The sequence below is a fragment of the Chiloscyllium plagiosum genome, unplaced genomic scaffold (assembly GCF_037043375.1).
Source record: "Chiloscyllium plagiosum isolate Xiang-an unplaced genomic scaffold, Cpla_swu_hap1 HiC_scaffold_12, whole genome shotgun sequence".
In the NCBI taxonomy this organism is placed as follows: domain Eukaryota; kingdom Metazoa; phylum Chordata; class Chondrichthyes; order Orectolobiformes; family Hemiscylliidae; genus Chiloscyllium; species Chiloscyllium plagiosum.
Genome location: NW_028270150.1, coordinates 23,764,937 through 23,886,832, shown reverse-complemented (window position 1 = coordinate 23,886,832; position 121,896 = coordinate 23,764,937). Strand labels below are relative to the sequence as shown.

Genomic DNA, 121,896 nt, shown 5'->3' with positions numbered 1-121,896 from the left:
ACAAGAATCACGACATGTTGTTTGGCAACTATTACAAAGCATTTGTTCAGCAGTGTAATGTCTTCGGTCTGATGCAACATTTTTGAAAAAGGTAAATTACGCTCCCACATACTCTCTTCTTCTTTCCTTGCCAACCCCAAAAGCATACCAAATGGTTGATGATACATTGCATCCATAACAGGAAGATGAACTCATTAAGGAAAGTTAATGAGATACCTGGTAGACAGCAATCATGCTGCCACACAGTTCACATGGAGGCAAGAAAAAGAAAACTAGAGAATTCAATTCTAACCATTTTTAACAGCCACGTATGAAGTAGTTGGGAACAATGTGCTTCAGAATGCATGTGAAGGTTAAATCACTTGTGAATAAGGTGTTCTGTTTCTGCAAATAGAAGCATACATTGTCCCAATGACAACTTTAATGGATCCTTACCATGTTGTTATATTATGTACTTTTGCATTGTTATTGTTAAAGAAACAGAGATAAATAATTGTGTTAGCTCTCCGGACTTGGAGACTTAGAAATAAAACACACACAAAAGGACAGTATGAGGACCAATTGATCAATTATTTATCATACATAAGACTGCATGACTATAATACAAAGGGCTTGTCTTTTGTCATTTAACATATTACAATATACACAGCAAGTCTTGACTAGGTCTTATAATCTCTGGACACAGGTACTTAACCTTTTTCCATGCTGTTTATGGTTTACAATGCACAGTCAGAAGTCCTGTAACCAAACTGTGTAGTCAAGCAAACAAAACTGGACTGTAAATTGAGGCGAAACAGGAGAGAAAAGGGGAGATGCGAGCAAGAGCGCATGCTGATGAAAGTGCCTAGAGCAAGGCAGTGCCAAGACACTAATGAAACACACGCAGACACAAGACAAGAGGCGCACACACATGAAGAAAGAAGGTGTGCATATTACATGACTGGTTGTAATACAAATGTTAACTGTTAAGAATCAGATCTAGATCTGATAAGTTTGGATTTAGAAACAGATCTCACATAATAGCTATTTGTATTTGGCATTTATTAGATTAATAGCAGATGATACAGCATTAAGCACTCTGCCTAACTTAGGTATTGAGTGTGTCAGTATTGATCAATGCTATTTAATATCCAAAATCCTAACTAAGATCCAACATTGCACCCATAACTATATGTTTGTGTTTCTCTGGCTTTGCTGCTCAAAATTAGAGAGATTTTGATCTCTGGAATTTGCTTCAATGGAGATCCAAGCATTTTAAAAAGGCCAGCAGCAAGTCTTAGCCAAGAACATTCCATCAAAAAAATTGAATTCAGCCCTCAATAAGGTTATGATTTAATGTCCCCCACTCTGGACTTCACTTACCAACATTCAAGGTCAGATCTACAACTCTGTAAGTGAGCGAAGAGGAGTTGTGTTACATCACTTGAGATATCTATCCATCCCTCAGTTTTTTTTAAAAAATATTTGAAATATAATGCTGTACCATTAAAGTTGATATCAGTGAAATTATATATTGACAGTTGTCCAGGTTGTAGAAAGACACTTATAGTTAACGATCAACTGACACCAAAGTCAAAACTGACTGGGCTCTTCCAAAAAAAATGATCACTGGGCACAGGCCAAGTATTACTGCTTGGCAACTGGTGAAAAAGGAGTCAAATTTCATAGACTACTGACACTAAAGCAGACCGAAAGTGGATTGCTTTTCCTGGTACTGATCTAGTTGGATCAGTAAGTTCGGCTAACCTTTTTAATAACATCTTGTCTTCAAATTTATTAAGAGGTTGCATTTACCATAAAGTTGCAGTTGTCATACTGCATTTTCTGTCCACAGATTTATGTGCCCTTTTAAATAAAAACAAAATGGCTTATTTTGGCTCAGGTGAGTTCGTATCATCTATATCTTTTTTACAGATGAGTCTCCCTTCTTTAGCATGCGCAATACACAGAATGGTCCATTAGAATATACAGGTATTAGCACAAAACTAAAATGATCGTTCTGCACCAACTGCATTGTAAATGGTTGGTCCTTCCACCTACTTACTTGAAAAAAGACCTCATCTAATTATCTGGTCTGTATCAACGGTTATGTGAGGTCTAATGGCCTGCCAAACAAGCATCTAATAACTGAACTTAAAATCAGAATGTATTCCTCAGGTTTTAAAAGAATCCCTTTTTGGGTGAAAAGACAGTAAAATGAAACTACGACATATTCAGATTGTGAAAGTACTGCATAAAGCTATCAGTTCCAGTTTTGTTAAGCATTAGGTATAGCCATAATTATAATTAACATTTAAAAGGAAAAATGATCTAAACATACCTTATCAAAAGTGCAGAACTGCTACATTATTGGTTACAGACATCTATGTGCTATAAAAACAGCTTTGGTACAATAAATTATCAAAAAAGGAAAATAAATTCTTGTAAAATTCACAGCATAATCGTGAGGCGAGAGCAGTCACATAAAATTCTGCATTTTAAAAATGTTCGAACAGGAGTTGTCTTTGCGCAAAAATTGTCTTTGTCGTGCTGAAGGAAAAGCAATTAGGATGGGTTGGGAGAGGGAGAGAAATAAGTCCAAGGAAGGACAGTTATATTTATCTCAGCAAATTGGAGATCACGCCTTCTGTGACCTATAAGAGAGGAAGTAGCTTTTATGACATGACACACGTGACCTCTCATGACCTCTTCAATCCCTGCAACTGGTGGTGGTGGTGGTGTGGTGATAGTAGTGGTAATGGGGTAAGAGCCAAGGGAGAGAAAAAAAAGTGGGAAAGGATCAGTTTATTTATCCTCCAACAAAGGCCTCATTAATTACCCATGCTTGCTTTGTTTAAGAAAAGTTAAGGACTATCTGAAAGTTTAATGACCTTTGCACAATGGCATGTTAAATGATAAGCCTCTTAAAACAATTTTTTTCAGTCAATGTCCAAAATCGAAAGGCCAAGGATATTCAACTGCCACTCAAAAATGTAAGCAGTAGGTCAAGAACGACCATGATTTCCACTCACTGCGTTTCAATGACTGGACCAAAATGAACATTCAATCGCTACTTAACCGTTAATTGATTCAACCAATGAGGGCCAAAAAAATTTCCAAAAGTTCCTGTAAGATTAGAACAAGGTTGTTTTACTAACCACCACTCAGCATGCCAGATGTGCTTTGAAATTTCATTTACAGTGTCCTCTCAGTTCAGACTCTGCTCTGATGGCAGCTAGCTCCACTTTATCAAGCCCTCCTGTTCTGCAGCACATCACAGGACCGTATTAGGATGTTCCGGTACTTGGGGACTTTGTTTTTTAAGAAAGTTGACACAAAATAGGTCAGAAAAGACTGAAGTGTTGACTGTTCATAAAAACAATCTGCAGTTCCATTTCTATTTTTTTTCCCAGGTGGCTTTTAAACTAATGCTGCTACTTCACCCATGCCAGGTTGTGCTAACACAGGTGGCAGGATGCTGTGTAAGAGAATTGTAGCATAAGGTGAGACTACACCTCAGGATGACCCATAACATGAAGTGTAAGGTGGTTTCTGGGCATGAATCCAGTCTTAAGCACTTGCACTCCACAGTCCATTAGCAAATTCCTTTTCAATTTAAAAATATAATCAGCTCTGCGCTCTTGACCTGTCCATTCCGTTTCCTTTGTTCCAAAGCAGCACTGTTCTCAATGCACTTTTTGTTAAAACCCCCACCTTGAAGACACACAAACAAAAACAAACCCCATCTCAATGTAGTCACGAGCTTGCGACGGGACTCTGCTGAACGCAAACACCTACCATTGGAGATTCCTCCCTATCCATTCCTTGCCGCGTTGACAAATGGCCTTCTGTCATATAATGGGCAGAACCAGCTGTTGCTGAAAATTGGTACACTTGTGGGCCAGACACTCCCGTCTCTTGGCGGGGATTGGAGTATGTACCCAAGTTAATGTCCACAGTGCCATTCTGAGCAAAGTCCAAAGTATTGGCAACAACAGGCCGGTTGTGATAAGCTTGAGACCCAGAAACAGAAGAGGAGGAGGTTGACGAAGAGGAGTTTGAGGAAGACAAGGACGTCATGGAGTGGTGGCTATGTCCCACTTCCATAGAGTCCTGGGCAACGGAGCCGTTTGTTGGGGAGTTATAAGCTCGTGGTCTGTTCCGGGTGCTCATGGCCTGTCCATGATGATGGTGGTGATGATGGTGGAGGTGATGATGGGAGCTGTTAGAGTGATGGTGATGTAATGCACTCGGCTGCTGGGGAACAATGTGGAACGTTGTTTCCTGAACTGGATGAGTTTCAACAGTGATTTGTGTTGTAGCATCGCCAGGCGTCCATCCTAATGCCACAGGGTACTGCTGTCGAACCTACATTTTAAAAATGCACAGTAAGAAATCCATTATTTTGCATTTAACTTCAAAACAATAAGCACATTCATTACTGTTAAGATGCCGCAGCGGATCAGAGGATATCTCCAGCATGAATATGTTTTAAATAAGTTGGCATTTCATCCCAAAACCAATGATCCTGTTAATATTGGTGTGAGATATAATGCATACCTGTATAACATGGATTTAACAAGATCGGTTTTAAGTGTTTACGAGCGTAAGAAATACACACACACACACAAACAGTATTGGTGGCTCTCAGAGTAGTTTAGGATAATTGAGTATAAGAAACATGTGAATGACTAAAACAAATGAACTGAACAGAAATGTCTAAGCAGCAAAGACAAAATTAACAGCTCAGAATCATTCTTAGCATAAATAAAATGAAGTGAGAACGGGAAACAACTTCTGTCAAGATGACTATGAATTCCCTGCCCACTTCACTTTAACACTGCAGACCACTATACTTCTCCTTCAATTCAGAATTTGTGACTGTTAAGTTTTCCATGGCCATTGTGCCAGTTGATCGGAGACATGTTTACCATGGATAAGTCAGATGTGATTTTTAAGTATCATGCAAAATACAGCTTGATGCTCATCTGGTAAATTCCCATCCAGTTGATGTGCAAGGACTGACTACAGTAAACACATACGTGGCTGACAGAGTTAGGTGTCAGACATCACTGGAATTCAAGCTTGCAATCATAGGACTGGAGAGGCAGGAGTGGAGATTTACATCAAATGGAGAACTCACCTGTGGGCTGTGTGTCTCACAGTCCATTGCCTGGACAGCTCCACTATAATGGCCACCACTATGCCGATGCTGATGTGTTGGGTCTGACCTTGCCCTCCCACTATTACTTGTCCCAGAAGAGCCACCTGTAAAAGATGAACATCAATAGGTATTTCACAAGACGCCAACACACAAAGCATCGTGTGAGATGTGGTTAGAGGTTTGTAATGGAGGTGGGATGGTAATTGGTGAGGAAGAGGAGATGAAGAAAAGCAGGAAATTCTCTCAGTGTAATGTAATAAATTTACTAACATTCTGCATTTATTCTTTAAATACACAGCAACATGAGGCAAGACACTGCAAGCTTTCAATTTAAATACTGTTAATATATTCGCTCTGGATATCCATCAGGAAATGGCTTGAACCAGACAAAATATTCAACAGTGAGCAGAAGTATTGATTGTTTTAGCATTTACATGAAACATGGGAAAAGGCATATTTTGAAATGAATTACAAAGCAATACCACAAAGAGAGACTGACACAATGTCATTAACCAAAAGCGAGGTCATTCATTTTTAGAGCAAAATATGCCACTGTTTTGCAACAGACACGTCTGCATGTACTAAACACACAAATAGATTTAAATAAGCATCCAAGCCCATATGGAAGACAAACTTCTCCAAACTTTAACGGAGTGTATATAGTGTGTCCCCTAGCAGGTTGCAGACAAGGTCGAAAATCTTTGAGAGCCCAGAGATCATAAAATTGTCACTTAGAGAACAAGAATTAAAGCCTAATTTTTAATCAACGCATTTTCAATTTTTTTGGCCTCCTTCTATCTGGCTCCAGTACAGTTTAGAAACAGACAGTGATTGCAGTAGTAACACTAAAACTTCAATTTTAATATGGATATTAGGAAATATTATTAATGTAGAACAGAAACACATTCATATCTCCTGAAAAACAATTCGTGTTACAGAGGCATTGTCCTAACGATTTCTCATCATTTAAACATCTACAAGCAATTTCAAAACTGCATTATGGACCCTTCAATAACTGAAAACTATATATTTTTTATTCACAGGATGAGGGCATTGCTGGCCAAGTGGCATTTATTGCTCATCCCTAATCGCCCAGAGGACAGTTAAGAGTCAACCACATTGCTGTAGATCTGGAGTCACTTGTAGGCCCAACCAGGTAAGAATGACAGTTTCCTTCTCTAAACGACATTAGGAAACCAGATGGATTTTTTTTCCCCTTGACAATGGATTCACGGTCGTCATTAGACATGATAATTACAAATATTTATTGAATTCAAATTTCACCATCTGCTGTGGTAGGTTTTGAACCTTGGTTCCCAGAACAGTCCAGTGATAATACCACTAGGCCATCACATTCCCATATATATAACTCAATACATTTTGCATTAATACCACTTGTACATTTTGAGAACATTTTTTGATCAATTTTATTTCATGATATTGGTTGATATATTTTTAAAAATCACTTCCACATTAAAAAAGATAATTCTGAAATGTGGAAATGCTATGAATCGGATTTGACTACTTGTACCTCTGTTGATAATTTCGGAGGGTTTCACTAAGTCATGAGCACCTCAAACAGAATTAAATATAACAATGGATAATACAGCAAACTTGGTGCCCAACTTGTTGCATAAAGCGAAAAAGGATGAATTTAAGTGTAATTATGCATCTGCCTTATTCCAAATTGTACCATATTGTTCGCAGAAAGACATAAAACTAAAGATATATAATAGCATCACAGTTACCATGATTCTGGTGTGTGGGAAATGGGAATGTCATATGCACTCTATGTCATCTAACTAAACATTAGTAGACTGGAACCTTCTAGCTTGATCTTGAATTTCTTATCTGTGCAGTTTGTGCATGTTTATTATCATCTTCCTTTATAAAATGTTTAAAAAAAATCCTTACAAACCCATTTTTGAGTGTTAGATAGACAAAATTGCTCAATTTCATTTTTGACAACAGGGTACAATGTTATACAAACTTAAAATATTACCTCAGGATTAGCCCAGTTTTCAGGATTAACAAATAAAAGCAAAAAAGAGTTCGTGCAACTTCACTGTCTGACAAACCAACATTCCTACTCAGAAGATAGCCTGGGAATTAGATTCAAATCTCAAAAAACACATTAGCCTGATATTATATTCAATTGTCATATTGTTGCTCTTCTGAACTGAGCAATTAACATTTTACATCTGACCTTTTAGATATTCAAGGTTGAATATTTCACCTAGTTTTTCTGGAATCAATAGCTCTCACCTTAAAAATTAACCCAATAACAATCACAGTTTCACGAAGACAATGTGATTGACTCTTAATTGCCCTAACGAGCCACTCAGCTTAAAAGCATTTAGGAATGAACAATAAGCATTGGCATATCTGTGACACCCACATCCCATGTAAGGAAATATACATTAAAAAGATGTTTCATACAATTAAACAATATATAAAGGAAAATACTGAATTAGTTTGCAGTCTCTAATATTTTGCAGATGCATACCTGAGCTCGAAGATGTGCTAGAAGAGGTGCCTGTAGACTGCGACTGTTCCATGGCTGGACTTGTTGATACACTGTTACTTGTGTTTGTCCCTTCATCTGCTGTCTTTTTGAAAAAGCTGTGTTGCAGTGCATAATAGGGAGCTATCCGTGTCTTCGGATCATAGTCCAACATCCTCAGAATCAGGTCCTTAAACTTCAGGTAATCTGCTACGGTATGACCAGACTCGCCAGCTCGCCGCCCACCAGGACCCCCAGTTTCAACACCAAGGATATTGTGAAGTTTTCGGCTTCCTGGTGGCTTATATTCCTGGAATAAAAAGGTATTGATTGTGACTGATTATACTTTAAATAAAACATTGCACTGGGCTAAAAAAACTCATCATGCATATCCATATAAATCAACAGACCCCGAATCTTTGAGGGCTTCAGTAAGTCATCAGCACTCATACAGAATTCAATTTAATTATAGACTATGCAGCAAACTTGGACCCCAACATAATACATTAAATGAAGGAGAATGCAGTAATAATTGTAATTATACAGTGGCTTGATCCAGATTTCTATCAGTGTTTGCAGGAAAGCAACAAGCTGAAGTTACATACTTGCCAAAGCAAAGAAAGAAGGACTTTAGAATCGGTTTGTCACTCTGGATCACGTTCATACCTTTGACCGTTATAGCAATACTGGCAGAAGGCCAGAGAGGTGAAGAGGATAGGTCATCAGAAACATTCAGAAAAGTGGCAGATAGATTTTTGAAATATAGAGAATTTTAGAGCAATGATGAGCTAACAAGAAAGACCAGTTGAGAATTGGGATGGATCAACCAGGATCTTCTGAAATAGTGAGGCAGGCGTAAAGGCCGAATGGCCTCCTCCTGCTCCTATTTCTTGTGTTGCTCTATACTATATATAAGATAATTAACTGAATTTTCATTACTCATTTCTACAAATTTCCACACATATCAGACTCTATCCATATATACACAGTCTCTGAGATTGATAAATTCCAGACATTCACGACTGGCTGGGAGAATAAATTATTTCACATCACAGTTTTATGAGTATCTCCTTATTCTGTAAATGTGTCCCCCAGATTGAAAGTCCGCAAAGACTGGAATGGTCACCTTAACATTTCCCCTGTCAAGCTCGCACAGAAACTTGTACAAATAAAATTATTTTGAAAACAAACTTAATGGATTAAAACTAATTCAAAAATCTTGAGAGGGGGTAAATACAGGTAATTATTTCTTTGTTCAGTATATAACTTCCAACCAGTAATTCAGAAGTCTCCGATTTCTAGATTTCTTCCAATCAGTAAATGAGATCCTGGATCCTGACTTTTCCCTCTTTCATGGAAATAAAACCACTACATTTTGGAACAAAAAATTAACTCTAGGATCACGCTTTGAAATATTTACAAATACTGGTCTTATAAATAACATCAATGAGAAGCAAATTACAACTGAATGAGAGTTAGCATGGAAATCCTGCTGTAGCTGAAGACAAATTCAAATGGCACAATTTTACATGTAAGCCAGGATTAGTGGTATTATGTTAAGTATGCTGCAGGCTTTCCCAAGATCCGCCTACTTTAGATGGTTTTGGCAGGTTGCTCACAATATATTCATCAGCATTCAAGAGTTCACCAGAGGAGGGCAGAAAGCACAAAATTGCACTTTGCAAGTACACTTCAGTTACCACAAGCAACAGCAACATTTTTTTCAAACAACAATGTACAATTTCATTCATGAGATGCTTGTCTATTCACTATAAACATTACAACACAACTACAATCCTTAAACTGACATTTTCTGAATGCTTTCCTCCACAAGTATATCAGTATTATGAATATGAGGATTGCTGAGGCAACAATGACAAAAAATTGCTTTGCTACTTCCATAATTTAGATAGGCACATTACATTGGCATTATTATAGATAATAATATTGGCAAAACCCCATTGGTACAAGCAAACTCATTTCCATTGCTAAAGCAGTGCAAAAACAAAGAAAATCCAACTTCTCATTTTCAATCGATCTTTAAACTTCCTAAACAGAAGTGTGCATCGTAATCTACTGCTACAAAAATACGTCTGGACTGTAATCTTCAGGGTGAGTTGAGAACTATCAATGTATTATATAAAACAATCTTGGTCATGAACAGCTACTCAGTTTCACTGTCATCTGCAGCCAATAAGCAAACCTGACAGGAAACATAAACGTTAATTTTGTTTTATTCATACTTTTTAAATGTATTATGAAGTGAAACACTAACACTTGCATAAACGTGCACTATAAACTTTTGGAGGTTTTGCTAAACCAGTTCTGGAAGTGGCTGGATTGGTGATCATGAAGTTAACAATTCAGTTTATTACACTCTTCTCTCATAAGAATGCAGGCAATGCACACAAAACAATTAAAATGCCAGTAACCCCATGCCCACCACATATAACTATAAATTATATTTCAAATAAGTTCAAGTCCTTACTGTGTTTCCAATTTTTTTTATGTTACTCTTGATATTCACCCTCTTGCCATCTTTGGTCTTCTTCACTGTCCATGAGGCATCAGGCAACTTCTCAAAGAATTTCCTTGCTTTGGGAGCCTGATCTAGAATATGAGATGGAGGGATACCGAGAACCTCTACAATTTTATTCATCTGGTCCACCTAAGGAGGAATCATACAGAACAAGGATTGATAAAGTCAAGAGACATAAACCGGGTCATATGTGAACAAGCCAAAAAGAGTTTGTGTGGTAAGTCACAGCTTTGTTTTAGTTAATTGAGTTGAGGCAGCTCACCTTAACTTGACTAGGAAATAAGAAGTTACCATTCTCATTGGAAAGTGCATAATACTTTGTAAACACACAGGAGCCGATGCTAAATTCAATTCTGGAACATTGTCTTTCGCCCAAAATATTAAGTGGAAATGGAACTTCAGAAGTAACACTCAGCATAACTTTATCCAGTCAACATTTTGGCCAATGACATTAAACTTGGATTAATAATGTTCTCAAAAACAAGCATATATTCACAAACTTCTTACTAAATACCAGTATTGCTCAGTATTTTAGTTTTACTTGAATACCTGGGCAACCCTCTCAATTTATAGCATTTCAATTGGAAAGCAAACTAAAATCCTACAATAACAACCTCAAACAAAGTCAAATTCTTCAGTGTTGCATAAGTTAACAAATAGTCCCATTACAGAAAGATCCACTTCTTGGATAGTTCATAATCAACATGTTCAGTTGTATTTCCAAAATGTTAGCATATATTTTGATGGTTTCCTTGGCTCTTCCAGGCACAATTACTACAGCATGTGTTTATAATGAAAAGCCATCTCTCTAAAACACAATGATGAAACATCAAATACTTAACATTTCAGCATTATAAGACAAGAGTTTTGTCCATCAAGTCTTTTAAAAAGTTTCAAATTCATTCACAGGATGAAAGCTTCACTTACTGCCTATCCTTAATTGCCCAGAGGGCAGTTAAGAGTCAACCACATTGCTGTGGGTCTGGTGTCACATGTAGACCAGACCAGGTAAGGATGGCATTTTCCTTCCCTTAAGCACATTAGAGAACCAGATAATATATTTTAAATATGCTTACATGAAAAGTACTCTCAGTAGATTTTTTCAAAACTTTGGTGGGAACAGACATAAATGAGTTCAAAGGGAAACTGGACAGATATTTGAGAGACGTAAACCTACAAAACTATAGGGACAGTGCAATGGAATGGGAACTGATTAAATCGCTTTAAAGAATGCTGCCATGGACTCAACGGGCTGAATGTCCTTCTCCTGTGCCATTATGACTGTATGGGACTTATCACTTTTGCTCATGACATCAGAGTACTGCAGGTTTACAATATACTACAAGGGTGCTGCACAGCTGATTAGAACTAAAGAAGCAATAATATTTTGTACAATTAATAAAGGATAATACTTTCAAATAAAGTTAACAGTGTTACAAATAATATACAGATTTAAAAGCAAACAACAAAGATGGTATTTCTGAACCAGAGAATAAAATCAGTATATGCTTTTCAAGGTATGGGCTGTTCTTATAAGGAACAACAGCAAAAAAAAACACCACTTCCTAGCCTCCTCCTTCAGTTCTGAAGAAGTCATAACTGACCCAAAACGTTAACCTTGTTTGTCTCTCCAAAGATGCAGCTAGGTTTGCTGAATTTCTCCAGCATTTTCCGGATTTCCAGCACCCACAGTATTTTACTATCAATATCCTGACAAGGTAGATGTAACAAGGATGTTTTCGTGGGGGGAGAATTTAAGACACTGCCTGACAATAAGCAGTAGTCCATTTAAAACAGATGTTGGGTGGATTATTTCCTTTGAGATGATTCTCAGCCTTTAGACTTCTCTCCCATAAAATGTGGCAGAAGCATTGAATATTTTGAAGGTAGAAATGGAAAGTTTCTTGGTAAGCAAAAAAAAAAAGAGTGCGAGGCGGGGAGGGAGCACGGAGAGGTTGGCAGGACTTTGGATTTGACGTTCTGGTCAGATCAGCTATGATTATATTAAATTGCAAAACAGGCTCGAGGGATGAACTGGACAATTTCTGATCGCTTTCATATTCAGATGCGCTGGTTAAAGAGTCCAAATTTCTTACAAAAACATTTTCCTACCTCATTAGCTCCGCTGAAGAGTGGCTCTCCGGTATGCATCTCCACCAGGATACAGCCTAGTGACCACATGTCAATAGCTAGATCGTAGGGCATTCCCAGCAGCACCTCTGGTGAACGGTAAAATCGACTCTGAATATACTGGTATATCTAGAAGGTAGAAATACCAGTTAAAACTGGAATTACTGAATGTGGCATTACAATTCATGACTTGTTACTGTCAAAATTGTATTACTTGTCCAAAACTGAAAATTGTTTAAAGTCAATTCATCTCCTTTCACTAATTGTAAAGATACCTCCTCACATCTATTTGAGGTAAATTTGAGCAAAAATAGCAGAAACAAGTTCAATTTGTCAAAGTACAACACAGGACAGAAAATTCATAGTTGTGCGTAAACTCTGGTCAATCATTGTGACGCTGAATGTTAAGATCTGAACACAAAAGGTAGCCAGTTTAACTTATGCCATAAACTTGAATTAGTACATAGCTTTTCAAAATATTTGAAGCATTTCAACCTCTATCTATGGACAAAATGGCCTTAAGCTTTTGGCATAAATGGATGTTATCTTGAGCATGCCAGCAATGTTTTCTGCAAGATTTCTGATCATTTTATACTCCATGTTATAACAAGATGGCTAAGAAATAATTACTTTCTTAGACTTACAAATTTTTGTAATACAAATTTGCTATACTGATTGTAATATGAATGTGTTGTAAACACCTTTCCAATTGTTTGTTCTGATCAGATGATAAAGATGCAGCCTAAAGAATTTGAAGTTTACATTTTTAGCAAAAGATTATTTATAGAACAGAATCAAGATCATCTACTGCCATCCAATTGCAGCAATGCCCTCAACTACACTGAACAAAACATGTTCAACCCAATACATTATTGGGTACTTCTCCTCAATCTTCCACAGAGTTCAAAGTTTGTGCGAAGATTTGTAGCTCGGGTGCTCGTTGCTGTGGTTCTGTTCGCCGAGCTGGAAGTTTTTGTTGCAAACGTTTCGTCCCCTGGCTAGGCGACATCATTAGTGCTTGGGAGCCTCCTGCGAAGCGCTTCTTTGATGTTTCCTCCGGTGTTTATAGTGGTCTGTCCCTGCCGCTTCCGGTTGTCAGTTTCAGCTGTCCGCTGTAGTGGTTGGTATATTGGGTCCAGGTCGATGTGTTTGTTGATGGAGTTTGTGGATGAATGCCATGCCTCTAGGAATTCCCTGGCTGTTCTCTGTCTGGCTTGCCCTATGATAGTAGTGTTGTCCCAGTCGAATTCACGTTGCTTGTTGTCTGCGTGTGTGGCTACTAAGGATAGCTGGTCGTGTCGTTTCGTGGCTAGTTGATGTTCATGTATGCGGATTGTTAGCGGTCTTCCTGTTTGTCCTATATAGTGTTTAGTGCAGTCCTTGCATGGTATTTTGTACACTACATTAGTTTTGCTCATGTTGGGTATCGGGTCCTTCGTTCTGGTGAGTTGTTGTCTGAGCGCGGCTGTTGGTTTGTGTGCCGTTATGAGTCCGAGGGGTCGCAGTAGTCTGGCTGTCAGTTCAGAGATGCTCCTGATGTATGGTAGTGTGGCTAGTCCTTTTGGTTGTGGCATGTCCTCGTTCCGTGGTCTTTCTCTTAGGCATCTGTTGATGAAGTTGCGCGGGTATCCGTTTTTGGCGAATACCTTATATAGGTGTTCCTCCTCTTCTTTTTGCAGTTCTGGTGTACTGCAGTGTGTTGTGGCCCTTTTGAATAGTGTCCTGATGCAGCTTTGTTTACAGGAAAGCCACACACACAGACCAAGTCCTAAACTATGAAAGTAACCACCCCAACACACACAAACGAAGCTGCATCAGGACACTATTCAAAAGGGCCACAACACACTGCAGTACACCAGAACTGCAAAAAGAAGAGGAGGAACACCTATATAAGGTATTCGCCAAAAACGGATACCCGCGCAACTTCATCAACAGATGCCTAAGAGAAAGACCACGGAACGAGGACATGCCACAACCAAAAGGACTAGCCACACTACCATACATCAGGAGCATCTCTGAACTGACAGCCAGACTACTGCGACCCCTCGGACTCATAACGGCACACAAACCAACAGCCGCGCTCAGACAACAACTCACCAGAACGAAGGACCTGATACCCAACATGAGCAAAACTAATGTAGTGTACAAAATACCATGAAGGACTGCACTAAACACTATATAGGACAAACAGGAAGACAGCTAACAATCCGCATACATGAACATCAACTAGCCACGAAACGACACGACCAGCTATCCTTAGTAGCCACACACGCAGACAACAAGCAACGTGAATTCGACTGGGACAACACTACTATCATAGGGCAAGCCAGACAGAGAACAGCCAGGGAATTCCTAGAGGCATGGCATTCATCCACAAACTCCATCAACAAACACATCGACCTGGACCCAATATACCAACCACTACAGCGGACAGCTGAAACTGACAACCGGAAGCGGTAGGGACAGACCACTATAAACACCGGAGGAAACATCAAATAAGCGCTTCGCAGGAGGCTCCCAAGCACTGATGATGTCGCCTAGCCAGGGGACGAAACGTTTGCAACAAAAACTTCCAGTTCCACAGAGTTCAGTTGGCTCAGCCACTCAATCCATATCCGATGGCAGATTCTGACCATCCAACTTCACCTCATGCTGATTAAACATACACACACACGCTCTCTTTCACCTGGCACAGTTTGCAAATTTTTCTGAATGACTACCATTGATCCTCTTGAAACTTATCTTAAACTCTTTTGTTCACTGCTCTACCTCAAACATTGCCTCCTTCCCCAGTCACTTAAGTTATGGCTTGCAATTATACTCTCATCTCTTCCTCTGTATTTTCCTTCCTATCCACTTTATTTGAAGTGCTTTGGTTATTATAGCAAACACCACCTGAGATAAATGGAACCATGACTCCATTTATTTTGAATGCTGCTTAATATTTGGCTCGATCCAAGAAAAAAAAAGATGTGATATCAAGACATGCACAATTCTGAGGAGACTTGATGCAGAGAGATTGTCTCTATACTTGTGGGATGTAACATATGGGAGAAAACAGCCTTAGGAAAAGGGCCAATAACTTATACTGCAATGAAAAATTATTTCACTCAAAGTGTTGTGAATCTAGTCAAGGGGGTATGGATGCGCCATCAGTGAGTACATTTAAGCTCAGATAAAGATTTTTGGTCTCTCCGGCAATCGACTGATAAGGAAAGGACTGAGGAAGGTAAAGGCAGGACCAAGAGCAGGCATGATCAAATTCAATGGCAGAGCATGCTCTTGGGTCATAAGATGATCTCCTGCTCTTTTGGTCAACTGACTGCTCCATTGTAGCCTCAGTCCAGTTCACTGTTTGCTTTTCTGGCTTAATTTACAATTCAATCAATACAGGCATTACTTTGAAGTCAATCATTTCTCCTTTGAGTATATCGGTTATTTGACTTTACACAATTAATACATCCTGAAACTGACTCCACTTCTCTTGTCGACATATAATATTGCTATAAGAATATCATGAGTGTAAAGTAAATTTCCAAACTGAGAGGAGACGAGTTCTAGATTTCCCCCTTCCTCCATTGGTCCAAAAAGCATCTCTGATAAAGACCTCCACGAACCAGAAATTCTTGCAGGTGAATAACAGAAAACATGAAACCATGTTCTATAGTCCAGAGATGTTGAAATACTGACAAGAGCTGAAAACTAACTCAGCAGACATCTCAAACAATTTGGAAGTATAGCACTATGACATCCTGCTCAGAGTTATGTTTCCTCCCTAACATGTCCTCAAAGTCATTGTTACCTTTACAGTAACATACTTCGCTACTTCATTTGTCCAATTTTATCATTTTACACAGTCATACCAAGGGGTCAACTTGGTCTTCGATATGCTTGTCTACCTATATATGCAGCTGAAAATGTGTTGCTGGAAAAGCGCAGCAGGTCAGGCAGCATCCAAGGAACAGGAGAATCGACGTTTCGGGCTGAAGAAGGGCTTATGCCCGAAATGTCGATTCTCCTGTTCCTTGGATGCTGCCTGACCTGCTGCGCTTTTCCAGCAACACATTTTCAGCTCTGATCTCCAGCATCTGCAGTCCTCACTTTCTCCTACCTATTTATGCAGACTGGAACTAGCATACTCATCCAGAATAACTGCCACACCATCACATGTATCCTTCCCAAACTAAGGTTGACTCACTTCCAACAACTCAGTTTCACAATTCTCACCCTGTTCTAAACCACTTAGCACTTTTCCCCTTCCTGAATTCCCTTGCCTTAACATAATTGAGTATTCTTCAGTCTTCTAGCACGAGACTTGTTTCACTTTCTCTGTTCCCTAAACGGTACCCTAAGTTTCTGCCCCTTGAAATACATACTGTGGTATCGGATTCCAAAAAAAACTTGTCAAAATTCTGCACTTGAATTGTGGCCTTGGTTCCCATTTGCAATGTCTTTATCTTACAACTTTATGATATGTTCCCTTGCTGCTACTTTCAAAAACGATATGAGACTTCGTGATTGAGGAACATTCTTCAAATTGAAGTTTTTGACATCATGTTGTTTTCACAATCTCTAAACAACTTTACATCAACTTGAAGTGTTCCACAAATCATTTTTACGCAAAGCAGCCCCAGTATAGGAGACATAATTCAAACTCCTCCTTTCATTTTGCTTGTTTTCAAAAACCAACATGTAAACAAACTGCATGCCAGAGAAACTTAAATTATGTCCCTTGGATCATACTGAGATTGAAGTTTTACTTTATACAACACATGAGCACAAATGGGAGTGACAATTCTTTGACATACAAAAAGCTTTTCTTTTTCTCGCTGCTGCATTTCCAAGCTCTTTCTAATAAAAAACCTAAAAGCAGTTTCATTTAAAAAAGGCATTAAATCTCAAATTCGCTGGAAATAAGTTACTTTCTTCTGCGTACTGTGGTACCTACAGTAATGACAACAGTGTGGGTTCAATTCCCACACAGTCTGAGGTTACCCTAAAAGATTCTTCTCAAACTCTACCCTCTTGCCAGGGTATGCTGATCTTTAATTTAAACCATCAACTGTCTCTCACTTTTACCTTTACAGCATTTACATTTATTTTTCAAAAGCTAACAGTTGTTCCTTTCTTTAAAATACAAGTTTCCCAAAATTCAAAACTAACCTAAGGAACAAAGTGCACAGTCACAGAAATAAATAACAACCCATACCCTCTGTCCAAGCTGGCAGGAGCTGCCAAAGTCAACTATTTTGATAGCACTCCGTTTGGGATTACACAGCAATATGTTTTCCGGTTTTAGGTCACAATGGATAATGCTGAGCTCTGGCGTAGCAAGGAAGAGCAGAGCAGTGCACATCTGCTGTGCAAATTTCCGCGTAAGGTTCAAAGAAACACCTCGAAAATTGGTATTGCGCAGCAGGTCATATAAGTTGTAGGACAGCATCTCGAAGACAAGGCAGAGGTGATTTCGAAACATAAAGTGTCGTTTCAGATGAACTGCAGAGGAAGGAATAAAGCATATTTTAAAGTTTAACATTTATCGCTGCTGTAACTATTCTGAAGCACGCTAATTATGTAATATCTAATTACTGATTATCAGTAGCTTCTACCGGCATGTTGTATTAACAATTGGATATGGGAGAATTTTACAAGATAGAGAGTTTCTTAGAAAAAATAGTTTATTTGTTTAAGGTCATTAACTTGACACATTTGTGACTTCTCTCTATCCAGTTGCAGAGATGTTTGATTGTCACAATACATCATATTCGACAACCGGGTTGGAAATTTTATTTTCAATTTTGCTCCTATATTTGGAGCTAACCCAGACAGTGATAATGGTCAAGTTATACCCAACAAAATAATTAGAAAAATAGTTAAAATGTTTCCTCAAAGTATATATCAACTCATACAACTAGGGAAACAAAGACAAATGCCATGTGTGAATTGAACGTTACACTTCTTTTAAAGTGAGAAGAAATATTCAGGCTTAACCATGAATAAGAACTGATTGAAAATTCAATGAAACTTGTCAGTATTCAAACTGCCAGATCAAGCCTGAAATGGTGCTTCAAAAGCTGATTTCTTTAGCCCACAATGAACATTTTCCCCATACATGCAGCTAGAAAATCATGTGCAACATACTGTGGAACATTGATATGAGAATTAAGTACAGTGTTAAGGCATGGTTCTATTTTCAAAGCGTTCCAAGTTGTCATTTTTCATTACAATATTCTCACAGTCTAATGAGAGATGCTCATCCAAATTAAATTTGATAAAAAACTAAAGTTTTGCCACATTCATTTCTGAAAACTTGGATTTAACAAATTACTTTAGCTGACAGGCTGCCAAAGATACACGTTAGGAAGGTATGAGGTATAAATTCAATTTTAGTCATACCTTTTTGTTTTTAAAAGAAGTGTAACACACACTAAAGTAAATAATATTGTAACTAAACTACTTAAATAGTTGAATATATTGCCATAAACATTTTAAAAAACACTTCTACTAGCTGAATCATTCCTTTTAAATTTTTTTTGTCATTTTATCTTAATTTTAAATTCACTTTCATGTTATTCCATGGAACTAAATCTATCAAACTTGGCACAAATGGACACATATCCTTCTTTCCTCTTGACTTCTGCCATTCGTACAGATAGAAGCAATATTTAAAATTTGTTTCCAACTGGCTGCCACCTTTGAAATAGTTTCCAGTCAGTCAAGAACAAAACATAAAAGTGACTATGTAAAGAATGGCTACAATGCAACTCAATCTAAAGAATATTTTCCTTTCAAAAAGGACAACCTAAACAGGAATCTAACGACATTACTTATTAACGGAACAAATTTACTCAAATTGGTCATCAGAACTGAATTTAATCTTGGACTGTTTGTCAAGTTAAAAGTTAGAGCAATCGGCTAGACAAACTTCCACAAAGCTACATGACTGTTATCTTTTGGAAGTTCCAATCTTAAATTCACTAAGGATTAAACTAGGAACTTGCTGGAAACCATAACCTTAGCCATTTGAATCTAACTTAGATAAACTAATGTTTACTACGCTCATTTCTACACAGCAAGATTTCTTGACTTCAACTGGAAAGTAAATTAAGTTTCAAGTCAAAGGGAACTAATTTTAAAAGCAATTATTAAATGGAAAACATTAAGTAAAAACATACAATTTGTAATACCAAGGCAACTAAATCTAGAAGTTTTTATTAAATTTCATTCGCTTACATTTTCAATTGAGTTTGGTATTCATAATTAAGCTCAGTTATAAACGATATTTCAAAACAAAACGTGTCAAACACTGCACTGCATTTATCCATGCAAGATAAAGTACAGATTAATTGGCAACAAATTTACAGCAAAACAGTTAGTCAATACCTATGTAGTACTTCATCTCAGTATCATGTTTGTTCATCAGCTCAAGCAGCCGAACTTCAATCTGTGCCTGATTTAGAAAGGCTTTCTTGTTTTTGATGATCTTTATTGCTACCCATTCCTGTTCCACTCGATCATATGCTTTAACAACCTAGGACCAAAAGAAAAGTTAAATTTTCGAGACAGAACTGCTAGCAGAAAATGTTATACTCAACATTAATGATCTGGATGAACACAAGAAATGTCCAGATAAAACAGAACTCCATCCAACGCACTCATAGGCTGAACAATAATAGCTTTCAATAGATTATTTCTCAAACATTCAACCACAGCTGCTTAAGTGACCATAATGATGATTATTTTATTTTTCAAATGAAATATGCAATATTGACCAGGAAAATAACTGATACTTGGTTATACCATCTCCATGTAACTAAGCAACAATGTTGGAAATTTATAGATACCAAACAGTGAATTTCAGTGATTTTCCACATCAAACATATTTATTCAAAGAACAGCACATAGTTGTTGCGGCAGTATAAAAGGTTTTCATTGTATTTTATTTTTCTCATTGTAAAATATGCAATGATAAAATCAATTATTCATTCAAATTAGTGACAAAGGAAGCTCCTTTTATTTTGAGGAAATACATGGTCAAAATCTTTTGTTGAGCACAAAACAATCATTTTAGTTCAATAGGTTGAAAATTTCTGAACTGAAAAAAATCAGAAATTAACAAATAGGCAAGATGACTTTTTATTGTGGTTGCAAAGTGTCTTACTCTGAAGTGAAACAGTTTCAAAGCTGACGAGAGAAAGCATGCAAAAACTGCGTAACTCATCTGTCAACAACTAACTAAAGAATTATTTCCTCACACTTTTTGTTTTGGCTGACTATTTCATATCTATGACTTCTGGTTACTGATCCAATTGCCAGCAGAAATGGATTTTCCTCACTTGTATTACCATAACTTTGCATAATTTTAACAGCTCTCCCTGACTTTGTGTTCAAAGATTCTTAGTTCCTCCAATTTTGCCACAGTTGTGCACCAACCTGATAAACACTTGCTTGAGGGCCTTCAAATCATTCCTAAAAAGGTTATGCTCATAGCTGAACAATATTCCAGTTAAGAACTAACCTGAGATTTGTAAAGATTTACACGATTTTCTCGTTTTTGTTTTCCAATACCTCTACTTATGATAGCATACCCCATATGCTTTTAAGTGCCCTATCACCTTGAAGGATGTGTGAATATTTGTAAACAGAGTTCATTAAATAATACCGAAGGAAAACTAATGACTAAATTAAACAAGGTCTGTTACCAATACTCAATTTTAAATATTCATCAATAAAATTTGGAAACAAGTGAAATCAAATCCAGATATGAAGGCCTCAATTTTCTACATCAGGCCTGTTGGTACATGATGGATGTTAAATTACAAATTAACGCAGGGAGAAAAACAAGGCTAAGTTACTTGAATATATCCAATTTCTATGTGGTTCAGGCCCAACATCTGAAACAGTATCGGCCTGTCAAGTACAGGTATTTTAAATATAAGACAAGTGAAAGAACTGAAAGAAAACAGAGGGGTAACTAAATAATTTATGTTGGATTTTTGATTTTGAACTACTGGCATATGGATTGTGTATCTAAGAGGGTTTAATGATTAACTTTTAAATACTGAGTACATCCATAGTGATTTTTTAAAAAAATAAGCTGAGGAAGGTGATTTGGGGAAGCTAAAATTAATTGCTTACAATCAAACAAAAGTAAACTGTGCAGTGCATTAGGTTTAAGGGAAATACTCATAGCCTGGGAAGAAAAGGTTTGTAGTTACAATTTGGGGTAGCCGCAGAAGTTTTGACTGAAGTTGTACACGTAATACAGTTGCTGCTGAGAAAGACAGTTGTTCTGATGGCTAAGAAAGGGATTACCTCAGTATAAGAGGCTGGGTTCCGAAGTTTCAGACCACTATATTTGGTTAAAACCATGCATGGGATACTTGAAGTGGAGGAAATCTAAACTCCCGTTGTACAAAAGATCTGTGGAAGAAGCTACCAGATTTTCAAGATGGAACACCAAAGCCACAGTTAAATTAAGCCTCACAGATGTGAAATAGGAGAGAATTGTCTTGGTGAGAGTATTCAGAGTGGGATGACTGGGATTGTATTTTACTGTGCACGTCAAGATCTTTGCTACTTTTAGTTTTATTAGATTAGATTAGATTACTTTACAGTGTGGAAACAGGCCCTTCGGCCCAACAAGTCCACACCGCCCCGCCGAAGCGCAAACCACCCATACCCCTACATTTACCCCTTACCCAACACTACGGGCAATTTAGCATGGCCAATTCACCTGACCTGCACATCTTTGGACTGTGGGAGGAAACCGGAGCACCCGGAGGAAACCCATGCAGACACGGGGAGAATGTGCAAACTCCACACAGTGAGTCGCCTGAGGTGGGAATTGAACCCGGGTCTCTGGCGCTGTGAGGCAGCAGTGCTAATCACTGTGCCACCGTGCCGCCCACTATCTTCATTTACTCTATGTGATGATCTTATTTTATTCATAAAACCTGAAACCATAGCATTGTATGTTTGTTTTCCAGTGAAACACCACTTTGGTTGCTAAAACCAAAAGAAACAAATCAGCCAGATTTCAGTCTGAGTTCTGACTTGTCCAGTAATAACAGGAGCTAGATCATAACAAAAGGACCTGCACTTAGTCCAGGCAGAGAGAAAATAAATGCCATAGTAAGAATTTTAAATTCGTGAAAAAGGTGATCAAAGTATTGTGATATATTGCAATTTACAATGTAATTGGATCTACAACTTGAGCACATTTTTGAAAAGACATGGCTCAACATTCAAAATAAGCAGCAAAGGGTGAATCAGCCCATAAAACGCCACCTGTAGCTTCCAAAAATGTCAAAATGGGGCGATTTTAATGAACTAGTCATCTATATCGGAGTTCCATGGAGTATGAGACAGTACCCTCCCTGGCAACTCTAATTTACTGAGTGCACAAGGGCATAAAAGCATTTGGTTTAAATGAAGCAACACCAAAACAGAGAAATTCGAGAGATGTTGCTACTCGGGTGTTTCTAATGATGCTGCTATAACACTTCCATTCAAAAACTCTCTTTACTGTGCCTTTAAGGAGAGAAGTTATGTGCGAAAATGAGCACATGAGAGTGGGGAATGGATCCAGTACAAGCACAGAGACTCTGGTTATGACAGAGAGAGGGGCATTCAGTCAGTCATGAACAGGTAGATGGGATTAGTTTAGAATGGCATCATAGCTAGCACGAACATGGCAGGCTGAAGGGCCTGTTTTTATGCTGTACCATTCTATGAGAGCCAAAGATGCTGCAAGACAGAGGTAGAGGGTAAGGAATAAGGGAGGGAAACAGACAGAGGAAGAAAGAAAAATAAATGGAGAGTCAGGAAGAGAGATTTGGGAAGAGGAAGACACCTCACAGGGCACGAGAGAGGGTGTAAGCAAAAAGCAACAATGTTCACTTTCACATTTAGGAGCTTACTTTGCCAATTTGTATTAATGTTGCCCCAAGTCTCTCTGAAAAGGTTTTTGAAGGAAAGGTTACGATCCTTCTAAGTTTAGAAACTACTGCTGGTACAGCAGCTAAAGTTTAACCCTTTCTAATAATTTTGAATACTTTCACATTTATCTATGTCCAAAAAAGGTGTTTTGGGAATAAAATCATTTTTTAATATTTGTTTACAGGGTATGAGCATTGCTAGCTTGGCAAGTGCTTATTACCCAGAAGGCAGTTAAAAGTAACAATGTTGCTGAGGGATCTAGTGAAACAGATGGGTTTTTCTGACAATTGACAATGGTTTCATGGTCAGTAGACTGTTAATTACAGATTTTTTTTTTAATGACTTCAAATTCTGCCATCTGCCATGGCAGGATTCTAACCTGGGTTCCCAGAATATTACTTGGATCTCTGGATTAATAAGGTAAAAACAATGACTGCAGATGCTGGAAACGCACAGCAGTTCAGGCAGCATCCAAGGAGCAGCGAAATCGACGTTTCGGTCAAAACCCCTTCATCAGGAATAAAGGCAGTGAGCCTGAAGCATGGAGAGATAAGCTAGAGGATGGTGGGGGTGGGGAGAAAGTAGCATAGAGTACAATGGGTGAGTGGGGGAGGGGATGAAGGTGATAGGTCAGGGAGGAGAGGGTGGAGTGGATAGGTGGATAAGGAGATAGGTGGAAAAGGAGATAGGCGGAAAAGGAGATAGGCAGTAGGACAAGTCCGGATAAGTCATGGGGACAGTACTGAGCTGGAAATTTAGAACTCGGGTGAGGTGGGGGAAGGGGAAATGAGGAAACTGTTGAAGTCTACATTGATGCCCTGGGGTTGAAGTGTTCCGAGGCGCAAGATGAGGCGTTCTTCCTCCAGGCGAATGGTGGTGAGGGAGCGGCGGTGAAGGAGGCCCAGGACCTCCATGTCCTCGGCAAAGTGGGAGGGGGGAGTTGAAATGTTGGGCCACGGGGTGGTGTGGTTGATTGGTGCGGGTGTCTCGGAGATGTTCCCTAAAGCGCTCTGCTAGAAGCCGCCCAATCTCCCCAATGTAGAGGAGACCGCATCGGGAGCAACGGATACAATAAATGATATTAGTGGATGTGCAAGTAAAACTTTGAAGGATGTGGAAGGCTCCTTTAGGGCCTTGGATAGAGGTGAGGGAGGAGGTGTGGGCGCAGGTTTTACAGTTCCTGCGGTGGCAGGGGAAAGTGCCAGGATGGGAGGGTGGGTTGTAGGGGGGCGTGGACCTGACCAGGTAGTCACGGAGGGAACAGTCTTTGCGGAAGGCGGAAAGGGGTGGGGAGGGAAATATATCCCTGGTGGTGGGTTCTGTTTGGAGATGGCGGAAATGTCGGCGGATTATTTGGTTTATGTGAAGGTTGGTAGGGTGGAAGGTGAGCACCAGGGGCGTTCTGTCCTTGTTACGGTTGGAGGGGTGGGGTCTGAGGGCAGAGGTGCGGGATATAGATGAGATGCGTTGGAGGGCATCTTTAACCACGTGGGAAGGGAAATTGCGGTCTCTAAAGGAGGCGGCTATCTGGTGTGTTCTGTGGTGGAACTGGTCCTCCTTGGAGCAGATACGGCGGAGGTGGAAGAATTGGGAATATGGGATGGCATTTTTGCAAGAGGTAGGTGGGAAGAGGTGTAATCCAGGTAGCTGTGGGAGTCGGTGGGTTTGTAAAAAATATCAGTGTCAAGTCGGTCGTCATTAATGGAGATGGAGAGGTCCTGGAAGGGGAGGGAGGTGTCAGAGATGGTCCAGGTTAATTTAAGGTCAGGGTGGAATGTGTTGATGAAGTTGATGAATTGCTCAACCTCCTCGCAGGAGCACGAGGTGGCGCCAATGCAGTCATCAATGTAGCGGAGAAAGAGGTGGGAAGTGGTGCCGGTGTAATTACGGAAGATCAACTGCTCTACGTAGCCAACAAAGAGACAGGCATAGCTGGGACCCATATGTGTGCCCATGGCTACCCCTTTGGTCTGGAGGAAGTGGGAGGATTCAAAGGAGAAATTGTTAAGGGTGAGGACCAGTTCGGCCAAATGAATGAGAGTGTAGGTGGAAGGGTACTGTTGGGGACGTCTGGAGAGGAAAAAACGGAGGGCTTGGAGGCCCTGGTCATGGCGGATGGAGGAGTAGAGGGATTGGATATCCATGGTGAAGATGAGGCGTTGGGGGCCAGGGAAACGGAAGTCTTGGAGGAGGTGGAGGGCGTGGGTGGTGTCTCGAACGTATGTGGGGAGTTCCTGGACTAGGGGGGATAGGACAGTGTCGAGGTAGGTAGAGATGAGTTCAGTGGGGCAGGAGCATGCTGAGACAATGGGTCGGCCAGGATGGTCAGGCTTGTGGGTCTTGGGAAGGAGAGAGAACCGTGCAGTGCAGGGTTCCCGGACTATGAGGTTGGAAGCTGTGGGTGGGAGATCTCCTGAGGTGATGAGGTTCTGTATGGTCTGGGAGATGATGGTTTGGTGATGGGGGGGTGGGGTCATGGTCGAGAGGGCAGTAGGAAGAGGTGTCCTCGAGTTGACGTTTGGCTTCAGCGGTGTAGAGATCAGTGCGCCAGACTACCACTGCGCCCCCTTTATCCGCTGGCTTGATGGTGAGGTTGGGATTGGAGCAGAGGGATTGGAGGGCTGCGCGATGTGAGGGTGAGCGGTTGGAGTGGGGGAGGGAGGTAGACAGGTTGAGGCGGTTAATGTCCCGGCGGCAGTTGGAAATGAAGAGGTCGAGGGCAGATAGTAGGCCAGCGCGGGGTGTCCAGGTGGATGCAGTGTGTTGGAGGTTGGCAAAGGGGTCCTCGGAAGGTTGGCGGGGGTCCCGATTGTGAAAGTAAGCTCGGAGGCGGAGGCGACGGAAGAATTGTTCACATTTTTCCACATTCTCCTCCATTTGCCAACTTTTTGTCCACTTACTTACTTAACCTATCAATATTTCAGTCAACATTTTGTATCTCTCTCACAACTTGCCTTTCAATCTATTTTTACCTAATTTGCAAAACTGCCTACTGTACATTCGCTTGCTTCCTGTAGATCATTTAAACTCCTGTGGCAGTCCACCGATTACAGGTAGGAGACAGTGAGGTCTGCAGTTGCTGGAGATTAGAGTTGAGTGTGCGTTTATCAGGATGAAGGGCTCCAGCCCGAAACGTTGATTTTCCGGCTCCTCGGATGAGATCTGATCTGCTGTGTTTTTCCAGCAGCACACTCTCAACACTGATTATAGGTAGCCAACTTGAAAATGAATTCCTTAATCCCACTTGCTGTTCCCTGCTCATTAGCCAATTCTGTATCCACATCAATATACTACCTCCAAAACCATAGGCTCATACAACAACTTTTTGTGAGGTACCTTGTCAAATGTCTTCTGAAAATTCAAATACAACACATCGATTGGTTCCCTTCTATTCACTGCGGTACAGACTTACTCAAAAAGCTCTTAATAAATTACACAATTTCCCTTTCATGAAGACAAGCTGATTAGATTAGTTTTCCAAATGTGCTGTTACTTCTTTAAAAATTGATTCCAACAATTCTCAAACAATCTAAGTCTACAGTTACCCACTTTGTGCCTCCCTTCTTTTTTGAACAGGGATGTCACAATGGCAGTTTTCCAATTCTCTGATACTTCACCAAAAGCCAAGGTTTTTTGGAAAATTTCACAAAAAGAAAAACATAATTTTGATGTTTGCACTGGCTACAACGACAACAATGTTGCATTTGCAAGGAACAAAATGCTTGGCTTACAACAAGTCAATAATACATTTGAAGTCTCATGGCTCAGTTGTGAGTGGAGTAAAGCTACTGAATTTTGAACAGTCTTTCCTGAGGAAAGCTACACTGAACAAATTCAGGCAACTGCAGGCTGACAAACATTTTCCCTTCAGGCTGTGTGGGCAGCCAATCTGATGTTCCAGCAAGCTGATCACGGCAATGACATCGGATTCTTGAAGTCACTGCCACATATGAGCCTCAGGGGTGAAGAAAAGTGGAATAGTGCTGACGAGTCCCGGGTCCTGATTGCATACTAAGGTCTTAAGTGAGATACTAGTTGCGTTGGTGTTAACTTTCCAGAATCCAGCAAAATTTGATGGAATCTGGAAAAGGTTCCAGCAGGCTGGGAAGTAATAAACATAATTCCTGTATTCTAGAAAGGAGGGAGACAGAAAACAGGAAACAATAAGTTAACTTGATGTCTGTTGTGTAGGTGATGCTAGAGTTGATCATTGAGGCGGTCGGAGCTGGGTACTTAAAAAACTCAAGGTTAACAATAAAAATCAGCACAATTTTATGAAAGGGAAATCAAGTTTAACCAATTTATTGAAGTTCTTTCAAGGAGTAACTTACTCTGTGGATAAAGGACACTGTAGAGTATTGTATCTGGTTTTCTAGAAGGCATTTGATAAGGTACTGAACAAAGTAGGATTTCATAGTGTAGGGGTAACTTATTAGCATGAATAAAAGATTGGTCAGCTGACAGAAAACAGCGCATGCACACATCTTTTTCTGATTGGCAAGATGTGATAAATGATGTGCTGCAGGAGTCTGAGCTGAGGGCTCAGACTTTTACAGTTCATATCAATGGAGTTTAGAAGAATAATAGGTGATCTCACTGAAATATATAGGATTCTTAAGGGGCTTGAGGGTAAATGCTGAGTGGATGTTCCCACTCATAGTAGAGTCCAGGACCAAGGGCACAGACTCAAAATAAAGGGGTACCAATTTAAGACTGAGATGAGGAAGAATTTCTTCTTTGAGTGTTAAGTATCTTTGGAACTCTTTGCCACACAGAGCTGTAGGGTGGAGTTCTTGTGTATTTTTAAGACTTGTTAAGATAGATTCTTGATCAGTAGGGGAAATTGACAGTTCGGAGGGAACTTCAATGGGAGGAACGTCAGATCAACCATGATCCTGCTGAATGGCTGAGCAAGCTCGAGGGGCCGAATGGATTGCTCCTGTCCCTATTTCTTATAGCCTTATAAAAGGCAACTAGCAGATACAGTAAAGCTGACTTTCCAAAACACATTGGTAATGTGCCACACAAAACATTAAAAGATGAGATAAGTGCTCATGGAGTTGGGGGGGAGATATATAACATGAATAAAGAATTCATTATTTTTTAGAAACCAGAGAATGGCCATAAATGGGGCATTTCTAGTTGATAAGACTGTACAAAGTGAAGTGCTGTAAAGCTCAGTGCGAGGGCTTTATTAGTTTAGAAGTTATACTGATGTCTTTGAAGGCAAAGAGATCAAAGTATCTAAATTTACTGAAGAGAGAAAGCAAGGTGCAAAGATAAGCATTGGGGAGCTTGTGAAAGAGCTGGATGTAGACATACTGAATAGGCAATAATATGGCAGATGGAGTGCAGTTTAAGCAAGTGTGAACTAAATCATTTTGGTCTGAAGAACAGAAAACCAGAATTTTTTTTAAAAAGGTGTTATAAATGTAAGTGTTGATGGTGTGCACACAAGTCAGCAGATAGGTGCAGTAAAGACTTTTTTTCAAAAAAAAAAGTGTTGGATTAATTGCATCTATCCAATTTCCCTGAGAAAGAGGTGGTCAGAATTTTAATTGCTGTGGTTGATTGCTCACACAACTTACAATAAATCTGAAAACGTAACCAGTTTCTCTCACTGAACCAGACTTGGACAATGTCAGTGTAGAATGAGCGGAAAAAACACTTTTTAAAAAGGATGTTTTATTTCTGTGTTTCAACCATCCATTTTTATCATAACCTTTTGTGTTTTTTGTTTTGTGCCTTGGCCTATTGGGGTGTAACTTGGGTGGTATGGATATAGAATGAACTGCCAGACAAAGTGGCAGATGCAGGTACAGTTAGAATATTCAAAATATATTTGGACATGTACATGAATAGGAAAGGTTTCGAGAGTTATGGAACAAGTATAAACAAGTGGAATTCATTTAGTTGGGGAAACTTGGTTGGCATGGACGAATTGGACCAAAGGGTTGGTCTCTGTGCTGTATGACTCAATGATTCTTAGATGAGGGGAGCAAATAAATAATTGCTAAAATACCTGATGACACAAGGCTAGGTTGCAAAGCATGCGAAGTGCAAACAAGGATAAGTTCAGTCAGTGGGTAGAAATAGGATATGGAAAATGTGAAGTTGCTCACTTTGGCAGGAGGAATAAAAATGCAGGTTCCTGCTTAAACAGAACAACTGCAGAACTCAGAGGAGCTGAACACCAGTTTGCAGATCTACAAGTAATTAATGGCAGCTAATGGAATTATACTGTTTATTACAAGATGAATTGAACATAAAAAAATGTGACATTACCAGTCCTTTGAGAAAGCAGTGGATGTGGGTACAATTACCATGTTTAAAAGACTTTGGATACACACACGAATAGGAAAAGGTTTGGAGGGATATGGACCAAGAGCAGGCAGGTGGGATGAGTTTAGTTTGTGACTATGTTCGGTATGGACAAGTTGGATCGAAGGGTCAGCTTCTGTGTTATATGACTCTATGGTGAGACCACATCTTAAAATACTGTGTGCAATTTTGCTCTACATGTTTTACAAAGGACGCAAATGTATTGAAGGTAATTCAGAGAAGGTTTACTCGATTCATATTGGGACTGAAAGTTGTCTTATGAGGAAAGGTTAAACAGACTGGTTTGCTTCCAAGTTTAAAAGAGTGAGGAGTGACTTGACTGAAGTATAAACTGACTAGTGTGGCAGGGTGGATATTTCCACTTGCGGACTAGTCCCAAACTACAGCGCACAGTATAGAACTAAGGGTTAACCTTTTACTGCATGATGACTTTGGAATGCTACCTCAGAGGCTGCAGAGACAGAGTCATTGAATATTTTTGAGACTGAGGTAAATGGATTCTTGTTGGGGAAAGGAATCAAAGGTTATTGGGGTAGATGGAAATGTAGAATTCAAACCACAAACAGGTCAGTCACGAGCTTACTAAATGACAGAACAGGCTCAAGGGGCCAAATGGTCCACTTTCTGCTCCTAATTCACCTGCTCATATGATCAAGAGTCCAAGATAACTTGTGTGAGGAGCAAAAGCTCTTTTGCCCCATTTCTTTCTCCAAAATGCCTTTCAATGAAGCCGAATGAATAGAAACACCACCCCCCCCCCCCAAATATTTCTTCACTATATACGGAGGGCTTCAAAAATTATGGAATTTACCTTCGTGTCACCAGAAAAGAGAATTCAGCAAATTATAAAATGATCCAGGAAGATAACCCACTTTCAACTGTCTTGTGTTTGCAAAGTAACATCTGCCACAGATCAATGTTTGGGGCAACACGTGAATAATACTTTTCTCTGGAGTTTAAACATCACTTAAGACTCGGAAAATTGTTCAAACTGCATACATGACAATTTACAAGGGAGGATGTCAATATTTTTATTGCATGAGTACAATGATAGAGTGGCAATTTGGTTGATGTGCACCAATTAATGTGATTGACAGCTAATTGCCAGACTTTGTTTTAATTTTAAACTAGGCAGGTTGACTGAACGAGACAAAAAAATTGCAGATGCTAGAATCCAATGTAGTCAAGCAGAAGAGTGGAAGACGACAGCAAGCCAAGAAATGGAGAAGTCAACATTTTGGGTATAACACTTCTTCAAGAAGGGTTATACCTGAAACATTGGTTTCTTCACTTCCTAATGCTGCCTGGCTTCCTGCGTTCTTCCAGTCTCCTGCTTCTCTACTTTAGGTTGACTGAATGGTCAGGTATTGCCCTAAGAAGTAAACCAGTGAATGACTGTCACCTATTTACTTGAAATAAATCAGTGCAATGCATTTACATGTTCTCTGTCTTCAAAGAACAGCACCCTATCGATTAATTTATGAAGGTTCCAGTACAGTCAGTCAATCTGAATGGCAAGTATTTCACTTCAAATATCAAAGTTTACCTGTCCAAAGGACCCTTTTCCAATTAAGGAATCAATTTCGTAACGGTCCATCCACTTCTCCCCATTTTTCACGATGTAGTCATAGTTGTCATCATCATAACCATCATTATATACTTTTCGTTCTTTCTTATGACTTGAATCATCACCTTGGCCCTGTTGGTGCCGCCTTTTCTTTTTTGCATAGTACACCTGAAATACACAAAATTTTTTTCAAACTTACTTGCCAGGTAGACAATAGGAATGATAGGAACAGGATTTGGCCATTCAGCCCATCAAGGCTGCTCTGCTCGAGTTCAATCAGGCTGAGAAAACACTTGCATGCCTTTTACCCATACTATCTTGATAACCCTTTACACTACTGACAACTAAAAATTTGTTAACCTCTTAAGAACTTCCACCACAACATTTCTTGGCTACCGTCGTTCCAAGAGCAGCAATCCCAAACCCCTAAATCTATTTTCGTAACTGATGGTTCTCCTGCCCAGAGCCTTCTTATAAATATGCATACATATTTGATACACTGTTTCTTTCATTTAGAAGGCAGAAGCAATATAATTTGTGCCAGGACAAAACAACTAATGATGAATATTTTCTTAAAAGGAATCTCAAGTCTGCTTTGGTACTATTAGATTGAATTGAGAGTTGGAGGTGCCTACTGGTTAGGAACTATTAGGTCTCCCTGTGACATATAGCAAGACTACTAACAATGAAGTGATAGGCTCATTAGCAATGGTGAATCAAGTCAAAAAACTGTACAGCTGACACATGTCAACAACAATGCTTTAAAGAAAACAACAGGGAAGTTGGGATGGGTTGCAGGGTAAATTAGGCAGGCTAGAACGTAGTCAGTTCTGCTTTAACATGCACTTCTTCAATACGAATTTGCTATAATGTGATTCAAGAATTTAGACCATTACTTGTAAATTAACTTTTCTAACCTATATTGGCTATCATGCTATCTGGTCCCACTGGTTTATTATGCTGCTATTACGCCATTTTCTTATAACATGGGAATGGAACTATTGCGTTTTATCAGAACAGACTGCACTTAACTAAGTCTGGAAATTATTTCAGTTTTTTCTCCCCCAGTACATAGTGTCAATCCTTGCACATATCTCAACATATTTTGCTCTTCATCCTCCATGAAAACAGCAACGCACAATCTAACCCCAACAACTACTTTACCTGCTGTAGCTCTCACATACTAACTTGCTCTTTCACTTGAGACAATCCCAAGTATGCAAACAAACTAAGCTGGCAAAAATTGAAAGAGGAAGTGGAGCAACGTTTATACATGCATGAAAACACCACTGGTCTATGTCAGTAGATGAGATACTTGAATTCTAAAATGAAAACGAGAGATGGGCAAGAAGTGTACAATTGGGATTGGCAGCAAGAGGGCAGATGATCTTGAGTATGAGCTGAAGGATTTGAATGCAGCAATCTCCTTCTCTCTCCTTCCTGAGCAAGTGGAGGCTACTTGGTAGCTGCTGTTGTCAACTCAGACACTGGGAGAGTGGCAAACAAAAGTCTGCATTATAGCAGGAGCTGTTAAATTGCTCAGACCAATTAGTTGAAGCAGTGTATTTTTTTTTAAATCTCATTTTTTTGAAGCAACCCAAGAAACAACCTTGAGAACTTCTTGGGATAAGTGATTAAATACTAAATAGCAGAGGTAACAACAGAAATTCCTTCAGGATGTTATTCATCATACCTGTTCATTATCTACAGTCCTGACCTGGCAAACACCATATCTGCCGATTGATGGAAACCCACAAACCAAAACCATCCAAGTTGCACTTTACTTCCTATTCCACGATGATTTGTTCAATTCACCGACAGACCACCAACCTCAGCACTCCATATGGAGTATCCATCTTGAGTTATATCTACAAGCCTGCATCCTTTGCCGCACAAAATGAAAAGTCACTGCAAGTTCTTGTGACAAATGCCATCAATCAAAAGGTAGGCTTTGAACTATGTTTCGAGTGGCACTTGCTGAAAGTTCAGGATAGACAGTGCCCCCTGTGCAGCAAACACTACAGACTCACTACAAATTGTGTGTGCTTGGAGAAAAACAAATTCTAAGGAATGCCTATTCTGAAGATTAAGTGTCAAACACATAACTTTAAATTTAGCAAATGGGAAAGCTATTGTATTCACTTAGTTTAAAAAATAAACTACTTTATCTGATGCCAATTAATTTCATGACAAGGTCAATGATATGGCCCCAATTCCACATCATGCTTTTCAAATTTCATGTAAATCAATGTAAATAATACTCAGAGGCACTCTACTATCTGCTGCTTCATCACCTCTGCAAAGAATTTAAAATCAGTGCATATGCACGACATACCTGGGGCAGCATGGTAGCTCAGTGGTTAGCACTGCTGCTTCACAGCACTAGGGACGTGGGTGCGATTCCATTCTCTGGCAACTGTGTTGGGTTTGCACATGTTCTGAGTCTGCGTGGGTTTCCTCCAGGTACTGTGGTTTCCTCCCACAGCACAAAGATTGGTCACGTTAAATTGTTCAGTATTTAGGGATGTGCAGATAGGTGGATTAACCATGAGAAATGCAGGGTTACAGGAATAGGGTCGGGGATGGGTCAGGGTGAGATGCTCTTCAGAGGGTCTATGTGGACTTGAGGGGCCGAATGGAGATTTTGTGTCACAATTTTCAGTTCGACACTGGCTCACTCTAAAAGGCTGAAAATGTCATAGGTAATGCTCATCCCATATTATCCACAGGCATCAGTAAAACCTGATAAGTCTTGATGAGCCAACCAATTTATTTTCCTTTGCATTTAACCTATTTTCTAATCAACCTGCTCAGCGATTTTATTACGTACCGTTAGAACACAAGAGAGTCTCTCCAACCAGTTTATTATTCCATGATGTTCCCTTCTCATTATTCTGATCAATAAACCTAGCAAAGTTATAGTCAGGGCATGCTAATGTGGTCATTTCCTACTTCTAATACCAGGCAAGTTAACACTAGCCAGTTGCAGCACTATGGCAAATTCACCAGAAAATAGCTGTTCACAAAGCTTGTGTTTGTTTACAAAACACACATTAAGTGAGCTACATGGAGGGGCCGTTTGACAACCTGAAATTGTATTTTATGGCAACTCTTAGCACAACTGGGATTGTTAAGTAAGTGCATCCTAATCACATCTAATATTGAGCATTACATTCTAACTTCTGCAGGCAGAGACTGAATAGCTTTGGTCAGTATTCAGCCAAAAAAGACCTTTGCAAACAAGTCCACACATTTTACCTTTTTCAATTCAACTGGAGCTTGGAGGTCAGCCATTCCATGGTACATTTCCCGTGGCAATGCCCTGACCAACTGACTTGCCTGGTTTGAGTTTAGCTGGTCAGTTAACTGTTCAGTGGTGTATTCTCCATGGCAATGTTCATTTTTCAACCAATCAACACCATCTTTTCATTCAGCATAAATTGAAATAAAGCACGCATGATTCGGTCCTGACTATTACCAAATTGAAAGCTTCAACAGCATGCCTTTTTTTTTCAGAAAAATGTTAATGTCAGTGAGTCACTGTCCTTAATTTGATAGGTTTCTTCCAACCAATGAGGCTGTTCTCTTCCTCTAACAGTTCAAAGGTAAATAAAGTTGGTTCAACAAGCAAAATTATTTCAAACTGCACATTTTGAATTTTTCTTTCAATTTTTTTGCAGAGATTTCATTAATATGGTTCAAAAATAGAACTTGTTAAAATTGTAAATTTTACCTCATTAATGTGTTTGTATGTTTTGATCAAATCAACAGAGAGTTTCCTCAGCGGAGCAATGATAGGGTCCCGAAACGTCTGAGGCATTCGCCGTTGCAACATGACAACGTCAGGCATTACCTGAAATAAATGGTAATTTTAATTCAAGGAACCAGGCACTGTATAAAATTTACATTACATAATTGTGATGAAAGACTGACCATACCAGACCAAAAAACAGCTTGACTGTAAATTAAAGCATCTCACATCATGGGAGAGCCTGTTTTGTTCATATTACTGCAAGATATATCCAATTAGTGGCACTATCTCCTTTCCCACTGACATGTAATATTTTCCTTTTCAATAATACATCAAATTCCCTTTCAAAAGTTACATCAAATCTGCTTCCTCTCATCCAAGAACAGCATTTTTACAGTCAATACATTAAACTGAAAACATGCACTAAATTCCATTAGAATTACCCATACATCATAGGGTAGGATAAAGTACTCATACAATGGATTATTCTGATCAAATTGCTACTGAACCTCGAATTATGCCAGGGAAGGTTTTCTTAATTATATTTCAAGGCCATAGTTTGTGATAATATATGGTCTCTACATGTTCAAATAGTCAAAAAAATACTATTTTGTGAATCAGAAATCCAATTTGAAAGTTTAGATCCATTTGTTAAAAAAAAAAGTGCTGATAGTAATGAAGCTTTTCCATGTTGATAGATTTGAATACTTATTATATCCAGTGGAAAATGCCAGCATTCCTGGACTAAAAAGGCAGAGAGCAGAAAGTTGTATGAACCCTCAAATAGTCAAGTTCATCCTTTCAGTTGAAGCACATACGACACACTGCAGGATGAAATCGGATTTTTGTGGACACATCAAGGTGGTAGATGTGGTTCAGCTTTAGGACACGTTACTTTAGCTTTTAAGAAACAGTGAAATAAGGAGGAGCATCCAGTCAGTTTCCATTACAAAATAAATATCAAATAAAATTTTCAAGACCTGAACACAGAAATGGTAAATACTGATCATCATAGTGAGTGGACTTCTTTTAAATTGTTTTTTTCATTCCTAAGAGCCTCCACACAACACAAAGCTGGGGTTTTTGCATTCTTGCTGAAAGATACAATTGTGGTCCAGACGAACTAATTTTGCTCTCAAGTTAGAAACGGTAGCCACAACAGTGAAGAATGCATCCTAATTCACGTTATGGTATGATCGCCTCAAAAATCCAAAGAATTGTGATTTACATAAAAACTTAAGCAAAGAGGAGATGAGAAAATAGAACTGGAACCCCTAAGATTTAGTAGAAGGCAACTGTCAAACTCTTAGGAGAATAGTTTGACAGCCAATGCTTGCACATCTCATCTTGCTGAAATGTACAAAAAGCCGTCAGTGTCAAGAAACTGAGATTCCATTTTGGTGAGATAAATGAGCTAGATTAGAAAGATTCTTGCGAAGTTTAAGACGAAGAACACAACTTTAAAATATGTTCAGATCATAAATTTCAGAAATTCTAATTCAAAACAAGAAATCTATTTGCAGAAGTATACTTAATATTTGAAAATATTTGTGACAACTGCAAAAATTTCAGTTTTTTTGTTTTACCATATCTTTCCGTATGGACTGAAGTAACTAAAGAATCATTTTAAAACACTAGGACCGTGAAAAGGATTACTGTTCTTTTATAGAACAAGTTACCCAAGACTCCTCCTAACTGCTGTTTACTTGAGCAGCGGGGGAGGAGGCACGGGGCAAGAGATACAGGGAGAGGAGAGGGAACGTGAACAGAGAGAAAGGGAATGACAACAGAAACAGAGGAACCTGAGAGTGTAGAGAAGAAGGATAAATTGGAAAGTTGACTGCTTGTTAGAGCAGGATTGCAGCATCATAACTCAGTCAAAACTCCAATCCGCCATTGGTATATTAGAGTTTATAGTGCAATTTTTGTCCATGCCCACACTTAGGGAAACCCTGAGCTAGTGTCCGGAATCTTTGATAGCCTATGGAAAACATATGCCTATAACTTTACTAACCATAAAACAAACCAGGGACCCCTTTTTTCATGCTTCTGCATTCTGCCTAATTTTCAAAAGATTTCTAAAGTATTACCTCATCAGTAAACCTGATGGATTCAGAAATGAACAAATGCAAGAGCAGATCTGCTACATATGTTTACAAACTGACATTCATACCTGATTAGTTACAGTTGGCTGAAGCTGGTCAGTGTAGGACAATGCTGGTACCTGCTGGTCGTTTATAGTCTGTTGATGACGGTCACTGTATTGCTGGTGAGAATGAGGCACCTGCGTAGCCATTTGAAGGCCAGCAGCATGAAATGAAAATGACGGTGCAAGCCGAACAGTTGAAGGTTTGCATGCTGAGGTCTCTCCGCCTGAGGAAAAGAATTGAAAATCCATGAAATTATTTGATCAGAAAATTGTTTCTTGGTTATTACTCTTTATCTTATTAACTGAATTACTTTTCCAATTGGTCAATGTTGACTCAATTTGAGAACTTACATTTTCAACCTGTAGTTGTGCAGAAGCTCTCTGGTACCTCATTTGCAATAGTCTTCTTCAAAGTAAGGTCTGTGCAAGGTCTGCACAGCTAGTACTTGTTTCACTCTGTCCCTCTCCACCCACCTCACCAAATGCTGCTGCTTATATCATCATCTAGCTAATACAAAGAGACCAGAACCTCCTGACTTGTATATGTAAATTTAAACTGCTCTGCTAAGTTAACTGTGGACAAACAGCTACTGCAGTTTTAAAGAAAGTCCTGAAATAAAAAAACACTGGAGTAAAAGTATGGCTCCACATTTCCAAAGGAGCTTAGAACACAATCTTGTCAGAATTAAAAAAAGATAGTAGTAATTTACATGTAATTCTCACACCTTGAAAGATCTGATTTATTATACATATTAAAAACCCTACATATACATATCAAATAAGTTGTTTTCAGTCAAGTTACTACTATCAACATGACAAAAAGACAGATCTTAACCAAAGTTAAAAATCACAACACCAGGTTATAGTCCAACAGGTTTATTTGGAAGCTCTAGCTTTCGGAGCGCTGGTCCTTCATCAGGTGGTTTTCCGCTCTGAAAGCTAGTGCTTTCAGCTGATCACCTGATGAAGGAGCGACGCTCCGAAAGCTAGTGTACTTCCAATTAAACCTGTTGGACTATAACCTGGTGTTGTGTGATTTTTAAACTTTGTTCACCTTTACTTATTGAACTCCTTTCACACTGCTTCACCATACGCCCTTTCTCCAAACGAGTTTTTCCATATAAGCATCTTTCTCTCAGGTGTGTCATTCATTCAATTTACCTTCTCTACAAATGCTGTAACATTTTCTAGACTGAAAGCCCTGCATAAATGCAAGCATTTAGAATATTCTCGCAAATATTAAATCTCAAGACAAAGCAAACTGGAGGAAGAGCATAGAAATGTAGTTGCTAGCACACACAAATGCATCACACTGCAAGCGTGACTAATGTTCTTAAACTAATGTTCTTAAATTGGCTACGAGTGTCACTTTTGGCATCTCTGGATTATTTAATAGATGATTTCCAATTGCAGAATCACATCTAATAGTGGACATACTGTTCTGAAGCTTGCAGGTAAAGGTTGGTTCAGTGCTATTGGCATGGTCAATACTTGATACAGTCATTGGAACGCATAGTTATATATCTGGCATCACACAATCACTGAAATTCCCATCACATTACACACTTGTGTGGTATGTAAAGTTTTTAGCAATGTTCAGTCATTTTTTCGCTGTCTTTACCGATGGCGTTTTGAGAAGATTTGTCAAGTTGAGTTTCAGTTGGAATGCCACACGTATCTCTGATTGGTTTGTCCAGCCAAACTGATAAACGCACGAGAATTCCTAGAAGCATGGCATGCCAACCCCGCACCGCCCGCTACTACCTCCTGCCCAAAATCCACAAACCTGACTGCCCCGGCCGACCCATTGTCTCCGCCTGCTCCTGCCCCACCGAACTCATCTCCGCATACCTTGACACCGTCCTGTCCCCCTTAGTCCAAGAACTCCCCACCTACGTTCGGGACACCACCCATGCCCTCCACCTGCTCCATGATTTTCGCTTCCCCGGTCCCCAACGCCTTATTTTCACCATGGACATCCAGTCCCTGTACACCTCCATCCCCCATCACGAAGGACTCAAAGCCCTCCGCTTCTTTCTTTGGTCTTCTGCTGCACAAATTTCTTATGGACGGGTACCTTTTAGAGAGCTATTCTGCAAGCTGTTAGTTGGTGTTTGGCTGCTCTTTGCCATTCTACCCAACTATTCAAAATACCCGATTTTTACATCCCCAAGACAATGGATCGTCTCATTGGTTTGATGTCATCAAAACATTAAATTTCAAATTCGATTAGTTTTTTTTGGTATCTTGGGGCATACTTTAAACTAACTGGCTGAATTCGAATTTGTTGCGTACCATGGCAACGCAGCTCCAGCTATTTGCTTCACAACCAAATGTTACATTTTTAAATTGTTCAGCACGCTATGCTGTCAGTCAGTCCTTGCTTTCACTCTCTCAAAGGTACAGTACACACCTACACCTTCATAACAGTATCTCGAAGTCATCTGTGGTCAAATTGGTCGGCGCATTGCCACATGACTACACAGTGACTGCATGCCAAAAGTTATACCATAACCTGCTGTAAAATTACTTGGCTTAACACTACAGCAAGGAAGGTCAGTCTATTGCCAAGTTCTCATTGATTCAAGTGGTTGGTTAGATCAAAACATGCAGGCTAGCACAATGCTGCAGTGCGTTTTTTCTTAAAAAACAAACAGCTTTTATCAAATGAAGACTTTGTCATCAACATCCATACAGCCAGAGAAATTACTCTCTCTGGGATATTGTCAAATATCCAAATCTAACCCCAGATACAGAAGTATTCAATTAATTTTGGCTCATGAGCTCCCACAAATGCCATTTAGTTTTGCAAAATGCAAGAGGCCATCATCTCATAACAACTTGCACATCATAACCTCAAAAATAAAGTGATGCCCAAAAGATTTCAGGGCAAAAAGGAAGGAAATTGCAGGGGGGGAATAGTGCTTTGAGATGAATAGGAAACTAGTTAACAGATAGGAAATCGTAGGAATAAACAGCTCTTTTTCTCAACAGCAGGAACTGAATAGTGGGGTCTTGTAAGAATCAGTGCTTGGACCTCAACTATTCACTATATATATATTTTATAGATATGTTGTGGGGAAAAATCACCAGCCTCTGAGTCAGAGTCAGGGTTCAACGACAGAGTTTATTATACAAGAAAATATCGGAACTCCAGGGAGAGAAAGCCACTAACAGCACAGCGGTCAGCTGCAAGTTTTCTCTCGCACGTGTCAAGACACTTTTACACACCCTGTGATACAATAGGTCAGTGTTGAGGTTATTATCTCTGTAACATTGTTTGTTTATTATAAATATTGCAGAATTGTTGATAGTTTTGGTGCAGTCATTCAGGGCAGATGGTGGAAGGGTACTGTTGGGGACATCAGGAGAGGAAGCCATTGTCAGTTCCAGCGCAGTATTTGTTAATTTCAGTGGGGTTGTTGTCAGTTTCAATGTCTGCACGGACGTCCATTCCTGTAGGAATGGGTGATAATCGCTCTTCCTGAAAGGGACGATTACTGCAGCCCTGGCTATTAGCATGGTATATTGAGTCTGTACCAAACTGTTAGCATTTCTATCAAAGGTGTTGGCACTTCAGCAGACAGTTTATGCTACTCGTGTATTCTCTCACCCACCCGCCTAAACGTATCAACTAGGTTGCAAGTGCATTATGCTGGCATTCTGGTGGCACCAGTGTCTGTGTTTGCTCTGCGGTCTCTTTCCATATTGTGGTCCAGCAGCCATCTTGTGTGTCAAGTGGCCAACTGATGGCTCAGCGGCCATCTTGTGCATCCGTGTGCCTAGTGTCACCCTGCCCCGTGGCATCTCCCACTTCAGCCTTCCCCCCCCCCCCTTTTTGTGGTCAAGGAGGCAACTTTGGAGATCTCCCGCAGACCACCCAATTTACATGTAGGGTAGGTCATCTCTAGGAGCTCCCCCTGCCAAGGGGTATCATGGAGTGCCAATTTCATTGGGGGCTCTTCTATGATGACACTCACAGCTGGTACAGTTCTTGTCAGTAGCGCCTGATAGCAGAGCTTTAAACATCCGAGGCCCACACAGAATACCAGGGTGAGTGCAATGAGAACTATCCCATGTGCCAAAGAGAGTCCCCAAGATTTACCTATCAACCAATTTAGCCAGCTGTCTGTAACTGTGGCTCCCTGTCGAAAATTATCTAGCTAGCCTCCAACATTCTTGATGGCGTCTGTAATGTTATAGGAGGCATCAATAACTTGGATGATATAATGGTCACCAATAATTGTACAAACTCCCCCTTGTTGTGTTAATTGATAATCCACTGCGGAACTTGTCTGCGACATGTAGAGTCTGAGTTTAGCCAGCTGTAGATTAATTGCTTCCAGAGTTTTTGAGGTACGGTTGCCTGAGATGGTCAGGCCACATTACCGACAGTCACAACACTTAAACACAGTGAAGTACATACAGATATATACATTTTGCAGTTAAAATAAAGTTAGTCAGTCAGTCTTTGCTTTTTTTAGGAGGTGCAGTCATGCTTCTGTGTGGTTTGTTCTGTTGTGTTTTCAGTACTCTCCCCGGGATGGCAATCTTGTCCGCTGTACCTGTCTGCATCTGGGGAATGGTCAATGATATTAGTTTAGTCACAGGAGTCTCTAGACGGTTTTAGTTGGGTCCAGTGTTTCCATGTGTGTTTTCCTTTCATATTATGCAGGTACACGTGTTCCCACTTACTATCACATCACGCAGCCGATTTGATTTTGGGGCAAAGCCTGGCTTGCCAGGCAACGTTCGCACCAGGACATGGCTTCCTGGTGCTGGAACCTCAGGAAAGATGGAGTTCCCCTGCCTTGTCCTTTCTGTCCTGTTTACCAATTACAGATTTCCACATCCTTTTCAATTGGGTGCTTAATTATATCACGTATCACCAAATTTTGTCTTTTAGTGGACCCACATCAGCTCCAACTGTGATTATTGTCTCTGGCAATTGCATTGCTTGCCCGGTCATTAATTCATATAGTGTTAGCCCGGTTGCCTGATTAGTGGTGGCTCTTAATTTCATCAGTATAGCTGGCAATACTTCAGCCCATGGTCTGCCTGAGATTTGTATAGCCTTAGCTAAAGTATTTTTGAGCCTTCCATTCACTCTCTCTACCATCCCTGAGCTCTAGGGTTGATAGTAGATGCGAAATTTTTGTCTAATGCTGAGTAATTGGCACATAGTCTTCATGGCCTTGCCTGTAAAATGTGTCCCTTAGTCAGAGTCTATCTGGAGGCGTAGCCCCCCCATCTTGGATTACCTCCTCCACTAATATTCTGGCCACAGTGGTTCGCACTGCAGCGTTTGCTCAGGAATGCTTCTACGTACAGGTGAATTGGTCTATGATGACCAGGCAGTCCCATGGGAGGGTGGTAGTGGCCCTGCAAAATCTACCTGAAGGTGCTCCCAAGGTCCCCGAGGTCTTACCTTTTATGGGTTTCCCTGGGTTATGTTGTGCACAAACCATGCGTCGACAGCAGTACTTGGCCACATCTCTTCCCATTCCCTTCCACCACTACTCTCCCTAGGCTTGCTATCATGGCCCCTCTACCTGTACGGGAGAGCCCGTGGTGCAGTTCAAACAATGTGTTCTGTATGCATGCTGGTGCGACCACCTTGTCTACTTGCCTCCGGACACCAGTTTCCCTTTTGAATGCCCGCTGCAGTTTCCATTGCTCTCTCTCTCTCTTCCTGAGTGGTGTCCTGTAGCTGCTGAATTTGGATAGCATCTTTTGGTAATTCAATAATGGCTATTGCAGCCTTGTCAATGGTTTCTTATTCTAGGGCTTTGAGCTGCTCGGTCTGCTGCCTGGTTCCCTTTGAATTTTAGCCAACTTGGACTCTCTTTTGCTGGCTCCTTTTGATGGGCTTTTAATTTATTACTGCAGCCTCTTTTGACTATTCAACGGCATACAATAGTGCCTAAATTCTTAATTGGTGTCAGATAGGGGATTCCCCCCTACGGTGGTGAACCCTCTTCTATCCTTGCCATCCAGAGCCATATGCACTTTAATATTTGTCAAGGTGACTTGTAAGTTTCCCAATCTCGGTCTTTCAACCGGCCTGTACAGGCCAAATCAATTTCCCTTTTGCACAATCGATTAGAACATTATATTCTCTCATGAGATCATTACCCATTACGGTGCCCTCGTTATGTTGGCATATGCAGAATTTTATGGTAAGCTGGCCTTTTATCCCCTCCTACCCTGCTTAAGCGAATCATTTTATTTGTGTGGGGTAAGGATAAGTTTGTGATAGACACAGGAGCGGCCCTATCTACTAGCATTTCACATTACCTCCCTCCTTTTGCTGCAGGCATGTAAATTCTCCCTTACCCTTACTAACAGGGGTAGCTGATCGTCAGTTCTGCTGACCTCAGGACTCCCTCAGTGTTCCGGGTGGTGTTTGGGGTACCCCATACTTTGCCCAGCATGCTGCTTTTATGTGTCCTGTTCTGTTGCAGTAGCTGCAGTATTTTACATTGTTCCCTACTCTAACTCTTATATTCTGTCCTCCAGCTTTTTAACTTGTGCCTGGTCCTTTCTCCACATAGTATCCCAATTAGCAGGTCTAATTGAACAAACATTACCCATATCTTTCTAGTTTTATTCCATTTGTTTATCTACCCACTCTCTCTGTTGTGCTAATGTCTGGGATGGATCCCAATCACTTTTCTTCATTTGCTCTGTCAACCCTTGTCTTTCTCAATAAGGGAATCTACAGTTATCCCCCTTAAAACTTTGATCTGCCACTTTGTAGATTGTGTACCCACAGATACCACCAACAGTAAAGTATTTCTAACCGGGGGGGACTTCTCTACTCCCGGCTAATAATACTGCCCCAGAACTGTCTGTACAGCTGTAACAGCCTCCTAGCAAGGTGTGCTCTCTACTGGTGAGACTTCTCCCCCCTCCCGGCCACTGACAGGGTATCATGGTTACTCAGTGTCCACATTTCCCACCTTGGTAATATTTGCTCCACTGAGTTTGGCTCTTGGTCAGTGAGCAACTCCTCTTCCTCATAACATTGGAAATTACAAGTACAGACAGCACCCAACTTTTAACTTCAACTGTAACTGGACTATATATTCTTCGCCACGAGAGAGTCCAATGTTACCAGACTTTGCCAGTTGTGCTTCACAACTCCTGTTGCCCTTGGCACCTCAATTCCCACTTCAAATCCCCAACCTTTTTTTTAAAAGGGGTGTGGGGGGGGGGGAAAAGAGAGAGAGAACGAGAGGGGAGAAGAGCTACGCCTCTTAACACGCGGTTTAGGCAAGGATTTTGAGACAGGCATGACCTTGTCCTCTGGCTGATTCAGGACAGCAGCAGGTTCTTACAACAGTTAACAAAGTTAAACATTTATTTAGGGTGTAGGTTTGCTCGCTGAGCTGTAGGTTTGATATCCATACGTTTCATTACCTGGCTAGGTAACATCTTCAGTGGCGACCTCCAAGTGAAGCGAAGCTATTGTCTCCTGCTTTCTATTTATAGCTTTCTCCTGGAGGGGTTCCTGGGGTTTGCGGTGATGTCATTTCCTGTTCATTTTCTGAGGGGTTGATAGATGGCATCTAGATCTGTGCGTTTGGAGTGCCAGGCCTCTAGGAATTCTCTGGCATGTCTTTGCTTAGCCTGTCCCAGGATAGATGTGTTGTCCCAGTCGAAATGGTGTTTTTTTTCATCTGTGTGTAGGGCTACGAGGGAGAGAGGGTTGTGTCTTTTTGTAGCTAGCTGGTGTTTGTGTAGCCTGGTGGCTAACTTTCTTCCTGTTTGTCCTACGTAGCATTTGTGGCAGTCCTTGCATAGAATTTTCGTGAAATGACATCACCACAAACCCCAGGAACCCCATCTGTAATGATCATAGAACATGCCCATCTCTGATTTTAGGATACAAGAGAATTTATGGATGTAGCAGCTGAAGTTCTGAGCCTAGGACACTACCCTGAGGAACTCCTGCAGCAGTGTCTCAACATAATTTATCTCCAATAGCTACACCATCTTCCTTCATGATACATATGACTCCAACCAGTAGAGAATTTCCTCCACTGATTCTCATCCACTTGTTCAGCTAGTTCTGCTGGATAACATACACTGTCAAATGCTATCTTGAGCTCAAAGGTAGTCCACACTCATCACTAGAGAGTTCAGTTTTTTCATGAGGTGAGTGGTTCCAAGAGAACCTAAACTGAAGTATCAATTTGAAACAGTCAGTCAATAATTCCTTAAATCACTCTGCAGATGCTCAAGTAGAGTGATAGTGGTAATTGATAGTTTTGAATTTGTCATTATACACAAGACACATGTGCAATTTTTCCACATAGTCAGTTCAATGCTGATGTTGTAACTGCACTGAAACAACTTGGCTTAAGCCTGCCTAGTTCGACAGCACAAGCCTTCAACACTGCCTGAATGCTGTTAGGATCAATAGCTTGATAGTATTCAATGTCTTCAGCTGTTTCTTGATGTCACATGGCAATTAGTTTAAGATTGGCATGTGAGATGATGGGGACCTTTGGAAGAGGCGGAGGTGAATCAAACACTCAGCACTGCTGGCTGAAGACTGATGCAAATGCACTTTTGTACTTATGTGCTGGGATCCCCCATCATCAAGAATAGGAATCTCTTTAAAGCCTCCTCTTCCTATTATAATTGCATTATCATACACGATAATTCAATATTGAATGTGGAAAGATTGTAGAACTTACATCTGGTCTGTTGGTGCGGAACTGCTTAGCCCTGCTGACTAATCAGAACAACTTACAAGAAGTTTTACTTCAGCTACACCAGGACTTAGCAACCACATCTCGAGCACTACGTAGTTTTGGTCTCCTTACATGAAATAAAACGTAATTTCAGCACAAGGATGATTCAACTGAACCATTTCTGGGATGAAATGCTTATCTAATGAAACAAGTTTGCCCATATCCACTGAAGTTTAAACTAGAGGTGAAAATAGTTTTTAATCAACCTGCTTGGAAATGTTATTATCTTACCGAAGGAAATAAGATCCTGAAGAGTCCTTATAGGGTAGATGCCAGAAGGATGTTTCCTCTTGTGGGAAAGTCAGAATGAAGGGACCAACTTTTTAAAAAATTCTCCCTTTTAAAGTAGAGACAAGGAAGAAAGTTCTTTAAGGGAATTGTCAATTTATGGAAAACTCTTCCCCAAAAAGCAGTGGAGGCCGGGTCGCCTAATACACTAAAGACTGAGCCAGATATGTTTCTGGTGCAACAAGGGAAGGAAAGATTATGTGTGCAGAAAGGAAGGTGGAGTTGAGACTACAAGACATCAGCCATGGCAGAACAAACTTCAAATGGCCAAATAGTCTATTCCTGTTAGAGTCCTTATTATATTCAGTACCTTTTAGGTCTCAAGTTACTTTACAGAAGAATTATTGAACAAAGCATGATGCCAACCCACATTAAGTGTATAAGTCCTGCTAAGATTTGCTTTCCCAAAATGCAGCACCTCGCATTTATCTGAATTAAACTCCATCTGCCACTTCTCAGCCCATTGGCCCATCTGGTCCAGATCCTGTTGTAATCTGAGGTAACCCTCTTTGCTGTCCACTACACCTCCAATTTTGGTGTCATCTGCAAACTTACTAACTCGCATCCAAATCATTTATGTAAATGACAAAAAAGTAGAGAACCAAGCACCGATCCTTGCAGCACTTCACTGGTCACAGGCCTCCAGTCTGAAAAACAACCCTCCACCACCACCCTCTGTCTTCTACCTTTGAGCCAGTTCTCCCTGTATTCCATGAGATCTAACCTTGCTAATCAGTCTCCCATGGGGAACCTTGTCGAACACCTTATATTTTAAAATATTCAGCATTTGTTTCCCACAAATATGAGATTTAAATCTGAACCAAAACTCCCTCTTCAATTGCTGAAGTACAGAAAACAGTTGTTTTCTTGCTGTTCCAGACTTTTGAAATTCTTTTCCTGACAGCTTTCACATTAGCTAGGTATCAATTGGTTAAAGGAAAATAATTTTTGAATAACCTGAATGGGGTCCCCCGAAGATTTGATTTTAGGACCATAGAGTGTTGTTCATAACTGTTTAGGCAGTACAATTTAGAAGTTTATGGATTGTATAAAACTTGATAATGTCATAAATAGTGAACAGAGTAAAAGACTTCAAGAATTCAAAGGAATGTTGAAATAGGCAGACACAATTTTGTGTAGTTAAATGTGTGACTGTCTTCATACTGATAATCACCCTGGTAAGGAAGGAACGAGAGAGGAAATGCAAAGATACTTTCAGCAGCTAACCATCTCGAGACTGTCTCCATCCACAGGTAAAGCACACCTTCGGACCACAGCCCATCCTTCCGCAACCTGATCCAACAGATTCAATCAGCTCCACAGTCATGAACACGAAAATTGAAGCTAACAATGAAGAGGATGTAGATATGCTTCTAACAGTGGGTTTCCTACGGGCATGAAATCACGTGAGCTTTACCTTCTCTTTCGATCATTTAAGGGATATTAAGGTTCACTGATCAAGCTAACATCACAACAGCCAGTTGGCTTTGTTAAATTTAACAGCAGAGCGGGAGCAGAAGCAGCAAAGAACGCTACATTCATCTAGCCTGCTGCTGCTGCTGCACTGCATGCTCAGATGCGCTGGCATACTTCATCTGAAGCATCTGTGTAAGGACAGAAGTCTCGCCAGCTTTGTTAAATATTTAAATACCCTTACCCAAGATTTCAGATTTGTCCGTGGAGTGATGCAGAAGGACAGACTGAATTTCGTTTCCATGTTGGACTTTGGTAAAGGAGATTTTAGAGAACTGCCTCGTTTCCACTCAACTTGCAGGGAATGGAGTAGTCATTAAGGACTGTGGACTTAAGAACTTTACTGGTGAAGTTTTTTTCCAAATGGGAGGATTCTTCAAACTCCAATTACTGTAACGGACTAGTAATTTTTGTTGTTATAAATCATTGTATGTTGGGTATCAATAACTTGCTTAAATACTGGCTGTCAGAGTCTTATGAAAGCTAGCAGTGCCATCTCGGTGGTTATCATGAAATGGTAAAAAGAGGGAACGAGAATGTGTATGGGTACAAGTAGGTAGACAAAGAGTTAAGTTCTGACTTTTGTGAAACAGGTTCAGCTGAGCATGACTCAGATCATACAAGAACTTGCATTTAACATTGGGGTGCTGCAGGCAAGGGTTAACAAGGTAGAAAAGCATTCATTATGTAGAGCCATTTAACAATATTGGAAATTTGTTAAGGTGTGTAAGGTCAGTTTAACAAGGTGGAGAAAGTGAGGTCTGCAGATGCTGGAGATCAAAGTTGAAACTTTATTGCTGGAACAGCACAGCAGGTCAGGCAGCATCCAGGGAACAGGAGATTCGACGTTTCGGGCACAGGCCCTTCTTCAGGAAGAAGGGCCTGTGCCCGAAACGTCGAATCTCCTGTTCCCTGGATGCTGCCTGACCTGCTGTGCTGTTCCAGCAATAAAGTTTCAGTTTAACAAGGTGAAAAGCATTCATTATGTTAAGCCAATTAAGGTTAAGAACATTCACTGTGTAACAGTAGATGGCTTAATCTTTTGTGTTGATGTTCACTGATTGTAACAGTCACCCAATCAATATGTATGCTGCCTTATCTGGATGCTCCTCCCTGTAAAATAACTATATACTTCATTAAGAAACTGCTATTCCAGAGAAGACAGAGAACGCATGTCTCTGTGCACATGGGCGATCGTTCTCTCTCCCTTCAGGGCGTGGAATAAAGATGAAGGAGGTAAAACTATACTATGTCTGAGTGTTTTGCTTCGACTGAGGTGGGAAAGGGGTGATATTACCGATGTCTCTAAGTTTTTGACTCCACTAGACAATACAAAAACCCATTCTAACTTTTTATTTGCACTGCATTGAAGAGTATCCTGCTATTAATCCAGATTTTCCATTTTACTTGTGAACTTTTGGTCGATCATGGTTTATCTTCACATTGCCTTCTGACTTATTTTTCTGTCTCCTACACTCAGATCCTTCCAAAAGGTCTCATATCAATATTTCTTGAGCACATCCTCAAAAGCCAGTTCACCCAAGTTAGAAATTCAACCTTCTCAGGAAAGTCTCCACAGCATGAACATATCCAATGTATTGATGAAAAAAAAGATTTCAAATGGCAATGAAATATTTAAATAACAAAATTACTGAATTCAGTCCATCATGCCCATGCTGGCTCACTAACAAAGCAATTCACCAGCAGCCACTTCCCACCTTCTCCCTGCAATCCTGCACATTCTTCCTTTTCAGATAATAATTTTCTTTCAGAATATCTCAAATGAGTCTGCTGCTGCTAAACACACAGGCTACACTTTCCAAATCCCATCACTTGCTTCGTTAAAGTGTATCACCACTGCTTCTCTTGCCAATTACCATGAATCGCTCCCCTCTGGTTCATGATCCTTTTACCAGTGAGAATGTACAATGTAATATTAGTATAACATCCTCAAACATTTTGGTGGGGAAATTGGTTGCCTACAATTCTCTATATGGTGTAGATTGGAATAAAACAGTTTGGAAGTGTATACAATTGAAACAGATCATGAGAATTACAACTACAGGTATGTGGGTGCCTCACAAGTTTACCTAGGTACAGCTGGTTGAATAACAGCAAAACGTTCAAGGACACAAATGTGAATGATCAAATGGGGGTTCAGAGTGGCAAGCAACTGCCTTATAAATGAACAAGCCTAAATATCTTTAACCTATCACGTGCTAATTTCCAAGGGGCAAAAGTGAGGACTGCAGATGCTGGAAACGAGAATTTTGATTAGGGTGGTGCTGGAAAAGCACAGCAGATCAGGCAGCATTTGAGGAGCAGGAAAATTGACGTTTCGGGCAAAAGCCCGTCATCATTCCTGATGAAGGGCTTTTGCCCGAAATGTCGGTTTTCCCACTCCTCAGATGCTGCCTGACCTGTTGTGCTTTTCTAGCACCACTCTAATCTGAACCCCACATGCTAATTTCCAGGCTCTCCATCAGGTAAAATTCAGCATTTCATATCGTTTGGCTTAGAATGTATGACTTAGTGATGGACGTTCTGATACAGGATTCAGTCGTTTATTGATTTGATGCAGAAACAGGGAAAACGTCAATTCTCCTGTTCCCTGGATGCTGCCTGACCTGCTGTGCTGTTCCAGCAACACATTTTCAGCTCTTCCCCTCACCACAAACCAATATACACTCACTCAATCTCCACATTTTCTACCAATTTCTTATAAGTTTTTAGATTTAGACCTGGAATTCTCGTAAGAGTATGTAGACCATAAGACATGGACCATAAGACATAGGAGCGGAAGTAAGGCCATTCGGCCCATCGAGCCCACTCCGCCATTCAATCATGGCTGATGGGCATTTCAACTCCACTTACCCGCATTCTCCCCGTAGCCCTTAATTCCTTGTGACATCAAGAATTTATCAATTTCTGCCGTGAAGACATTTAGCGTCCCAGCCTCCACTGCACTCTGTGGCAATAAATTCCACAAGCCCACCACTCTCTGGCTGAGGAAATGTCTCCCATTTCTGTTCTGAATTTACCCCCTCTAATTCTAAGGCTGTGTCCACGGGTCCTAGTCTCTTCGCCTAACGGAAACAATTCCCCAGTGTCCACCCTCTCCAAGCCATGTATTATCTTGTAAGTTTCTATTAGATCTCCCCTTAATCTTCTAAACTCCAATGAATACAATCCCAGGATCCTCAGCCGTTCCTCATATGTTAGACCTACCATTCCAGGGATCATCCGTGTGAATCTCCGCTGGACACGCTCCAGTGCCAGTATGTCCTTCCTGAGGTGTGGGGACCAAAACTGGACACAGTACTCCAAATGGGACCTAACCAGAGCTTTATAAAGTCTCAGTAGCACAACAGTGCTTTTATATTCCAAACCTCTTGAGATAATTGACAACATTGCATTCACTTTCTCAATCACAGACTCAACCTGCATGTTTACCTTTAGAGAATCCTCAACTAGCACTCCCAGATCCCGCTGTACTTTGGCTTTACGAATTTTCTCACTGTTTAGAAAGTAGTCCATGCTTGTATTCTTTTTTCCAAAGTGCAAGACCTTGCATTTGCTCACATTGAATTCCATCAGCCATTTCCTGGACCACTCTTCCAAACTGTCTAGATCCTTCTGCAGCCTCCACACTTCCTCAGTACTACCTGCCTGTCCACCTAACTTTGTATCATTGGCTTGTAGCACCTTTATTGCAAAATCCATGACTTAAAGATTAGAAACGATTCTCAAACTTACATTTGCTACATTACAGCTGGGACCAATGTTTCAGCAATAACTGATATAGCACCTTTCATACAGTGAAAGCCTCAAGGCACTTCACAGGAAAATTAAACAAAATATACTGAGCCACAGAGAGACGGCAGTAGATCAGATGACCAGAAGCTTAGTCGAAAGGGTAAATGTTCAGGTGGGTTTTAAATTACTAAAGCAAGTGCAAAGATGGGAAGGGGTGAACTGGTGAGATTAGGGCCCATGCAAATGAATGGAAGGCCACCAATGGTGGAACAATTCAAATTATGATCGTCAATATGCCAGATGTCTCAGATTTAACTGGGCTGGAGGAAAATGCAGGTTGTTAGATTCATTCAGGCAGGGGTCAGTTCTGTTGCATACAGTGGATAGGGAGCTCAAGCCTCTGGAGATACAGGGATCAGTGCTGTTCCTGCAAGGTTGTAAAAGGGGGTGAGGTGGTGTCCTGTGCAATGAAGTGTGCTCCCAAGACAGGGTGCATATTTGTGGGGTTAGGTGTAGCCATCAGTTTGCTTTTGCCATCTTAGTGTTCACCTTTGCAGATTTCAACCAATGAGTCACCAGAATGGGTGCAACATGTTCCAGAGTCAACTGTCTATCAGAAGCACTGAGCAAGGTTCCCAGGAACGTGACTTGGCACGGAGTGCGCAATGGGTAACATTTCCAGGGGGCTGGGTAAGTGGAGTGAGACTTCAATCAAGTTGTGGAGAGGCAGATGGTGGTCCGAAGGCATGCTTTACCTGTGAATGGAGAAACTTTTCAAGGCAGGTGATCTATTTAGTAGCTGCTGGTTCATAAACAGACAATAGAATTGGGACTGTTGCCGCATCTTTGGCAGCTCAATCAGTTCTGGCATTGCCATTGCTGATGTCCACATTGTCCATTACATGGCAGCACATTTGCTTATGGCCAATTGCTTAGGGAGGAGGATGGCTTTGTGGAGATTTTGGACGTATATTGAGTTCTGAATAGGTGTCCCTGAGGTGGCCAGAAATCTGTCCTGTGACCATAGCTGGATATTGGTGTCATTATTTCGAAATATTATTGGCAGACCAGATATGTCAGATGATTTTATTCCCAGCTGATCGTCCAGTTTGGCATTTCAACCCTGATTCTTTATTTTGCCTCTCCTTTCTCAAATTTATCCTGTTTTTCTCTACTCATATCATAATCCTCACATTGCCTCTTCAGCACCTCCCAAGACTCAGGGCTTCCCTCATGGTCACACATTCTAATCCCTCTGACATGCGTTATTCTCCCAGCTGGCCTATTTCAATTTATTTGTTAATTCCTCAGCAGTCTTTTTCCACACTGACATTAAATCTTCCCATTTAGTCCACATATGCTTCCAAATTGCTTCCTCTGCTTTTAAACATTTATCTATATCCCAAGTTCCTCCCAATTTTTATTTATTTCAACATCCTGACGTGTCAGAACCGTTCCTCATTTTGAGGGTCATCTGGCATAATCAATGCAAAGGGGTTCCAACACCCGACTTATCCAGCATCTGTCCCATTTTTAAAGTCTCAACTTCCCAACATCTCTATAAACTAGACCACTTCATGGTCCTGACCTTCGCGTGGGGGATTTCCCCTCTTAACAATCCAGTCTAAGGCAGGGTGATTGAGACAAACACAGTAGTTATCCTTTATCTTATGGACTATGTTCCAGGGCCTCAAATCCACTATTAGAGAGCTTTAGCCTCTGAGTTCCAGGGGTACTCTAACCTCCCTGGGACAGGCTGTCAGAGTACAAGTGCGTAAGTTAACAGAGAATCGGTCACGAGAGTTCTAGGGGACAAGGGGTCAACTGAGTGATAGGTTAGTGAAAGAGATCAAGGGAAATCTTACCTAGCTGGCCCATCAGTCTCATATTACCGGCACGCAGGCGATCACTTACGCCAAATGTTAGGTTGCCTTAAGATCCTTACATGCTTGATACAACTGCAACACGCCAACTTCTGTGAATGGCCACAATTTAAGTGCAAGCTTTGATGATCACTTCACACTCTTTGCGATGCTTGCAGAGCGTATCAAGAGAAGCTCCCTGAACAAGGGTACCGTCCTCCCTTGATAGTGTTTCACATCACAGTCATGTCAGCCAAAAACAACGTAGTGCGATCAGGCTGCCCCGCTAAACAGTGCGCGATCAGGCCGCCCCGCCAAACTACAGCATTTACAAAGTACGACTAGATTGTCACATCTTGCCTGCAAGACAGAAAAACACTCCCTCAAGAATAGTTGCAGTCTTCTCAATAATTATTTGGAGAAAATTTCTACTCTACCCAGTACTGCACAACACATGAGCAATCTGATAATTTTGCACAGTAAAGGAAAGGCACCTTGAGAGAGAGAAAAAAAAAAGAGGGGCCATGCATAGATCACTGGGAGACACCAGACAATGCTGCAGAAGGAACATAAACCACTGCAAGTGATGATCTGGCTATAACAAAACAATTAAGAACAGAATGTGATTAGAGCTGCCCCACAGAGTTAAGCAAGACTGGAGGAAGATGGTGTGGCTAACTATGTCAAATGTTGCTGGCAGGTCAAAGTGGATGAAGAGGGAAAGTTTAACTTCTTAGTAATATAGGAATTCATTCTCGTGTTTGCTTGACCTGCTTACTGCACTAGACAGTCCCATTAAGATTAATAAGCAACTGTTTGTGTGCAAATTAAATTTCATTACATGCCACAAGCCCATTTGGATGCAAGATGGCACTGGATATGGTCGACTCCTTGTGAGCTCCTGCATGCAGATCTAAGTTTCCTATTTCTTACAATCGTTCAACACTCTTTAAACTTAATAGCATACTTTTAAAAATTCCTAATAACTATGTTTTGATCTATACTCAAGTTTGATGCTCCTCCGAACCTCAAAGCCAGCTGACCACATGATGGCCATGACCCATCCAACCACCCCAGAGACAGCCCGAGTCCCAGGCTTGGGGCATGCCAGAAAACGGAAGGACCCAAGAGACCTGCCCCAGGAAGGAAAACTGACACAAAACATCCCCAGCCCAAAAAAGGCACCTGCCTGACATGAAGTCTATCAGAATGTAGCTGGAAAGCAGCCCAAACACCTCTGCAAAAAAATCGTGGTGGACCTGGAGTAGCAAATCAGGAACTTCTCCACTGGGTCCCAAGCAAACTCCCTCCGGTAAAAAAAGCCGCACAGTAAATTACCTGCTACACTGGGTCCTAAGCAGACCCTCTGCAAAAATACACTAAATTGCAACCTACCTGCTCCACAAGGTCCTAGGAAGGATCACTTAACTGGAAACAGTCACAGTCACAATTGAAAGTTCGATTTTCCTGCTCCTCGGATGCTGCCTGACCTGCTGTGCTCTTCCAGCACTATTCTGACCTCCAGCATCTGCAGTACCCACTTCTGCCCACAGTCACAATCCACTGTACCAGACCACTGGACCACTCAAGTGTAAGAAACCTGCGAGGAAGCGGGGTAAACATGCGGTCTGCTCATAAGATTTAGACTACACTGTTTCAAGACGTCCCCCAAAGCTTACTCCTAGCAAATGTACAATCTCTGGAGAACAAGATGAACAAACTCAGATCACTGCTCAACTTCCAGCGTGAACTACAGCACTGCTGCGCACTCTGCTTCACAGAAACCTGGCTCAACCTATCCATTCCCAACTGCGCACTTCCAGCTAATGGATTTTCTATCCATCGTATGTCCGGTACAGCGTCATCAGGTAAGACGAAGGATGGAGGGGTTTACTTTTTAATCAACAATTTGTGATGCACGACATTGCAACCCTGGGCAGCCGGTGCTCTCCAAACCTCTAATTCCTCACCATCAAATGCTGCCCCTTCTATCCATCATGGGAATTCACCACAGCTATACTAACTGCTGTGTACATACCGCCACTGTACTCCACCACCAACACCCTGGAGACAGAACACTCCGGGGCAGCAGGCCACTGTCCCTGCCTGTTTTAAGAGAGCCAACATCATCCCTGTGCCTAAGGCAGCCCATGCAGCATATCTCAATGACTACTGCCCAGTGGCCCTAATTTTGGTGGTCATGAAGTGCTTTGAAAGGCTGCTCATGGTGTTAATCAACTCCATCCTCTCTACTACTCTTGACCCATTCCAATTTGCCTATCAGACCAACAGGTCCGCGTCAGATGCCATATCACTTGTCCTTCACTCCTGCCTAGAACATCTTGACAACAAGAACAGCTATGTAAGAGTCCTACTCATTCACTACAGTTCAGTCTTCAACACTGTTATTCCCTTGAGACCGATTACTAAACTTAGTGATCTCAGACTAAGCCCCACGCTCTGCAACTGGATCCTTAGTTTCCTAACCGACAGACCACAATCGGTGAAGACAATATTTCATCCTCACTAAACGCTCAACACTGGAACCCCCCAGGTGCATACTCAGCCCCCTACTGTACTCACTGTATACCAGTGACTGCGTCGCCAAATGCCATTTACAAGTTCACTGATGACACCAAAGTCAATCAAATCTCAGATGGCGTCAAACCAGACTACAGGCGGGAAGAGGAAGACCTGGAAAAATGGTGCACTGAGAACAACCTAGCTCTCAATACCAGCAAAACCAAGGAACTCATTATTGACTTTCGACTGGATGTTACTCACGTCCCCCTATGCATTAACAGCACAGAGGTGGAACGAGTAGAGAGTGTCAAGCTCCTGGGAGTGGTAGTCCACAACAAACATTCTTGAACTCTTCATGTGGATGCACTGGTTACAAAGGCCCAATATCTCTTCTTCCTCAGGCAGCTGAGGAAATTTAGCATGATGGCAAATACCCTAGCTGAAAATGTGTTGCTGGAAAAGGGCAGCAGGTCAGGCAGCATCCAGGGAACAGGAGAATCGACGTTTCGGGCATAAGCCCTTCTTCAGGAAAGAAGGGCTTCTTCCTGAAGAAGGGCTTATGCCCGAAACGTCGATTCTCCTGTTCCCTGGATGCTGCCTGACCTGCTGCGCTTTTCTAGCAATACATTTTCAGCTCTGATCTCCAGCATCTGCAGACCTCACTTTTTCGGCAAGTACCCTAGCCAACCTTTATAGGTGTGCCAACAAGAGCATTTTATCTCGATGTATCACTACCTGGTATGGCAGCTGCACCATTAAAGATCGGAGACAGTTACAGAGAGTGTGAACCCAGCCCGGACAATCACAAAGGCCAACCTCCCATCTATAGAATGCACCTACCAGGCCTGCTCTTAAGGAAAGGCCGCCAGCATTCTCAAAGATCCATCCCACCCTGGCAATGTTTTTCTACAACCTGTACCATCGGGGAGAAGGTACAGAAGCCTGAACAAACACACACATGCTAGTTTCAAAGTTTCTACCCTACTGTTGTTAAAATACTGAATGGACTCTCAAACTCTTAACATTCGCCTGTACCTGTGTTTTTGTTTTTGCCACTGTTTACTATTATTTACTTATCTATAGTACTTAACTCTGATCTGCTTGCATTGCTCACAAAAAAAAATTTTCACTGTGCTTTGGTACACGGGACAATAAATTCAATTCATTTATTCAGCGAGTACATGCACTGCTTGGAGGGAACATTAGTGATTACAAATAAACTTCAACAGTTGCAGAAGAGCCTTGGGCATGTGAAATGTGCAGGTGATACAGAAATGCAAGCTCTCTCTCTTTTGAAAATATACAGATCAAGCATGGGGCACATTTAATATTCCAGCTCACAAGATAACAAAAAAATAAGCAAATAAAGACTACGAGTGATCAAAGCTCAGTGTATATTAAAAAGTTTGTACATAATCATTCAAAATAATCCCAAGAGTGTGCAGCATATTTTCATACAAGAGCACTCTACAATCCTACAAATCTTTTTAAAAAAGAGGTGCAAGGTTAACAGTTAAATTTAGCCTTTAAAAATAAACTTCAATGTATTTTCACTTTGCTTCATTATTTTTTCTTTCAAAAAGAATATTTAAACTTGTAATACAGGTATTTGGAAGCTTGGCCACAGTTGACAAAGAACTTCTGGAAACATTTCTCCTGCAGTTATTTCTTCTTAATCCTACATTTAAATCTCTGCCTGCCAGCAGAAACGTTGCAGATTATTAACTACTCATTTATCAACGTCTTTCCCAGGCAACACAATGCAGCAAAACCGCACAAAGTAACCACCCTGATCCCAGCAACAGCATTAATTAGCATAGCCTACCATAGAAGACGTGGCAGATGATTGGTTCTCTTTAAAATTTACCAGTCAAATCACAGCAAGGAATGTTAATAACATGCTTCTGTTGCTAGGGTACAGCCGCTTACTTGTATCCAATAGGAAAACAAGTAGAAAACAAGTGAAAATTATGCTTTGTCATAATTCCAAGCTGCTTTTAACCCCTGAAGCAACCAGCATGGAGTTATCAGAAGAACAAAAGGAGAAAATGCCCAATTTTTACCAAAATGAATAATATTTGTATAGTACACAAATGGAATTCTATAAATTAGATTTGTAAACTAGTAAGCATAACGTTAAATTCACAACGATATGGTGCAGCAAAAATAGAAGTAAATCATTCAAATATATGCACGGAGTCATGACTCACAACATTCACAGTAAGCTTTAAAATGAGTGGATCAGCATTTGTATACTTTTTTCCTGAAACAAGACACATCCAGCGACTACTTATCACTCCAAAAGAATCTTAAAAATGATCTAATATTGTAACTGATCATCAGCATAACAGCAGAACGCACAGTATTTTCATACCAACAAGCAGTCAGCTTCAACTGTTAAGTGGGTTGGGAAGAGCTGGATTATCAATGCATGTTTACAATGGTAATAATCAAATTCTAAATCAGAATAAGCATGATGAATTTATATTTGGCATGAAATGGTGCAGCACCTTTAGAGTAATAATAAACCTGGAGGAGCAGTACGCATTTTTTAGTGATGTTATTCATTATGTAATCTTGACAAAAGCATAACATCTTTAGATTTTACGCACACTTCTACAAGGTCCTCCTCGTGCACAAATTACAGGAATGTACACCCACTAACTGACAGACACTCTGTAAATGTCAAGGTTGCTAACGGCAAAGAACTTCAAACAATTAATACACTAAATTAATATATTACCAGTTTCACAAGCTGATTATGCCTACCTCTACTCAGCTAATTTAAGGCTTACTTTCCAAATCGGAACCAAACATGAAGACAACATCAACAGTATCAGTCACTTTACTTCTTTTCCTTCAATTTGCAACAAGGTCAACTATTTAAACTACTTAATATTAATCACCTATAATGTACTGGGTAATAGAGATTAAGACCCCTTCATCCTTAGTCAAAATAACCACAAATTATTTCCAATAGCATTATTTCAATCCGAAAAAAAAAGTTAGCTTTTAAAATGGTAGATTTTTTCTAAACAGCAGCTGGAAAAAAAAACTGCTTGGTCACTCAAAATCTAAAAATAATGCTGAAGTGGTGTGCAAATTGCTACCACATTTGGCCGTGAGATTAGTTCTGATCAATTCAAGGTATTCAACAGGGCATCGGATAATTATTTGGATAGAAAAAGTGTGCAGGGATTTGAGAGAAACGCAGGAGACTGATATTAGACAGTGGAACCCAAACAGGTACGATATGACCAATGGCCTTCCATGTGCACCACAACAAATCGGTGATTCAACTTGTTGGATGTGACATTTTGGTCAGGAATTGGAGAATTTCCTGATCTTCAATTATTGCCATAGGACCCTTTTATTCATATCTGAGAAGATATTTCGGTTTAGCATCTGGGATATGGGGCACCTGCCTTTATCAACTGAGGCATAGTTTACAAAAGCAGCAAAGTTTTTGGTGGGACCACAGCGAGAGTATTGTGCACAGTTCTGGTCACCACAGTACAGAAGGATGCGATTCCAGTGGAGAGGATGCAAAGGAGATGCACCAGGATTCTCTGTGGGATTGAAAATTCAAATTGGAGGAAAGCTTGGATTGGTTGGGCTGTTTCCATTGGAGCAGAGAAGACCAAGGGGCAACCTGATTGAAATTGTGAGTGGCATGGAAGAAGTGGATAAGGAAGAGCTGCTCCCTTTATTTGAAAGGCCAGTCAGGTAGAGACACAGGTTTAAGGTGAAGCGCAGGAGGTTTAGGGGAGATGCAAGGAAAACTTTTTGTTTAAATTCAGAGGGTGATGACAGTCGAGAATGCACTGCCTGGGAAGGTGGTAGAGGCACATTGCCTCATATCCTTTAAAAAGTACTGAGATGAGGACTTGGCATGTCGTAACATTCAAAGCTATGGACAAAGTGTTGGTAAACGGGATTAGGCTGAACGTCGGATTTTTCTCACACATTGCTTCAGACTATAGGCCAGAGGGCCTCTCGTGCACTGTTCAATTCTATGATCTGATCGGAAAGCTGGCATCTTCAACAGTGCATCATGCCTTCTGTACTGAACTACACCTTCAGTTATATGTTTGCCGTTATTGTTGAATGCACTGAGTACATGAGTTGGGAGGTCTTATTGAGGCTGTACTGGATATTTGTGGCCAGTTTTGAATACTGCATTCAATTCTGGTCTTCATCCTATGTAAGGAAGTCACTCAACTTGGAGCGTTCCACTGCGCCAAGGCCAACCACAAACTTCGCAACACTCGGCACAGGTGGAAACTTGAAACGGTTCAAAGAAAGATTTACAAACATGTTGCCAGGGTGAGGGGTTTTGAGCTATAGGGAGAAGCTCTTTCCCTGGAGCATCCGAGGCTAAGGGGTGACGTTATAGAGGTTTATAAAATCATGAGGGGTATACATAGGGTGAATAGTTAAGGTCTTTTCCCCAGGGTAGCAGAGTCCAAAACTAGAGGGCATAGGTTTATGGTGAGAAGGAAAAGATTTAAAACCAACCCAAGGGGCAACTTTTTCACGCAGAAGGTGGTGCATGCATGGAATGAGCTTGCCAAAGGAAGTGGAGGAGACTGGTACAGTTACAACATTTAAAAAGGCATCTGGATGAATAGGATGCATTTAAATTGATATGGGCCAAATGGTGGCAAACAGGACTAAATTAATTTAGGATATCTGGTCAGCATAGATGAGTTGAACCAAAGGGTCTATTCCCATGCTGTATAACTCAATGACTCCAAGTCTCTGATCCACTTCTTTGTGATTTCAAGATTAATGTTACCACTGAGCCATGGCTGTCCACTCCAGATTTTACAGAGGCTTGCAAACAATTTAAAATAACATTTTTAAAATAAATGACGAGTAAATGCCCCTGAAGAACAGGATTCAGTTCAGACTTCTAATTAGCTGTTGGGGTCAAACTTGGTCTCTGATCTGCACAGACTCGGCAGCATCAGAGGAGATAAATTTTGCTTTAGCAATTCTGAACAACGAGAATGAAAATTGGCTGAGGTTACTTCCACTGAATGCTATTCAATGGGTACACACTGATACAAACTTAGCAGTTTTGCTTGGGATTTACCCTTTAATATTCTGTTACATTTCCAAATGTTAGTTTCTTTATGTACAGACGAAAGCATCATCACTGCAACCATCACTGTTTTCCCAGAAGGGAAAAAAGGGCAATTTTGAAGAGAGAAATTCGAAAATGACGCATTAAGTTTAGGGCATATGGATTCAGCAGGAGAACTTAACTTTCATTTTGAAGACAAGTGCAGCTAACTCTTCAACTTATGAACACCACAAAAAGTCACAGATTTGGTATGTGTCATTAATCAACTCACTTGATAGCAAAAGAAAGTGGTGAACCTCTCAAAAATAAATCTTATTTTTTTCCAAAAGAGATCCCAAGTTTGGTATTCTAAAGTTGCTGACTCATGTTCATCCATAGCACTTCATGATAAAAGAAAACCACATCCTTGCATGGAATTTCAATTCAAAAAAATGAAACTGAGTTAACTTCCTCTGCAGCCAATGTGGAAAACTGCCCAGGTAAGTCCTGTACACAAAAAGCAGGACAAATCCAACCCAGCCAATTACCAGTCCATCAATCTAGTCTGTATCGTCAGGAAACTGATGCAAGGTGTCATCAATAGTGTTATCAAGCAACATCTGCTCAGCGATGCCTAGTTTGTGTTCCTCCAGGACCACTCAGCTCTTTACCTCATTACAGCCCTGGTTCAAACATGGACAAAAATGCTGAATTCTAGGAGGTGGGGCGAAAGTGACAGCCCTGGACATCAAAACCACATTTGACCAAAGGTGGCATCAAGGAGTCCTTGCAAAACTGGAATCAATGGTAGGAAAACTCTCCACTATTTGAGTCAAACCTGGCACACAGGAAGATGGTTGTGGTCAGTCATCTCAGGTCCTGGGCATCTCTGCAAGAGTTCCTCAGGACAGTGTTGTTGGCCCAATCATCTGCAGCTGCTTCATTAATGACTGGTCCTTCATCATAAAGGTAGGGGTGTGTGTGTGTGTGTGTGTGTGTGTGTGTGTGTGTGTGTGTGTGTGTGTGTGTGTGTGCGCGGCACGTGTGCGTGTGCGCGTGCGCGCGCACGCTGGTGGCGGCAGATGTTTGCACATTGTTCAGCACCATTTGTGACTCCTCAGACACGGAGGCAGTTCATGATCAAATGTAGATCTGGACAGTATCCAGGCTAGCACTAAAGTGGCAAGTAATATTCGTGCTGCACATATACCAGGGAATGACTGTCACCAGACTAAGCCTAAAAAGCAGAACCTGCTTAGCATGCAGGCTAAGACTGCCATAGGAGGCAGTCTTCGTCCAATATAATTCCCAGGTAATGACAACCTTGAATTGAAAGTAAGCCTAGCCATATTAACAACATTTAATAGCCTGAGTATCATCAATGACCACATGCTTAACTAGATCTTCCAAGTGAACTTCACTGGCAAAGCGAGGCAAGATACACTGTTCATGTCCTGACTCAAAGGCTAATCAAATCGACCAAGGTTCATGTTTGTGATGGTGTACTATAACTCCCGGGATCAATGTAGGTGCAAATACATTCAAGAAATTTGACCCATCCTGGACAGCTGCTTACTTGATTAACACTCATGAACAGTCTCAACACCCATCCCCTTCACAATCCATCCACAAAGGTGACAGATTGCAAGGTCTGCTGGATGCAAAATGCAAATTCACTATTCACTCCTCCAACAGCTATGATTTCCCCTGCCACCTCCACCAAGACAAGTAGCAATATGTACTAACATCACAGTCTCTAGTTTTCCCTCAAAGTCACAAATCATGTTCTCCAGAGAAACATCACCCATGTTTCATAAACAACAGGGCATTTCATTTGAATAGAGAGAGTATTATTCTGAACTCCTTTCCCTTTCAAAGGGTCAAACAGAAAAATATATAGGAGAAAGTGAGGACTGCAGATGCTAGAGATCTGAGCTTAAAAATGTGTTGCTGGAAAAAGCAGGTCAGGTAGCATCAAAGGAACAGAAGAATCGACGTTTCAGGCATGAGCCCTTCTTCAGGAATCTTTCTTCAGAAAAATATATATACAGCCAAATCAGCATCACGTACACCAAAATAACAACAAGATTAACACAATCTGAATAAAATCCAGACTTAGGCATTTATGAACAATAAACAGCTTTCACAAGAAGTGGATTCTAACTCTGAACAAAATGACAGCTTTATGCGGATAACAAAATTTTCAACAAAATGCAACATTAATTTGTGCTACATAATTAAGTTAGGAGTTAAATATTAATATAAACAAGTGGCAAGAACCAAATTACATTACTTTACGGTGAATGATGAAAGAGTCAGAAAGAAGGAAAAACGTCAAGTTGTCAGGATGTGGAATAAATTGGCAGAACGTAGGGTATAGGAGATAGCGAGGACTGCAGATGCTAGGGAAGTCAGAGTCAGCAGGACAAGAAGCAGAGGAACAAGAGAGTTGGCGTTTCAGGCTCGACTCTTCGTCAGGACTGAGGTGGGGAATGTGGGCTGCGAAATAATTAGGGGAGGAGGGGTGGGGCTAAGGAAAAGATAGAAGGGATAGCAATAGATGGAGGAAGGTGGGAAGTGAGTGTAGTAAGTCTGTGGAAAGTTTGGAGTAGATGGTTGGGAAGGAAGATGGCCAGGCAGGTCAGGTCAGAGGGCTGGAGCTGGGATAGGGTTCAGGAGAGGAGAGATTTGCAAATTGGTGAATTCAAACATTGAGGCAGTGTGGTTGTAGGCTACTGAGATGGAAGATGGAAGAGCTCCTCCTCTAGTTTGCAGGTGGCCTTGAGGTAAAATGTGCTAAAACGGTCTTGTTTCATCCGCGTTATGGCTCAGTTGCACACATTCAGGACACAGACAAAACCACTTTGTAGCCAGTCAAGTGTCAACACCATCACTCAGGTAGTGAAGATGACAATATGTTTGATCTTCAATTGGTCCAGCCATCCATACCTGTAAGTGAGCTTCTTTTGGCCCAGACTCTTGGCCAGGAGAACTTCCCTTTCCTGTAGGATTGGACCAACAATGGAAACATTCTCTTGTCAAGCTGCCTCAAAGCTTCTTTGCAGAACTTCTATGTTAAATTAGCTAGCTATTCTAATCCCCTTCCTTAGCAGAGAGACTGCTCCAAGACATTTGCTTTGGGCTTCAGAATGTGTGACAAGTATGATGGAAGAATGAGTGATTCTCACTTGACACCATGACTTTTCAATTGCCACATCAACATTGTCTCTAAAGCACTTGAAACCTTCTTGTACTTGAAAAGTTGAGCTATACTTGCAAACTTTCAAAGATTTTTTGTGGAAACATCGTTGTTGAAAGATGGTTTTCCAATGATTCAGCACTCCAGTCTAACTCACTTTCATTTTGTTGGCCCAACGACATAATTATTGTGCTTAGCTACTTCAGAATTATTCATTTGGAACTTTGCCTCATCACAGAGCATCCTTTTACTGAATTTCCTGTTCTGCTGGCAGGAATGGCTGACATCTTGGCCATAACCAGCGTTTCAGGTTGCCTGAATTTGACTCATCACATTTTCACGACTTGAAATCTAAGAATGGAAGAGCCTCAAGTTCAGAAACATTTTTGGATCATTGCAATCTCTTTTGTCGTAGAAGTGACCTGTACAAGGAGGATGAACTACACCTCAATTGGAAGGGGACGACTTTACTAGCAGGGAGATTTGTTAGAGATGTTCAGGAGGATTTAAACAAGTAAGGTGGGGCAGGGGTGGGAAGCAAGGGAGATACTGAGGAAAGAGATCAATCTGAGACTGGTACAGTTGAGAAAGGAAGTGAGTCAAACAATCAGGGCAGGTAGGGACAGAGCAGAGAACAAGGTAGGACTGATAAACTAAACTGCATTTAATTCAATGCAAGGGGCCTAATAGGGAAGGCAGATGAACTCAGGACTTCGTTAGGAACATGGGACTGCAATATTATAGCAATTACCCGAAACATGGCTCAGGGATGGGCAGGACTGGCAGCTTAATGTTCCAGGATACAAATGCTAAGGAAGGATAGAAAGGGAGGCAAGAGAGGAGGGGGAGCGGCATTTTTGATAAGGGATAGCTCTACAGATGTACTGAGGGAGGATATTCCCGGAAATACATCCAGAGAAGTTATTTGGGTGGAACTGAGAAATGAGAAAGGGATGATCACCTTTTTGGGATTGTATTATAGACCCCCCTAACAGTCAATAGGAAATTGAGAAACAAATTTGTAAGGAGTTCTCAGTTATCTGTAAGAATAACAGTATGGTTATGGTAGGGGATTTTAACTTTCCAAACAGACTGGGACTGCCATAGTTGTTAAGGGTTTAGATGGAGAGGAATTTGTTAAGTGTGTACAAGACAATTTTCTGATTCAGTATGTGAATGTACCTCGTGGAGAAGGTGCAAAACTTGACTCTTGGGAAATAAGGCAGGACAGGTGACAAGTGTCGGTGGGGAGCACTTCGGGGCCAGCGATCATAATTCTATTAGTTTTAAAATAGTGATGGAAAACGATAGACCAGATCTAGAAGTTGAAGTTCTAAATTGGAGAAAAGGCTAATTTTAATGGTATGAGGCAAGAACTTTCAAAAGCTGATTGGGGGCAGACGTTCACAGGTAAAGGGACACCTAGAAAATGGGAAGCCTTCAGAAATGAGATAGAGAATCCAGAGAAAGCATATTCCTGTTAGGGTGAAAGGAAACACTGGTAGGTATAGAGAATGCTGGAAGACTGAAGAAATTGAGGGTTTGATTAAGTAAAAGGAGGAAGCATATGTCAGGTATTGACAGGATAGATTGAATGAATCCTTAGAAGAGGAGAAAGGCAGTAAGAGTATACTTAAGAGGGAAATCGGGAGGGCAAAAAGGAGACATGACATAGCTTTGACAAATAGAGTTAAGGAGAATCCAGAGGGCTTTTACAAATATATTAAGTACAAAAGAGTAACTAGGGAGAGAATAGGGCCCCTCAAAGATCAGCAAAGCTGCCTTTGTCTGGAGCCACAGAAGATGGGGGAAATACTAAACGAGTATTTTGCATCAGTATTTATGTGGAAAAGGACATGGAAGATATAGAATGTAGGAAAAGAGATGGAGACATCTTGAAAAATGTCCATCGTACACTGGAGGAAGTGCTGGATGTCTTGAAATGCATAAAAGGAGATAAATTCCCAGTACACGATCAGGTGTACCCTAGAACTCTGTGGGAAGCTAGGGAGGTGATTGCTTGGCCTTTTACGGAAATATTTGTATCATCGATAGTCACAGGCGAGGTTCCGCAAGACTGGAGGTTTGCTAACGAGATGCCACTGCTTAAGAAAAGTGGTAAGGACAAGCCAGGGAACTATAGACCAGTGAGCCTGACGTCAGTGGTGGGCAAGTTGTTGGAGGGAATCCTGAGGGACAGGATGTGCATGTACTTGGAAAGGCAAGGACTGATTAGGGATAGCCAACATGGATTTGTGCGTGGGAAATCATGTCTCACAAACTTCGAGTTCACTGAAATAGTAACAAAGAGGATAGATGAGGACAGAGCAGTAGATGTGATTTATATGGAATTTAGTAAGGCATTCAACAAGATTCCCCATGGGATTCTGGTCAGCAAGGTCAGATCTCACAGAATACACGGAGAACTAGCCATTTGGATACAGAACTTGCTCAAAGGTTGAAGGCAGAGGGTGGTGGTGAAGGGTTCTTTTTCAGACTGGAGGCCTGTGACCAGTGGAGTGCCACAAAGATCAGGGCTGGGTCCACTGCTTTTCATTATTTATATAAATGATTTGGATGTGAGCATAAGAGGTACAGTTGTAAGTTTGCAGATGACACCAAAATTGGAGATGCAGTGGACAGCGAAGGAGGCTACCTCAGAGTACAACAGGCTCTGGACCAGATGGGCCAATAGGCTGAGGAATGGCAGATGGAGTTTAATTCAGATAAATGCGAGGTGCTGCATTTTGGGAAAGCAAATCTTAGCCGGACCTGTACACTTAATGGTAAGGACCTAGGGAGTGTTGGTGAACAAAGAGACTTTGGAGTGCAGTTCATAGCTCCTTGAACATGGAGACACAGATAGATAGGATAGCAAAGAAGGTGTTTGGTATGTTTTCCTTTATTGGTCAGAGTATTGAGTACAAGAGTTGGGAGGTCATGTTGCGGCTGCACAGGACATTGGTTAGGCCACTGTTGGAATATTGCGTGCAATTCTGGTCTCCTTCCTATCGGAAAGATGTTGTGAAACTTGAAATGGTTCAGAAAAGATTTACAAAAATGTTGCCAGGATTGGGGGATGAGAGCTGTGAGGAGAGGCTGAACAGGCTGGGATTGTTTTTCCTGGAGCATCAGAGGCTTACAAAATCATGAGGGGCATGGATAGGATAAAAAGACTCCCCTGGGGTGGGGGAGTCCAGAAGTAGAGAGCATAGGTTTAGGGTGAGAGAAGATAGATATAAAGAGACCTAAGGGGCAATTTTTTCACGCATACGGTGGTATGTGTGTGGAATGAGCTGCCAGAGGAAGTGGTGAAGGCTAGTATAATTGCAACATTTAAAAGGCATTTGGATGGGTATATGAACAGGAAGGGTTTGGAGGGATATGGGCCGGATGCTGGCAGGTGGGCCTATGAGTTGGGATATCTGGTCGGCATAGACGGGTTGGACCGAAAGTCTGTTTCCATGCTGTACATCTGTGACTCTATTTGAGAGAATTGTCAATAATCTTAACCAAATAAGTAGTGTGTGTGTATTGCTTGAAAACTCACCAATCTTCCGAATTTTAACACAAAATAATAATGATGAAAGAGATTCAACAGTTCAGGCTTATACTCTCTGGAATTAAGACGATGGAGGGGAGATCAAATGGAGGTTTTCACATTGATAAAAAGTTTGGATAAAATAGACATTAATTGGGATGCTTTTCCTTCTGGGACATTCTAGAGCGAGAGGTCACAGGTTTAGGATAAGGGGCAAGAAATTTAAAACAAGAGTTGAGGAGAAACCAAAGTGCAGTGGATGCTGGGACAGTAAGTAAATTTAAGGAGGAGTTTGACAGATTTTCAATTGGTAATGGGTTGAAGGAGTACAGAGAGAAGGTAGGAAAGTGGGGGTGAGCAGCATATCAGCGATGATCGAATGGTGAAGCAGACTCCATGGACCGTATAGCCTATGGCATAATTAGTGGGTTTTTATTTTTTAAAGTTACTAATACATTGCACTCCCACCAGTCATAATTAATGCATTTAAATCATTTGAAAATGGAAGCACTGTTCTATTTACTTTAACATGAACATTAAAAAATCAATTTAAAAAAGAGTTCCATCTGCACACTATACTCAGCTCTCAATTCAAAACTAGTTAATGTTTTGTTGTGCTTGGAGAAAATTTTGATTGGAAAAAGTTCATAAAGAAAAATGAAAAATAGCAGTCTGAGATACCTTTGCAGCAGATAAAATAAGCCCAAAATATTTAGGAGTGCTACTAATTGGCTTGAGTTAGTGACACCAATAGTCGTTTTAACATCTGTGTTAGGATAAATTGCAAGGCATGTATTTGTACAGTTGTTAATAACATATTCCACACTGCAAATAATTTTTTTCCACCTCTTCATGCCTGACCATTATTTGTAGAATTGAAACAAAATGGCCCAAATGCATACCTTGACTGAACTTGTTTAATATAGGGATCACTAGATCTATAAATTAAATTGCTAAAAAAACAAAAACAGCTATTTTCTACAATCATTTTCTCCAATGTCTTGCATGGTATAAATCGTTCCAAACAGTCGCAATTTTGCTCCCTCACTGTTGCAGGTTCCTTCCAATAGTCTAATACCTTGACAGTTGGATTTCTGGCAGGATCAGCAAATCATGTTAGATCAGATTCCTCAAAAACTACCTGATCGCTTTATGGGCTCCAGTTCCCCAAAGAAACTTATTTTGCAACAGTACAGGTCCATCAGCAAGCTCCTTTGTGCTGCAAGTGCATCTTAAGCACAAATACCACTAGCAATATATCAATTCCTGATTCTAACTGGCAGAACTACTGATTACTTGATTATATAAATAAGCTCAGTGGCAGCTTTAAATTCATACAATAAATATTGCAGTCCATTAATGCTTCAGCCAAATATTTTCCTTGAAACTGTACTAAGGTGTGACTAAACCTATTAAAAAAAGTTAATTAAGCTTTAGTTTGTTCCACAATGACACTGCTGTGGGACAATAGTTTTCAGTAAATATGACAAGAAATCAGCCAGTACCATGCTGAGCTAAGAATGAATCACAGAATCATACAGCATTAGAAGCATCTAATCAGCCTGTTGTGCCTGTGCCAGTTCTTTGAAAAGAGCTATCCAATTAGTCACACTCACCTGCTCTCTCCCCATTTAAAAATTACTGCTGGATCTGCTCCCAATATTCATACAGCCAGTCTATTTCAAATCATAATTCAGCAAATAGGATAATTCTCATTGTTGGCTTTGATCAGTTCACCAACCAACTAACTTAAATCTATGACATAGAGTCACAGAGATATACAGCAAGGAAACGGACCCTTCAGTCCAATGACCAGATATTCCAACCTAATCTAGTCCCATTTGGCAGTACGTAGCCCATATCCCTCCAAACACTTCCTATTCATAAACGCAACCAGATGCCTTTTAAATGTTGCAATTGTACCACTTCCTCTCCATTCCATACACACACCATCCTCACCGTGAAAATGTTTCCCCTTGGGTCTCTTTTATATCTTTCCCCTCTCACCCTAAACCTATGCCCCCTCGTTCTGGACACATCCACCCCAGGGTAAAAAAATCTTTATTCTGGAGTAGTGGTGCTGGAAGAGCACAGCAGTTCAGGCAGCATCCAAGGAGTAGCGAAATCAACGTTTCGGGCAAAAGCCCTTCATCAGGAATAAAGGCAGTGAGCCTGAAGCGTGGACAGATAAGCTAGAGGAGGGTGGGGATGGGGAGAAAGTAGCATAGAGTACAATGGGTGAGTGGGGGAGGGGATGAAGGTGATAGGTCAGGGAGGAGAGGGTGGAGTGGATAGGTGGAAAAGGAGATAGGCGGAAAAGGAGATAGGCAGGTAGGACAGGTCCGGACAAGTCATGGGGACAGTGCTGAGCTGGAAGTTTGGAACTAGGGTGAGGTGGGGGAAGGGGGAATGAGGAAACTGTTGAAGTCCACATTGATGCCCTGGGGTTGAAGTGTTCCGAGGCGGAAGATGAGGCGTTCTTCCTCTAGGCGTCTGGTGGTGAGGGAGCGGCGGTGAAGGAGGCCCAGGACCTCCATGTCCTCGGCAGAGTGGGAGGGGGAGTTGAAATGTTGGGCCACGAGGCGATGTGGTTGATTGGTGCGGGTGTCCCGGAGATGTTCCCTAAAGCGCTCTGCTAGGAGGCGCCCAGTCTCCCCAATGTAGAGGAGGCCACATCGGGAGCAACGGATACAATAAATGATATTCGTGGATGTGCAAGTAAAACTTTGATGGATGTGGAAGGCTCCTTTAGGGCCTTGGATAGAGGTGAGGGAGGAGGTGTGGGCGCAGGTTTTACAGTTCCTGCGGTGGCAGGGGAAGGTGCCAGGATGGGAGGGTGGGTTGTAGGGGGGCGTGGACCTGACCAGGTAGTGACGGAGGGAACGGACTTTGTCTATTTATCCTATCCATGCCCCTCATGATTATATAAACCTCCATAAAAGGTCATCCCTCAGTCTCCGACCCTCCAGGGAAAACAGCCTCAACCTATTCAACTTCTCCCGATAGCTCAAATCTTCCAACCCTGGCAACATCCTTGTAAATCTTTCCTGAACCCTTTCATGTTTCACAACATTTTTCCAATAGGAAGGTGACCAGAATTGCACACAATGTTGCAAAAGTGACCTAACCAAAGTCCTGTACAGCCGCAACATGACCTCCCAACTCCTATGCTCTGATCAATAAAGGAAAGCATACTAAACGTCTTCTTCACTATCCTATCTACCTGCGATTCCACTTTCAAGGACCTATGAACCTGCACTCCAAGATCTCTTTGCTCAGCAACAGTCCCAAGGACCTTACCATTAACTGTATAAGTCCTGCTCTGATGACCACTGGTTACTTATCACCCCATCACTGAAAATCATTTTGCTTTTCTGAGTAATAGCAATATCTATCATAATTTGAAAACCTCTAACATTTCCACTTTGACCTTTTCTGCTCTGGCAATAGTAACATCTTTTATCTCCACATAACAAAAACACAGATCATTTCACCAAATCTTATCAGCAACCTCTCCAGTGCTTTCATACTGTAAGATGAATTTACATTTATCCAAACCACAAAATTAAGAATGACGTCTATGAATTCTGATTAGACGGAGCAGAAGTCCATTTGGCAGAATGAAAAAAAATCCAGAAAAGAAACAATAGGAGACTTTGCAAATGGGAACTAGTTTCTGATTTATGCCTCAGCATTAGAATCTCAGAATAATATCAAGATGAAAATACCTGTGTGCATTGTCTTCTTCTGTCGGGTCTCATATCATTCTCTGTGGAGTATCCAGCTGCACAGCACTCTGCAAAACCAAAATAAAAATCATAATGTATATAATTCCACCCCCTCACATTTACAATGTCATAATGTGAATAATGTTGACTAGATATTATTTAGCTATCACGTTAAGCTGGCACTGAAAGGAACAAGGTCACTGTGAGGTACAACTTATGAAGTCGAAGGGTGTGGTGCTGGAAAACAGCCGCTCAGGCAGCATCCGAGGAGCAGGAGAAATGACGTTTCGGGTATAAGGTATCTGGGGGGAGGCTTTTGGGCCAAGGGGGCTAAGAGATAAATGGGAGGGGTGAGGCTGGAGGGTGAAGGTAGCTAGGAACGTGATAGGCAGATGAAGGTGGGGGGGGGGGGGGGGGGGGGGGGGGTGAAGGTGATAGGTCATAGGAGGGCGGTGCTGATAGGTGGGAAGGGAGATGGAGAGATAGGACCATTTGAGGACAGTGCCAAGATAGGAGGTTGGGACTAGGATATGGTGGTGGTGGTTGGGGGAGGGAAATGGGCAAACTGGTAAAATCCACATTGATCCCATGTAGTCGGACGGTTACTAAGTTTCCCATCATGTTCTGAAGTTTGAAGATATTAAATAGAATGTCCATAATTTTAGAAGATTTGTCCATCTGTACAACACCTGTTTTAAATTTTTGTTTAAATAACTCATGACAAGTGGGCACTGAAGCTGGTCAGCATTTATTACCTGTCTGTGCTGCCCTCAAGAAGGAGGTAGTGAGCTGCCTTCTTGAACTGCTGCAATCACATGCTGTAGGTTGAACCACAACGCCCTTCAAAAAAAGAGATTCCATGGTTTTGACCCAGGAACAGTGAAGATTTGGCAATATATTTCCAAATTAGGATGGTGAGGAACTTGCTGGTGTTAATGTTCTCGTCCTCCAAGATGGACGTGGTCATGTGCTTTGATACTGTTAAGATCTTTGATTAATTCCTGCAGTGCAACTTGTTGATACTACAAACTGCTGCTTCTGAGCATCAGTAGTGGAGGGAGCAGATGCGCTGCCAATCAGATAGGCTGCTTTGTCCTGGATGGTGTCAATTTTCTTGAGTATTTTTAGAGCTGCACCTATCCAGGCAGATGGGGAGCATTCCATCACACATCTAACTTCAGCTTTGTAGACAGTGGACAAGCTTTGGGGAGTCAGAAAGTGAGATAGGCACAAGTATTTATAATCTCTGGCGTGGTCTTGTAGCCAGTGTTTATGAGACACTCCTAGTTCAGTTTCTGGTCATTAATAAGCCCAAGGATGCTGATAGTGGAGGATGCTTGAAGGTAGAAGACAGAGGGTGGTGGTGGAGGGTTGCTTTTAAGACTGGAGGCCTGTGACCAGTGGAGTGCCACAAGGATCGGTGCTAGGTCCACTGCTTTTTGTCATTTATGTAAATCATTTGAATGCGAACATAAGAGGTATATTAGTAAGTCTGCAGATGACAACAAAATTGGAGGTGCATTGGACAACCAATGGGTTACCTGAGAGTACAACAGGATCTGGATCAGATGGGCCAATGGGCTGAGGCATGACAAATGCAATTTAATTTAGATAAATGTGAGGTGCTGCATTTTGGAAAGCCAAATCAGGGCAGGACTTATTCACTTAATGGTAAAGTCCTTGGGAGTGTTGCTCAACCAAGAGACCTTGCAGTGCAGGTTCATAGTTTTATGGAGTGTTTTTAGTGGAGTCGCAGATAGACAGCACAGTGAAGGCAGCATTTGGTATGCTCTCCTTTATTGGTCAGAGCACTGATATAAGAGTTTGAAAGTCATATTGTGGCTGAATAGATTTGTTAGGCCACTTTTGGAATATAGTGTGCAATTCTAGTCTCCCTCCTACAGGACGGTTGAACCTGAAAGGGTTCAGAAAAGACTTACAAGGATGTTGCCAGGGTTGGAGGATTTGAGCTATAGGGAGAGGCCGAATAGGCTGGGGTTGTTTCCCTGGAGCATCAGAGGCTGAGTGGTGACCTTACTGTTGATTATAAAATGAGGGGCATGGTTGGAGGCAAGGTCTTTTCCTTGGATAGGGCATTCCAGAACTAGAGGGCATAGATTTAGGGTGACGGGGGAAAAAATTTAAAAGGGACATTTTGGGGGTTGGGGGGGGGGCATCTATGGAATGAGCTGCCAGAGGAAGTGGTGGAGGGTGGTACAGTTACAACATTTACAAGGCATCTAGACTGGGTGTATGAATAGGAAAAATTGAGGGATATGGGCCAAACGCTGGCAGATGGGACTAGATTAATTTAGGATAGCTGATTGGCAGAGACGAGTTGGACTGAAAGGTCTGTTTCCGTGCTGTACATCTCTATGACTGTATGATTCAGTAATGGTAAAATCATCGAATGTCAAGGAGTGATGGTGAGATCACCTCATATTGGAGATGATAATTTCCTGGCATTTGTGTGGCAAAAATGTTACTTGCTACCTGTCAGCGTTAGCCTGGCTACCATCCAGATCTTGTTGCATTTGATCACAAACTGTTTCAGTATCCGAGGAAGACAGGCAGAAGGCTGGAAAAACAGAGCACGCCAGGCAAAATCAGGTGGTGGTGAAGTCCACATTTCGGGTGTAACCCCTTCATCAGTATCCAAGGAATCATGAATGGTGCACAGCCATCAGTGAACACCCCATAATAGGAAAGGTTTAGAGGAATGAATAGGAAAGGTTTGGGACATATGGGCCAGGAGCAGGCAAGTGGGACTAGTCTAGTTTTGGATTATGTTTGGCATGGACTCGTTAGACCAAAGGGTTGCTTTCCATGCTAGATGACTCTGATTCCTGACCTTATGATCGCGGGAAGGTCACTAATGAAGGAGCTGAAGGTGGTTGAGCCTAGAACACTACTCTGAGGAACTCCTGCACAGATATTCTGGAGCTGAGATGACTGATCTTCAACAACCACGATCTAACAGCAGATATCTTATGTGGCAAGTATGATTCCCAATACCATTGATAACCAACATTTAGAAGACAGACCAATAAGGAGACTTTTTCTGATATGGGTATGTGAACCAAAATATTTGGACAATGTGCACATTTAGTACAATTTAAACAATTTAAAATAACACTGTTTAAAGACTATTGCACATATATTTCCATATAAATATGTTCATGTGATTTTGAGACATGTAAATCTCTACAAGCAGGTTGATGGAAATATTATATTAGCTAAATTTATTCACTTCTCATTTACTTTTGAGATGATCAAACAACTGGATTAGTAATCAGCACATTGAATGATGCAAAAAAAATGTGACTGTTGATATTAGTAAAATCAGAATGTAAAATGGACTGTACTTCCAGATATAGAAATCTTCTAAAATGTCCCAAGGGTCACTGGACCCGAAACATTGACGCTGCTTCCTCTGCACAGATGCTACCAGACCTGCTGAGCTTTTCCAGCATTTTGTTTTATTTTACATTCCAGAAACCGGAGGTTATCCAAACCTCTGCTGCCAATGTCTTAATTTATACCTTGTTTCACTAACCTACGTTATCTTGGCTGACTTAAGCTCGCTCCTACCAAACATCTCCAATTTAAAATTTCATCCATGTTTTCAAATCCCTTACTATCCATCCCAATCGCTCATCTCCCCTAACATTAATCCAGAGATATCTATGCGTGTTTACGTCTGCGCCTTGAGTACTAACTATTGTAATTGCTCCAGTGACATCAATATCTCCAGCTATTTTGAAAGATCTGGAACATCTTTCTGCACTTGACATGCCTTCTGCAAATTTGTACTTCATGACAACTGAGATGTCATCTGACCTAATATTTCCTCCTGCAATTCTCTATCAAAAATCCATCAGATCCGATCTTAAAAATGTTATCTAAACCAGGGTCAGCAGCCATTGGTGTGAAAGAATTCCAAGTATCTACTAACTTTGTGGAAATATATATTTCCGTTTCAGACCTGAACTGCCATTTACATCTTCCAGTTTTTGATACTTGACTAAAATTTAACAATTCAATTTTAACACCCATCTCCTTCTAAACTGTAAAACTTTCCTACAGTTTAATCCTTTTATCTGTTTCTTTCTAGATAGATTCAGATTTTTATGTGAACAAAAGAAAATGGAGTTTGGTAATAATTCTCAATGATGACGATAAATTACAGACTTGTCCACATGACAGGCAGAGGTACAGCAGACAGAGTTCAAGACAGAACACTAAGAAATAGCACAAGATTTTTAAAAAATGATTCTTAGTGAAGAAGAAATAATGAGTGATCTAAAGGTACAAATGCATGGATTCTCAAAAGCTGCAATATATTTTAAGTCGAGAACTTTAATGCAAAAGAAATAATTCTGAATTTGTACAAGTTGGTTGCTGAGAAAAAAGGTATAGTTGCAAAAAGACAAAAATTCTGCCTCAAACACCACAGGCCGGAGCAGATAAAGAAAGTGAGAGTTAAGCAGGATTAATTCCGCGAATTGGCAGATTGGTTACAAAGATACAATTGATGGAGAATCATTACAAAATGATTAAAAATTTAAATAATATCACAGAACAAAACAGAATTCTTCAACATCAAAGTGGATTCTCAAACAGTGCTATATCACCATCTCAGGTCTCTTTCGTATCCATCACATCTTAAATTAGAATTAGAGAATACGTACAATGTGGAATCTGGCCATTTGGCCCATCAAGTCCACTCTGAAGATCACCCCATCCAGACCCATCCTCCTACCTTATCCCTGTAACACTGCATTTCTCGTGAGCAATTCACCTAACCTGCACATCTCTGAACTGTGGAAGGAAACTGGAGCAACCAGAGGAACCTCACACAGACCCTGAGAATGTTTGTGTGGAGATTGCACATTAGGAGGGTAGAATCAAAACTGGATCCTTGGCACTGAGGCAGCAATGCTAACCACTGAGCCAACAATTTCCTAATACCACCACATAATTCACTCGTTCTACCTCTCATACCATGTACAATCTGTTACTTTATTAACCTAATTTCTTGCCTGCTCAGAAGAATTACTTTGGCTGTAAACTTTCATAAAAATCAAGATAAATCTATAATCATAAGCTACCATCCCCATTGGTTCTAGTGCTCCTTCTATTCAATAGTCATACAAGTGCATTCTTGAGACAACTAATCAATGTAGGTACAGGGTGCCTACCTACCTTCTTGTAATCTTTACTGAAGTTTTTTCTTCCCCCACTTCCACTGAACATTGGTTTAATTAGATTAATTAAAATCACATTATTGCAATAGGTTATCTGTGCATATTCTCCTGTGTTTACTCCTAATTTGGATAATGGCATTTCACACTAAAAAAATTACAATTATGCTGCAATCCTCCTTTCCAACGTGGAATGCCATATATGGCAAAAGCCATTTTTCTTTGCATGCCTTAAATAGCAGAACAACAAGCTTGTTAATTGGAGACAAACTATTGTCTTCCATATTCTTATACTGTTCAGCATTCCTACTTAGACTTTTGACAATTAAAAAAGCTTTCCTTCCTACTCTTCCATCTCTTGTATCATCCCCAATACAAACTATAGCCCATCAAATTGTATTTGCTTTACCTTATACAGATGAGGTCTATCGAGGGGTATGCAATTATGATGGCAATCCCAAAACAAAAAACACACCTAGCACTGTAGCAAGTTTTAATTACATTTTTGGCTTTCATGTTGGTAGTACCAATGTCCAACACCTGCGACTGTTGATTTTTAGTAAAATCCAATTGTGCACCAAACATTTCAATATTAATATTAAGCATTCTTTATGTATGTACCATTTATTGAAACTGTCCTGTTTGCCAAGATTTAAAATAAAATGTACAAGTCCAGCCATTAACCTTCAAATTGCAATTTAGGATGGCTATTTTAATACATAGCTCAGGCATGTGCAAAATGATGCATATCAATGTAAACATCTACATACAAGTTACGTCAGCTGACATGCCTTTCTTTCACTTCATTCATTAATGGGACATGGTCATTGGTGGCACGACCAACTTTTGTTGCCCATCCTTAAATGTTATTTTAAGGACACTGGTGCACCAACTTTTTGAACCACTGCAGTCCATGTGATGTAGATAAAACATTACGTGGACTGTGCAGCTGGGGGTTTAGCAGACAGTCAAACAACAGTGACAATTCCAAGTCAGAATGGTAAATGGTTTGAAGAAGAACTTCAAAGTAGCTATGTTTCCATTCAACAGCTGCCTTTCATCTTCCAAGCAATAGAGTCACAGGTTTGGAAGGTAATGCAAAATGAGACTTTTTGTGTCCCTTCTGTGAATATTTAGATGATACTAACATCTATGTGCCATTGGTCAAGCAAGGGCCTATTTATGTTGATACACTTGGTGTCAACCAATCAGACTTTGTCTCAGTTGGCATTAATTTCTTTAGTGCTGTCGAAGCAACACTCATCCAAGCAAGCAAATACTCCCTCTGAACTGTGCAGCAGTCATTCTGACATTGCACGTATGAAGATCAGTATCAATATGCCAACTGCAGCATTGATTTCCAGTTTCAGAAATTACTGCCATTTCTTACTTGAAGCCAGTAAGAAAGTTTGAAGGAATGACAATGTTCCAAACTTGTTCTGAGCCCTGTAAATTGTAGACAAATTCTGAAAAGTGGAAAAGTGAGCAGCATACCAAGTCTATCACCTGCTACTGTCACAGTTCAATGGCTAGTCAATAGTAACACACTGCTAAAGAATGAGAAGGTTACCTCACAAACATATTCCAAATTCATGAATGACAGTTTATCTCACCTCACGTGCCAAATTCAGCTCTTGTCCCTATTTGGAAGAAGCTGAAAAGTGATCTTGAACCAAATGGTCCTGGTAGAAACCAAAATAAGCAAAGCACAGATTGTTGCTAAGTTAATGCTACTGGATGTTACATTTGAGAACATTTTTGATGATCAAGAGAAGACTGATATGGCATCTACTGGCAGGATTGGATTTGTCCAGCTTTTTGTGCAAGCACATAACTGCATAATTGTCCACACTGTCATTTGGATGCCAGTGTTGCAATTGCACAGCTTCAGAATGCACTACAAGTAAGTTAAACTGCACACCAATCGAGCTGTGCAGTTTGTGGAATAAAGCTCCATTGCAGTGCGAAACCAGATTCAGAGCATGTTCAGGCTGTTCACTAGAATTTCAAAGCAATCAAAGACTTGGCACAGCAGCAGACCCTTCCAAGTTTAGTCTACCAACATTAAAGAGACAAATCTGTGCATTACTATGCAAGCTGAGCTGAAGAACTCAGGTAATATAATTGCAGCAATCAAATGTAGAAATTACAGTTTCGGCTTAAAAGATGAAGCAAACCTGCAGATACAAACTTAGAAGAGAACATCCCCATGTACAACAACCACCAATTTTATTTCCACTAAATTTCAGGGAAAAGAAATATTATGCAGGAAAACTAGGGGAGGTCAGAGTTTTCATCTGGGTCAATTAGCAATGCTATGAAAAGAGGCAAAAAGAAATAGCAGTATCTGGAACCTAAGATTTTGCTAAGGAAGCAATCATCATGGAACGTAATGGAAATTGTGGAATATTTTGAAAAGCTAACAAACTATATTATAATGAAGGCAAAATACCACACATTAGATTTATCGAAAAGACATTACTGGAGAAATTCAGATCTGGCAGCATCTGTGGAGAGAGAAACAAGTTAACATTTCAAGTCTGGTACCACTCTTCTGTAGAACTATTTCTGAAGATCTGACACACTCAAAACATTAACTGTTTCTCTCTCTACAGATGCTGCCATATCTGCTGAGTTTCTCCTGCACGGTTTGTCACATACTAATAGCACATACGTGCCAATGTTGACAAACAAACTTTAACCCAAGCATAAAACCTGACAAGACAAAAAAAAAAGGGCCATCTGAAATGGGCAGTACAAGTCTGCTATTCCAAATTTTTAGGCATGCAGAGATTCCAGATACTGCTAACTTTTTTTAATATCAAATGTTGTTATCCATTTAACCATCAATTTCATCACGTGCCTCTCTACAAAATACACAAGTCATACATTCATTCAGACGCTTGCAGGCCACTTTTTTGGTACAGTGATGAACCTACTAAGTCTTGCCAACTTTATAGAGAAAAAAGATGAACCAAACTACTCAATTAACAGTCCAATAATCATGAAATCTGTAATGTGAGAACACTGTGAACTTCCCTCATTCAATTATAAAATGATTATGTTATCATACTGTGGATTATACGAACATATGGATAGCACTAAATGCAAAATTAAAATGGAATTGTCCAGAAAAGAAAAACAGCCAGTGCTGCAAAACCAATTAAACTACATGACCGCCAAGAAAACAGAAACTGATCAAGAAGAGCATTATTTCAGATTTCAGAAGAATTAGAACAACACAAGTTCAATTGACCCAAATTTTTTGTATAACACATACCCAGAAGGTATGGCTGAATAAAACTTTAAAGATAAATTAACAGGAGAGTTGCAGGTACTTTTGGCTACAGATGCTGCAACAAGTTGACTGAATATAATCAAAGCAACATTTAATGTCTGAAGGCATATCACTCTAAGCTGATTATCTTCCCAAGGCAGGCTTCTGTTCATAGGAAGGGAGATTCTTCTACAGAAGAAATTAAAGTAGCAGATCAGCTAACTGGATCAATCATGCCAAACAAGAATATATACAAAAAATGAATAATTTCAGAGAATGAGAACAATTTCAAGGCTTTTGAAAACCTCTTTGTTTAAAAACAGTGGTAAGGTAGCAAAGGAAGCAGCAGGAACAAAATGTTAAGAAAAAGTCAAACATGAAAGGCAATGGTCTAGTGGTATTACTGCTAGACTATTAATCCAGAAACTCAGTTAATGCTCGACGGTCCTGCGCTCGAGTCACGCCATAGCAAACAGTGGAAATTGAATTGAATACAAAATAGTCTGCAATTAAAAATCTACTAATGACCACAAACCATTATTGGGAAAAAAAAACATCTGGCTGACTAATGACATTCAGAGAAGGCAACCTGTCATTGTTAGGTTCCCTTCTTGAGATTCTTACACTCTTGATGCAGCTGTAAAACATCAACTTCTTGTAAACAGCTACAATTTACTTAAGTCCAAGCTTTTGGAGGATCATTTAACACTCTTTGCAATGCTTGCAGAGTGTGTCAAGCGAGGCTCTTTGAACAAGGGAATCATCCTCCCTTTATACAGGGTTTCATATCAGTTGGTCATGCACGCAAGACACAACCCCCTGCCACTCCCCCATAGTCACATGCCACCCAAAAACAATGCAAAGTGATTAGACTATTCCTTAGACTGTAGCATTTCCAGAGTATGATTAGATTGTCACATCCTGCCTACAAAACAGAAACAAAACCCCCACCCCCAGACGTAAAATGAGAGTGACAACCCTTGACCAAGCATGGTATCAAAAATACTGAGCAATACTGGATTCAATAGGTGTCAGGAGCACTTTTCACTAGTTGGAATCATATGTGGCACATGAGAAAATGATTGCGGTTGTTGGAAGCCAGTCATCTCAGCTCCATGACATAGGAATTAGGAGTGAGAGTAGGCTATTCAGTCCTTGGAGCACGGTCTGCCATTTAACAAGATTATGGCTGATCTTACCCTGGTCTCAACTCTTTGTCCTGCCTGCTCCTCATAGCCCTTTATCACACTTTTCATCAGAAACGTTTTTTTCTTGAATCTGTTGACTGTTCACTGATCCCTGGAATGACCTATGAGGAGAGATTGATAAGGTTGTGCTCATTGGAAATTAGAAGAATGAAAAGAGACCTTATTGAGGCATAAAAGATTCTTAGGGTAGACACTGTGCTGTTACTTTGCTTTGTGGGAGTTTAGGAGCAGAGAGCATAATCTCACACTAAGGGGTTGCCGATTCATTCCAGACATAAGGATAAATGCTTTCTCTCAGAAGGTGGTGAATCTCTGGAATTCTTTACCAGAGGGCATTTCAGGCTGGGTCATTCAGTATATTTGAAGCTGAGAGACAGATTTTGTTAATCACTAAGGGAACCCAAGGTATTTGGGAATAGGGAAGGAAAGTGGAGTTGAAGATTATCAGATCAGTCATGATTGACTGGCGGAACAGGTTCAACTGGTCAATAGCCCACTTCTGCTCTTACATATTATGGTCTAAATAGTAAAATTGGAAAATTATCACCTAGGAGAAAGTGAGAACTGCAGATGCTGGAGATCAGAGCTTAAAAATGTGTTGCTGGAAAAGTGCAGCAGGTCAGGCAGCATCAAAGGAGAAGGAGAATCGACGTTTAGTCTTATGTCCGAAACGTCGAATCTCCTTCTCCTTTGATGCTGCCTGACCTGCTGCACTTTTCCAGCAACACATTTTTAAGCTCTGGAAAATTATCACATCCAGAAATGAAATCTGTGGATTCAGCAACATTAAAAACTTGTGCTACAAGACTGAAAATAAACTGGCATCTTTGCAAATTCAACGTTTCAGACATATCCAGCAAAGTCTTGCAGTTCTATGTTCACTTAACTCTTACAAGTTAAATTCGAACATCTGTACTGATATCCAATCAAGATCACTTGCAATGATGCAAAAGGTGAATTCATGTACTGCAAAAATCTTAAATCTGCCACGTGGCAGCATGGTCAATCATCTCAAATAAGAAAAAGTTAGCTAAAATCTTGGTCAGATTTTACAACATGTTTTTAAGATGATCAAGAAACTGGAGGTCTTATGGAGAAATGGTGAATGGATGATGTAAATAAGAAAGAAGCAGAAAAATAACTAAAACATTTGAATATATTTACTATGTATGAAGTGACAAAAAACGTACACCAAGATAGATAATCATGCCAGGGGAAAGTGGTTATGCTGATCAGCTAAATGAGAGTAGATAAAGGACACTCCACTGAAGCATAACGACGAGCATGAACTGGTTGGTGGAAGTAGCCAACAGAAAACAACTTAAAGTGACAGGGAAAAGGAGAAGTTAAAATTTCAGGCATAAATTTACCAGCAGTATCATAGCTAATGGAATCACAGATTAACCAATTATCCATAACTTCTATCCTTACAATTGTGCATCATTTGAACAACTCCATTCTGATACAGCAAACCTTCAGAGTATCTTTCTGAATGCACCTACACCTCCAGACTGCATCACACAGAATAAGCCCCACAGCAAATCTTTTTGTTGGTTGGGTGAGCACACATGCACGTGTTTGTGTATGTATATGGGGAGGTGGTGGATGGGGTGCGGGTGGAGGAAATAAAGAGACAAAGAGAAAGGTGGATACAGACATTGTCAAGGAATCTATGAGACTTAATGAGGCGGTTATTAATGTTTAATGTCTGCGCGTGGATATTGTTCTCAAAGGCACGCTCAGTCCCCCACTGCAGTACTGAACTACAATTCTCAAGCTGCAGTTGTGGAATCAAAGAAATTTCCAGTTTTCAGTCAGCAATGTTCTGAAGTCAGACACATCACTCTAGGAACACAACTTTGCTGTTCAGCAAGGCTTACTGATCATGAATCAGTCAGCATAGTTTTCTGGTGCCTTGCCCACATGGTCATGAGTAAGATTAAGTCTACCGAATCACAGCAAGCAAATCAATGGTGATATGCATATGGGAGAATTGAAGGTGAATCAAAAGACAACTAAAATTCCAACCCCAATAATTAATTCAACTACCAATGCAAGCATTTGAAACAAAGATAGAGAATGCTTGAGAAACTCAGGTCCAACAGCAACTCTGGAGGGAGAAACAGAGTTAATTTATTCCATAACATTGTTAAAAAAAGGAGGGGAGAAACAAGTTGCTTGTTAAAGCATCAAATGAGACAAAGGACGAAATGAAACTAGGAACTGAAATGGAAACAGTGTCAGGCTGTGCTCATGGATAAAGAGATCTAGTGTATGCATGTGCAGATCTCAAGATGCGACAGCAGCAGCTGTCTGAAGGGTGCTATATGTCTTTGATTAGATTAGATTACATTATATTACAGTGTGGAAACAGGCCCTTCGGCCCAACAAGTCCACACCGACCCGCCGAAGCGAAACCCACCCATACTCCTACATTTACCCCTTGCCTAACACTACGGGCAATTTTAGCATGGCCAATTCACCTGACCCTGCACATCTTTGGACTGTGGGAGGAAACCGGAGCACCCGGAGGAAACCCACGCAGACACGGGGAGAACGTGCAAACTCCACACAGTCAGTCACCTGAGGCGGGAATTGAACCCGGGTCTCAGGCGCTGTGAGGCAGCAGTGCTAACCACTGTGCCACCGTGCCGCCCACTAAATATCCGTAATCCTGGTTTTGTTGGAAACAAGTAGGGTAGAACTTCAATTGAAATTCTTGCCAGGAAAGGTGGAGCCAGGGACAGTCAGAGGAAGAGGTGGTTGTGAAAGCGAGTTTTGGCAAATATTTAATACAATATTGGGGGGGGGAGAGAGAGAAGAGGCAGCAGATAGAAAGGACAGAAGATAATGAACCCAAAGAAGATTAAAATTGAGGGAAAAACAGAACTTCAAAGTGGGCATAACTGGAAGGAAAGAAGCAGTGAGTCTTCACAAATGCTGCTAGCCCTGTTGCATTTCTCTAGCATTCGGTGCTTGTTTCAGGTTTCTAGCACCTGCAATATTTTGCTTTTAGTCAAGTGTTTCATTCGCTGCCACATCTCTTCCAGATATGAGCATAGTTAAAAGCTCTGGTCTTCTCGGCAATGGGATTTCCATTTTAGTTTTTCTACTTAATCACCTTCACTGTGATCACCATCCTCATGTTCAATAAAATGCTTGCAAAAATTCATTTTCACAGCCACATCTTCTTCCTTAATGAGTGCCTTTTGCTCCACTTTAGCCCACAGAGATTCCAACTGAAGTTCCTTCTTTATGTTGAGACATCCAATGTTCAACAGCTGCTCCTGCTGCACCTTGAGGTCTGCCCTCAGTGCCACCACATGCACACTCTTCATTTCACTTTCTTCCTGCATCAGCACATCCTCATGCTACCTCTAAGATGTTATGCTATCAGTTCTATTTCATGCTTTAAACAAGAAACCTTTTCTTCTCTCAAGTGTAAAGCAACGATAAACTCACTCACTCTCTGTAGATGTTGTCAGACCTGCGAAAGTTGCTCCAACGTGTATATATTTGCTGGGTTTCACTGGAATATAATCGGGAATGAAAATACTATCTGCACCTCTTTCTTTTCTGAAAGCAAATAAACGATGAAGCTAGGAACACATGACAAATCAATAACTCACTGTAATTTTTGCATTAGAAACAATATAATAAATCACCTGTTGACTCTGACTATACACTATGTAGTCATAACTCTTCTGGGATTTCACCGTTCATAGGGCCAATTTGTTTTTACTGACTTGTTAGAAAAAGCTAGTGTTCCCATTCCTTAAATGGATAACAAACACAAACAAAGTTAATGCTTTTGGGAAGTAAGGTTCTTAAAATTCCAACTTGAAGGTAAACTTGAAATTAAAACCACAAGTAATATATTTCTAAATTATTAAATTTGGGGGGAAAAAAGGTACTAAAATGAGAAAATTAGTTAATCAACGCTATACCTCAATGTGAAGCTCAAGAACATGTTGATTTGTAAATTAGAAACTCAGTACCAGCAATAAAACGTTTGCACACTAAAGAAATTTACAAAGCCAGTGACATTTGAATTGCTTTGATTGTTTATGGTTAGCCAAAATGCTCATGACACCACTCAGAGGCCTAGAAACTACACTATTAAAATGTAAACACACACTTCTGGATATATGACAGGATGGTTATTATTCACTCAAAAACATTTGGTATCTGCCACTTCCTCCCCACAATAAGGTCATCAGCCATTTTTAAAAGTAGAAAACAAATGCATAAGGAAAAAGTATTTAAACATTTCAAAGTTTAAGACATTTGAACATGACATTGTAAAAGTACAGATAAAATGGACAGTAATCAATTCAGTGTCAATAGCTTTACATTTGAAAAAAAACGACTTTTTGATTTGAAAATCTGTTGGTGAGTGCAGCAAGGTAACAGACCTCAAACTAAGGCTCTGTTTGGGTCAAACAAACAGGTCACATTAAACAAAGCAGACAGATGAATAAACATCCACGTCATATCACAAAACAAAATTCTAATTAAGATTCATCAAATACGTAACTGGCATCCTATAAAAAGAGATGCCGCAAACAACTCAAAGCCATTACAGCATACTTCTAAAAAAAATTAAAGTTGAATAGTCTTTGTTAGAATAAGTTTAGAACATATAGCTTTTCAAGCAATGTTTAGAGTTTGTGGGGACAGTCCTGCTCCAAGTAAAAATTACATAGGCCAGAGAACAAAAAAATTTAATAATTCTACAATGCTAGAGATTTTGAATTAAACATTCCTAAAACAGTTATTTTACAAGATTTAAAACCTGATGTTCATGATATTCCAACTTATATGACCAGAAAGCACGTAGATTCATTTTGTATAATTATGACTTCTTTCAGCTTAGCTGCATCAAAATATAAAAGTAGCATGTTAATGCGCCATTTGGAGCTTTGTCACACTTTCGCAGTATTTACTTCAGTATGATTGGTTATTTGCAATTCAAATCACTGTTCTAAGTCCAAGCTTGTGACTGGCTCCTTGCTAAACAAAAAAAGATTATGAAGCAGCCTAAAATAACTTGTCCTGAGAATTACAGCTCTGCAAATTGAGAACTGTGCTAAAATGTTTGACTGCACAATCATTCAACTGTTTATTTTATCCCATTGCTTTAAAGAAGTGGCTTTCCCAACGTATTTGTCTTCTTTCCAGCTGTGTTTAGTTCATTGTAATGCTTTGAAAATGAATCTCAATTTTGCCGTTTTGACGATAATGTTAAAACGATGCAAGTCCGAATCACACAAATTAAGAATATTGTTTTCAAAATTCAAAATCTGCAACTTTGATATTATATACAAAATTATAAATCATCACAATCTTTCTTATGTTACTGGAGGCCTAAAGGAGGCAGCTGTCACGATGATTCTTGTTTGTTGATCCTGGAGCAACCCAACCTCATTGTAATTCATCCACTGAAAAAGCCCACATGGGACTCGAGCACAGGTGGAAGGACCTTGGATTTACCTCACTAAAAATGAGACAATTTGACCACTGCCATTGCTGCTTCCCTTACTTGCATTTTGCCCTCACTGGGGCAAAGTGGCAGTGGAAGTTTGTTTCCTTCATAATGTTTATCTAATCAATGCAAGAAACATTACATAGGACCAATAGGTAGAAAACTTGCCACCAGAGTACATGAGCAACAGTATGTAATAAAACGACATGACCAGTTCTCCCTCATGTCAATACACATTTGACAATGAAGGACACTAATTCAATTGGTGAAAATGTGTTGCTGGAAAAGCACAGGTCAGGCAGCATCCAAGGAGCAGGAGAATCAACGTTTCGGGCATAAGATCTTCTTCAGGAATGAGGAAAGTGTGCCAAACAGGCTAAGATAAAAGGTAGGGAGGAGGGACTTAGGGGAGGGGCATTGGAAATGTGATAGGTGGAAGGAGGTTAAGGTGAGGGTGATAAGGTGAGGGTGATAGGCCCGAGTATGGGTGGGGGCGGAGAGGTCAGGAAGAAGATTGCAGGTTAGGAAGGTGGTGCTGAGTTAGAGGGTTGGGGAAATGAGGAAACTGGAGAAATCTGAGTTCATCCCTTGTGGTTGGAGGGTTCCGAGGCGGACGATGAGGCGCTCTTCCTCCAGCCGTCGTGTTGCTATGATCTGGCGATGGCGGAGTCCAAGGACCTGCATGTCCTTGGTGGAGTGGAAGGGGTAGTTCAAGTGTTGAGCCACGGGGTGGTTGGGTTGGTTGGTCCAGGTGTCCCAGAGGTGTTCTCTGAAATGTTCCGCAAGTAGGTGGCATGTCTCCCCAATATAGAGGAGGCCACGTCGGGTGCAGCGGATGCAGTAAATGATGTGTGTGTGGAGGTGCAGGTGAATTTGTGGCAGATATGGAAGGATCCCTTGGGGCCTTGGAGGGAAGTAGGGGGGGTGGAGTGTGGGTGTGGGCGCAAGTTTTTCATTTCTTGCGATTGCAGGGGAAGGTGCCGGGAGTGGAGGTTGGGTTGGTAGGGGGTTCAACTGGGACAGGCAAAACAAAGACAAGCTCAGGAATTCCTGGAGGCCTGATATTCATCCACTGGTGCCATAAACAAACATGTTGAAATAAACTTCATCTACAGACTACGACTGTACAAAACCAAAAATAGAACGATCTGCCATGACAGACAGAACTGAATAAATTCTGGACAGATCACAAAACTGCACTTCATTGGGAGGCTACACAGCACCCAGTAAAGAGACAAAACATTTGCAAAAAAAAAATTCAACCTGCTCAGCAAACTCCAACAGTTATTTACTTTGGATGGAAATGTGTACAAAAACAGTGAACTAACACACACGTTCCACATCCCAGTTGATTCTTGCATTCAACTGTGAAACATCAGAATTACGTTTTCAATCTATCATACATATATTCTTCCCGATTTATAACTAGCAATCCATATTACCAATTCTCATAAGCAGGACAACTGCGACAAGAATGGAAGGGGTGGAGCTTAATAAAAATCATTATTACCTTTTACTGTTTGCGCATATGCACTACAATTTCAACAGGTAATATACATGAATTTGATCTTGCTATTCACAAGAACAATCCTATTGAAGCTCAAAGCTATTATTGAAATCAATGAAAATAAATAAATAGTCTTTACAGCTTATGTACAGCATGATGATCAACCCACACCAAAGTAAAATAGTGAATACCATCATAAAGAGCTTACTACAAACAATTGAGCCAGCAACTTTTTGCCATGATGATTAATAAATGGTAACTACTGGTTTATTACTAGTGTTCAATACTGAATTGCAGATCAATGAGAATGGTTCTGTTAACATGAGTCATAATGTTCTCTAATACAGGTTTTGCAAGTCTTCCCCGACAAATTTAAATAGAAGATGTTGAAGCAGACTTAAAATCATTTAATTCTTTCCCACATAAGCAAGCAAATTTGACAATACAGGATCACTAACTCACCAAACATTTTGGCTACCATCTGTTTGAAACTTGTAGCAAATACTGGACACCAGAGTTTTAATAGGGCTGTTTCATTTATTACTTTTAATCCAAATTACCTTCCGAGAGGCATGTAAGGCTCTTTTTTGCCATCTAGTTTCTATTGCACAGTTCTGTACTCGGAGGTCACATATAAACGTGTCACATTAGGAGACCAACAGCAACGAATATGTATACAGTCGGTTCTGCTCTCACGAGTGTTACTTCAACCAGAATTGGATTTAACATGATTGAAGAATTTAGACCGTTATTTGTAGAACACAAACTTTCCTCACTTGTATTGGCTGTACTGCAATTCCAGCCCCATTAGCTTAAATGGCATGGCTATTGTGCTATTTTCTTATAAGGTAAGATGCATGACAACAGAACGAGCGCTTTATGTCAGAACCGACTGTATTCCATTGGACTTTCTTGGTTGCTAATAAAAGGAATGCATGTTTCAGTGATGGTTGTGAAGCCATCAGACACAAAGATATCTATTATCTGTATACATAGTTAAGTTAATTTTCTGCACAAAACAGCTGCCAAAGTATCATTATATAATTGGTGGCAAAGAATAATTTAGCAGAGAGATATTCCTCTTCAATCAGACAAGAACCAGAAAAGACTAGGTAGGACAGTCAACGTGAGCAGTGATAGCATCTTCTTGGTCTAAATTATACTCTGCATAATGAACCATCCCATGAACCACAAATCTTTTAATATATAAATGGCCCAAAGAAAACCAGTTTTATATAATGCTGTTGCTTCAGTGTCAGGTCAAAATTCTAAAACTCCCCCCACCATCCCAGTGGCATTGTGAATTTACCTTCAGAACACGGGTTCTAGTGGTTCAAAAAGACACCTCACCACCACAAAGGGGAACTAAGAATGGGCCATAAATGTTGGTCCATCCAGCAACACCACACTACACTGAATAAGAATTCATTTCACTTGTCCTAATAATTAAAGCCATACTTCAAGACAAACGCATACAACACTGCTAAACACATAATGGCTTCCTCTATTAATAAAATAAATGTTTAATCACAGTATGTAGCTTATCTAGAAAGAACATGCTTGACAGTAATTATTTGATTTCTATAATCAAGAAGTGATAAGCACCGGATACCCTTGACCCATATGTTTTACCCAAATAAAACAGTGTCTTTTAAGAATTAAGCTGTGGTTTCAATAAGTCATGCATGTCAAAATGAAATTCAAGATTTCATTATAGGATAGAAATTGAATGGTATCATCTTTGATAACTACAACCAACATATTACAGTTTATGCTATGCTACACAAGGGCTAAAACAAACAGGTGCACATAAAATTTCAATTCAGGATTTCTAACTCAGTCACACAAGTAGTCTTATGTTTTATCTGTATGAGAATGTGCATAGGGCATGAGCAGGTAGGGAAACAGTTAAGTTTTGAGGTTTGTGAAACAAGAGGCTCAGCTAAGCATGACTCAGCTCACATCACTTGCAGTTAACAATGGGGTACTAAAGGCAAGGGTAATGGGTTAACAAGGTGGAATAGCATTCATTATGTAGAGCCATTTAACAAGATAAGGTCGCATTCAGTATGTAACGTCAGTTTAACAAGGTGAAAAATATTCATTACGTGATGCCACTGTGTAACAGCAGATGGCTTAATCTTTACTGTTGATGCTCACTGATTGTAACAGTCACCCAGTCAATATGTATGTTGCTTTATCTGGATGGTACTTCCCTGTAAAATGACTATATACTTCATTAAGAAACTTCCAGAGAAGACCGAGAACACATGTCTCTGTACACATGGGCGATTGTTCTCTCTCCCTCCAGGTCCGAGAATAAAGATGGAGGAGGTAAAACTACGCTGTGTCCCTGAGTGTTTTGTTTTGACTGAGGGGAGAACAGGACATCAATATTGGTGTAGTCAGCAATTTCCAAACAAACAGTTACAATCAGACGGTGTCAGCGGCCGTCAGGAACATCAGGTCTCGAGACGGACAGACCCACAAGGTAAGAATTTAAACCTTGGTCCCTCTCGATATTCCTGTGTGCCGGGTAGGGTCCCCACATTCAGTAATTAGTTCAGTTAAGAGACAGAGTTTCGCAAGTGCACTGACAAACAGAGATTCACGCCCTCTGCACTGCAGTGGGTAAAGGTGGGTGTAACTGAGGTTCTGTGCAGTACTAGGGTTTGAGTCTCCTGGGTTGGGTTTGATTGAGGTTCAAGTCTTCTGCGCAGTATTGGGATTCAAATCCCCTGGGTGGGTAACTGAGGTTCGAGCTCGGTGTTTAAATTGAGGCTTGAGTTCTTTGTGCTTAAGTGGGGTTCAAGCCCCCGTGAAGAGAAAAGTGAGAAAGGGTTTAAAGTTTCCTCGTGGCAAAATTTGAGGCTCTGCAAGTCTTTGTTCTGGGGGAAGAGATTGGCTTGGATTGCAACACCATGTGGTCCACTGGAAGGGCTTTCTCTTTTTATTAGTGTCATTTCAGTGAGAGGATACAAAAAAAAGGAATGCTGAAATTAAGATTGTACTCATACTTCGGGTTGAAAAAAAAAGGAAAGTTTAAATACAAATTGTGCATGTTGAGAGCGTTTGATGTTCAAACATTTTGATTTGTTAAAATAAGCATTTAGAAAATGCTTTTTAAGTAACAGTTTTGCCTTGTTTGAATCAGAATCTCAATTCAATGTGTTTTGTGGGCTATGTACAGGACAGATTTTGTTTTTACATTGAAATTGTACAACATTACGTCTTTTTTTAAAAGATCAAACTGGTAACCTTACAACAATCTGACTAAGTGCCTTGAGCCCATGATTTGACCGAAATTCTACAATGCCTGTTTAAAAAAAAATTGGGTCAGTGTCATGCTTTAGCCAGGCGAGAGTATTGTATTAAAATATCTTTGCTGCTGTGTTTTTAATGCAGTGTTCACAAAGAGCGCATTTTGAGTTTGATGTTTTGTTAAGACTTCAGAGAATATTCGAACTGGAGGCTGAGCTATTTCAGTTCTGTCAATTATTGTTAAGACTTCATTGCATTTGCAATATGAAGGAGGCCACAGAGAATGTTGATCTCTACCAAAATTGTCACAGTAAGTCCGACTGTTTTATTTGGGAAGTTTCATTTGGAGAACATATTTTAAAACATTCAGCATTTGTTCCTCACGAATGTTTGAAAATTAAATCTGAATTGAAACTGCCACTTCAATTGCGAAAGCACAGTAAATATTTTGTTGGTTTTCTTTGTGTTCTAGATTTTGGAAATACTTTTCCTGACAGCTTTCACATGAGCCAAGTCTCAATTCATTAAAGAAATATAATAATTGAATAACAGGAATGAGGTACCCGACAGTTTGTTTTTAGGACCATTGATTGTTGTTTATAATTGACTGAATTGTTTAGGCAGTAAAATTTAGAAGGTTATTGATTGTATAAAACTTGATAATGTCATAAATAGTAAACGGAGTAACTGACTCCAAGACAAATAAAAATGTTGAAATAGGCAGACAAAATTTAGTGCCGTTAAATGTGCGACCGTCTTCATACTGATAACCATCTTGGTAAAGAAGGAATGAGGAGGGAAATGCAAAGATATTTTAGCAGCTAACATCATCTCTAGACTTTTTCCATCCACAGGTAAAGCATGCCTTCAGACCACGGCCCACCCCTCCACAACCTGATTCAACTAATTCAATCAGCTCCCTAGTCATAGCATGAAAAGTGACGCAGCGAACAGTGAAGAGGAGGTTGGTTTGCTTTTTGACAGTGGCCTTCCTACGGACATTAAACCACGTGACCTTTACCTTCTCTTTCGATCATTTAAAGGGTATGAAGGTTCACTGATCAAGCTAACATCACAGTTGGCTTTGTTACATTTAACAGCAGAGCAGGAGCAGAAGCAGCAAAGAATGCTGTATTCACCTAGCCTGCAGCTGCAGCTGCTGAACTGTATACTCAGATATGCCGGTAATCCTCCATCTGAAGCATCTCCGCAAGGATGGAAGTCTCATCAGTTTTGTGAAGCATTTAACTGCCCTTATCCAAGAATTCAGATTTCTCACAGGAGTGATGCAGAAGGACAGACTGAAATTTTGTTTTCAGGTTGGACTTTACTAAAGGAGATTTTGGAAAACTGGCTAGTTTCTACTCGACTTGGAGGTGATGGAGCGGTCACTAAGGACTGTGGATTTAAGAACTTTACTGGTGATTTTTCTTCCCCCCACAGGGAGGATTTTTCAAACTCTATTTATTGTAACAGACTAGTAATTTTTGTTGTTATACTCATTGTATGTTGTGTGCCAATAATTTGCTTAAATACTGGCTGTCAGAGTCTTATGAAAGCTGGTAGTGCCATCTAGGTGGTTATCATGAAATGATAAAAGGAGGGAATGAGAATGTATATAGGGTAGAAGCAGGCAGGGAAAGAGTTAAGTTTGTGAAACAAGAGGTGCAGCTGAGCAGAACACCGATTGGATAAGAACTTGCAGTTAACAATGGGGTGCTAGAGGCAAGAGTACTAGCTTAACAAGATGAAAAGCATTCATTATGTGAAGCTAGTTAAAGTTAAGAATATTCATTATGTAACAGCAGATGGCTTAATCTTTACTATTGTCACTTGCTGATTGTAACAGTCACCCACTCAATATATAATTTGCCTTATCTGGATACTCCTCCCTGTAAAATAACTACACAATTCATTAAGAAACTGCTGTTCAAAAGAGAAGACCGTGAACTCATGCCTCTGTGCACATGGGTGATCATTCTCTCTCCCTCCAGGGCCCGGAATAATGAAGGAGGTGGTAAACCTACACTGTGTCTCTGAGCATCTTGCTTCGACTGAGATGGGAATGGGACAACAATACTTAGCGTCTTATCGGTCACATTGACGCATCAGCCAATCAGGCTCTACAGCAACCTCAACAGCAAGGTTCACATTAAGCCACTCTTGAAAAAGTGACTTGGTTTTGTCACTACATAGTAATAAAGTTCAATACCTCAAAAGTGATCACTTTCGGGAGACAAAAATGTGAAACAAAGGGGAGAACATAAAACTGATTTTAACAAATATTTAGGTAGAGAGAACATCTGTACGGATTTCACATGCTCAAGAATAGTTAGCCACATAAAAATCTGATCACCACAGACAAATATTATACCAACTGAAAATGTGTGTGAAAGTCGCACAAAGAAACAATTAATTTCTTGCTTCTGACATTAAAACATTTATCTACCGAGTATAAATAATTTTCATGTTAACTGCTTCACATTCATCGCCACAGACCCATCCCCAAGCTTTTAAAGCCTACTGAATAGCCAATTCATACAAGCCAACCACTGAAACTACTTGACTTCTTCCTGCATTCCATTAATCATACAAGCATTAAATTTCTACCCGCATGATTTTTTTTTCAAAATCAATGAATGAAATTTAAAGAAAAATCACATAAAAAGATGACTTAACTAAAATCTCTACTCAATCCAAAATAGCCAAGTGACAAGCTTCAATAATGTACATCATTCCCTCCACTAATGAAAATAAACCTAACCTTAACCAAAGCACAAATTAGAAAATTTGCCACCAAATTGTAGGATCAAGTGCACTGTTAACTCTGGCCAAAGTCAACAGAGCAACATCATTCTCTGGATAAAGAAACTTCCACATATGTAGCAACTTTTATCATCATAAACATCTAAGTCCTTAACAGCCATTATCTTCTGAAGTACAGTCAAACGTCGAACGTAAGAAGCAATATAAGAAACACCGAAAGAATCCAGATATCGGAAACAACGATTCCATGTCATTTTATCAATGATAGTACTCTTAATTTTAAATGTTGCTGGTAAGGAACACAATATTTAATTTTTACACGATTATCACTGTAATAGTCTACTCCTCCATTGAAGAAAGGAAGCAGCTCATTAATAAAGGTGACACAGCCATCCTGAAAGATCAAAGTTCAATCCTGACCAAATGATTGGAAGTATAAGCAACTCGAAACAAGACAGTGTTCAGACATGTTCTACCAATAGCAGTCCAAATAAACATTAGCTAAATTTGAAGTACAGCTAAAGTGGAAAAAATTACATCTAAAGGATTGCAAGTGATAATAGTTTATTCCATTGGAACCATAAAGCAACATTTTTCGAAACAACTTCAAACTGTAATGTACTCAGCCCAGGTACAAAACCAGCATCTTACTAAGATAATATCATTAATCCTCCAACCTTTTTCCCAGTAGGCCAGGAGACAGCAATAAGAAAATATGTGTGGAGTTACATTTCCTTACATAATGGGAGTGCTATGAATATCCGGAAGACCCAAAAGCAGAGCTCAACCATTCAGCACAGTGAATCTGCTATGCTATTCACTGAGGTCATGGCTAATCTGATGATCCTCAACTTCACCTTTCTGCCTTCGCCATATAATTCTTGATTGAAAAAAATGCCTTTCTCCATTTCACTAAAACAATGCATCCTCTACAGCCTTCTGCTGTAAAAAATTGAGTCACTACCTTCAGGAAAAGAAAGTCCTCATCATGTGTCTTAACTGGGCAACCGTGAAACTCAGATTGTGTCCTCTGGTCCAGGAATCCAGGTGGCATGGTGGCTTAGTGGTTAGCACTGCTGCCTCACAGCACCAGGGTCCCAGGTTCGATTCCAGCCCTGGGATACTGTCTGTGTGGAGTTTGCACATTCTCGCCATGTCTGCGTGGGTTTCCTCCAGGTGCTCCAGTTTCCTCCCACAGTCCAAAGATGTGCAGGTCAGGTGAATTGGCCATGCTAAATTGCCCATAGTGTCAGGGGTAAATGTAGGGGAATGGGTCTGGGTGGGTTACTCTTTGGAGGGTCGGTATGGACTTGTTGGGCTGAAGAGCCTGTTTCCACACTGTACGTAATCTAACCTAATCTAAACCTCTCAGCTACTGTGTATTCCCTCAAGAATCTTGTATATTTCAATTAAGTCACCTGTCATTTTCAAAACTTCAAGACCCACCTAATGAACAAATCGTCATAAGAAAACCCCTCCACATAATCAATCATCTGAGCTGCCCTCAATACCAATATATCTTTTAGACACAGGGACCATAACAGTTCACAGTATTCTCAGTGCAATTTACCTGTAATTTTAGCAAAACTTGCCTATTTTTATCCTCCATTCCCTTGGAAATAATGGCAAACATTCAATTTGCCTTCAATTTTACCTGCTTAACTGGGGTGTTCATTTTTTGTCATTTATGCACGAGGACTCCGATTTGCAGCCTTCTGCAATACTTTTCCATTTAAATAATGTTCAGCTGCTCTATTCTTCCTGCCAAATTATATAATCTCAGGCTTTCCCACATTATATTGGATTGCCAAATATTTGCCCACTCACTCCACCTGTATATATTTCTGTGCAGACACAGTCACCTTCCCAGCCATTTTCATCACCTAAGTAATTAATATATTGTAAATAATTATGGTCTCAGTGCTGATCGTGTGACACTAATAGTTACAGGTCATCATATTGAAAATGCTCCACTTATTCCAACTGTGTATTCTGTAATTAGCCAATTCCCTATGCTAATACACTATGGTATCTCCAACACATTTCTTTATTTACTAAGTTAAGAGCTTATTATGTGATAACTTATCAAAATCTTCCAAAATCCAAATATTACATACACAGCTTCCCCTTGATCTATTCTGCTTGTTAACAAAGTACCCTAATACATGTACTTTGCAGGATTTCTACTTCATTAAATCATGCTGACTCCATTTGATTTTCTTAGGTTTTTCGCAATGCTCTGCTCTTCATGGCATTTTCCCAACAACAGATGTGAAGCTAACTAGCCTACAACTTTTTGTCTCCTTAGCACTTTGCAAAAAAAAGTATTGCACTAGCACTTTTCCCAATCATTCAGCACTTTTCCAAAATATTATGCTATCTTTAATCTCCCATTCCCTCAAACCCTTCTTTCTTGTTGGGATCTATCTTTGTTTTAAGCCATGTAACATCTTTTACATGGTTTCTCAACCATCTTTGCTGCTTAACTTTTTCCCCAGTCCACTTCAGTTTCATGCGTTTCAAATTACCCTTTTTAAGCACAGCACAGCTGTTTCTGACCTACATTCCTCCATCTCAAACTGAATGCTAAATTCAACCATGCTATGGTCAGTTTTCTAGTGAATCTTTTACTCGTAAAACCATTTATTAAATCTGCCCCATTACACATCAGATCCATAGCAGATTGTTCTAAGAAACCGTCCGGAACACACACACGCACGCACCCACACAACCAACAAAGCTACCAAACCACCCTTTTCTTCCTGCCTGCCCTTTTGAAAAGTCATAAGTCTCTCAATATTTAGCTCCAAGCTTTGATCTCCTTTCATTCATGCTTCCACAATGGCTACACGTTCATACCTATTTAATTATATTAGTGATATTCATTCACCGCTTGTGGGTGTTGCTGGCAAGGCCAGAGCGCATTTATTGCAAGCATTTAATAATAGAAAAATCAAAGTATAGTTGAACATTGATGTTGTCACCTTCTATCAATTTGCCATTGATCCATTACCTCAATACTTTCTCCTTCCACTATGGCTTTGACAGCAGATTCTTGCTTGGAAAACTTATTCAGCACTTCAGTCAGATCCCCTACCTACATGCAGAAATCTTCTTTGTGGACCCTGAAACAAGTTTTCAGGTTAATCGTTAACCTTTTGCTATGTATATTTTCACAACACATTGGAGTGGTGTGCTCAAAATAAAAGAAATATACAAAGCACCCAAATGAAATCACTGGTCACAATTAAAACTAAGTTACCTAGATAACAAAAACTCTAAATCCCCTATAAACCCCTGACATATACAAACATAAAATGGGGGGGGGGAACACATGGGTAGCATGAAAACTGGAAACAGCTTCTCTTCATTCACAAGATCTGTTGAGTTGGTTCTTGCTGATCTGAAAGCTTTTCCTCAACTTTTCTTTTTCCAAATACTACTAACTGATGTACAAGATGCACATAGTAGATGGTCTCAGACTTATCCAATTCAAAGTCACAACTTGGAGCATCTGAAGGACAGTTCATCTGCTTTACTTAGGTTTAAACAGGTTTACTGTAAGGAGAGAGCAAGACAGTGTTGCTGGTGGCTGCAGACCTGGTTTTGTTTTCTGGTCTGACAAAACTTCTACCTTACTCAAGCTGTTAAACTAACTGACAAAGATTCACAGAGATGTTGACAAGCAGAGTCATAGAGATGTACAGCATGGAAACAGACCCTTCGGTCCAACCTGTCCATGCTGACCAGATATCCCAACCCAATCTAGTCCCACCTGCCAACACCCGGCCCACATCCCTCCAAACACTTCCTATTCGTATAACCATCCAAATGTCTTTTAAATGTTGCAATTGTACTAGCCCTCCACCACTTCCGCTGGCTGCTCATTCCATACACATTCCACCCTCAGTGAAAAAGTTGCCCCTTAGCTCTCTTTTATATCTTTCCCCTCTCACCTTAAACCTATGCCCTCTAATTCTGGACTCCCCCACCCCAGGAAAGACACTTTGTCTATTTAGCCTATCCATGCCCCTCATAATTTTGTAAACTTCTATAAGGTCACCCCTCAGCCTCTGACACTCCAGGGAAAAACAGTCCCAGCCTGTTCAGCCTCTCCCTATAGCTCAAATCCTCCAACTCTGGCAACACCCTTGTAAATCTTTTCTGAACCCTTTCAAGTTTCACAACGTCTTTCCGATAGGAAGGAGACCAGAATTGTACGCAATATTCCAACAGTGGCCTAACCAATGTCCTGTGCAGCCGCAATATGACCTCCCAACTCCAGTACTCAATACTCTGACCAATAAAGGAAAGCATTTCAAACGCCTTCTTCATTATCCTATCTACCTGCGACTCCACTTTCAAGGAACTATGAACCTGCACTCCAAGGTGTCTTTGTTCAGTTACACTCCCAAGGACCTTACCATTAAGTGTATAAGTTCTGCTAAGATTTGCTTTCCCAAAATGCAGCACCTCACATTTATCTGAATTAAACTCCATCTGCCACTCCTCAGCCCAATGGCCTAGCTGATCCAGATCCTGTTATAATCGGAGGCAACCTTGTTTGCTGTCCACTACACCTCCAATTTTGGAGTCATCTGCAAACTTAGTAACTATACCTCTTACGCTCACATCCAAATCATTTATATAAATGACAAAAGGTTGTGGACCCAGCACCAATCCTTGGGCCACTCCACTGGTCACAGGCCTCCAGTCTGAAAAACAACCCTCCATCACCCTCTGCCTTCTACCTTTGAGCCAGTTCTGCATCCAAATGGCTAGTTCTCTCTGTATTCCGGGAGATCTAACCTTGCTAACAGTCCCCAACAAGTTTTGCTTCGACTGAGGCAGGGAAAAACGGGACAAGACCTTATTTATCAGGATTGTAACAATTTTCTCAGATCAAGAAATGAATAATTCCTTGTGGAGCTGGAAATATAGAAACTTATCTTTTATAACTTCATAAATTCCTCATCTAGCCTCTACATTAAATGTAGATTGATGTAGTAAACATAACTTTAAAAGTATTCTGTAGTTTATGCACCTATCTGAAATGTCCTTGCAAGGTTTATGTCCATAAATTTCTGTAGTTGGAAGACCATGGAAGACACCCAGTCAATGATACGCTACTGTTTCTTAATCTACACCAGATTGCTTCCTTGAGCCCAACCATCAGCACATATTTTCCTTCATCAAAAACTGCAACCCCTCCTTTTCCTTCTCTTCAATGCCTATGAGTCAAGAACTGATTGTTTTCACTTTTTAAGCCAAATCTCCATCACAGCAAGAATATCACATTGTCTTTATCTGTGCACCAAGCTTTTTTACCAGACTCCATGCAATCGAATACATGTACGATAAGCCTAACTTAAACTTTAGTCTATTCCCTGTTACTCTGACCCTACATAATGCCTTATTTACTTTAGTGCAATCTCTCTGCCCCAATACCATTGTGCAGCAGGTTTCATCTTTCTAATGAGAAATCTTTGTTTCTATCCTCTGCCAAGTTACTTTGAAGTAACATATTAGTTTGGAGAAATTGGAAATCTCATTAGACAGACACGACTGGTAGACTGTTGAATCTGAAGGTCAGGGAAGGGTGAGGTTAAGAAGGTGGGACTTCCATGGCAACCTCAGCCATTGCAAGAATTGAACCCATGCTGCTGGTATCACTCTGCATCAAACCAGCCAACTGAGCTAAACAATTCCTCAATTAAGTAGAGTATGATGCAAAGCTCAGATACTTAATATTACACACTGGCACCATTTCTTTACAGTTAAGAGGCAACCACATGTGGGGGGATTTGGTACCACATGTATGCCAAATAAAGGAAGGAATTAAATCCACATTCCTTAAAAAAAAAAGTTAATTACATGTGCTTTAATGGCAAATGATGATAGTTTCATGGTTACCCTTCCTGAAACTGGTTTTATATTTCAACTTAGTCCAACTGCCGTTAGCCTGGACGACTTTATCACTGTGCCACCACTTGTTCCATTTTCACTATGTTACAGGCTCAAAGTTCCAGGGGCATTAGAGAATATATGGCTAATCACAAAACTGTTGATTTCCACAGGTCAAATCATTTGCTTACTATCAATACAAGAGGTTATACCCCAATGCCAAAGGATAGGGTTCATTCAAACATACTCTAGGTGTAAGTTATTTGATTCAAGGTGCAAAAATTTTGCATTTTTCAAAAATTAAGCAAAAGCTTTGATCCACTGAGATATGTCAACACACCCAAACAACAGATCAGAACAACAAATCTTCTGTCCAGTACAAGAATGGATATACAGGAATTTTATCACTATCGTGGTATAGATCTATCAACTGATAAAAAAGATTTCCCTCCTTATTTATGACTAGAACTTAAATTTATCACCACAATCATAATATCTTAGGTGTTAGGGGTCTTCCAAGTCAGAACTGTGGACTCACCATTCGAGCACCATTAATTTTGTTGTGCTGAACTGTTGCCCTTTAGGCAAGACGCTGAACTGAGGTCATGTTTTCCCTCCTGTTTTCTGCTTGCATGACCTTACATCAAAATTAGTTGCTGTGCCTGTTTGTGCAAATATGTATGATAAAAGTAATTCACCAATTATGAAATAAGTTGGAAAATCCTTAAAACAAAGGAGGCATTTCTTAAGTGAATGATCGTGTGAGAGTGTGTGTGCAGGTGTCGCTGCGCCTGCACCTGTGTGTGTGCCTGCCTGTCGCGCAGGGGGAACAGCAGCGAGGAAACAAAATTAGAATTATTAGGCATTGTGCTTGTGCAACATACTTGATACCATAAGACTCAGAAGTAGACATTCAGTCCAACAAATATGCTCCATGGTGCAGAAGTCTTGATAATCCTCAAGTTCACATTCGGCATTTTCTTTATAAACCTTGATTTCCTTACTGATTGAATAACCTACCTTCAACAGCCCTCCATAGTAAAGAATTCACTGGTCAGAACAAAATTCTTTTCCATCTCTTCATTAAAAGTGACCATCATTGTGAGATTAAGCCTCCCACATTGCACCTGCCAAGTCATAGAGATATACAGCATAGAAACAGACCCCTCTGTCCAACTCATCCACACCGATCAGATATCCTATATAAATCTAGTCCTATTTGCCAGCATTTTATCCATATCCCTCTAATCCCTTCCTATTCATATACCCATCCAGACATCTTTTAAATGTTGTAATTGTACTAGCCTCCACCACTTCCGCTGGCAGCTCATTCCATACATGCACCACTCTCTGCATGAAAAAGGTGCCACTTAGATCCCTTTTACATGTTTCCCCTCTCACCTGAAACCTGTGCCCTCTAGTTTTGGACACCCCCATGCCAGGAAGATGACCTTGCCTGTTTATGCCTCAATCCATGCCTCTCATGATTTTATAAACCTATCCAAGGTCACCTCTCAGCCACCAACACTCCAACGAAAACAGCCTCAGCCTATTCAGCCTCTCCCTATAGCTCAAATCCTCCAACCCTGGCAACATCCTTCTATATCTTTTCTGAATCCTATCAGGTTTCACAACATCCTTCCTATGGTAAGGAGACCAGAACTGCTCGCAGTATTCCAAAAGTGGCCAAACCAACGATTCGTACAGCCGCAACATGACCTCGCAACTCCTACACTCAATATTCCTGATTAGTTAAAGAAAACATGCCAAACACCACATTCACTATGCTATCTACCTGCAACTCTACTTTCAAGGAACCATGAACCTGCACTCCAAGGTTTCTGAGCCTTGTTTTTTTTTTAAAAACAAAGTGTTATTTTCCACAGTAAGCTGCAGTGATCTCTTTTGAAGAAACCAGTCCAACTATGTCCACAAAAATTGAAATTATTTTTCTACTATCCTTCAAAACCTATGTCCATCAAACAATGTCAAATATAAGATGTCTTAGTAACATCCTCTTCAAAGTATAATCAACCTTCGACAGACTGTGCCATCTCCTTCCAACTTATTTCCCTTTATCAAACTCAATGCAACTGCCCTTAATTGAATTCACTGTTACTTTTACATTTATAACTAGAGTTTCCAGTAATGGTTTCTCTGCTCTCCTAGAACTCATCTTTCCAGGGCATCCCTACCCCACAGACTTGGAGTTTTATCCTTGATATTCTGCTCTTCCTCATCTATATATTGCGCCTTGGGAACAGCATCCCAATATCTGAGTCAAAGTGAGTGCCACATGTGCATTGTTTGATTATATCACTACATTTATACCAATTCTGTTAACATGTCTACTGCCTCTATTGTTAGAGGGTTGATCAAGTCTAGGACCATAGTTTTCCAGTTAAAAGGTAAATCTGATGAACCTTGATACTAATTCTTCACTATCTTGGGTTGGACCAGACAACTCAAAATGCTGACTTCTCATTAATCCTGAGCGTCTGATTATTTCTCTTCCCCACTGTAAAAGCCTTCATCTCTAGCACTACCTCCCTCTTGCCCGACCTCTATGTATATGCTGCTGAAACTTGCACTCATGTTTTTAGAATGATTGCTATTGTAATGTCAACGATATGCTGGGCATCCTCCTATATTCATGTTTTGTCAACCTGCACTCATTGCTTTATCCATATTAGTTCTTGCTCATTCATCACCCTTGCTAGACAATCCCTTGTGATGAAGGATCATTTGTTTTAATGCTAAAACGGAGTCCTTAGGTAATTGAAAAATCACATGTGGCCTGCAGCCTCTGTCACATTAGGCAAGCAGTGGATGAGCAAATGAGAGGGTGGTATGCACAGGTTGTCTGTTGATGCCAACAGCATGCTGAAGTTGAGCAATGAGATGTGAGGAACACAGATCTTTCCCAGTTGCTTTCCCTCCACTTATGGATGGTCTTAAGCCAGGGTTTCTCAGATATTGTTGGGTAATTTTTCAAGGAGGCTTATACCCTATATACATCCTCTTGAGAATGTATATAGGGTATAAGCAGGCAGGGAAAGAATTAAGTTCTGAGTTTTGTGAAACAAGAGGTTCAGCTGAGCATGACTCAGACCAGATAAGAACCTACAGTTAACAATGGAGTACTGGAGGCAAGGGTAATGGGTTAACAAGGTGGAAAAGCATTCATTATGAAGAGCCATTTAACTATGAGGTAGCATTCAGTATGTAACATCATTATGTGAAGCCAATCATTCATTGTTTAACAGCAGATGGCTTAATCTTTACTATTGACACTCACTGATTGTAACAGTCACCCAATCAATATGTATGTTACCTTATCTGGATGCTCCTCCCTGTAAAATGACTATATACTTCATTAAGAAACTATGATTCCAGAGAAGACTGAGAACGCATGTCTCCATGGGCGATCATTCTCTCTCCCTCTCAGGCCTGGAATAAAGATGAAGGAGGTAAAACTATACTGTGTCGCCAAGCGTGGGGGGAAAAAAGGACGACACTTGCCCCTCCTTGGATTTGCTTGCAATTGTCAAAGCTGACCAACATTGATGGCTTCAATCAAACCAATCTAAGGAAGGTGTTGCCTAAGTACCATCAGAACATTTCCTGCCTCACCAGAGACCTGAACCCTTTAGACCACTGCTACACCACTGTCAAAGATGCCTTCCACTCCATTCCCCGCCCTCCTTTCGGAAACTCCAGCCATAATGCCGTGTTTTTTCTCCCGGCCTACAGGCAAAAGCTCAAGAAGGAGACCCCCCCCCCCTCGTGAATACAGGTCCAGTGGTGGTCAGAGGCAGAAGATCAACTCCGGTGCTGTCTGGAATCGGCTGATTGGGCCATGTTCAAACAGTTCGCAGGAAGAGTATACCACCACTGTCACAGACTTTATCAGCAAGTGTGTGGAGGACTGCATACCAAAGGAAATCAATCAGGGTGTTCCCCAACAGGAAATAAAACACCTGCTAAAAATCAGACATGAGACCTTCAGATCAGGAGACCCACTCAAATATAAGGAATCCAAGTATGACTTTCGCAGAGCCATTAAGACAGCCAAGGACCATTACCAATCGAAACTCGAGACCCAGACAGACACCTAGCAACTATGGCAAGGACTGAACAACAGAACAGGTTCTAAAAAGAGACATGTAAGATAGCAGATGATGACATCCCTCCCATATCATTTTAAAGCCTTCTATGCTCGCTTTGGATAGAATTTCAGCGGAGAGGAAACACCTATTCTGACAGGTCCTGACAAACCTATCCCAACAGCCAGAGGTCAGATCAGTTTTCCTTCATGTGAATCCAAGGAAAGCTATGGGACCAGAGTACCAGGCCGTGCACTCAGAATATGCACAGATCAACTGGCAGAGGTCTTCGCAGACATCTTCAATCTCTCCCTGCAGCAGGCCAGTATCCCTGCCTGTTTCAAGAGGGCCAACATCATCCCTGTGCCTAATGTGGCCCATGCAGCATATCTCAATGACCACTGCCCAGTGGCCCTAATTTTGGTGGTCATGAAGTGCTTTGAAAGGCTGGTCATGGCGTTAATCAACTCCATCCTCCCTACTACTCTTGACCCATTCCAATTTGCCTATCAGACCAACAGATCCGCATCAGATGCCATATCACTTGCCCTTCACTCCTCCCTAGAACATCTTGACAACAAGAATAGCTACGTAAGAATCCTACTCATTCACTACAGATCAGCCTTCAATACTATTATTCCTTTGAGACTGATTACTGAACTTAGTGATCTCAGACTAAGCCCCACTCTCTGCAACCGGATCCTCAGTTTCCTGACCCACAGGCCACAATCAGTGAAGATTGCGGACACTATATCATCCTCAGTAACACTCAACACTGGAGTCCCCTGAGGGTGCGAACTTAGCCCCCTAATGTATTCACTATATACCCATGACTGCGTCGCCAAATGCCATTTACAAGTTCACTGATGACACCACCATAGTCAGTTGAATCTCAGATGGCGACAAAACAGACTACAGACGGGAGGTGTAACATCTGGAAAAATGGTGCAGTCAGAACAACCCAGCTCTCAATGCCAGCAAAACTAAGGAACTCATTATTGACTTTCGACAGACATACTCATGCCCCCTACACATTAACAAAACAAAGGTGGAACGAGTGGAGAGTGTCAAGCTCCTGGGAGTGGTCATTCACGACAAGCTTTCTTGGACTCTTCAAGTGGACGCACTGGTTACAAAGGCCCAACAACGCCTCTTTTTCCTCAGGCAGCTGAGGAAATTTGGCATGACGGCAAATACCCTTGCCAACTTTTATAGGTGCGCCATCAAGAGCATTCTGTCTGCATGTATCACTATCTGGTATGACAACTGTACCATTCAAGTTTGGAGACGGGTACAGAGTGGTGAACTTGGCCCGGAGAATCCCAAAGGCCAACCTCCCATCTACAGAACCCATCTACCAGGCCCGCTGTCAAGGAAAGGTCGCCAGCATTCTCAAAGATCCATCCCACCCTGGCAATACTTTTCTACAACCTCTACCATCGGGGAGAAAGTACAGAAGCCTGAACACGCACCAACTGGTTTCGAAACAGTTTCTACCCGACTGTTGCTGAATACTGAATGGACTCAAACTCTTAGCAATAGCCTGTACCTGTGTTTTTGCTTTTGCCACTGTTTACCTATTATTTACTTATCTATGCTACTTAACTCTGATTTGCCTGCATTGCTCGCAAGACAAAGCTTTTCACTGTGCCTCAGTATTCATGACAATAAATTTATTCCAATTCAACTCAATTTAGTCCTCCAATGCTTGAAACTTAAAATTCGTATTTTGCATGTCATTAAAGAATTGAAATTAGTTCTTCCCTTAAATAAAACAGGCAGAAAGAAAGAATAGCAAGAAAGTTATGATGGATGTTATAAAACACAAGTTTCACATTTGCCAAAGTATTGTGTTCAATTCCGCATATTGCATTTTAGGGCAGATTGTGGCAGCTCTGGAGAGAATGGTCACAGGATGAGGGGCATCATTTATGCAGAAAATGGAAAAGTGGAGGTTGTTCTTCTCAAAAAGAACATTAAGAAGAAATGTGTTAAGTGTTAAAAGTCATGAAGTGGGTGGATCTGGGAGACAGAGGTTTTGTTGTTATTGGGTACATACATTTATTGCAAACCTCGTCTCATTATCATCCCATTTTGGTCCTGTGTCATGCCATTTGTCATTTTTGTTCTTTCTCCCTCCCACATCCCAAACTCTCCAGCTTCAGGTTCAGTTTTGCACAGCATAAAAGCTTTGCACCTCAACCAAAACTACACAATTGCATATATAAATAATCAAGTGTATCCCAGGGCATTGTGGAGAAGCTCGGGAAGAAATTGCAGGTCTCCGAGTGAAGATATTTGTATCACTGACAACCATGGTCGAGGTGCTGGAAGACTGAATGGCTAATGTTGTAGTATTATTTAAGAAACGCTGCAAGAAAAAGGCAGGGAACAACAGACCAGTCAGTCTAACATCAGTTGTGGTGAAGTTGTTGGTCAGAATTCTGAGAAACAAGATCTACATGCATTTTGTAAGGCAAGACCGATTTGGGATAGTCACCATGGCTTTGTGCGTGGGAAATAATGTCTAACCAATTTGATTGAATTTTTTTTTTGAAGAGGTGATCAAGACAATAGATGAAAGCACATCAATAGACGTTGTCTACGCTGACTTCAGAAAGGCCTTTGACAAGGTTTCACATCGTAGACTGAATAATAACGTTAGATCACATGAGATCCAGGGAGACCAAGTCAATTGGATACAAAATTGGCTTGACAGTAGGAGACAGATGCTGGTAGAAAGCGGCTTGTGACCACCGGTGTGCTGCAAGGTGCACTGTTATTCATCATTTCTATGGAGGATTTGGAAGAGAATATTGTAGGCATAGTTAGTAAGTTTGCGGATGATACCAAAATTGGTGGCATATTGAACGGAAGATTAGTGGACTGAGGAATGGCAGATGGCGTTTGAGGTGGGGGGGGGGGGGGGGGGGGCGTTGAGGTTCAAATTCCTGGGAGGGAATAGCACCAACAATCTGTTCAGGTCTATCCACATCGACCCTCTAGTCAAGCACATCAAAGCTTCTACATTCTCAAAAGGCTAAGGGAATTCTGCATGTCTACATTGACTCTGACCAATTTTTAGAGATGCACCACAGTGTGGTAGAGCAACTGCTGTGTTCAAGACCGCAAGAAATCAAGAGTTGTGAACCCAGCCAAGTCCATGAAAACCAGCATTCCTTCCATTAACTCATCTACAGTTTCCGCTGCTTTTGGAAGGCCACCACCATAATCAAATACCCCTCCCTCCCCAGTTGTACTCTCTTCCATCAGGCAGAAGATGCCCAAGTTTGAAAACACATACCAACAGACTCAAGAACACCTTCTTCCCCACTATTGTCAGACTTATGAATGGACCTCCCAGATATTAAGAGTTGATCTCTCTCTGCACCTCTGTGGGTGTAACACTATATTCTGCATTCTGTTCAATTACCCAATGCCCTTATGTAAGGTATGATTTGTCCGAATAGCACAAAAAGAACACTTTTTACTGTTACAGAACATAAAAATAAATCAAATCAAAATTTCGGTAAGATAAACCAGTGCAGGACTTGCGCAGTTAATGGTAAGATTCTGGGAAGTGCAGGTACATAGTTTCTTGAAAGTAGTGTAAAAGGTCTACAGGGTTGAGAATGTGGGGTTTGGCATGCTTGCCTTCATTGGTCAGAGCAGTCGGTAAAAGAGTCAGGTCATCATGTTACAACATACAAGATATTGGTAAGGTCACATTTGGAATATTGCGTACAATTCTGATCACCCTGCTAGGAAGAATGTTATTAAACTGGAAAGATGCAATAAAGATTTACAAGGATGCTACTCAGAATAGATGTGTTAGCGAGCTATGAGAAGATTTGTAGCTCAGGTTGAGATTCTGGATATAGGTTTGCTTGCTAAGCTAGAAGACGTGTATTATAAGGAGCAGCTGTATCAGCTTGGGTACTTTCCCCCTGGAGCACATGAGGCTAAGGGGTAATCTTACATGAGTTTATAAAATCATGAGGAGCATCGATAAGGTGAATAATCAAGACCTGGTTCCCAGATTAGGGAGTCCAAAACCAGAAGGCACAGGTTTCCAGAGGGGAAAGATTTAAAAGGGACCTGAGAACCAACATTTTTCCCCAGAGTGGTGCATATGTGAAACAAGGTACCAGACAGAGTGGTAGAGGGAGGTACAATTACAACATTTAAAAGACATTTGGACAGGTACACAGGTAGGAAATGTTTAGAGGGATATGGGCCAAACACAGGCAAATGGGACTAGTTCAGTTTAGGAAACCTGGTCAGCATGGAAAAACTGGGCTGAAGGACTGTTTCTGTGCTGTACAACTAAGTGGTTTGATGACTCTCGAAGTCATTCATATATGTTTATTAATAGTAATCACAGTACGGATCTCTGTGGCACTCCACTAGGTACAGATTGCCATCCTCTTAATACCCCCTTATCCCAACACTGTCTTGTATTATTGAGCCAATTCTCTATCCATGCTGATCTATTACCTCCAACACTGTAGGCGCATATCTTGTTAAATGGCCTCATGTGGACCTTATCAAAGCCTCTGAAAATCCAGTTATAATACACTCGCTGCTTCCCATTTATCTACACTGCTTGCTACCACCTCAAAGAATTCCAGCACATTTATTATACAACACTGCCCTTTCATGAAGCTATGCCAATTCTGTTTAATCATTTTTTTCTGCTATTACATTCATTACAATTGACTAACATTTTCCCAATAACTGATGTTAAGTGACCTATTGTTACCTGCTTTGTCTGCTTCCCTATTTAAACAAAAGTGTTACAGTGGCAGTTTTTTTAAAACCTATGCAACTTTTCCAGAATCTAAGAATTCCTAAGATTATTGCCAGCACATCCACAAACTCTGTAGCTACTTCTTTAATATCCTAGTATGCACCCCATCAGATCTAGAGAACTTACCAGTCTTTTAACTTCATTAGCTTGCATAGCAGTTTTTTTCTAGTGATAGTCTTTATTTTCTTCTTTTGCCCCTTGATCATTGAGTAATTTTGGAATGTTTGTGTTTTCTGCTGTGAAGATTGATGCAAAGTAATGATTAACTACTGAGATTTCCTGGTTCCCCATTATTTCCCCAATACTGTTCTCTAAGGGGTCTTTGTTGATTTTGAATTCCCACTTGCTTTTTACACATTTAAAGCAGCTCTTGCTGTTCTGTCTTGACATCACTTGCAGGTCTACCCTAAGTGTTAAGGTAAAGGGGTATTTATAGGATAGCAACCTGTACCTAGTGGAGTGCCACAGAGATCAGTGTTGTGATGAGTATTTATATATGAATTACATGGATGAGGAAAGTGAATATACTATACCAAGTTTGTGAATGACAAGAATACATCCAAAGGCAAGTGGCAAGGATGATAAAAAATCTGCTGCAAAGTATTGACAGATTTATGTTGGCAATAACTTCAAATCAATATATCAGAAAATGTGAGGTTATACATTTTAGTAGGAAGAGAAGAGCTTAATATTAGTTAAATGGAGAAAGACTGCAGAAAGGTACAGAAGAGGGATTTGGGAGTCCGTGTCCACGAATGATGAATGACATCTACGTTCATCAAGTAATAGGAAAGGCACATGGAAATTTGGCCTTAATTTCACAGGGAATGGAGTTGAATAGTTTGGCTAAAACTATTCAAGGGACTAATCAGATTATAGTTGGAATACAGCGAATATTGTTAGCCCCTTATCTAAGGAAAGATATACTGACTTTGAGAAAGCGAAGAAAAGTTAAGAAAACTTTCACTAGACTGATACCAGCTGTAGAGCTACTATGAGGAGGCAGAGTAGGTTGGTCCGGTTCTCATTGGAATACATAAGAATGAGGTGACCTTGCTGAAACATTCAAGATTCTTCAAGAGCATGACAAGATAGATAGGAAATGATCATTTCCCTTTTGAAAGTGCCCAGGACCAGACAGCATAATCACAGGACAATTTGTTGCATATTTAAGACACAGATGAGGAGGAATTTCTTGTAAGGTTTGCAAATCTCTGGAATTCTTCATCACAGAGGGCTGTTGAGGCAAGATAAGTAAGGATACGAGAGCGGAGACAGGCAGAATAGAGGATTATCACGTCAGCCATGATCTCAGTCTATGATAGAGCAGACTCAATGGGCTGAATTACATACATTTACTCCTAAATTTTAGGGTTTTGTGGACAAAGTTTTGATAGATCTTTCCAGTCATGAATTTCAAAGAATCATATTTTAAATCTCTTTGTCTCATCTCAATCCCAAATGACCAACATTTATTTTGAGACCCTGGATTCTACATTCCCCAACTGGAAGAAGTATTTTCAGCATCTATCCTGACAAGCCTCATAAGAATATATGTTTGAATTATATTACACTGCATCGTTTTGCTTTCCATGGAATACAGGCAGTGTCGTTAAACTTCTTCTCATTATACAATCCTCTCATCCAAGGACTCAATTGCATGGATATTCGTTGTTCTCCCTCCAAAGCAACTAAATTCTTCAACGCAAGTGCAGAGTGCTGGGAAAACTCAGCAGACCTGGCCTCGTCTGTGAACCAAGAAATTGAGGTAACATTGCAGCTCAAAGCATGAATGTTGTTTTTCTCTCTCTACAGATGCTACCAGACCGTTTAAGTTTCTCAAGTTGTGTTTCAGATTTCAAACATCTTCAATTGTGTTCTTTTCCAACTAAACCCCTTCTTCACAAAGGAGAGTAAACCTGTTGGGAGTACCTGCAGCCACACCAATGTTCTATAAATTATATTAAGACTTCTTTATTGTTCTGTGCAAATCTCTTTGCATCAGCAGCTAATATACCATTTGCTTCCTTAATTGCTGTATACCTGTGCAGTAACATGATTTGTGCAAAAGAACATCTAAGTACTTCCAAATATACATTTTCCCCATCTTGTAACATGTTAAAAAGTTCTGTGCTTTTACCTATTACTTACCAAAGTGGACAAGTTCACAATATATCTGCACATGTTTTACAGTATAAAATAAGACTATAGAAAAAATAACTAAGAAATAATACTGTTGGGAAACATTATGCTGTGTTAAATCACCTTAAATGGGATGAATGAGAAAATGACGTTTCTAATTTGTAGCTGTGTTAATGATGAAAAAAGATTAAGAATTAACATTCCCATATAGAATTGGCCATACTAAATTGCCCGTAGTGTTAGGTGAAGAGGTAAATGTAGGGGAATGGGTCTGGGTTGGTTGTGCTTCGGTGGGTCGGTGTGGACTTGTCGGGCCAAAGGGCCTGTTTCCACACTAAGTAATCTAATCTAATCTAATCTTGTAATCTGGCATCACCCCTCAAAAGAAACAGTAACACAATTTCAGAACCAAAATATTTAAAGGGGTAAATTGGGAGAACTATCTTCAGAATTGGCAGAATCGGGAACACTGCACCTGAAAAGGTAATAGAAGTTGTATTTATAAATATCTTTAAAAGGGAGATGGACAGGTACTCGAGAATTTAACAGTGCAGCACAACTTTCCTTTCAAAGCTCCAAAGGCTCAATGAGCTAAACGGTGTCTGTCCTGTACTGCAGATTTCGGATTCAAAAAGGTGAAAAAGAACAAAAAAATACCTAACCATGATCTGGTCAAATTCAAATTATTCAAATTAAATGTTTCTCATTCACATCCCACTCTCACATCACAGCTCCATGACGCAATCACCCCTGCTGACTCACTTAAGGAAAACATGACAAGATGAACATGACAATTCAGCAGGCTTCAGCTTTTCTAACTCATGGCATTTTAGAACAATGACATGTACATTATTTTAGTTTTTTTACAGTTCAATACTTCATATTTTTCTTACAAACAAAAGATTTTTACGCTGAACAATGATTTAAAACTGAACAGTCTACTTGAATGAAATACACAAATTAGTACACTGACATTTTTCTGAACACAGCATTACAATCAACTTTTGTTTTCAAAGTGTCTTTTTAGTGGAAATCTGCCAAATTCACATTTCTCTTGCAACAACAATAAGCATGAGTACTTTTGCAATCTGGCCACCACACAATCACAATTGAAAATTGTACATTAATTAGCAAATCACAAAAGCACCTCTGTAAAAGAAAAATAAATTCCCCCTCAACACAAACCACTAAGCAACTTTTTCAACTACATACACTGATTATGCATTAATCGCCATCAAATGTCTACCACACTGTAACCAGACTAGAACAATTAGAATAACATTATGCTCTAATGTACATAATTCAAGTGGGAAAAAAAACTTGCTTGCTATCAAATACCAGACCTGAAGAAATACAGGGGATGAAAATCTAACTGTAAATGGTTTTCAAAGAGGGGAGAAGAGCAATGTAACAACAGCCTTGTAGAATGAAGAGTCAAAAGTGGGCATTTCATCCTGAGATGAGAGGATACAACATTAAAACTGGGTATTTAGAGGAAGAATAGAGGACTAATACTCAATGTGGTTGTTGGGCTCAGGAGGATCATGCCCGTAGAGGGACTTGATCACAGAAAAAGGTTCCTGAAATTTACATGTAGATAAAAAGGCATGCAATGAATGTTGGTGAGAACACTAACAGGAAAGCAGAACTTGGAACTCAGTTAACACAGTTCACTTCCAGGAACACAAACTATCATATTTGGATAGCAAGCATATTGCCCCTGCCACATTTTTGTTTAATCAGAACAAACTGATTTAATTTAGAGAAAAGAAAGAGAATTTTTACCAACCTATGCTTTGAACCCTATCAAATTGTATTGCAATCACATTCTAATGAAGCACCATTCACTAATTCAATGTCACAGTGCTTTGAAACGGAGTCAGCACTGAAGGAAAATTTGGCAGCTAATTTGCAGAGCAAGATCCCTCAATTAGCAATGAAATGATGCACCATTCAATAGTTTACAATAGTAATTGATGGACAATTGATGGTCAGAAGATCTGGGAAACTGCCTTCTCTTCCTTGAAGTGTCATGGGATATTCGACAATCATTTGAGACAGTAAATAGGGTCTTGACTTCCTGCCTCATCTATCAGCCAACATTGTCTTTGGACTGGTGCTGAACATACACATCTACAACTTAGGTGAGTGTTACCCAGACTTAATCTGGCACAATCAGATGTATAAAATACAAGTCAGATATCAAAACGCCCCAAGTACCAGAACACTGTAGAGCCTGGAGCAGATTTTTGCTGGACTTGTTTTGATATTCGTTAGAAAGCTCAAAGAATTCAATCAGCAATGCTTTTTTTCTAAGCAGACCTTGCCACAAAGATTGAAGTTTTCACCAGTATTTCAACTCTACAGACTTTAAAATACCATCTGTCCGACAATCAAATTCCAATCACAATCACATTTTCTGGTGAAGTCAAAGTATCAGTTTGGTATAGAACATTTTCAGAGGTCTAAGTATTGAAAACAAAGGAATGTTAAAGATATTTTTGGAAGGATTCCTCTACTGAGATCAACTGAAAGTCACTGGAGATCCAAGCCAGAATGTGCACTGGGAGATAAAAAGGTTAATCCCAAAAGGTAATTACGGGCAATTGACATTTCATTTATTGAAGATGACAGTGGCAACAAAATCTAAATAAAACTCTCTTCACTTGACCAGAATAACATACGTTAGTCTACATAGTGTTCTCAAAATATTCATCAAGCCACTTAAATAACTGTCATTAATTTGTTCAGCGATGTTGTCGATTGCTGTTAACAGATGTAACAGCTCCTAACAGTGCAAATTAGTGCAGTGTCACAATTTGGCATGTTGAAATTGGGCATAGAATCTCACACCTGTACACATCAGGTTAAAGTTTGACTTTATCAGTCAAAAAACTTAACAACTGCAGTTTTTAGAATTAAAATAGTCATACCTCATGGTTAGACACAGTTTAAAAAGAATGGTATTACTGAGATCTGAGAAGTTTAACATCTGTCCATTCTTTGCACAAAAAGTAAATTAAATAAAAATTCTTTTCAGAATATATAATGTTTTAAATTACTTTGAGTTGTACATATTACAGATCCAACATTTAATTTTTTTTGGCAGACATCACCCAAATCACGATTTTGCACAAGAAAACTCTTCTTTTCCACTGATGTGACAATAGCAAAGGAAAATAAGGAAATCACAGTGTATAACTAAAGACTGGGAATCAAAGCTGACATGAATTGTGCATCATGCACTGGCTAAATAAACCCAAGCTAAACGTCTCAGTAAAATTTCTCCAAATCACTGAAACAGCACAACTGTCATATATACCTGAAAATGACATGCTTAACATTTCTAATTCCTGCTACATTGCTGTGCCCTGTGGCTGACACTTGGGGATGCAACATACACTTTAACACATTCAGCGCAGTAACGCTGTCAAAAAGGGCCCATCTTCCTCTCTGACCCAATAGCACCTTGTTTTAAAGAGACCCCAATCAAACAAATTCGAACAACGTTTTAAATAAGTGTCAGGCCGCTAGGGTTGGCGGGGAAGAAAGCATAGAATTAAGTGGCTGATACATTAGAATGAAAGTCAAGACAAACCTCTCCCCGATTTCTCTTCTCTCTCCCTCCCTCTGTTACCCAGGACACTCTCGTTGCTGAGAAGCCGCTACCGCCGCCGCCTGGGCTTACAGTCCCCTCCTTTCTGGGGAAGGGGCGGGTGTTATAGGGAAGGGAGGGGGAAGGAATGGTGGAGGTAGTGTGAAAGAAAATAATAAATAAATCTCCAGTCGGGGAATTTAGAATCACCTCATTCCGCCTCCCCCGAGCAGCCTGCCGCCCCTTCGAAGTGAGTGACTATTCGGGATTAAACGGTGTCTCTGACCTCCCCCTCCCCACCTTTCCTCCTCTCACTCGGTCTTTCCCCCCTCTTTTTTTATTTCACAAAATGGCGCGCACTACAAACCTGCGCAACAGCAAACACCTCCTCGGCGCCGCCTTTTTTCAAACCCGCTTTACACCTCCTTGCGCTGCTCGCCAGCCCGACTTCTCCGGCCGCTCCGACCATTCAACTTTCTCCTCCCGCTCTCCGAATCTCCCGATCTCGCCTTCGGAGGGAGGAGGGGAAAAAAAAATCAGAACGGAGGAGAAGGGTAGGGAAGGTTGTGGTAGTGGTAAGGAGAGGGTGGGTGGGTGAGGGGTAAGGAGGGGATAAGGTTGAGAGAGGAAAAAAAAATACCCCCTCCCCGCGGGTAAAAAAAAATTCCGAGGCGGGAAAGCCCTGAAAAAATTTTTTTCTCTCTCTTCTCTCTCCTCTTAACAACAAAATGGCGGCGGACGGAGCGCGTTGCTATGGGGACTGTCAATCACAGCGGGTGCCCCGGATGAGCCCCTGACGTCAGCAAGGGGATAGGCGGGGCCTGGCGCCGCTGAGGATGTTGCCGACCGCAATGCCCCGGATGCTGCCCTGATTAATGGGGCGTGGCTTGTTGCCACGGGAGGCCGTCAATCACAAATCTCCACTCTCTCTCGACCCAAGGCCCAAATCACCCAGAACCGCAGAAACATCGTGCTGGAAAGGGAGTGGTTGCCCTCTATGACCTGATGGAGGTTTCTGTGTATATTTTTCTTTGTAACACATTGCTGTCTTTGAAAAGGTTGTACAATTGAGGGGCGTTTTTCTTATTTGCTGTGTTTCCCCAACCCCTCTTTTTTTTTATGTGTTGCTCCTTTGAAAGTGTCACACAGTCTTAGTCACCAGACTTGTTTTGCTAGAGATGCCAAACTTTTTATCAAGGACCAGATTCCCTTTCTTCTTCTCCACCCCGACAAAACCGAAAAATCCAACTGGAAACCTTCTTCCATTGCATCCCTGAACACTGACCTATATTGGTCAGTGATTATTTTGGGAAGGGGGCGTAGAGCAAACGCTGTGCGTTTGTCTCTATGAAGTTTTATTTGTTTCTTTTTGAATTGCGGGTGCGGCTTCATTTGCGCACCTTCCAACAGCAGCAGAGGAGGCGGGGTGGGAGATATTTCGAATAAAGATGACCTACAAACACACTGAAGTATACAGACGCTGCGACAGAATGGGCTTGCCTCCCATTGAGCTTATTTGCAGAGCCGCACGGCGAGGTAAACGATGTAGAGGAGCCCCTGATTGAAGTTGAACACTCAGATAAATGTCACTGGAGGGGCTAAAATTTACTTGTTTCCCCCGCCCCTCCCAAATCAAAACCGGAAAAGCCGCAGCGAACAATGGTTAGAGCATTTAGTTTTAAAAGTGTCCTCCCATTGACTGCATTTTTATTTATTCTGGCAAGAAAAGTGAAACGGTGCTTTCATCCCTTTAACAGCAGTGACAAAAGAACGATTTTTAATACATCGTGTGACAGGCTAGCAAACGCTTCTTCGTTTCATTCTCACCAACTGGTGTGACATACACAGTTTTAATGAGTTATGTGTCTGGCACACACTGCGATGGTTTGGGAGTGGTGGGGCAGACGGTCTCAGGCTGTAGGTGAGTGTAAATGTAGCCTTGTATTTTTGAATGGTGACACTTAATAAAGCAACACGACTTCATGGGTAATTTATTCGATTGCAACATTGCATTTATAGCCTGTGATTCTACTTATGGCAGATCACTCCGTTAATTTTTGGGGGGGGGTGCAAAGGGTGTGTGAAGTACATCGCCTCTTGATCAAAAGCAAACAGTGGGGTACCAAGTGAATGACGCATTCCTGAATTCTCCCAGGTCAATGCCCATTTTCTATTGGCTAGCCCTGTTCGGGCAGCAATAAAAGTCATTGTAATAATTCTCAGTATCCCTTCCCTACCTGAGCGTGCCAGATTTAGCACGGATACTTGTAGGCAAAATGATTACTGATACTTGCCATCCATGCTCTCACGTTGGAACAGTGGAAATTAAAATCGAAATGCCCCCCCTTCCAGAAACTTGATATGTCACAAATAGGTACTTTCGATCTTTGAGCTTTAGTTTAGCTTTGGATGCGCACGGAGCCAACAGATTTATTGACATTTAGCAGGAGAATGAGTTCTGCTTCTCTCCACCCACGTACAGTCACGACAGTGTGGAATCTGTCATATGAATGTTCTGAAGAGAATCTCAGGGGTATTCCTGTGAGTTACTCCCCACAGGTCACTCGGGGGTGAGGCTGACTCGTTTTCCTAATCTTGCGATGAACAGCATGCAGCAGTGCTCTATTAGCAGCAAACTCGCGATTTTGACACGGAGTGAATTCAAATAAAACTGATTTGTGATCTAAATACAGGGTGAAACGCGTGCTGAGAGATCCAGTGCATTAACTGCGATGCCCGCAATACGTTTTATATAAAAAAAATCTTTTTTCAAATCACTTGCTATGCCAATAAGGCAGTGGAATGTCTTGCAGCTTGAAAAAAAGAACAAGCTGTTCCTTCCCGTGACCATTGATCCAACTCAGCTCCTAGCAGACATATACATGCATTTTGCAAATTTCCACATGTACCTTGGATCGACTAGTTGCAGCTTTGAGCAAAGCGTTCCTTAACAGTTTATTAAAGGCGTCCTTGCAAGTCGCAGATCATCTCATCTGGTTTAGTGTTGTTCTCGGGTTAGATCCGTTAACCTTGGTAATTATGAAACAAGATGCATTGCAGCAACTCAGCACTGCTCCTTCCATATCACCTCCCAAACTCACAACCTTCACTTCAAGAAAGTCAAGGGCAGCAGATGTATGGTAACATCATCTTCGAGTTACTCTCCAAACTACATACCGTCTTAATTTGGAAGAAAATTACTGTTCCTTCCTTGTCTTTAGGTCCAAATCCTGGGACTCACTCCATAATAGTACTCTTAGAACAATAAGTTCCAATACCAAAAGGACTGCAGCAGTTTGAGAGGCAGCCCACCAGGACCTTCTCCAGCAATCTGGGATCAGCAATAAATGCTGGTCGAGCCAGAATTTTAAAATAAACTTCCCAGCGTATCCATTTGGATCTCTAATTAGCCTTCATGTGGCACTGAACACAACCTTTGTACTGTGTAGCCTTAACACCATAAATGAGGTAGATTTAGACTGGATCGAGCAACTTAAAACAAAACATTCCTAGGGCACTCTGCGCCATCAGCAGCAGAAGAATTATGTTCAGCCACAACTCTAACTCACTCTACCATTAACATTAAGATGGGGAATCACCTCTGGTTTAATGAGAATTGTAAGAGAATATGTGAGGAGCAGCGCCAGCCATACCTAAAATGAAATACCAGTCTGACGAAGCTACAATACAGATAACAATAACTTAAGTAGAAGGAGAGCTAAGTGATGCATAACCATGAATCAGGTCAAAATATTTCTGTCTTTCTAAGTCCTGTTATGAATAATGGTGGATAGTCAATAGGATGAGGGGACACCATGAACATCTCCCTTCTTGTATATAACAGAACTCAGGGCATGAATCTGTGAGCTAAGGCTGAGAATTTTACCACCATCTTCAACCAAAAGTAACAAGTAGGTGAGCCAGTGTTCCCTCTGTTTGGTATCCCCATTATCACAGAAACCAGACTTGATCAATTTGCTTTATTCTCCATAATATCAAGAAACAGCCCATTACTTGCATTCCATAAGAGATATGGAACTAACAATGTCCAAATTAATGCTAATATTTTGTGCTTCAGCACTGGCATCTATCCAATGAAGTGGGAAGTTACCAAGGTGCGTCATTTTCACTAAAAAAACAAGGCATATATGTTGCAGCATTCCATCCCATTAGTCTCCTTCTGATCATTAACAAGGTAATGAAAGGATGTGGCACTCACCAAGGACCTGCTGACTGGTACTGAGGAGTTGACCTAAATCACTTCGCTCCTGAAGTCATCAAATCCTTGGGCAAAACATGAACGAATGGACTGAATTCTAGAGGTGAGATGAAAGTAGCTGCCCTTGACATCATAATGCAATATTTGACTAAGTGGAGCTTCAAGGGGAAAGTTAATGGGAATAGGTAGGAAACTCCAAACTGGTGGGATCACATCCAGCACATAACGTTGATTTGGTCATCGTCTGCCAGATTTGATAGGTATTTTCTATTCAATCTGTTCAGAAATATTATTAAATGCCTCTGGAATGGGTGGGACTTTAACCCAGTCTCTTGCCTTAGAAGTAGATACACTACTACACCACAAGAACTCCAATTTTCTTATGATAATGCCTGAGGGTTAATCATCTTTAGCTGATTCAACATGACATTTCCCTCTAAAATTAGACCAAAACTGGAGATGTTCACTGATGAATGCAATTCAATTAAGCAGTCACTGTTTGTATGCAGCCTGACCTGGATAGCATTTTGGTTTAAGTTTATAAATGGCAAATAACGTTCATGCTAAGTAAATGGCAGGCGATGACTATCTCCAACAAACAAAGTATAACTATCTCCTCTTAATATTCAATCACATCATAATCAAATTCCCAAATCTCAAAATCCTGGATGTCACCAATGATCAGAAGGTTTAGCAGACAACCCACACAAATGTTGAGACTGTGAGAGCAGCTTTGACACTGGTAATTCTGTAGTGAGAAACACACTGGCTGACCCACTGAACCTCCCCAGCACCTACAAGGCATAAGTCAAGAGTGTTATGGAATATTTGCCACTGAACCAGATGGGTGCAGTGTTAATGGTATGTTAATTGTATTAATATAGTTAAGGGTATATAGATGGGGTGGTTTTAATTGATTCAGTTGACCTTGAGCACATTGAAAATATTTAGCTGTCTCACTGAAATTCTCTCCATGCCATCCAATCTGTATGAGAGGGTTACCTGTCCAGCTGCTGCTGCACTGCCTCCTGCTTGCCAACTGTTGTAGTGTTCCATCCTGCTGTCAAGAGATGATAGAAATCTACAATGGGAGGTTCTCTACTCAGGAATCATGCCTTTTACCATCAGGAATTTAGCATGAACAGTGCTGCAGGCATTTTGTTGAAGTGCCCATTTATGAGGTGGTCATATGATTGTTAGCTCCTTATTGGTTTCAAAGCAGTATAAAAAGATATTTATGGAACACTGTGTGTTGGTTAGTGTAGGTCAGAAACGTATAATATTGCATTCTGCAAATAAATAGTTATAAGTAAAAGGTTAGAGTCAGATTTACTACTTTTTGCTGATACCATTTCCACATAGCATTGATGAATGGTTGCCTAAAATTGAAAATTGGATACTAAAATGTGCCTTTGGACAGAGGATTGTAATCTGTGTTACGTTTGTGAATAATGGCTGAAACTAAGCAAGTTGCTTGGATGTGATTGTTCATTGATGGTCACTGAATGCAAACTTCATGATTAATGAAGTGGATACCTGGGCAATGAATACATCCTGACTGAAGGGAAAACAAGGCAAAGTCTTGGCACTGTTGTTTCCTAACAAAGGTAAAATCTGAAGGAAAGTATTTCAATCTAGATGCCTGTCAGTTGGATGCTGATATGAGGGTGTAGAACTTCTATTTATCTTCATGGGCAAAATTTAGAAAACTTATATGCCTCGAGTGTTTGCTAGACTGTTACAGATCTTGAAAGTCGGATGGTCATTCCACTGAGAATTTAAAAAATTTAATCAACTGTATAAAAGATTGCAGCAATTACATTTGGGGATTCCTAAACTCATAGATGTTTACAGCATAGAGGAGATCATTTGGCCCATTGGGTCCGTTGCCTATAAACAAAGACCTGACTACACTACTCCTACTTTCCAGCATTTCTTCCATAGCCCTGGAGGCAATGGCAACATGAGTTATTATCTAAATACTGGTTAAATGTGGCAATAGTTCCAGACTCCCATCACCCTCCAATAAAATTATCCTCAACTTTCTTCTTGGATTTCTATCTCTTACCTTTCATTAATGTCCCCTCATTATCAATACCACTACTGATGGCAAAAAGGACCATTCTAACCTCCCTATTTATGCCCCTCATAATCTTATACATCTTTATCAGCTTCCCTCTCAACCTTCACTCCTCCAAAAAAAACAAATCCAGCCAATCCAATCTTTCCTTGTAGCTCAGACCTTCCAGCTCAGGAAGCTTTCTGGTCATAGAGTCACAGAGATGTGTTACATGGAAACAGATCCTTCACTCCAACTCGGTGCATGCTGCCCAGCTATCCTAAATTAATCTAGTCTCATTTACCAGCACATGGCCCATATCCCTCTAAACTCTTCCTGTTCATAAACCCATCCAGGTGTCTTTTAAATGTTATAGTTATACAGCCTCCAGCACTTCCTCTGGCAGTTCATCCCCTACATGCACCACCCATTGCATGAAAAAGCTGCCCGTTTAGGTCCTTTTTAAATATTTCCCCTCTCTCTCTAAACCTGTGCCCATTAGTTCTGGACACCCCACCCTAGGGAAAAGACCTTATCTATTTACCCTATCCATGCCCTTCATGATTTTATAAACCTCTATAAAGTCACCCCTCAGTCTCCGAAAAATCTCCTCAGCACCCTCTTTCATGCAATTACATCCATCCCATGAGGCGGTGACCAGAAGTGCACAAAGTACTTCAGGTATGGCCTAACCTGCATTTTCTATAGTCCCAGTATAACCTCACTGCTCTTGAGTCCATGAAGACCACATTAATTGTATTAGCCTTAACACTCCTGGTTACCTCAAAATATTTGATCAACTTTGTCAAAAACAATTTTCCCTTAACAAATCCATGTTGACTATCCTAATTAACCCATGTCTTTCCAAGTGCAAATATATTTTATCCCTCAGAATCTTTTCTAATGGATTATCCATCACCAGGGTTAGAATGACTGACTTGTAATTTCCTGAAATATCCCTTCCTTTTTGTAGGAGTGGGACAATATTAGTAGTCCTCTAACACCACAACCACAGCCATAGAGAATCTGAAAATTACCGCTTTGGCCACTGAAACCTCTCCTTTGTTTCCCTCAACAGTCTGGGATAC

The 121,896-nt window shown here is 40.6% G+C and overlaps 1 protein-coding gene across 4 annotated transcripts; it reads right to left on the bottom strand.

Moving 5' to 3' along the window:
• Nucleotides 1–551: 551 nt before the first annotated feature.
• On the bottom strand, nucleotides 552–115,243 carry dyrk1aa (dual-specificity tyrosine-(Y)-phosphorylation regulated kinase 1A, a). Of its 4 annotated transcripts, XM_043701348.2 has the most exons (13): nucleotides 114,898–115,242; nucleotides 114,534–114,636; nucleotides 71,266–71,333; nucleotides 37,090–37,289; nucleotides 34,899–35,018; nucleotides 31,145–31,333; nucleotides 19,699–19,846; nucleotides 17,525–17,811; nucleotides 12,298–12,444; nucleotides 10,135–10,314; nucleotides 7,650–7,956; nucleotides 5,123–5,247; nucleotides 552–4,347 (listed from the first exon to the last, which is right to left on the bottom strand). In XM_043701348.2, exons 3-13 carry the CDS (start codon nucleotides 71,273–71,275, stop codon nucleotides 3,736–3,738), a joined length of 2,325 nt encoding a protein of 774 aa, XP_043557283.1. In that variant the 5' UTR covers nucleotides 71,276–71,333; nucleotides 114,534–114,636; nucleotides 114,898–115,242; the 3' UTR covers nucleotides 552–3,735. The 4 variants fall into 4 exon arrangements, with proteins under 4 accessions (XP_043557283.1, XP_043557286.1, XP_043557282.1 ...); XM_043701351.2 differs by lacking the exon at nucleotides 114,534–114,636 and having other exon boundaries at nucleotides 10,174–10,314; nucleotides 114,898–115,243; XM_043701347.2 differs by lacking the exon at nucleotides 114,534–114,636.
• Nucleotides 115,244–121,896: the final 6,653 nt, after the last annotated feature.

What these genes read in the sequence shown, in the direction of transcription:
- dyrk1aa (XM_043701348.2), bottom strand. An exon ending in TAGCACATCTTCGAGCTCAG is followed by an intron (nt 5,248 to 7,649) that starts GTATGCATCTGC and finishes CATCTTTTACAG; the next exon opens with GTGGCTCTTCTGGGACAAGT. An exon ending in GTGAGACACACAGCCCACAG is followed by an intron (nt 4,348 to 5,122) that starts GTGAGTTCTCCA and finishes TTTAAAATGTAG; the next exon opens with GTTCGACAGCAGTACCCTGT.